The sequence below is a fragment of the Halichoerus grypus genome, chromosome X (assembly GCF_964656455.1).
Source record: "Halichoerus grypus chromosome X, mHalGry1.hap1.1, whole genome shotgun sequence".
NCBI lineage: Eukaryota > Metazoa > Chordata > Mammalia > Carnivora > Phocidae > Halichoerus > Halichoerus grypus.
In genome coordinates this window covers 47,299,020-47,443,198 of record NC_135727.1, presented here as the reverse complement: position 1 = coordinate 47,443,198, position 144,179 = coordinate 47,299,020, and the positions used below count along the sequence as shown (strand labels likewise).

Genomic DNA, 144,179 nt, shown 5'->3' with positions numbered 1-144,179 from the left:
GATACTCCAACTCATGCCCCTCCACACATGCTGCCCCAGAAATTTCCCTTGAACAAATTTCCCTCAACAAAAAGGACCCCCCATTCCTCCTCAATAAACCATCGCCTAATTTGCCCCTTATGGGAATACACAAGCAACTCTACTGGGAGTTACAAAAACTTGAGGTTCCTGGTCACTTAATCTCAGGACAGCCAGTCTCTAAACCCTCGGCCCTAAAACTGGTATTCTCCAAGCTACAGCCCTGTTCTGCCATCCATCCTCTTGCCATACAGCCATCCTCCAACCCTTGTGGCCTCAACCTAGTGCCACTACTCCCACTTACCCCTTCCCTGACCTCCAAGATTGGCAGACATCTAACCCCGTACCCTAGGAAATTGATGGCTCCCTGGGGCTTGTCCCACCTTTTGGGGACAATCGCCTCTATAGCACTCTAGTAGTCCATTGAGACAATAAAAATGCACAGTCCTGAGGCACCTGGGTGGCTCAGTCAGTTGAGTGTCTGACTCTTGATTTTGGCTCAGGTCATGATCTCAGATTTGTGTGATCGAACCCTGAGTCAGGCTCCACACTGGGCATGGAGCCTGCTTGGGATTCTCTCTCCCTCTCCCTCTGACACTCCCCACCTCTCTAAAAAAAATTCACAGTCCTTTTTGGCCCTATTAGACACTGGGGCCCAAGTCACTGTCATTCCAGGCAATCCCACCAAATTCCTCAAATTCCCCAAATGCACCTACAGAGCATTGCTAGTGTACAAACCCATTCAGGTGTAACTATTAGGACCACTCACCTTAACCGGCTTCCTCTGGTGGTGGCCCCCCTGGTTCTTTTTTTTCCTATTATAGGCATGGAGGCATGTGACATAATGCCATGCTACACGGAACAAGCCCAAGTTCCTGGCCTTCCTGGTAGGACTTGCCAAATGGATGCCAGCGACTCTCCCTCCTCAGGTCAAGATGGCAAACACTTCCCAGTAACTGGCTTAAAGATGACATTGAATGTCTATACCCTGTCATTAAAAATTTGCTTGAGACAGGAATCATTAAGCCCACAATCTCCCCTTTTGACAGCCCCATTTGGATGGTATTTAAGCCAGCCACTAATGAATGGCATCTCATAATTGGCTATTGAAACCTCCCCCAGTTAAGGCTCCAGTTCCTATTATTATAGAATTGATTGGGGACATACAATGGCCCAAGGAGCATCCATGGGTCATTGGCCTTGCTAATATGTTATTTTCTATTCTCATTGCAGAGGAACTCTAAAACCAATTTCCTTTCACTTTTGAAGGGCCTCAATATATATTTATGTGGCTCCCAATAGGAAATTAAAATAGCTCTGCAATTGCACATAACCTCTGATGCCAGGATTTAAACCCCTCACATTTGGAAAGGTACTGTTTTTTGGCATTGTATTATGCTGAGGAGTCCTTCTGAGGAAGTACGGGCAAATTTACACACCCTCACAGACTACCTACACCAACAATTGCCCTCACAAGGTCCAAGGCCCAGCATTATCTGTCAAGTTTCTGGGCATCATCTAGTCCTCTGAGGGCTGAGAAATTTCTCCAACAGTCAAACATCAATTATTCACCATTAAACCACCCACTACACTCAAAACAGGCACAACATATACTAGGACTTTTCATGTTCTGGAGGCAACACATCCCTCATATCTCACGAATTCTTTGCCCTATATATGCAATCACATGAAAGTCTGCCACCTTCCATTGTGATGAAGCCCAACAGTGTGCTTTGGAAGCTGCCCAGCAGGCAGTTCAGTAAGCCTTACTTTTGGTCCCACCTGGCTCTACATTCCAAATCAGACCACACCTGACTATGCCTCCTGGAGTTTCTGGACCAAACAGGAATCTACCTGGCTTCCTATGGGGTTTTGAACTAACTGCCTACCTCCAGTGGCAGCCTGATACACTCCCCTCGAGTGCCAGCTTTTGTCATCCTGTTGGGTTCTTTTAGAAATTGAGGCCTTAACTGGCCCCCACTGGGTAACACCTCAGATCCAAGTTCTTATATTGTCCTGAGAAATGCCTCCCAGTGGAAGCTCAGCACAACCACTGATGCCTCCTTGATAAAATGGAAATGTTACCTTTAGGAGAGAGCTAAACCTGATGTCAAAGGTCTTGTCAAATAACAAGGAAATGTGGCTTCCCCCATGGTCAGCCCCTTGCTTGAAAGCCTTGAGGAAGTGATAGTGGTGCCCTGCTTCCTCTTCTTCTGGCTGCTTGGGGAACCCCTTGGAACCAACTCTCAGAGACAGACAGGGAGTCAGTATTGTTTACTGATGGTAGAACACACAACTTTGTACAACACTGTACACAATGCAGCTTGCTGGAAGGCCACAGCATTCTACCTAGCCTTAGGCACCTCACTAGTTGAAGAGGGCACTGCAGGTTCAGCCCAGTTGGTGCAATTTGTAGCTGTTCACTTAGCCCTTAAGGGAGCAAAAAAGGGCTTTTCATAACTCCACATTTTCATAGACTCCTGGGTTGTCGCTAGTGGCCTTGTGGTTTGGTCTGGCCAGTGGCTAAGGGACAATTTTCTCATAAAAGGCAAGCCCTTCTGGGGCACTCAGATATGGAAGTAATTAGCAGAGTCCCCAGTTTCTATTATTGTTACTCACATTTCTGCTCATACTAACCACGGCACACTAGAAGCCGTTTTCAACAATATTTCAGAGTCCCTCACTAAGACCTCCACAATCGGCCTGGTACAGACTCCTCAGGGTATTAACTTTTCCTACTAGCCCACAAAATGAGTCCACACAACCTCGGGTCATTGGGGAATTCAGCCTTAATAACTTGGGTTCAAGTGAGGGGACTCCCTCAATCCTCAGTGGCAGCCAAGGTTGTTGGTTTGCTCCCATACCAAACGATGTAGACTATCCAGAGGGGGATATACTCCAGGGGGAAACCAACCATACGTCTGTTTTAGCATATTGATTTCATCAGCCCACTGCTCCCTTCTACTGGGGGGTCCAGATATGCCATTAAAATCATATATGGAAATGAGGAATTGTTGAACACTACATCAAAAACTAATGATATGTTGGCTAATTGAAAATAATAATAAAAAAAATCATCAATACTTACATGAGACTCCTCTTGGTGACCCCCACCCAGAATTTCTCTTCAAAACAGGTAATATCTTCCTTACTAAATTTGTTCTTGCTCCCTTTGGATCACCAAACGTTATTGACTGTGACCACAGTACTCACTTTACCTCTCAAGAGATTCAACAGTGGTCTCTCCAACATAATATTCTTTGGAACATCAAAGACTATTGCTGCAAAGCAGCAGATCTCATTGAGCACCATAACAGCCTTCTTTTTCTTTTTTAGTATAATTGACATATAATAGCATATTAGTTTCAGGTGTACAACATAGTGGCTCAAAAATTATGTAAATTACAAAATGCTCACAATGATAAGTATAGTTATCATCTGTCACCATACATAGTTATTACAATATTATTGACTCTATTCCCTATGCTATAGTTCCTATCCCTGTGACTTATCAATTTTATAACTGGAAGTTTGTACTGGTTAATCCCCTTCACTCATTTTACCTATCCCCCCTTCACCCCCAGCAACCACCAGTCTACTCTGTTATTTATGAGTCTATTTCTCTTTTGTTTGCTAATTTGTTTTGTTTTGTTTTAAATTCAATATATACATGAAATTATATGGTACTTGTCTTTCTTTCTCTACTTATTTCACTTAGCACATTACCCTCTACATCCATCCATGTTGTCACTAATGGTAAGATATCATTTTTTTAAATGGCTATTAGTCCATTGTGTATATATACCATATCTTCCTTATCCATTCATTTACCAGTGGACACTTAGGTTGCTTCTATATCTTGGCTCTTGCAAATAACACTGCAATAAATATAGGGGTGCATATATCTTTTAGAATTAGTGTTTTTGTTTTCTTTGGGTAAATATCCAGAATGAAATTACTGGGTGGTAAGGTATTTCTATTTTTTATTTTTTGAGGAACCTCCATTCTGTTGGCTGCAGCAATTTGCATTCTCACTAATAGTGCATGAGAGTTCCATTTTCTCCACATCCTTGCCAATGCTTGTTATTTCTTCTCTTTTTGATACCAGCCATTCAGACTCATGTGGGGTAATATCTCATTGTGGTTTTGATTTGCATTTCCATAATGATTAGTAACGTTGAGCATCTTCTCATGTGTTAGCCATCTGGATGTCTTCTTTGGAAAAATATCTAGTCAGGCCCATTTTTAAATCAGGTTATTTGTTTTGGTGTTGAGTTATATGAGTTCTTTATATATTTTAGATACTAACAACATATCAGATATGTCACATGTAAATATCTTCTCCCATTCAGTAGGTTGTCTTTTCAATTTGTTGATGGTTTCCTTCACTCTATAAAAGCTTTTAGTTTGATGTTTTCCCAATTGTTTCTGCTTTTGTTTCCTTTGCCTGAGGAGACATGTCTAGAGAAATGTTACTAAAGCTGACATCCAAGAGATTACTGCCTATGTTTTCTTTTCGGAGTTCATGGTTTCAGGTCTTACATTTAGGTCTTTAATCCATTTTTAGTTTATTTTTGTGTATGGTGTAAGAAATCAGTCAAGTTTATTTTGCATATAGCTGTCCAGTTATCCCAGCACCATTTATGGGAGAAACTGTCTTTCCCCTGTTGTATATTATTTCCTTTTTGTTGAAAAATTATTGACCATATAAGGGTGGGTTTATTTCTGGGCTCTATCTCCTGTGTATTTTTGGAGCCAAACCATACTGTTTTGATTACTATAGCCTTGCAGTATAGTTTGACATCTGGGATTGTGATGCCTGCAGCTTTGTTTTTCTTTTTAAAGATTCCTTTGGCTACTTGGGGTCTTTTGTGGTTCCATACAAATTTTTGGATTATTTGTTCTAGTTTTATGAAAAATACTATTGGTATTTTGATAGGTATTGAATTGAATCTATAGATTATTTTGGGTAGTATGGACATTTATTAGTTTTTCAAATTCATGAGCATAGTATATCTTTCTATTTGTGTCTCCTTCAGTTTCTTTCATTAAGGTCTTATCATTTTTAGAGTACAGGTCTTTGACCTCCTTGGTTAATTTTTTCCTAGGTATTTCAGCTTTTTAATGTAATTGTAATAGGATTTTTTTTCTTACTTTTTCTGCTAGTACATTATTAGTGTATAAAAACACAATAGATTTCTGTATATTAATTTTAAATCCAGCAACTTTACTGAATTCACTGATTACTTCTAATAGTTTTTTGGTGGAATCTTTTTTTAAGTTTTTATTTTAATTCCAGTTAGTTAACATTAAGTGTTATATTAGTTTCAGGTATATAATATGGTGATTCAAAAATTCCATACATCACCCAGTACTCATCACAACAAGTGCACTCCTTAATCCCCATCCCCTATTTAACCCATCCCCCACCCACCCCCCTCTGGTAACCGTCACTATGTTCTCTATAATTAAGAGTCTGTTTCTTGGTTTCTCTCTCTTTTTTTCCCTTTGCTCATTTGTTTTATTTCTTAAATTCCACATATGGATGAAATCATATGATATTTGTCTTTCTCTAACTTGTTTCACTTACCATAATACTCTCTAGCTCCAACAATGTCATTGCAAAAGGCAAGATTTCATTCTTTTTTATGGCTGAATAATATTCCATTGTATATACATACCACATCTTTATCCATTCATCGATCAATGGACACTTGGGCTGTTTCCATAAATTGCCTATTGTAGATAATGCTGCTATAAACATTGGGGTGCATGTATCCTTTTGAATTAGTATTTTTGTATTCTTTGGGTAAATAACTAATGGTTCAACTGCTTGATCATAGGGTAGTTCTACTTTTAACTTTTTGAGGAACCTGCATACTGTTTTCCAGAGTGGCTGCACCAGTTTGCATTCCCACCAACAGTGTTAGGAGGGTTACCCTTTCTCCACATCCTCGTCCAACACCTGTTGTTTCCTGTGTTGCTGATTTTAGTCATTCTGACAGGTGTGAGCTGCTGTCTCATTGTAGTTTTTTTTTGAAGGGAGAGAGAGCACATGTGAGGGGAAGGGGCAGAGGGAGATAGAGAATCTTAAATAGGCTCCATGCCCAGTGCAGAACCAGATATGGGGCTTGATCTCACAACCCTGAGATCACGACCTGAGCCAAAATCAAGAGTCATACACTTAACCGACTAAGCCACCCAGGCACCCCTCTCATTGTGGTTTTGATTTGCATTTCCCTGATGATGAGTGATGTTGAGCATCTTTTCCTTTGTCTATTGGCCATCTGGATGTCATCTTTGGAAAAATGTCTATTCATATCCTCTGTCCATTTTTTAACTGGATTATTTTTGGGGGGCGTTGAGTTTTAGAAGTTCTTTATAGATTTTGGATACTAACCCTTCATCATATGTCATTTGCAAATATCTTCCCCCATTCTACAGGTTGCCCTTTAGTTTTGTTGATTGTCTCCCTAGATGTGCAGAAGCTTTTTATTTTGATATAGTTCCAACAGTTTATTGTTGCCTTTTGCGTCCCTTGCCTCAGGAGACCAATCAGGAAAGAAGTTGCTATGGCTGAAGTCAAAGGAGTTACTGCCTGTGGTCTCTTCTAGGATTTTTATGGTTTCAGTTCTCACATTTAGTTCTTTAATCCATTTTGAATTTATATCTGTGTATGGTGTAAGAAAGTGGTCCAGTCTCATTCTTTTGCATGTTGCTGTCCAGTTTTCCCAACACCATTTGTTGAAGAGACTGTCTTTTTCCCACTGGATATTCATTCCTGCTTTGTCAAAGATTAATGGACCATATAGTTACAGGTTCATTTCTAGGTTTTCTATTCTTTTGTATAGATCTATGTGTCTATTTCTGTGCCAGTATTATACTGTTTTGATTACTACAGCTTTGTAATATAATTTGTAGTCCCCCAGTTTTGCTTTTCTTTTGCAAAGTTGCTTTGGCTAATCAGGGTCTTTTATGGTCCCACACAAACTTTAGCATTGTTTGTTCTAGTTCTGTGAAAAATGCTGTTGGTATTTTGATAGGGATTGCATTCAATGTGTAGATTTCTTGGGGTAGTATAGACATTTTAACTACATTTGTTCTTCCAATCCATGAGCATGGAATGTTTTTCCATTTCTTCATGTTGTCTTCAATGGCTTTCATCCATGTTTTATAGTTTTCAGAGTACAGGCCTTTAACCTCTTCGGTTAGGTTTATTCCTAGGTATCTTATTGTTTTTGGTGCAATTGTATATGGGACTGATTCTTTAATTTCTTATTCTGAGGCTTCATTGTTGGTGTCTAGAAATGCAACTGATTTCTGTACATTGATTTTGTATCCTGTGACTACTGAATTTGTGTATCAGTTCTAGCAATTTTTTGGTGGAGTATTTTGGGTTTCTTATATAGGGTACCATGTCATCTGCAAATAGTTTTACTTCTTCCTTGCTGATTTGGATGCTTTTTATTTCCTTTTGTTGTCTGATTGCTGTGTCTAGGGCTTCTAGTACTATGTTAAATAACACTGGTGAGAGTGGACATCTCTGTCTTGTTTCTGACTGTAGAGGAAAAGCTCTCAATTTTTCCATGGAGGATGATGGTAGGCGTGTTTTTTTTTTGTATATGGCCTTTATTATTTTGATGTATCTTCCCTTTATCCCTACTTTGTTGATGTATTTTTTTATCATGAATGGATGTTGTACTTTGTCAAATGCTTTTTCTGCATCCATTGAACCAATCATATGGTTCTTATCCTTTCTTTTATTAACGTGGTGTATCATGTTGATTGATATGCAAATATTGGACCACCCCGGCAACCCAAGAATAAATCCCACTTGATCATGTTCAGTGATTTTTTTTTAATGTATTGTTGGATTCAGTTTGCCAGTATTTTGTTGAGGATTTTTGCATTTGTGTTCCTCAGGGATATTGGCCTGTATTTTTCTTTTTTAGTGGATTCTTTATCTCATTTTGGTATCTGGGTAATTCTATCCTCATAGAATGAATTTGGAAATTTTCCTTCCTTTTCTATTTTTTGGAATAGTTTGAGAAGAATGGATATTAATTCTTCTTTATTTTTTTAATTAAATTCAATTATCCAACATACAGTACATCATTAGTTTCAGATGTAGTGTTCAATAATTTTATCAGTTGCATATAACACCCAGGGCTCATCACATCACGTGCCCTCCTTAATGCCCATCACCCAATTACCCCATCGCCCCACCCATCTCCCCTCCAGCAACCCTCAGTTTGTTTCCTATAGTTAAGAGTCTCTCATGGTTTTTCTCCCTCTCTGGTGACTTCCCATTCAGTTTTCCCTCCCTTCCTCTATGATCCTCTGTGCTGTTTCTTATATTCCACGTATGAGTGAAACCATATGATAATTGTCTTTCTCTGATTGACTTATTTCACTCAGCATAATATCCTCCAGTTCCATCCACATAGATGTAAATGGTAAGTATTCATCCTTTCTGATGGCTGAGTAATATTCCATTGTATATATACCCCACATCTTCTTTATCCATTCATCTGTCGATGGACATCTCTGCTCCTTCCACGGTTTGGCTATTGTGGACATTGCTGCTATGAACATTGGGGTGCAGGTGCCCCTTTGGATCACTACATTTGTATCTTTGGGTAAATACCTAGTGGCGAAATTCCTGGGTTGTAGGGTAGTTCTATTTTTAACTTCTTGAGGAACGTCCATACTGTTTTTCAGAATGGCTGCACTAGCTTGCATTCCCACCAACACTATAAGAGGGTTCCCCTTTCTTCACATTCTCATTAATATTTGTTGTTCCCTGTCTTGTTGATTTTAGCCATTCTGACTGGTGGTATCTCATTGTGGTTTTGATTTATATTTCCCTGATGCCAAATGATATGGAGCATTTCTTCATGTGTCTGTTGGCCATTCGGATGTCTTCTTTGGAGAAATATCTGTCCATGTCTTCTGGCCAAAAAATAGAAAGGGAAGGAAAACTTCAACAGCTTCAGAAGAATAGGTATTAGTTCTTAGATGTTTGGTAGAATTCCCCTGGGAAGCCATCTGGCCCTGGAATCTGATTTGTTGGGAGATTTTTGATTTCTGCTTCAATTTCCTTGCTGGTTATGGGTCTGTTCAGGTTTTCTATTTCTTCCTGATTCAGTTTTGTTATTAATTCTTCTTTAAATGTTTTGTGCACTTTGCCTGTGAAGCCATCTGGGGTCCTGGACTTTTGTTTGTTGGGGGATTTTTGATTACTGATTCAATTTCTTTGTAGTTTATCAGTCTGTTAAAGTTTTTTATTTCTTCTTGTTTCAGTTTTGGAAGCTTATATGTTTCTAGGAATTTGTCCATTTCTTCTAGGTTGTCCAATATTTTGCCTCTAGCTTTTCATAATATTCTCTTATAATTTTGTTTCTCTGGTGTTGGTTGTTATTTCTCCTCTCTCATCTGTGATTTTATTTATTTAGGGCTCTTCTCATTTCTTTTTGATAAGTCTGGCTAGAGGTTTTTCAATTTTATTAATTTTTTCAAGGAACCAGCTTCTGGTTTCATTGATCCGTTCTATTGTTTTCTTTGTTTCTATATCATTTGTTTCTGCTCTAATTTTTATTATTTCCTTCCTTCTGCTGGCTTTCATTTGTTGTTCTTTTTCAAGCTTCTTTACGTGTAAGGGTAGGTTGTTTATTTGAGATTTTTCTTGTTTCTTGAGTTAAGCCTGTAATGCTATATACTTCCCTCTTAGGACCGCTTTTGCCGCATCCCAAGGTTTTGGACTGTTGTGTGTTGTCATTTTCATTTGTCCATGTACTTCTTTATTTCTTCTTTTATTTCCTGGTTGACCCAGTCATTGTTTAGTAGCATGTTATTTAACCTCCATATACTTGTGGTCTTTGCAGATTTTTTTCTTGTGGTTGACTTCCAGTTTCATAGTGTTGTGGTCAGAAGAGGTGCATGGTATGACTTCAATCTTTTTTATTTTGTTGAATCCTCTTTTATGACCTAATATATGATCTATTTTGGAGAATGTTCCATGTGTACTTGAAAAGAATGTGTATTCTGCTGTTTTAGGATGGAATGTTTTGAATATATCTGTTAGGTCCATCTAGTCCAGTTTGTCATTCAAAGCCATTGTTTCTTTGTTGATTTTTTGTTTAGATGATCTGTCCATTGATGTAAGAGGGGTGTTAAAGGCTCCTACTATTATTGCATTATTTTCAATGAGTTCCTTTATGTTTGTTACTAATTGTTTTATATATCTGTGTGCTCCCATGTTGGGTGCATAAATATTTACAAGTCTTATATCTTCTTATTCGATTGTCCCTTTTATAATTATATGCCACCCTCTTTGTCTCTTGTTACAGTCTTTGTTTTAAAGTCTAGTTTGTCTGATATAAGTATTGCTACTCCAACTTTCTTTTGACAGCCATTTGTGTGACAAATGGTTCTCCACCCCCTCACTTTCAATCTGCAGCTGTCTTTAGATCTAAAATGAGCCTCTTGTAGGCAGCATACAAATGGGTCTTGTTTTTTCATCCATTCTGACACCCTATGTCCTTTCATTGGAGCACTTAGTCCATTTATATTCAAAGTAATTATTGATAGATATGTATTTATTACCATTTTATTATTTTCTTTGTCCTTGTTTCTGGAGGTTTTCTCTGATCCTTTCTTGTCTTTGTCACTCTTGGTCTCTCCTTTCCACTCAAAGAGTTTCCTTGAATATTTCTTGCAGGGCTGGTTATAGTGGTCACAAACTCATTTAGTTTTTGTTTGTCTGGGAACCTCCTTATGTCTCCTTCTATTCTGAATGATAGCCTTATTGGATAGAGTACTTTTGGCTGCAGATTTTTCCATTTAGCACTTTGAATATATCATGCCACTCCCTTCTAGCTTGGAAAGTTTGTGTGGATAAATCCCCTGATAGCCTTATGGATTTTCCCTTTTCAGTTAAGGACTTCTTTTGTCTTGATGTTTTTAAAATGTTTTCTTTATCAGTATATTTTGCCAATTTAAGTACAATGTGTCTTGGTGCAGATCTGCTTTTGTTGATTTTGCTAGGGGTTCTCTGTGCCTCCTGGATCTGGATTATCTTTTTCCTTCCCCAGATTAGGAAGTTTTCAGCTATTATTACTTCAAATAAATTTTCTGCCCCCTTTTCTGTCTCTTCTGGGACTCCTGTAATACTAATGTTACTGTGTTTGAAGGAGTTACTGAGTTCCCTAAGTGTGTTCTCATTTTGCCTAATTCCTTTTTCTCTCTTTTATTCAGCTTGATTACTTTCCATTACTCTGTCTTCTAGGTCATTAATTCATCCCTCTGCTTTTGCCAGCTTGCTGTTCATTCCATCAAGCATATTTCTCATTTCATTTATTGAGCCCTTTATCTCTCCTATGTTATTCCTTATCTCTGTGTTAAGGTTCTCACTCATGTCTTCCACTCTTTTCTCAAGTCCAGTGAGTATCCTTATGATCATTGCTTTAAATACTCCATCAGGCCTGTTACTTATATCTGTTTCGCTTAGATCACATAGCTGAGGATTCTTGTCACTCACTCATACTCTTCCTTTCCCCATGGAAGAAACCATGAGCTTATGCCACCTTAATGGAAGGGTGATGTAAGTGCAGGAAAACTTTTCCTCTTACCATTTACGATGTGTCCAATCTCAGATTATTTATAATCTCAGATTATATTTGTCATGATGTGACAAATGGCTGTCAAAAGAAAGTTGGAGTAGCAATACTTATATCAGACAAACTAGACTTTAAAACAAAGACTGTAACAAGAGACAAAGAGGGTGGCATATAATTATAAAAGGGACAATCGAATAAGAAGATATAAGACTTGTAAATATTTATGCACCCAACATGGGAGCACACAGATATATAAAACAATTAGTAACAAACATAAAGGAACTCATTGAAAATAATGCAATAATAGTAGGAGCCTTTAACACCCCTCTTACATCTATGGACAGATCATCTAAACAAAAAATCAACAAAGAAACAATGGCTTTGAATGACAAACTGGACTAGATGGACTAGATGGACTTCTCCACTGGACTCCTGGGCTTCCATGAAGGCACTCTCATCTGTAGAGGATTGTGAAAATTGATGTTTTGAAGAGGAGGAAGATAGTATAAAACTTTTAGTCTGCCATTTTGCTGATGTCACTCTGAATCCAGTAAATTTTGTTATTTCATGCTTTTGTTTTCATTTGTCTCAGATAGCTTTCTAAATTCTCTTATAATTTCTTCTTTAATTATTTGATTAAGAGTGAATAGTTTAACCTCCACACATTTGTAAATTTTTCTGTTACTTGCTATTGATTTCTGATTTCATTCCATTGTGCTCAAGATTCTTTGTATGAATTCAATCTTCTTAAATTTGTTAAGAATTGTTTTGTGATGTAATGTGAATATTTATGTGTGCTTGAGAAGAATATGTATTCTGCTGCTGTTAAATGAAATGTTCTATATACATCTGCTAGGTCAATTTTGTCTATGGCGTTGCTCCAGTCCTCTGTTTCCTTATTGATCTTCTGTCTGGTTGTTCTATCAATAACTGAAATTGAAGTATGTAAGTCTCCTATTATTTTTGTACTGCTCTTTATTTCTCCTTTTGTTTTGGTCAATGTTCCCTTCATATATTTGGGAGCTCTAATATTAGGTGCACATATTTATAATCATTATATCCTCCTGGAGAATTGACCCTTTTATCTTTAACATAATATCTTTTTTTGTCTCTTAACAATTATTATCTTAAAGTTTATTTTGTCTATATAAGTATGGCCACGCTTGTTCTCTTTGTGTTCCTGTTTCCATGGAATATCCTTTCCATTCTTTCATTTTTTTTTCTTTTAAAATTTTTTATTTAAATTCCATTTAATTACCATATACTGTATTATTAGTTGCAGAGGTAGAATTCAGTGATTCAGGGCACCTGGGTGGCTCAGTCAGTCAAGCGTCTGCCTTGGGCTCAGGTCATCTTGGGATCAAGTCCCACATCCGGCTCCCTGCTCAGCACGGAGACTGCTTCTCCCTCTCCTTCTACCCCTTTCTCCTGCTTGTGTTCTCACTCTCTCATGCTCTCTTTCTCAAATAAACAAATAAAATAATTTAAAAAAGAATTCCATGATTTGTCAGTTGCATATAACACCCAGGGTTCATTACATCAAATGCCCTCCTTAATGCCCATCACCCAGTTTACCCCATCCCCCTACCCACCTCCCCTCCAGCAACCCTCAGTTTGCATTCTATAGTTGAGTCTCTTATGCTTTGTCTCTGTCACTTGTGTTCCTCTTCTTTTATTTTACTTCCCTTTGCCTATATTCCTCTGTTTTGTTTCTTAAATTCCATCTATGAGTGAAATCATATGGTATTTTGTCTTTTTCTGGCTGACTTATTTCACTTAGTATAATACCCTCTAGTTCCATCCATGTCGTTGCGAATGGAAAGATTTCATTTTTTTGGTGGCTGAGTAATATTCCATCATATGTACATATGCCAATTCTTCTTTATCCATTCATCTATCGATGGACATCTGGACTCTTTCCATAGTTTGTTGTGGACATTGTTCCTATAAACATTGGGGTTCAGTGCCCCTTCAAAACACTATGTTTGTATCCTTTGGATAAATACCTTTATTTTTTTTTTTAATTTTATTATGTTATGTTAGTCACCATACAATACATCATTAGTTTTTGATGTAGTGATCCACGATCCATTGTTTTCATATAACACCCAGTGCTCCATGCACTACGTGCCCTCCTTAATACCCATCACCAGGCTAACCAATCCCCCCTCCCCCCTCCCCTCTAAAACCCTGTTTGTTTCTCAGGTCCATAGTCTCTCATGGTTCATCTCTCCCTCCAATTGCCCCCCCCATTTTTCCCTTCCTTCTCCTAATGTCCTCCATGCTATTCCTTATGTTCCACAAATAAGTGAAACCATATGATACTTGACTTTCTCTGCTTGACTTATTTCACTTAGCATAATCTCCTCCAGTCCCATCCATGTTGATGTAAAAGTTGGGTATTCATCTTTTCTGATGGCTGAGTAATATTCCATTGTATATATGGACCACATCTTCTTTATCCATTCATCTGTTGAAGGGCATCTCGGCTCTCCACAGTTTGGCTATTGCGGACATTGCTGCTATGAACATTGGGGTGCATATGGCCCTTCTTTTCACTACGTCTGTGTCTTTGAGGTAAATACCCAGTAGTGCAATTGCTGGGTCATAGGGTAGCTCTATTTTTAGTTTTTGAGGCACCTCCACACTGTTTTCCAAAGTGGCTGTACCAACTTGCATTCCCACCAACAGTGTAAGAGGGTTCCCCTTTCTCCACAACCTCTCCAACATTTGTTGTTTCTTTCCCTGTCCATTTTTGCCATTCTAACTGGTGTAAGGTGGTATCTCAGTATGGTTTTGATTTGAATTTCCCTGATGGCTAATGATGATGAACATTTTTACATGTGTCTGGTAGCCATTTGTATGTCTTCTTCAGAGAAGTGTCTGTTCATCTCTTCTGCCCACTTTTTGACTTGATTATTTGTTTTTTGGGTGTTGAGTTTGAGAAGTTCTTTATATATCTTGGATACCAGCCCTTTATCTGTAGTGTCATCTGCAAATATCTTCTCCCATTCTGTGGGTTGCCTCTTTGTTTGGTTGACGGTTTCCTTTGCTGTGCAGAAGCTTTTTATCTTGATGAAGTCCCAAAAGTTCATTTTTGCTTTTGTTTCACTAGCTTTTGGAGATGTATCTTGAAAGAAGTTGCTGTGGCCGATCTCAAAGAGGTTACTGCCTATGTTCTCCTCTAGGATTTTGATGGATTCCTGTCTCACATTGAGGTCTTTCATCCACTTTGAGTTTATCTTTGTGAATGGTGTTAGAGAATGGTCGAGTTTCATTCTTCTGCATGTGGCTGTCCAGTTTTCCCAGCACCATTTATTGAAGAGACTGTCTTTTTTCCATTGCATGTGTTTTCCTGCTTTGTCAAAGATTATTTGACCATAGAGTTGAGGGTCCATATCTGGGTTCTCTATTCTGTTCCATTGGTCTGTATGTCTGTTTTTGTGCCAGTACCATGCTGTCTTGGTGATCACAGCTTTGTAATATAGCTTGAAATCGGGCAACGTGATGCCCCCAGCTTTGTTTTTCTTTTTCAACATTTCCTTGGTGATTCAGGGTCTTTTCTGATTCCATACAAATTGTAGGATTGTTTGTTCCAGAACTTTGAAAAATGTCATTGGAATTTTGATCAGGATGGCATTGAAAGTATAGATTGCTCTGGGTAGCATAGACATTTTAACAATGTTTATTCTTCCCATCCATGAGCATGGAATATTTTTCCATCTTTTTGTGTCTTCTTCAATTTCTTTCATGAGTGTTCTGTAGTTCCTAGAGTATAGATCCTTTACCTCTTTGGTTAGGTTTATTCTGAGGTATCTTATGGTTTTTGGTGCTATTGTAAATGGAATCGTTTCTCTAATTTCTCTTTCTACAGTTGCGTTGTTAGTGTATAAGAAAGCAACTGATTTCTGTGCATTGATTTTGTATCCTGCCACATTACTGAATTGCTGGATGAGTTCTAGTAATTTGGGGATGGAGTCTTTTGGGTTTTCCACATAAAGTATCATGTCATCTGTGAAAAGAGAGAGTTTGACTTCTTCTTTGCTAATTTGAATACCTTTTATTTCTTTTTGTTGTCTGATTGCTGTTGCTAGGACTTCTAGTACTATGTTGAACAACAGTGGTGAGAGTGGGCACCCTTGACATGTTCCTGATCTTAAGGGAAATGCTCTCAGCTTTTCCTATTCACTGTGGGTTTTTCATAGATGGATTTTATGAACTTGAGGAATGTTCCCTCTATCCCTATACTCTGGAGAGTTTTAATCAGGAAAGATGTTGTATTTTGTCAAATGCTTTTTCTGCATCAATTGAGAGGACCATATGGTTCTTCTCCCTCCTCTTATTAATGCGTTCTATCACATTGATTGATTTGCGAATGTTGAACCACCCTTGCATCCCGGGGATAAATCCCACTTGGTCGTGGTGGATGATCCTTTTAATGTATTGTTGGATCCTATTAGCTAGGATTTTGTTGAGGATTTTGGAATCCATATTCTTCAGGGATATCAGTCTGAAATTCTCCTTTTTGATAGGGGCTTTGCCTGGTTTGGGGATTAAGGTAATGCTGGCCTCATAGAATGAGTTTGGAAGTTTTCCCTCTGTTTCTAATTTTTGAAACAGCTTCAGTAGAATAGGTATTATTTCTTCTTTGAATGTTTGGTAGAATTCCCCAGGGAATCCATCAGGCCCTGGACTCTTGTTTTTTGGGAGGTTTTTGATCACTGCTCCAATCTCGTTACTGGTTATTGGCCTATTCAATTTGTCAATTTCTTCCTGTTTCAGTCTTGGCAGCTTATAGGATTCCAGGAAGGCCTCCATTTCATCCAGATTGTTCAGCTTATTGGCTTATAGTTGTTGATAATAATTTCTAATAATTGTTTCTATTTCCTTGGTGTTATTCGTGATCTCTCCCCTTTCATTCATAATTTTATTAATTTGGGTCCTTTCTCTTTTCTTTTGGATAAGTCTGGCCAGTGGTTTATCAATCTTATTAATTCTTTCAAAGAACCAACTTCTAGTTTCATTGATCTGATCTACTGTGTTTCTGGTTTCTAATTCATTGATCTCTGCTCTAATTTTAATTATTTCTCTTCTAATGCATGGCTTAGGCATCATTTGTTGCTTTTTCTCTAGTTCTTTAAGGTGTAGAGTTAGTTGGTGAATTCTGGATTTTTCTGTTTTTTTGAGTGAGGCTTGGGTGGCTATGTATTTTCCCCTTAGGACCACCTTTGCAGTATCCCATAGGTTTTAGACTGATGTGTTTTCGTTCTCATTGATTTCCATGAATTGTTTAAGTTCTTCTTTGATTTCTTGGTTGACCCAAACATTCTTGAGCAGAGTGGTCTTTAGCTTCCAAGTGTTTGAATTTCTGCCAAATTTTTTCTTGTGATTGAGTTCCAGTTTTAGAGCATTGTGGTCTGAGAATATGCAGGGAATAATCTCAGTCTTTTGGTATCGGTTGAGACCTGATTTGTGACCCAGTATACGGTCTATTCTGGAGAAAGTTCCATGTGCGCTCGAGAAGAATGAGTATTCTGTTGTTTTAGGGTGGAATGTTCTGTATATATCTATGAGGTCCATCTGGTCCAATGTATCATTCAAACCTCTTGTTTCCTTGTTGATTTTCTGCTTAGATGATCTGTCCATTGCTGAGAGTGGAGTATTGAGGTCTCCTACAATTAACGTATTGTTATCAATATGACTCTTTATTTTGGTTAACAGTGGCTTATGTAGATGGCTGCTCCCATGTTGGGGGCATAGATATTTACAATTGTTAGATCTTCTTGTTGGATAGACCCTTTAAGAATGATATAGTGTCCTTCTGTGTCTCTAACTACAGACTTTAGTTTAAAATCTAATTTGTCTGATATAAGAATTGCTACCCCAGCTTTCTTTTGAGGTCCGCTGGCATGGAAGATGGATCTCCATCCCTTCACTTTCAGTCTGCATGTATCTTTAGGTGCAAAATGAGTCTCTTGTAGACAGTATATGGATGGGTCCTGTCTTTATCTGATCTGCAACCCTGTGCCGTTTTATGGGAGCGTTTAGGCCATTCACGTTGAGAGTAATTATTGAAAATATGAATTAATTGTCATCATGTTGCCTGTGAAGATGTTGTTTTTATAGATTGTCCCTGTAAATTTCTGTTGTATATCACTCTTGGGGTCTTTCTCCTTTTATAGAACCCCCTTAATATTTCTTGCAGGGCCGACTTAGTGGTCATATATTCTTTCAGCTTCTGCCGGTTGTGGAAGCTCTGCATCTCTCCATCCATTCTAAACGAAAGCCCTGCCGGATAAAGTATACTTGGCTGCATGTTCTTCTCATTTAGTACACTGAATATGTCTTGCCAGGCCTTTCTGGCTTGCCAGGTTTCTGTGGTTAGGTCTGAAATATTTCTGATGTTCCTCCCTTTGTACGTAAGGAATCTCTTCCCCCTAACTGCCCTTAAGATGGTTTCCTTGGTTCTAAGATTTGCAAGTTTTACTATTACATGCTGGGGTGTTGGCCTGTTTTCCTTGATCTTAGGAGGGGTCCTCTCTGCCTCTAGGACTCGAATGTTTGTTTCATTCCCCAGATTAGGGAAGTTCTCAGCTACGATTTGCTCAAATACATCTTCTAGTCCTCTCTCTCTCTCCACTCCTTCCGGGATTCCAATTATTCTGACATTGGAACGCTTCATGGTGTCACTTATTTCTCTGATTCTATTTTCATGGATTCTGAATTGTTTTTCCCTGGCCTCTTCTTTTCCCTTTTTATCTATTATATTGTCTTCCAGGTCGCTTATTCTCTTTTCTGTCTCAGTTACCCTAGCTGTTAGATTATCTAGATTGGATTGGATCTCATTGATAGCATTTTTAAGTTCTGCCAATTCACCTTTTATTTCTGCCCTTAGAGACTCTATGTTGCCATTAATTGATTTCTCCATTCTAACCATTGTCTTCACAATTGCTAGCCTGAATTCCATCTCCGACATCTTGGTTATATCTGCATCCATTTGTAAATCTGCAGCATAAGTTATAATCTCTGAGTCTTTTCTGTTTTGGGGGCTCCTCCTCCTAGTCATTCTGTTGATGGGTGTTTGAGGGAATGTATAGAGTCCAAATTATTGACCAGAACCCAAGCAAGATGCACCTGTTTTCTTGGGACCTTAGGGTTGCTGGCCTCTTGTTTTCCCAGCCTGTCTTCTGGGGGAGGGGCCTGCCGCGCTGTTACTCAGGCAACCGTGTTTGGGCGGAGTTGCCCGGTGCCCCTGTGGCGGGGGATGGGCTCAGCAGGAATCAGTTTTTGGGGCTTTTGTTCTCTGACGCCTTTCCCTGGCAGCTTTCTGTGTCTTTTCCACGAGTCAGAGCAGAAGAGACCATTTCCAACCCTCTGCCTCAGAGCAGAGACCTCAGTCTGTTCTTCAGTGAGCTCTCCAGGCCACACCGTCTCCGTTTCTGTCCCTGCTGCTATAAACTGCAGCGTCCTGGGTTGTGCGCCCCTCCGCAGTGCTCCCAGTCCTGCTTCCAGGTCAGGGCACGTCTCTACCCTTTGTGCTTCTAAAACTGCCAGCTGCTCCCAGTTTGCGCGCCCGGGACTCCGCCACTTGGGGTTTCCACCCCGGGGGTTGCAGTTCACAGGCGCGACCCCGGCGCTCCGGGTTTCCATCTCGGAGGCTGCAGTTCACGTACGCGTGACCCCGCCGGTCTGGTTTTCCACCCCGGGGGCTGCCCTAAAGTCCTTTCCTGACGCTACCGGTCTGCGAGTCTGTGCCCGTCTGCAGCGCGCGAGGCTGTCACTCACCGGCAGTGTAGGATCCCCACTTCCAGGCACCCTCCCACCGCCGTTTATCCTCTGATATCTGCCCGCAGAATCACGGCTCTCCGCTTCGTACCTCAAAAGCAACCGCCTGCGATATTCTGTTTGTAGAGATCCAGATCTTCTTACATCTCAGGCTGGTTTCGTGGGTGCTCAGAGTGGTCTGGTAAATATCCAGCTCAATTCCGGGGACCAGCTGAAATAGGGTCCCCTACGCCTCCACCATCTTTCCCCCCTCCCTTTCCATCCTTTCATTTTTAGTCTAACATGAATGTCTTGTAGACAGGATCTGGTTGGACCTTTTTTGTCATCCATTCAGCCAATCCATGTCCTTTAATTGAAGTGTTTAATTAATTTACATTTAAAGTAATTATTGATAGTGAAAAATTTTTGCCATTTTGTTCATTTTCTGTATGTCTTATAGTATTTTGTCCCTTCTTTCATCTCTTGCTGTCTTCTTTTGTGTTTGTTGAATTTTTGTCATAACATGTTTTGATTCCCTTCTCATTTATCTTGTGTATATTCTAGATATTTTGTTATTATTAGTAAAATTACATAAAACATTTTAAAGTAATAACAATCTATTTTAAACCCAAAATAACTTAAATCCAATCACACAAAGAAACACTAATATTTTAAATCTCTGTCCCCCCAACTTCAAGTTATTGATTACACAAATTACCCTTTTATACCTTGTATCCATTAATATAAATTTATAACTACTTTTTATGCTTTTGTTTTTTAAATTGCATACTAGTTTTTTTGGGGGGGGGTTCCAAGTTACGTTTATTCACTTATTTACGAACAAGAGCTATGTTTTTACTTTCTAGGAAATAAAATGCTTTTGTTGATTTTTTTTATTATGTTATGTTACTCACCATACATTACATCATTAGTTTTTGATGTAGTGTTCCATGGTTCATTGTTTGCATATAACACCCAGTGCTCCATGCAGTACGTGCCCTCTTTAATACCCATCACCAGGCTAACCCATCCCCCCACCCCCTTCCCTCTAAAACCCTCAGTTTGTTTCTCAGAGTCCATAGTCTCTCATGGTTCGTCTCCCCCTCTGATTCCCCCCCTTCATTTTCCCCTTCCTGCTATCTTCTTTTTTTTTTTTTTCTTTTTAAGATATAATGTATTATTTGTTTCAGAGGTACAGGTCTGTGATTCAACAGTCTTACACAATTCACAGCACTCACCATAGCACATACCCTTCCCAATGTCTATCACCCAGCGGCCCCATCCCTCCCACCCCCCACCACTCCAGCACCCCTCAGTTTGTTTCCTGAGATTAAGAATTCCTCATATCAGTGAGGTTATATGATACATGTCTTTCTCTGATTTACTTATTTCGCTCAGCATAATACCCTCGAGTTCCAACCACATCGTTGCAAATGGCAAGATTTCATTCCTTTTGATGGCTGTATAATATTCCATTATATATATATATATATATATATATATACCACATCTTCTTTATCCATTCATCTGTCGATGGACATCTTGGCTCTTTCCACAGTTTGGCTATTGTGGACATTGCTGCTATAAACATCGGGGTGCACGTACCACTTCGAATCCCTACATTTGTATCTTTGGGGTAAATACCCAGTAGTGCAATTGCTGGGTCGTATGGTAGCTCTATTTTCAACTTTTTGAAGAACCTCCATACTGTTTTCCAGAGTGGCTGCACCAGCTCGCATTCCCACCAACAGTGTAGGGAGGGTTCCCCTTTCTCGGCATCCCCGCCAACATCTGTCATTTCCTGACTTGTTAATTTTAGCCATTCTGACTGGTGTGAGGTGGTATCTCATTGAGGTTTTGATTTGGAGTTCCCTGATGCCGAGCAATGTTGACCACTTTTTCATGTGTCTGTTGGCCATTTGGAGGTCTTCTTTGGAAAAATGTCTGTTCATGTCTTCTGCCAATTTCTTGATTGGATCATTTGTTCTTTGGGTGTTGAGTTTAATAAGTTCTTTATAGATTTTGGATACTAGCCCTTTATCTGATATGTCATTTGCAAATATCTTCTCCCATTCTGTTGGTTGTCTTTTGGTTTTGTGGACTGTTTCTTTTGTTGTGCAAAAGCTTTTTATCTTGATGAAGTCCCAATAGTTCATTTTTGCCCTTGCTTCCCTTGCCTTTGGCAATGTTTCTAGGAAGAAGTTGCTGCGGCTGAGGTCGAAGAGGTTGCTGCCTGTGTTCTCCTTTAAGATTTTGATGGATTCCTGTCTCACATTTAGGTCTTTCAACCATTTTGAGTCTATTTTTGTGTGTGGTGTAAAGAAATGGTCCAGTTTCATTCTTCTGCATGTGGCTGTCCAATTTTCCCAACACCATTTGTTGAACAGACTGTCTTTTTTACATTGGACATTTTTTCCTGCTTTGTCGAAGATGAGTTGACCATAGAGTTAAGGATCCATTTCTGGGCTCTCTATTCTGTTCCATTGATCTATGTGTCTGTTTTTGTGTCAGTACCATACTGTCTTGATGATGACAGCTTTGTAATAGAGCTTGAAGTTCAGAATTGTGATGCCACCACTTTGCTTTTCTTTTTCAACATTCCTCTGGGTATCTGGGGTCTTTTCTGGTTCCATACAAATTTTAGGATCATTTGCTCCATTTCTTTGAAAAAAGTTGATGGTATTTTGATAGGGATTGCATTGAATGTGTAGATTGCTCTAGGTAGCATTGACATCTTCACAATATTTGTTCTTCCAATCCATGAGCATGGAACGTTTTTCCATTTCTTTGTGTCTTCCTCAATTTCTTTCATGAGTATTTTATAGTTTTCTGAGTACAGATTCTTTGCCTCTTTGGTTAGATTTATTCCTAGGTATCTTATGGTTTTGGGTGCAATTGTAAATGGGATCAACTCCTTGATTTCTCTTTCTTCTGTCTTGTTGGTGTATAGGAATGCCACTGATTTCTGTGCATTGATTTTATATCCTGCCACTTTACTGAATTCCTGTATGAGTTACAGCAGTTTTGGGGTGGAGTCTTTTGGGTTTACCACATAAAGTATCATATCATCTGCAATGAATGAGAGTTTGACTTCTTCTTTGCCAATTCGGATGCCTTCTATTTCTTTTTGTTGTCTGATTGCTGTGGCTAGGACTTCTAATACTATGTTGAATAGCAGTGGTGACAGTGAACATCCCTGCCATGGTCCTGACCTTAGGGGGAAAGCTGTCAGTTTTTCCCCATTGAAAATGATATTCGCTGTGGGTTTTTCATAGATGGCTTTTATGATATTGAGGTATGTACCCTTTATCCCTATACTCTGAAGAGTTTTGATCAAGAGAGGATGCTGTACTTTGTCAAATGCTTTTTCTGCATCTATTGAGAGGATCATATGGTTCTTGTTCTTTCTTTTATTAATGTATTGTATCACATTGATTGATTTGGAGATGTTGAACCAACCTTGCAGCCCAGGGATAAATCCCACTTGGTCGTGGTGAATAATCCTTTTAATGTACTGTTGGATCCTATTGGCTAGTATTTTGGTGAGAATTTTTGCATCCGTGGCACCTGGGTGGCTCAGTCATTAAGCGTCTGCCTTCAGCTCGGGTCATGATCCCAGGGTCTTGGGATCAAGCCCCGCATCGGGCTCCCTGCTCAGCGGGAAGCCTGCTTCTTTCTCTCCCACTCCCTCTGCTTGTGTTCCCTCTCTCGCTGTGTCTCTCTCTGTCAAATAAATAAGTAAATTTTTAAAAAAATAAAAAATAGAGAATCTTTGCATTCATATTCATCAAGGATATTGGTCTGTAATTCTGCTTTTTGATGGGGTCTTTGTCTGGTTTGGGAATCAAGGTAATGGTGGCCTCATAAAATGAGTTTGGAAGTTTTCCTTCCATTTCTATTTTTTGGAACAGTTTCAGAAGCATAGGTATTAATTCTTCTTGAAATGTTTGGTAGAATTCCCCTGGGAAGCCATCTGGCCCTGGGCTTTTGTTTTCTGGGAGATTTTTGATGACTGCTTCAATTTCCTTAGTGGTTATAGGTCTGTTCAGGTTTTCTATTTCTTCCTGGTTCAGTTTTGGTAGCTTATACATCTCTAGGAATGCATCCATTTCTTCCAGATTATCTAATTTGCTGGCATATAGTTGCTCATAATATGTTTTTATAATTATTTGTATTTCTTTGGTATTGGTTGTGATCTCTCCTCTTTCATTCATGATTTTATTTATTTGGGTCATTTCTCTTTTCTTTTTGATAAGTCTGGCCAGGGGTTTATCAATCTCGTTAATTCTTTCAAAGAACCAGCTCCTAGTCTCGTTGATCTGTTCTACTGTTCTTTTGGTTTCTACTTCATTGATTTCTGCCCTGATTTTTACTATTTCTCTTCTCCTGCTGGTTTAGGCTTTATTTGCTCTTCTTTCTCCAGCTCCTTTAGGTGTAGGGTTAGGTTGTGTATTTGAGACCTTTCTTGTTTCTTGAGAAAGGCTTGTATTGCTATATACTTTCCTCTCAGGACTGCCTTTGCTGCATCCCAAAGATTTTGAACAGTTGTGTTTTCATTTTCATTTGTTTCCATGAACTTTTTAAATTCTTCTTTAATTTCCTGGTTGACCAATTCATTCTTTAGTAGGATGCTCTTTAGCCTCCATGTATTTGAGTTCTTTCCGACTTTCCTCTTGTGATTGAGTTCTAGTTTCAAAGCATTGTGGTCTGAAAATATGGAGGGAATGATCCCAAACTTTTGGTACCGGTTGAGACCTGATTTGTGACCTAGGATGTGATCGATTCTGGAGAATGTCCCATGGGCACTAGAGAAGAATGTGTATTCTGTTGCTTTGGGATGGAATGTTCTGAATATATCTGTGAAGTCCATGTGGGCCAGTGTGTCATTTAAAGTCTTTATTTCCTTGTTGATCTTTTGCTTAGATGATCTGCCCATTTCAGTGAGGCAGGTGTTAAAGTCCCCCACTATTATTGTATTGTCGATGTGTTTCTTTGTTGTTGTTATTAATTGGCTTATATAGTTGGCTGCTCCATTGTTAGGGGCATAGATATTTACAATTGTTAAATCTTCTTGTTGGATAGACCCTTTAAGTATGATATAGTGTCCTTCCTCATCTCTTATTATAGTCTTTGGTTTAAAATCTAATTTGTCTGATATAAGGATTGCCACCTCAGCTTTCTTTTGGTGTCCATTAGCATGGTAAATTGTTTTCCACCCCCTCATTTTCAATCTGGGGGTATCTTTGGGTCTAAAATGAGTCTCTTGCAGACAGCATATCGATGGGTCTTGTTTTTTTATCCAATCTGATACCCTGTTGTCTTTTGATTGGGCCATTTAGCCCATTTACATTCAGGGTAACTATTGAAAGATATTAATTTAGTGCCATTGTATTGCCTGTAAGGTGACTGTTACTGTATATTGTCTGTGTTCCTTTCTGGTCTATGTTACTTTTAGGCTCTCTCTTTGCTTAGAGGAGCCCTTTCAATATTACTTGTATGGCTGGTTTCGTGTTGCAAATTCCTTTAGTTTTTGTTTGTCCTGGAAGCTTTTTATCTCTCCTCCTATTTTCAATGACAGCCTAGCTGGATATAATATTCTTGGCTGCATATTTTTCTCATTTAGTGCTCTGAATATATCCTGCCAGTCTTTTCTGGCCTGCCAGGTCTCTGTGGATAGGTATGCTGCCAACCTAATGTTTCTACTGTCATAGGTTACAGACCTCTTGTCCCAAGCTGCTTTCAGGATTTTCTCTTTTTCTGAGACTTGTAAGTTTTACTATTAGATGTCAGGGTGTTGACCTATTTTTATTGATTTTGAGGGCGGTTCTCTGTGCCTCCTGGATTTTGATGCCTGTTTCCTTCCCCAAATTAGGTAAGTTCTCTGCTATAATTTGCTCCAATATACCTTCTGCCCCTCTCTCTCTTTATACTTCTTCTTCTGGGATCCCAATTATTCTAATATTGTTTCGTCTTATGGTATCACTTATCTCTCGAATTCTGCCCTCACGATCCAGTAGTTGTTTATCTCTCTTTTTCTCAGCTTCTTTATTTTCCATCATTTGGTCTTCTATATCACTAATTCTCTCTTCTGCTTCATTTATCCTAGCAGTTAGAGCCTCCATTTTTGATTGCACCTCATTAATAGCCTTTTTGATTTCGACTTGGTTAGATTTTAGTTCTTTTATTTCTCCAGAAAGGGTTTCTCTAATATCTTCTATGCTTTTTTCAAGCCCAGCTAGTATCTTTAAAATCATCATTCTGAACTCTAGTTCTGACATCTTACTAATGTCCATATTTATTAGGTCCCTGGTAGTTGGTACTGCATCTTGTTCTTTTTTTTTTGAGGTGATTTTTTCCGTCTTGTCATTTTGTCCAGAGGAGAACAGATGAATGAGAGAACAAAATGCTAACAGGGTAACAACGACCCCAGAAAAATATACACTAAACAAATCAGAAGTGACTTGAAACCAGGGGAAAAGAAAGGGAAAGAAAGAAAAAAAAAAAGAAAAGAAAAAGATAAAAACAAACAAACAACAAAGAAAAAAACAGAATATGATCAAATATGATCAGGCTGGTGCATAGATCAGTGCCACACCCGAGATTTTGGGCGTATTTTGGTCTGTTAGAAGAAAGTGCCTCCCAAAATTTTAAAGAAAGAAAAACTTATATATGTAGAAAAATAAGGGTAAATACGATGAAGGGATGGAATATGACTGTAAAGATGAAAATTATAAAAGATTTTATAAAAGGAATTGTTAAGATAAGAAGTTGGTTGAAAAAAGAATGAAGAGGATTAAAAAAAAAGGGAGAGAATGTGATCAGGCAGGAGACTAGAACAAAGCCATACACTAGAGATTTACGGTATATTTTGGTCTGTTAGAAGAAACTGTATTCCAAAATTTTAAAGAGAGAACAACATATATATATATACCAAAAATAAGGGTAACTACTATGAAGGGATAGAATATGACTCTAAAAATGAAAAATAAAAATGTTTTTTAAAAAAGGGATTGATAAGATGTTGGTTGAAAAAGGGAAAAAGAAAAATTCAAAAATAAAAAAAAGAAAGTTAAAAGAAATTAACTTTGAAAGACTAAAGAATCATGGGAAAAAAGCCATGAATTCTATGTGTAGTGTTCCCCTAATGCTGGAGTTCTGCCGTTCTCATTGATTGGTAAACTTGGTCTTGGTGGGCTGTTCTTGCTGGTCTTCTGGGGGAGGGGCCTGTTGCCGTGGTTCCCAAATGTCTTTGCCAGAGGCGGAATTGCCCCACCCTTTCTGGTTCGGGCTAAGTAATCTGCTTGGGTTTGCTCTTGGGAGCTTTTGTTCCCTGCAAGCTTTCCGTACAGCTTTGGAGGCGGAGAGTGAAAATGGCGGCCTCCCAATCTCCCCCCCGGAGGAGCCGAGAACTCAGGGCCCCACCCCTCGGTGAGCCCCCAGAGAAAAGCAGTCAGTCACTTCCATCTCCCCGGTCTCCGGCCGCACTCCGTGTTCACCTGCCCTGTGACCGAGCGTTTCTATCTCTGGCACCCAACCCCGTGTGGAGTCCCCAAACCCAGCAGATCCCTGTGGTGTGCTCCTGTGCCGCTCCTCCCAGGGGAGGAAGGGGAGTCTCCCTGGATCTGCCGCTTGTCGGGTCCCTGCTGGAGGAGCAGTGGCCCGACTGTGCCACGGATCACGGTCTATGGCAACCCCGAGCTGAGAGCCCACTCCTCGGCTCCGTCTCTGCAGCCGGCTTCCCTGCTCCAATACCTGGGAGCTCTGCCGCACTCAGGCACCCCCGGTCTTTCTGTGACCCCGAGGGTCCTGAGACCACACTGTCCCACAAGGGTTCCACCCCCCGCTTAGCCACCGGAGCGACGTCCCTCAGCGGAACCGACTTCTGAAAGTTCCGATTTTGTGCTCCGCGGCTCTATCACTTGCCAGAAGCGGCCGACGGAGGCCCCTCCCCCGCCGTCTATCCTCCCGAATATCGAATATCGCCTCAGATTCACTTCTCCGCACGTCCTACCTTCCAGAAAGTGGTCGCTTTTCTGTTCAGAGAGTTGCTGCTATTCTTTTCTTCGATCTCCTGTTGAGTTCGTAGGTGTTCAGAATGGTTTGATCCCTATCCAGCTGAATTCCTGAGACCAGATGAAATCCAGGTCTCCTACTCCTCCGCCATCTTGCTCCTCCCCGTCCCCCGCATACTAGTTTTTAAAGTGATGTGTGTACTTAGACTATTACAAGATTCTTTATGTATATATTCACCTTTACCAGGGAGTTTTATACTTTCCTATGGGTTTGTATTGTCGTTTATCATTCTTTAACCTCAACTTGAAGGAATCCCTTTAGTATTTCTTGTAGGGCAGATGTAGTGGTAATAAATTCCCTCAGCTTTTATCTAATAAAATCTTAATTTCTTCTTTATTTCTGAAGGACAGTTTTGCCAGATATAGTGTTCTAAGATAGCAGGGTTTTTTTCTTTCAGCACATTGAATATGCCATCCCACTTCCTTCTAGTGCAAGGTTTCTGCTGAGAAATACACTAATAATTTTAATAGGAGTTCATTTGGGTTTTTTGGTTTGTTTATTTTTGGGGTTTTTTTGTTTGTTTTTGAAATATTTGTTTTATTTTATTTTATTTTATTTTATTATGTTAGTCACCATACAGTACATCATTAGTTTTTGATGTAGTGTTCCATGATTCATTATATGTAATAAGTTGCTCTTGCTGCTTTCAAGATTCTTTTTGTCTGTGAATTTTGAGTTTGCTTAAATGTGTCCTGGTGTTCATCTCTTTATACTTACGCTAGTTGGAGTTTTATGAGGTTCTTGAATTTGTATGTTCCTTTCTCCTCAGATTTGGAGAATTTTCAGTCATTAGTTCTTCAAATAGATTCTCTGTCCCTTTTTCTCTTTCTGGAACTTCCATAATGCATATGTTGTTCTTCTTGATGGTGTCTCTTAGACCCTGTTCAGTTTTTTTCATTCTTTTTTTTTCTCCTCTGTCTCAGTAATTTTGAAGTCTTTCTTTGAATTCACTGACTCTTCTGACTGGTCAAGTCTACTGTTGAACTCCTCTAGTGACTTTTTCAGCTCAGTAATTGTATTTTTCAGTTCCTGAATTTTATGTTTCTTCTTCATAATTTCTAACTTTTTCTCGATATTCTAATTTACTTGTGAATTTTTCCCCCAGATTTTGTTTGCACTCTCTTTAAATTCATTGAGAATCCATATTATGGCAGTTATTTTGAATTTGTTGCCTGGTAATTCATGTATTTCTGTTATTCTAGGGATAGCTTCAGGATATTTAATTTGTTCCTTTGATTGAGCCATGTTTCCCTGTTTCTTTGTATACCTTGTTATATTCTATTGGGTCTTTGGCATTTGAAAAATCAGCCACCTCTCCCAGTCTTTGTGGTCTGGTTTTATATAGGGAAGACTTTCTCCAATCACGCAGCTAGAGATTAAGGAAACCTCCAAAGCTTTTTCTGGGAATACATTCTCTCTGGGCTTGTGTGTAAATTCCTAATGTAAGAGATTTGACAATTTCTATTCACAAGCTCCCTCCGGTGTCTGTTTGCGATACTGCAGGCCCTGTAATATTATACTAAGCCACAGTACTGGGGCACCATCTAGTGTCCCTTTGTGGTACTGCAGATGCTGGTGCTGTAATGCTTTGGAAGCCAAATGCTTCCAAACTGACGCCATTTTAGAGTCAAGGCAAGGCAAAAAAACAGTCTCTCAGGGAATTACCCCAAAAGTCAGAACACTGCATGTGTTTTCTACGCTTCTCTTTCCCTCCCAATGGAGAAGTAGGGGTTTGGGAGTTTTCTCTCAGTCATGCCTACTGTGCTGGGAGGAGGGGCTCTAGTGAGTGAGTACCACGAATTTTTCTACCAGGCTTTGATGCCGTGGGCTTCATGCTCACCTGGAGTGCTGGAACCTCTTAATTGGTGTCTTGATTTCTTACAAAGGCAATTGGTCCATGTACTGTAGTTAAGTTGGTGTTTTTTTGGGGGGGGAGGAGGTTCTAGGGCTTCCTATTCTGCTATCTTGCTGATGACACTACCCAGGAGTCTATTCTTTTTTAGAACAGATTTATTGAGTTATAATTCACACGCCACACAATTTACCCATTTAAAGTGTACAACTCAGTGGCTTTTACTATATTTACAGATATGGACAACTAGCACCACAGTCAATTTTGGAACATTTTCATCACCTCAAAAAGGAACCCTGTACAATTTAGCTACCCTCATCTTTCCAAACCCTAAGCAACTACTAATCTTCTCTGCCTATAGATTTCCCTAATCAGGATATTTTATATGAATTGAATCATATGAAATCACAATCTTTTAAGACTGACTTGTTTTGCTTAACATAATGTTTTTAAGCTTCAACCATGTAGCATATATCAATTCAGGATTATTTTTTATGGCTGAATAATATTCCATCATGTGGTTATACTACATACACAAAAAAAATTACAAATATCTCTCATGTAGTTTAAAAATACTCAACAAAATAACAAATCGGAAACCAAAAATGTATAAAATAATTAGATACCAGGACCAGTTTCTTCCAACTATGTAAGGTTTGTTCAATATTTAAATATCAATGTAATTCATTATAGTAACAGGCTAAAGAAAAAAAACTATCAATTCTTGAGAAAACACTTATATGTGAATTTCAATAAAGCTATTTTTTAAAGTCATAGTAAACTAGGAATAGACGGGAACTGTTATTTTGATGCATATTTTTACATCTATATTCATAAGGGATATTGTTTTGGACTTTTACATATTTTGTGAAGTGTTTGGCAACTTTTGGCATCAAGGTAATACTGGTCTCATAGAATAAAGCTGAAGCTGTTCCTCTATTTTTCGAAGAGTTTATATAAAATTGATGTTAATTCTTCTTTAAATGATGAGTAAAATTCACCAGTGAAGTGATATGGTCCTGGGGTTCCTGTTACAGGAATATTTTATTGATATAATTTAGATACCATAAAATCCAAACTCATAAAGTGTGCATTTGTGAATTAGTATGTTTACAGAGTTGTGCAACTATTACCACAATTAATTTTAAAACATATTCATCTCTTTTAAAAGAAAGTCTATACCATCTCCAAAGGCTAGTGAAACAAAAGCAAAAATGACCTTTTGGGACTTCATCAAGAGAAAAAGCTTCTGTACAGCAAAGGAAATGGTCAACAAAACAAAGAGGCAACCCACAGAATGGGAGAAGATATTTGCAAATGACACTACAGATGAAGGGCTGGTATCCAAGATCTATAAAGAACTTCTCAAACTCAACACCCAAAAAACAAGTAATCAAGTCAAAAAATGGGCAGAAGATATGAAAAGACACTTCTCTGAAGAAGACATACAAATGGCTAAAGGACACATGAAAAAATGTTCATCATTAGCCATCAGGGAAATTCAAATCAAAACCGCATTGAGATACCACCTTACACCAGTTAGAATGGCAAAAATTGATAAGGCAAGAAATAACAAATGTTGGAGAGGTTGTGGAGAAAGGGGAACCCTCTTTCACTATTGGTGGGAATGCAAGTTGGTACAGCCACTTTGGAAAACAGTGTGGAGGTGCCTCAAAAAATTAAAAATAGAGCTACCCTATGACCCAGCAATTGCACTCCTGGGTATTTACCCCAAAGACACAGACGTAGTGAAAAGAAGGGCCATATGCACCCCAATGTTCATAGCAGCAATGTCCGCAATAGCCAAACTGTGGAGAGCTGAGATGCCCTTCAACAGACGAATGGATAAAGAAGATGTGGTCCATATATACAATGGAATATTACTCAGCCATCAGAAAGGATGAATACCCAACTTTTACATCAACATGGAAGGGACTGGAGATTATGCTAAGTGAAATAAGTCAAGCAGAGAAAGTCAATTATCATATGGTTTCACTTATTTGTGGAACCTAAGGAATAGCATGGAGGACATTAGGAGAAGGAAGGGAAAAATGAAGGGGGGGAAATCGGAGGGAGAGATGAACCATGAGAGACTATGGACTCTGGGAAACAAACTGAGGGTTTTAGAGGGGAGGGGGGTGGGAGGTTCGGTTATCTCAGTGATGGGTATTAAGGAGGGCATGTACTGCATGGAGCACTGGGTGTTATTCGAAAACAATGAATCATGGATCATTGCATCAAAAACTAATGATGTATTGTATGGTGAGTAACATAATAAAAAAAATTAAAAAAAAAAGAAAGTCTATAGTGACTGGTATTCTCCTGCTCACCATGCTCCCCACTATATTCCTATGCAACCAATAATCTACTTTCTATCTATGTTTTTGCCTATTATGGGCATTTCATAGAAATGAAACTATAAAGTATATGGTCTTTTGTGACTTTTTTTTCATGTAGCATAATGTTAATGTTCATTCATGTTATATCATATATCAGTACTTCACTACTTTGAATGTCTGAATAATATTCCATTGTATGGAAATGTCACATTTGTTTATCCATTAATTGACATTTTTGGCTATTATCAGGAATGCGTCTATGAACACATGTATAATTTTTTGTGTGAACGTGTTTTCAATCCTCTTGGGTATACACCTAGGAGTGGAATTCCTCTATGTTAATTCAGTGCTTAACTTTTTGATGTTTTGTTTCACGTAGCAACTGCACCGTTTTCCATTCCTACTAGCAATGTATGAGGATTCCAATTTATCCATGTCTTCATCATTTGTTATTGTCTGTCTTTTTTTTTTTTAAGTAGGCTCCACAACCCCATGGAGCCCAACACAGGGCTTGAACTCACAATCCTGAGATCGAGAGCTGAGCTGAGATCAAGAGTCAGATGCTTACCTGACTGAGTCACCCAGGAGCCCCTATCTTTTTTATTATAGACATACTGCTGTGTGTGAAGTGGAATCTCATTGTTGTTTTGACTTGTATTTCTCTAACTGATGATGGTGAGCATCTTTTCAAGTGCTTATTGGTCATTTATATGTCTTCTTTGGAGAAATGTCTACTCAAATCCTTTGTCCATTTTTCAGTTGGATTGTAGGCCCTTTTTTTAAATGTAGTCTCCACACCCAGCATGGAGCCCAATGCAGAGCTTGAACTCACGACCCTGAGATCAAGACCTGAGCCAAAATCGAGTGTCGGACACTTAACTGACTAAGCCACCAGGTGCCCTGGGTTGTATGTCTTTTTGAGTTGAAAGAACTCTTAAATGAATGTTAAGAGTTCACACATTCTAGATACTAGACCCTAATCAGACATATAATGCAAATATTTTCTCCTTTTGGTGGATTTGCTTTTCATTTTATTGAAAACAAATTTTTAATAAAATTTCATTTTATTAAATAGTGTCATTTGAAGCAAAGAAATTCTTTTAATTTTGGTAAAGCATAATTTATATTTTCTTTTGTTGTTTTTCCTTTAGGTATCATATCTAAAAAGCCATGACCTAATTTAAGTACAAGAAGATGTGCACTTATGACTTTTTAAAATTTTTATTTTAATTCCAGTATAGTTAATATACAGTGTTATATTAGTTTCATGTGTACAATATAGTGATTCAACAATTCCATACATCACCCAGTGCTCATCACAAGTGCACTCCTTAATCCCCACCACCTATTTCACCATCAGGGGAATGTAAATCAAAACTACAATGAAATATCACCTCATACCTGTCAGAATGGCTAAAATCAAAAACACAAGAAACAAATGTTGGTGAGGATGTGGAGAAAAAGGAAACCTCTTGCACTGCTGGTGGGAACGCAAACTGGTGCAGCCACTGTGGAAAACAGTATGAAGCTTCCTCAAAAATTTAAAAATAAAACTACCCTACAATCCAGTAAATGCACTACTGGGTATTTACCAAAAAAATACAAAAACACCTATGCCTTCTTGTAATAATTTTACAGGTCCAGTTCTTACATACAGGTCTTGGATACACTGAGTTAATTTACATATATAGTGTGAGACAGGGGTATACTTTTCCCAGCAAGATTTGTTGACAAGACTGTTCTTTTTCCATTGAATTGTCTTGGCATCTTTATTGAAAATCAAAAGACATACTGGTTTATTTCTGGACTCTCAATTATACTCCACTGATCTATATAACTATCTTCATGACAGTATCACACTGCTCTGATTACAGTAGCTTTGTAGTAAATTATGAAACAGGGAAATGAGTCCTCCAACTTTGTTGCTCTTTTTCAAGATTTTTTTAGCTCTTATGGGTTCCTTGAATTTCCATATGAATTTTAAGATCAGATTGCCAATGTTAGGGAAAAACAGGCATCTGAAATTCTGGTAGAGATTACATTGAATCTGTAGACCATTTTGGGTAAAGTTTTCAATTACCATCTTAACAATATTAAACCCTCTGATCTATAAACATAAATATCTTTCCATTTATTTAATTTCATCCAATGTTTTGTAATTTTCAATGTACAAGCCATGTATTTCCTTGCTTATTCCTAATACTTCTTTTTGATGCTATTGTAAATAAAATTATTTTATTTAATTCATTTTTGGATTGTTAATTGCTAGTATATAGAAATATAACTGATTTTTATATTGATCTTGTATCCTGCAATGTTTCTGAATCATTTATTAGTTCTAATAGTTTTGTGTGTGTAGATTCCTTAGGCTTTCTTATATAGAAAATTATGTCTTCTGGAAGTAAATATAGTTTTACTTCTTTCCTTCTGACCTGGATGTTTTTATCCTTGTTTGTTTCAGGTTTAATAAGGCATAACTGACAAATAAAAATTGTATATATTTAAGGTATACAATGTGATGTTTTGATAAATGTTTACATTGTGAAATGACCACTACAGTCAAGTTAATTACCATATCCATGTGGTGAGAACACCTCTTAGCAAATCTCAAGTTTATAATACAGTATTTCTAACTAGTCATTACGCTATACATTAGATCTCTAGGACTTATTTATCACACATAACTGAAACTTTGTACCCTTTTCCCATCTCCCCATTCCCCTTCACCCCAGCCCCTGGCAACAACCATTCTATTCTCTGTTATGAATTTGACTGTTTTAGATTCTGTATTGTATTAGTCAGGGTTCTCCAGAGAAACAGAACCAATAGGATGGATGGACTGATATAGAGCCACAGATATAGATACAGCTATATAGATGAGGGGACTTACTATACAAATTAGCTCATGTGATTATGGAGGCCAAGAAATCCCAAGATCTGCCATTTGCAAGCTGGAGAACTAGGAAAGCTGGTGGTGTAATTCAGTCTGAATCCAAGAGCCTGAGAAATGAGGGGCCAATGGTGTAAGTTCTGGTCTGAGTCTAAAGGCCCAAGAGCCAGAGGTGCCAATCTACAAGGAAAGAAGGATGTTCCAACTCAAGCAAAGAGTAAATTTGCCCTTCCTCTGACTGTTCTATTTAGGCCCTCAATGGATTGGATGATGCCCACCCACATTAGTGAGGGTGGTCTTTACTCAGTCTACCAATTCAAATGTTAATTACTCTGGAAACATCCTCATAGACACACTCAGAAATAATGTTTTACCAACTGAGTATCCTGTAGCCCAGTCAAGATATATAAAACTAACGTAAGTCCACCACCTGTCAACCTGGCACCAATACGTATCTCCTTAAACTATACTTAATCTCCAAATAAAGACAATAACAAGGTCATACATAATTCTACCTAACATGATACCGCTCTCCTGCATATAACTGAAAATGTATTAATCCCTTCTCCAGAAGATGAGGTAGAGTCCTTGAGTGGTGTTTACCCTTCTGATAACCTGTAACTTAAATACTATGATGTAAAATTAGCAATACTTAAAAACTGATGTAAGGTCAATTCATGACAAGGGAATAAGAAACAAAGATATTTGCTTAATTTACGTGTATATATGTACACAAACGTATTTATGACAAAATGAGGAAATATTCAAGAGAATTACAGTCCTCATTTCTGTAACTGGTCATGTGGTTGTAGGTGGTATTTATAACTACCTTCTTCTAATACCCATTCTGTATTCCTTTTGCCTTCAATGAACACCTACCTCAGCTGGTCATTGTTCTTTATCTGGCACGGTGGTAACCCTTTCATTCCTGAAGGGTGTGGGCCGTTAGTAGTCCTGCCTGGATTGGTTTGTTGTAGTTTTCCATTGACTTTATTTTTTTTATGAAATAATATTTATTACCAATGTTTACAACAATATGCATACAGAATATAACGTAATCAGAAAATTCAGAAGAAGACAGCAAAAAATCCCACACATCCACCAACTAGCCTTATTAAATTTTAACTTTTCCTTGTTTGCCTCAAATCCATTCTTTAACCAAAAAAAAATTGCATATAAAAACGAAGCCCCGTGTGTTCTGATATCATTCCCTCCCTCTATCCTTCCTCCCCAGAAGTAACCACTATTCTATCCTGAATTTTTTTATCAGCTTCATACATATTTTAATACTTGTACTGTAGAATGACTGCATCTACGAACAGTATATTAAAATTCACCAGACTTACTACTGTTTCTCACATGATTTTAAACTTTATCTAAATATTGGGCTTTAAGTAACCTTCTTTAATTTGTGGGGTTTTATTAACATATAATGTATTATTTGTTTCAGGGGTACAGGTCTGTGATTCTTCAGTCTTACACAATACACAGCACTCACCACATCACATGCCCTCCTTAATGTCCACCACCTAGCCAGTCCATCCTCCCACCCACCTCCACTCCAGCAACCCTCAGTTTGTTTCCTGAGATTAAGAGTCTCTTATGGTTTGTCTCCCTCTCTGGTTTCACTGTGTTTCATTTTTTCCTCTCTTCCCCTATGATCCTCTGCCTTCCATTGACTTTAATCACAAGGCACGGTAATACTAAGAGACATCCTAAGAGACCGACTGTATTCCAGACATACTTTTCCTAAATTCCATTGTGTAGCAGTAATCCAATTTCCCCTCGATAATCAGGAACAATCACCCCAGGCAATGCCATAACTCCTTTGCCTGTTGATTCAGAGGTATGAGGGGCCCAAAGTGGCCGGGGGGCTGTCTTAACTTCCAGCTCAATGGAATCATTGTTGTGTCTCCCAATAGAAGCTTTTCTCCATCTGGCACCAAGACCTCTAGGCCATTAGAACATAATACCATGAGAACAGGAAGCAAAAATTTTGATAGTTTGTCACTGTGATAATAGTGAGTGGTGCACTTTCATTTCTACCCCTTGATTCCTGGACCTGTGAATCCTGGCTATTGGAAAAAGAGCACCATATATTGGACACTTATTCAGAACGTATACAATTTTCTGGAGAACCTTGCCTTGGGCCTGCAAGGTATTGCCACCTAGCTGGTACTATAACTAAATCTTAAAAAGGTCATTCCATTGTTAAATTAAGCAGGTTGCTTCAAGGTGATAGGGCATATAGTAAGACCAGTGAATTCCTTAAGCATGAGCCCATTGTCATACTTCTTTTGCTGTGAAGTGAGTTCCTCAATCTACAGGCAATGCTCTGTGTAATACCACAATGGTGGATAAGGCATTCCTTAAGTCCACAGATGGTAAGTTTTGGAGGAAGCATGGCATACAGGGTAGGCAAATCTGTATCTAGTATGTCTATCCTAGTAAGGACAAATGCTGCCCCCTCCATGATGGGAGCAGTCTAATGTAATCAACCTGCCACCAGGTAGCTGGCTGATTATACCAGGGAATGATACCATATCAAGGGCTCAGTTTTTTGGTCTCTACTGTTGCAGATGGCACACTCAGTGTTGGCCATAGCCATGTTGGGCTTGGTAAGTGGAAGTCCATGTGGCTGAGCTTATGTATAACTACCATCCTGCCACCATGGCCATTTTGTTCATGAGTCCACTGGGCAATGACAGAAGTGGCTGGTAAAAGAGGTGAATGGTACCCACAGAAGGGGCCATCCTACCCACTTGATCATTCAAATATTCCTCTGGTGAGGTAACCAAACCTTTGGTGAGCATTCACACAGGATAGAAATATCTTCACATCTTTTTCCCATTCAGAGAGGTCTATCCACTCTTCCCCAAATTTCTTTTGTCACCAATTTTTTAATCATGTTCTTTCCAAGTCCCTGACCATTGGCCCATGAACTGGTATATAATCACACATCTGGTCATATGTCTTTCCAACATAAGTGAACATTCAGAGGTACTACCTGAACTTCTGCCCCCTAGAAGGATTTCCCTTCATCAGTGTCATTCAGGGATATCCCAGAGAGGGGCCACAGTGCTGCAGCTGTCCACTTTTGAGTGGTACCTGCAAACCATGTAGAACCATCTGTAAGCCAGGCCCAAGTCTTTTCTTCCTGCCAATTGATTGTAAGGAACTCCCACATGGAGCAATAGATGGCAGGCTGGGAGGGAGAATGCAGTGTAGCAGGAGTGGGGACCATGGGCATTTGGGCCACTTCTTCATGTAACTTGTGTCTTTAGCGCCCATTTGGGCCTGATCACATATATACTGCTTCCAATTGATGATGGAGTGTTGTTTTGCATGCCCAGCTTTAAGGCTTGCTGGGTCAGACAACACTCAGTTCATGAAAGGCAGCTCAGGTCACATGGTAACTTGGTGGCCCATGGTCAAGCCCATGGTCAGTCTCAGGCCCAGTAGCAGGCCTAGAGCAGTTTCTCAAAAGGATAGTTATTTCCAGATGATGGCAGGCTCTTGCTCCAAAATCCTAAAGGACTACACTGCAATTCACCTATAGAAGTCTACCAAAGTCTTCAAACACCATCTCTGTCACTAACACTTCAAGCACCACTGGATCTTCTGGATCACATGGCCCAAGTGCAGTACACCTTGCTCAGCAGCCTGGACTGCTGCAGAGCCTTCTCTTGTTCTGGATTTCAGTCAAAGCTAGCAACTTTCCAGGTCACTCAGTAAACAGACTGGAGTAACACACCCAAATGAAGAATATGTTCCTTCCAAAATTCAAAGAGGCCCACTAGGCACTGTGCCTCTTTCTTGGTTGTAAAAGTGACCAAATACAATCTATCCTTCACCTTAGAGGTCTCAACGTTGGTGGCCCACACCCCTGGATCCCTAGAAATTTCAGATAGAAGACCCCTGAATTTTAGTTCAATTTATTTCCCACCCTCTGACACACAACTGTATCACCAATAAGTCTGTATTAGTTACTAATTCTCACTCACTAGGTCCAATCAGCATAATGTCATCAATACAATAAAACAGTGTGACATCCTGTGGAAGGGAAAGGCAATCATATTCCCTGTAAACTAAATCACGACATAGAGCTAGACAGCTGATACACCCCTGAAGTAGGACAGTGAAGGTATATTGCTGGTCTTGCCAGCTAAAAACAGACTGCTTCTGTTGGGCCTTGTGGACAGGTATGGAGAAAAAAAGTGCATCTGCCAAATCAATAGGTGCATACCATGTACCACATAATCTGTTAATTTGCTCAAGCAATAAAACCACATCTGGTACACCACTTGCAACTGCAGTCACTACCTAATTAGGCTTAAAATAATCCATTGTCATTCCCCACCTGTCTTCCGCATAGACCAAATAGAAGAGTTGAAGGGGGATGTAGAAATCACCACTCCAGCATCTTTCAAATCCTCAATGGTGGCACTGATCTCTGCAATCCCTCCAGGAATGTGGGTTTTTCTTAAATTTATTATTGAAGTATTTTTGATTTATTATTTTCCTAGGTAGAGGCTGTTCTAATGGCTTCTACTTGGTCTTTCCCACCATTAATAGCTCTCACTCCACAGATCAGGAAACCAATATGGGGATTCTGCCAGCTGTTATGTGTGTCTATTCCAGTTATACATTCTCAAACTGAAAAATAATCACAGAATGGGTTTGAGGACCCACTGGACTCCCTGTGAGATAGACCTGAGCTAAAACTCCATTGATCACCTGACATCCATAAGCCCATACTCTGACTGCAGGGCTGCAGAGATGTTTCAGGTCTCCTAGAATCAGTGTTGGTTCAAATCCACTGTCCAGTAGTCCTTGAAAGGTCTGATTATTTCCTTAATGTACAGTTACCTTGGTAAAAGGCTGTCCTTTTGTACAATAGAGTAACAGTATAAATTCTCAATAGGGCATTGGGGTTTTTCCTCAAGCGAACTGGCCTCCCCTTCATTCAAAGGGTTCTGGGCCTGCAAACTGTCTCAAGTGTGGGAATTTATTGAGAAACTGTGACTCTTGGTTTTTAGGATTTGAGTTAGACTTTATTCACGTGACCTAAAACTTTTCTGTTTATACAGATCAAGTAAGAATCTAGTAGGTTCCCTATTTATTTCACTGTTTAGAACACCCAATAACTAGCCAATGCCATAAGTCTGCATGAATCAGAAAAATCTTGCTGCTTTGACTCTATTGCCCATTACAATAACCACACCCACCTTCCCTTTGGTGTTTGAGTGCCACCACTTGGCCCCTGCCATCCCAGGATCCAATTACTCCCATTGCCTTTAGGTTTTCCAACTGAGTGGCTGTGGCTCCCACTGCAAGGTCTGGCCTACAGAGAAGAGCAATTACAGAGCTCTTTAGGGATGCTAGGGTTCCACTCACAAAATTATTTCTCAAAGTATTAGTGAAAGGTATGTCTTCTGGACCCTCCCAGTATGGATGAGTACATCTTAAATGACAAATCCACTCTAACAGTCCAATCTCTCTAAGCCTCTCAACTCCTTCCTCTACATTAAACCAAGGGAGATGGGACATTTCCAATTCACATAAGGTGGGCCATCTTTTGGTCCATATTTCAGCCAACCAACCATTTAAAGCCCTAATTTCCCAAGCTACATTACATGCAGAATCCCTGCTTAGTGAGCTGTTGGAGAAAGTCATTGAGAGGATGTGACCACTGGTTGACCTGTGAGATGGACCCAAGAAATCAGACGCATAAAGATTTTAACTAATTGGAGAAGACTTTTAAGATTTGTATTTACCCTTGATGAATAATCTTATGGAAACTGTACACTAAATTTTGGGTAAGAAAGCTTCAATGGCAGTTGGTATTTTAAAACTTCATCTGTTTCTTTGTCAATCACAACATTCTCCACTTTGTTCTCAATTTCCCAGTGATTCCACCTCTTAATGTCTCAATCAGGCTTTGTCACAAGCACTCAAACTTTAAGCCATGGCAGTTTGTGTCCTCCTAGCTGTGGAAAGGTCTCCACTTCTTATCCTGCTCTCCCACCTACCTTGTCTGCTAGCCCCAAAGTTAGCTGAGTAGAGGATAACTCTGGATAACATCCTTCTCTAACTCGGCTTTCTGCCAACTTTCTAACTGGAGCTTCAGTCTCTAATTGGGCTGAACTGCCTACAGTAGAAACCAACTCAACATAGAAGTCATCCATTTCCTTTCTTTGCTGCGATGCACTATGCAGTTTCTCAAACAAGCGCATCAAAACAATCAGCATTTTCAGGGGTCTCTGTACTTAAGCAGTGATCAAGCATCTAACATACAAGCTACCCCTCCCCACAGAGAGGTTGATGGCCAACTCAGGACTCCCACCCCCCCCCCCCCCGCCAGATGCCTCTTTCCCAAGACACATTTATCCAGTCTCCTGGCTGGCTGACCAGCTGTTTATTCACAAATGGGCCCCATACACAGAGGGCTAGGAGAGAACAAAGAAAGACCACTCCAGGCTGATATGTAACCGTTTTAATAAGCAAGGGAACTTATATATAAGACTTGTCCTGGGCAGCCACAAGATGAATAAATCTCTGCATCCAACCACCAGAGCCTTACGAGTTTATATAGTTAACTAGATTCAGTCATATATTCCTTCCAGATGGGCTCAGCAACACATTGCTCTCTCAAGGCTGCATCCTTGAAAACAGCTTCCACTGTGAGAATGGTGGACAGAATGTACATTCCAACAATAGGGAGGAGGTAAATGAGCCTCTGATTGCCCAGGTCCAGCTTGTGGGTCAACTGGCAGTCACGCCCTCTCAATGACCTCCTCCTATAATAATTCTAGTTATTTTAGAAATGATGTTACAGTGGGATGCCTGGCTGGCTCAGCAAGAAGAACATGCAACTCTTGATTTCGGGGTCATGAGTTCAAGCCCCACATTGGGTGTAGAGATTAAAGGAATCAATTTTTTTAAAAATGATGTCACAGAAATAATCAAATTCCCTTGTCAAATGCATTATAATGAACTCTCATCAGATTTTTATGCACAGCCATTTTTAAGTCTTTTGTCATTTGCAGACAGTTATTGTTTTACTCTGATGCTTTGCAAAAATGTTCCTGCAAAACTACTTCATCTTTAAGGAGATTCATGGAAAAGGCTCTGACAAGTAAAGGTTTCTGATAACTAAGATCATATCCTTAACTAAGAATTACAGAACTCTAATGAAAAAAACCGACGAACTCACTAAACTGCTAACAAAAGATCAAGATCAAGAATTATATGGGACTAGAGAATGATTGTAATTTTTATGACTTTTTGTTTAAAACAGTTAGTTCTTTGTGTGTGTGTGTGTGTTTTACACATTTAAGATAAAACTTTTTCTCTTTTCTCTTAGGCTATTAGCCATTTGCTAACATATACCTTCGTCAATAATGATAAACAATTACTCTTTTTCTCCCCACCTGATCTCTCCAGAATTCAGAAACTCTTAGTGATTATTCTTATATCCATGATGATATAGTTATTTCCTTAAGTTCAATGAGAACCTGTTCTCCTTGTAACAGGACACAATTGGGAACATTGGTTACGTTACCAGGGTTTTGACTAGAATGCCATATTCAAAAATGTGCATAGAATCAGATATGACTAGACAGCATTAAGGAACACATTACCATGGTAAGAATTTCCCTTCCTACCAAGGGATGGGTTGAAAATATATCCCATCAACCCACCTCTGAGATACTCAACACCATGAAAGTGTATAAAGGTATGGAATCACAGGAGACACCCATTGCCCAGATTCTCACCATGGATCAATGTGCTATGCTGCTGAGAATACCATGCCCCACCATGCCTGGGAAAGGTGTTAACTACTGGAGTTTGCAATGGGACATCCCACCAGGATGGGTAGATTACTTTGCACCCCTATTTCACGGAGAACTATTCAATCTCCACTGGAATCCCATTCATTGCCCTGCTGCAAGCCAGACCAACTGAAACACAATATACCTGCAATGGAACATGCATCATTAAAAGAGGGGTAAAGGCGGGAATTCTGCTCTGGCAGATCCCACCCCCAGTCTATCTCATCACACCTGCCAATCCTGCCTCCCACAGCCAACATGTATGGTATGCACAACCAGGTTAAATTCCTAAAGCTGCACCCACATTAACATCTGAGGTTCAGGCCACAAGTGTAATTCTTATAGAAGGGGAAGACCTTCCCATACAAGTTCCCACTAAATATCTGTCTTTTTAACCTTAGATTTCTGCTTATAGGATCCAGTCAGTGGATGAGCACATTCTGTTTTCTACCAATACAATCATTTGGCCACTGTCTGTATACCCTCCACTGGCCTGGAGGACATTATAGCACACATAGAAGCCCTCACTAAATTCACCCAATAAGACTTAAATGATAGACAGCAAACCTATATTTATTGAACACTGAAATATCTGTAATAAGAAAAACTGTCCTCCAAAATAGGATGGTCTTGGGACCTTATTACTGCCTCACAAGGAGGCATCTATGCCATTATCAAAACAGAACATTGTATGTTCATACCTGATAACTCTGCTAATGTATCATCTTTATTAAATCACATGAGGACACAAGTGAATGTCTGAGCGATCCAACCCCTAGCCTAGGGGACTTAAGAAATCAATGGTTTGGATCATGGTGCTCTTGGTAGAAAAAAGATGTTACCACGAGCTGTACCTGAACAATCAGAGGCTCCTTACCCCCATCCCTGTCCTTCGGATATATGTTCTGCCCACCATTCCCACACTAGATGCCACTTCAAGGATGCAGCCTTGAGATGAGACCATCTGGACTGTGTACGTGACTGAATCCCATTAAGAACTCCACATAAACTTTTAAGATTCTAGTGGATGGGTACAGAGATCCACTCCTCTTGCAGCCACCCAAGACAAGCCTCATATGGAAGTTCCCTTGCTTATTAAAACTGCCTCCTGCCAAACTAGGGCCGTCTGCTGCTTCAGTCTCTCCATGCCCCTGGTATATGGGAGCCAGTTCCAAATTTCACCCAGGAAACTCCCAAGGCTCGAACCAACATGAGTCCATATCAATAAATTTGGCCTGATCCAACTTTATGTTCTTTCCACCATTATCCCATACTCTGAGTACACATTCCCTCAATTTCACTGGATTTAGGCATGTATAAATTTGGAGTAGAGTGCACCTCCCCATGGATCACACTTTATACCACATCTTTAGAGGCCTGCTGGGACTTGAGTCTAGTTACAGAAGCAGTGAGAGATGATAAGAATGGATCCTGAGAAGTCTCAGTATTGTCTTGCATGGTAACTACCTATAGGGAAGCCATTACCATTTCCTCAAGCAATGCAGTGTTAATCCCCATAGACAGGTGGAGGGGCCCATACTGCTGTGAGTAGGGAGGTGGCTGCTACTGAGGGTAGGGAGGCCACTTCTGCTATAGTTGAGGGAAATACTTTTCCTGGGGCTGGGCAGGTCAATTCTGCTGGGGGTGGGGAGGCTGCTTCCACTGGGAGTGGGAAGACCTCTTCCACTAGCAAAGAAGATTCTTCGGTATTTAGAAGCTCAATGTCCCTAGCCTCATCAAGATCTTCCTACACATCCTCATCCCAATTTACAGAATCCCATTCTCTCCCAATCAATGCCCTTAGTTTAACAGAAGATATCCTGCAAGGTTGAGAGTTAAACTTATGTTGTAAACTCAGCCAGTTACAAGGTGAGATTTTGTATTTGATTTTCAGCCATTTCAACCCTGCAGCTATGAGGTAAGACTCTCCTTCAAGGCATACATAACACTCTTAGGTCATTTATGTGGCACTTGAGCTGGGAATTAAAAGTCCTGACCTCATTCTTTTCTTTCACCACTCTGTCCAGCAACATTAGGAGCAACCAACCAATGTCATTACATACCTTAGTTTAAAAAAAAAAATGTTGAAAAGTATCATATTCTGAGTCACTTAGCTCCTTGCTTCTTATGAGTGGTTGATTAGGAGTATCCGATGCAGAGACTCTGCATATCTCTATGAACAGTTTCCACCATGGACTATCAGTGTTCTCTTTCAAATGGAAATAGTCATTAGTGTCTTTAAATCTAATCAGATTAGAGAGACAATTCCAGAAACAACAGAACCAAATCAGAAAACATCCTTAAATTTCTATTCCTCGGGGCACCTGGGTGGCTCAGTTGGTTAAGCTTCTGCCTTTGGCTCAGGTCATGATCCCAGTGTCCTGGGATGGAGCCCCGCATCGGGCTCCCTGCTCAGCGGGGAGCCTGCTTCTCCCTCTCCCACTCCCCCTGCTTGTGTTCCCTCTCTCACTGTGTTTCTCTCTGTCAAAAAATAAATAAAAATCTTAAAAAAAAATTTCTATTCCTCTAGAACCACTCTTGGTACCAAAATCTGTACTGGTCAAGATTCGGCCAGAAACAGAATAAAATGCATACAGATAATGACACAGGGAGAGAGACAGACAGAGAGGAAGGGAGAAAGGAAGAGAAAGAAGAGAAAAGAAGAGAGAAGAGAGATTTATTACAGGAATTGGATCACACAGTCATGGAGGCTGAAAAAACCTACTTTTGGATATATGCACCCCCATCTTCATTACAGCATTCCTTACAATAGCCAAGACATGAAAGCCACCTAAGTGTCCACCAATGGATAAAGAAAATGTGGTAAATACAGAGCAATTCCTCCTGAAGGAGAACCAAGGGCTGACTGAACAGCAAAACAAAGGATAAAGGGACCACACAGAGAATGGCAGGAGAGATGGGGGCACAGACACGTTAACAATGAAAATCCCACCCCCGATGCTGCAGACTGCAGGGGAGAGGGTCGGTACTGTGGAAGCAGGAGCAGATTCAGTTGCCCTGGAACAGAGACAAAAGATGCAATTTAAAAAGACAGCAGCAATGAAAAGGAACTAAGCCTCCTCCAAATGGTGGGGGGCCGTTGGAACTCTCTTAGGTGGGGGCTAGCCAGCACCACCTTTTACATCCCCCCTCCACCTTTTAAGTGCAGACAGAAGCAGGGTCCAGGTGCCCTAGTGGGCCCACTGCCATAACAAATCCCCACGCCCCTAGAATACACCAGCCCCAGACACCTTGGAACACAGGGAAAAGAAAAAAAAAAAAAAAAAGCTGTGGTTTCAAAGAGCAACTGAGGGACGCCTGGGTGGCTCAGTCGGTTAAGCGTCTGCCTTCGGCTCAGGTCATGATCCTAGGGTCCTGAGATCGAGCCCCGTGTCAGGCTCCCTGTTCAGTGGGGCGTCTGCTTCTCCCTCTCCCACTCCCCCTGCTTGTGTGTGCTCTCTAAGGAAATAAAATCTTTAAAAAATAATAAAAGAGCAACTGAAATATCAAGGAACAAGTCCTAAAACTCAAACAGCAGGGGAGCCACAGCAACTCTCTGAAATCAAAGGGACTGGTGGCACCACTGTTTCCATTCCCCCTCCACCTTCACAGTGAAGATGGGAACAAGGTCTAGGCACCCGAGCCACCTGCTGCCTCAACAAGCAGTGGCCCCTAGCCAGCACCAGCCCCAGCTTACCCCCAAGGTGGCCCCACTGCCTCAAACCACCCTGAGCACTGGCCATCCCACCAAGACCATCCCAGCAGGACACACACTGGGACACTCCCCGACAGTGACCACCACAGCTACAGCCAACTGACCAAGGTGACACAAGTACAAAGAATCCTAGAACATCCGGGCCCATACCTAATTCAGCTCCAGACAACCTGCCAGGTCAATCACTGCGTGAAGCACCGTGAAACCTCCCAGCCCACACCCACCTCAGCTCCCATTACCCACCAGGGCCCCCATTCATCGAACATCACAAAGCCTCCCAGGCTACAGCCACTTCAGCTCCAACCATCCTGCCAGTGTGTCCCATGTAAGTACCATGAAAGCACTCAGCCTGCACTCACACTTTGGATCTTGTGATCTTGCCAGTGTCCACTGTGTGGCGCACCCCAGGACCCCATGGTCCATGCCCGCTTCAGCTCCAGATGCCCTGTTAGGGCACCCACTGAGTGGAATGCCCCAGGATCCCCAGGCTGCACCCACTACAGCTCCAGCCACCCAGCCAAAGCAACCAGGTACACATAATCTATACAGGGGATGTCCCCACACAAGACCACTCCTTCAATTCTAGAAGTAGCTAGTCTGCATAATTCACAGAAAACAACACAAAAACTCAGGGGCGCCTGGGTGGCTCAGATGGTTAAGCATCTGCCTTTGGCTCAGGTCATGATTCTGGGGTCCTGGGATTGAGCCCCACATCGGGCTCCCTGCTGAGAAGGGAGCCTGCTTCTCCCTCTCCCTCTGCCTCTGCCTGCCACTCCCCCGGCTTGTACTCTCTCTCTAATAGAAAAGTTAAAAAAAAAAAAAAAGAAAAAAAACCACAAAAAGTCAAACAAAATAAGGAGAGAGAGGAATATGCTCTGATAGAACAAAATAAAACCTCAGAAAAAGAACGAAATGAAATGGAGATAAGCAATCTACCTGATAAAAAGTTCACAGTAATGGCCATAAAGAAATTCACTGGACGTGAAAGAAGAGTAGATGAACTCGGTGAGAATTTCCACAGAGAGAGAAAATATAAAAAGAACCAATCACACCTGAAAAATATAACTGAGATGAAAAATACACCAGAGGAAATCAATAGCAGATTAAAAGATAAGGGGGAACAGGAGGTGCCTGGGTGGTTCAGTCGGTTAAGTCTCTGCCTTCAGCTCAGGTCTTGATCTCAGAGTCCTGGGATTGAGCCCCACATCAGGTTCTCCACTCAGCGGTGAGTCTGCTTCTCCCTCTCCCTCTGTGATCTCTCTCACTTTCGCTCTCTCTCAAATAAATAAATAAAATCTTTTAAAAAAATAAAAGATAAAGAGGAACAGATTAGTGATCTAGAGGCTGGGTAGTGGAAACCACCCAAGCAACACTACAAAAAAAGAAAAGAATTTTAAAAAACAAGGATAGATTAAGGGACTTCTGGGAAACATCAAGCATACTAACATTCACATCACAGGGGTCCCAGAAGGAGAAGATAGAAAGGGGCAAAAAAACTTAACTTGAAGAAATAATAGCTAAAATTTCCCTAACCTAGGGAAGAAAACAGATATCCATATCCCAGAAGCAGAGATGCTCAAATAAGATGAATCCAAGGAGATCCACACCAAGACATGTAATTATGAAAAATATCAAAACTAAAACATGAGAAAATCTTGAAAAACTCAAGAGAAAAGAAAACTTATATACAAGGATATCCCACAAGGTTATCAACTGATTTTTCAGCAGAAAGTTCGCTGGTCAGAAGGGAATAACATGATATATTCAAAGTGCTGAAAAGAAAGAACCTACAACCCAGAATACTCTACCCAGCAAGGTTATCCTTAAGAATTGAAAGAGAGAGGGTGCCTGGGTGGCTCATTCGGTTACACGTCTGCCTTCGGCTCAGGTCATGATCCCAGGGTCCTGGGATCAAGTCCCACATCAGGCTCCCTGCTCAGCGGGGAGTCTGCTTCTGCCTCTCCTTCTACCCCTCCTCCCTGCTGGTGCTCTCTCTCTCTCAAATAAATAAATAAAATCTTAAAAAAAAGAATTGAAAGAGAAAGAGTTACCCAGAAAAACAAGAGTTAAAGGAGTTCATCACCACTAAACTTTCATTATAAAAACTGTTAAAGGGACTTCTTTAAGCAGAAAACAAAAGGCAATAATTAGAAGTAAAATTATGAAAGAAAAAAGATTCACAAGTAAAAGCATACATACAGGAAGGATGATAGATCAATCAATTATAAAACTAGTATGAAGAGTAAAAGACAAAAGTAATAAAATCAATTATACCTAAAAAAATCAGGTAAGGGACTCACAAAATAAAAAGATATAAAATATAACATCATATACATAAAACGTGGAGGGGGAGTAAAAAATGAAACAGACTCTTAACTATAGAAAACAAAGCTATGGTTACCAGAGGAGGATGGGGGATGGGTGAAATAGGTGATGGGGATTAAGGAGTGCACTTGTCGTGATGAGCACCAGGTGATGTATGGAATTTATGAATCACTATATTATACACCTGAAACTAATATAATATGTATGTTAACTATCCTGGAATTAAAATTTTTTTAAATGAAGTTCATTTAAAATGTGTTCAAATTTAAAGAACCATCAACTTACTACAGAATATTATAAACTCAGGATATCATATATAAACCTCATTATAACCACAAACCAAAACCTATAATAGATATGCAAAAAAACAGAAAGGAATCCAAGTGTACCACTAAAGAAACTCATCAATCACAAGGGAAAAGAGTAAGAGAAGGTACAGAGAAGAACAACAAAACATCCAGAAAAGAGGGAATAAAATGGCATAACTACATACCTATCAATAATTACTTTAAATGTAAATGTTTTAAGTACTCCACTAAAAAAAAAAATAGGGTTACTGAATGAAAAAAAAAGCAAGATCCATCTATAAGATGCCTAGAAAAGACTTCAAACTGAACAACACATAATAGACTGAAAGTGAAAGGATGTAAAAACAATTCTGTGCAAATGGTAGTGAGGAAAAAATTGTACAGCTAGCAATACTTAGATCAGACAAAACAGACTTTAAAACAAAGACTAAGAGGATGGGAAGATGGTGGAGTAGGAGGGCTCTAAGCTTGCCTCCTCCCACGGATACTAGATAACACTCATATTAGTGTAAATAACCCAGAAAATGACACAAAGACTAACAGAACAGATTCCACAACTAAAGACAGAGAAGAAGCTTCATAGAAAAAGGGAGGAAGGGAGGAGACACAGTCTGGGAGTGAAACGGACTGTGGAAGTCCACAGTCGGAAGGGAGCTGGGGGCACAGAGAAGAGCAAGAAACAGAATGTAACACTGTGGAGTACACTCAGGGAAGAAGAATCCCCATAATACATGGTTTTGAAAGGAAGAGGGGCCAAATTTCATAAGTTGTTACAATGAGCGAGACTAAAGACCTGGAATTTTTTTTTTAAGATTTTTTATTTATTTATTTGAGAGAGAGACAGACAGACAGAGATAGCAACAGAGATCAAGAGCAAGTGGGGAGGAGAGGGAGAAGCAGGCTCCCCGCTGAGCAGGGAGCCCAACGCGGGGCTCGATCCCAGGACCTGGGATCATGACCTGAGCCGAAGGCAGATACTTAACCGACTGAGCCACCCAGGCGCCCCTAAAGACCTGGAATGTTAAAAATCAGTGAGCTCTGCTCTAGAAGCGCACAGAGGATAAGAAGCTGAGCCTCACCCTTAAAGAAACAGCATGACAAAGAACCTGCAGAGCTACAGCCTATGGGGCACATGGAAGGGAGAGTGATTTATCTCAGAGCTTGTGCTGGAGAAGCAGGGATCACAAGGAGACCCCTGGAGAAACAAAGGAGCGGGAAGGTGCCATGTACATTCCTCGCCCCTCAGCATAAACACACAGCCACCTACAGGAACCAGTGTGGTGCCAACACTCCTCCCTAACTTGCTTACACAAACCCTGCCCCCTCAACTGACAGATCCACCCTTTTGAGTCATGCTGGCCTCAATCTCTTGCTAAAGGGCCCCTCCCAGAAGACAAAGACAAACACTGTCAGTCTCCCATCCCACATCTCTGTGGGGCCTCAATTCTGGTGACGGCTACAACAGCAACTGCCACTACAGTACCAGGCCCTACTGAAGCCTGAGGCATGCCTTGTTAAGGCTGCACACATGACCCACATGTGCAGATCCCCCTAGCCAGCCCAGTCCCAGCAGCGGGTCTCATTTCAAAAGCAGAACAGCGTGTAACTTGTTAAAATGAACCCAACACAAGCCAGGGACAAAACACGACTCACAACAAAGACAGCCACTGCACACAACTTGACTGAATGAAAACGTGTCCAGGACAAAACAGGGAACACACAACACATATAGGAGACACCACTGAGATGCCAGGTCCTGGGGGACAGGGACATTGCACTGTGGGGCACTACAGGACCTCTTCTTTGTAAGGCCATTATCTTCAAGAGCAGGAGACATAGGTGACTTGCCTAACACAAAGAAACAGACACAGAGAGTTACACAAAATGAGGAGACACAGGAATATGTCCCAAATGAAAGAACAGGAGAAAAAAAAAAAACACAGCAAGGAACCTAAGCAAAACAGATATAAGTAGTACGCCTGATAGAGAGTTTAAAGTAATGATCATATACTCACTGGACTTTAGAAAAGAGTGGAGGACATCAGTGAGACCCTTAATGAACAGACAAAAAAGAGCCAATCCGAGATGAAGAACATAATAAATGAAATTAAAAATGGGAGGGTCCTGGGATCAAGCCCTGCATCGGGCTCCCTGCTCAGCGAGAAGCCTGCTTCTCCCTCTCCCACTCCCCCTGCTTGTGTTCCCTCTCTCGCTGTGTCTCTGTCAAATAAATAAATAAAATCTTAAAAATAAATCAAATCAAATAAAAAATAAGACAATAATGCCCACTCTTGCCAGTTTTATTAAACATAATAGTGGAAATCCTAGCAGTAGCAATCATAAAAAACAACAAAAAGCATCCAAATTGGTAAGGAAGAAGTTAAACAGTCACTATCTGCAGATAACATGATACTATATAGAGAAAACCCTAAACACTCCACCAAAAAACTATTAGAACTAATAAATGAATTCAGTAAAGGTGACAGACACAAAATTAATATAAAGAAATCTGCACCATTTCCACACACTAATAATGAATCAGCAGAAAGAGAATTAAGAAAACAACCCCATTTACAACTGCACCAAAAAGAATAAAATACCTAGGAATAAATTTAACCAAGAAGGTAAAAGACCAGTACTCTGAGAATTATAAAACACTGATGTAAGAAATTGAAAAGAAGGGGCGCCTGGGTGGCTCAGTCGTTAAGCGTCTGCCTTCGGCTCAGGTCATGGTCCCAGGGTCCTGGGATCGAGCCCCGCATCGGGCTCCCTGCTCCACAGGAAGCCTGCTTCTCCCTCTCCCACTCCCCCTGCTTGTGTTCCCTCTCTTGCTGTATCTCTCTCTGTCAAATAAATAAAATCTTTAAAAGAAAAATTGAAAAGAACACAAACAAATGGAAAGATATACATGCTCATGGATCAGAACAATTAATATTGTTAAAATGTCCATACTACCCAAAGTAATCCTCAGATTCAATACAATCCCTATCAAAACATCAATAGTATTTTTCACAGAACTAGAAAAAATAATGGTGAAATTTATATGGAACCACAAAAGATGCCAAATAGCCAAAGCAATCTTGAGAAAGAACAAGAAAGTTGGAGGTATACAATGCCAGATTTCAAGATATACTACAAAGCTAAAATGATCAAAACAGTATGGCACTGGTACAAAACAGACATATAGATCAATAGAACAGAACAGAGAGCCCAGAAATAAACCCACACTTATATAGTTCAATCAATCTATGACAAATGAGGCAAGAATACATAATGGCAGAAAAGACAGTCTATCCAATAAATGGTACTGGGAAAACTGGACAGCTACATGTAAAAGAATAAAACTAGACCACTTTCTTATAAAGCCAAAACGGATTAAAGACCTAAATGTGAAACCTGACACCATAAAACTCCAAAAAGAAAATGTATCAACATTTTTCTGGACAGTCCTCCTCAGGCAAGGGAAACAAAAGCAAAAATAAACTATTAGGACTACACCAAAAAGAAAGCTTTTGCACAACAAAAAAGCCATCAACAAACAAAAAGGATATCTACTGAAGATATTTGTAAATGACAGATCTGATAAGGGGTTAATATCCAAAAACATAGAGAACTTTATTCAAGTCATCACCAAAAAACCCCAAACAATCCAATTTAAAAATGGACAGAGGACCTTAATGGACATCTTCCCAAAGAAGACATACAGATGGCCAACAGACACATAAAAAGATGCTCCATATCACTAATCATCAGGGAAATGCAATCAAAACCACAATGAGATATCACTTACACCTGTTAGAATGGCTAGTATGAAGACAAGAAATAACAAATGTTTGCAAGGATGTGGAGAAAAGAGAACACTTGCACTACTGGTGGGAAGTAAACTGGTGCAACTACTGTGGAAAACAGTATGGAGGTTCCTCAAAATATTAAAAATAGAAATATCATATGATGCAATAATTCCACTACTGGATATTTACCCAAAGAAAATGAGAACACTAATTCCAAAAGACACATATGCCCCTATGTTTATTGTAGCATTATTTACAATATTCAAGGTATGGAAGCGATCTATGTGTCCGTCAATAGATGAATGGATAAAAGAGATGTAACATATATATACACAACAGAATATTACTCAGCCATAAGAAAGAATGAGATCTTGCCATGTGCAACAACATGGATTGACCTAGAGGGTATTATGCTAGGTGAGAGACATCAGAGAAGACAAAAACCGTATAATTTCACTTATATGTGGAATGTAAAAAACAAATGCATGAAGAAAACAGAGACAGAACTGTAAGTACAAAGAACAAACTCATGTTTGCCAAAGGGGAGGAGTTTGGGGAGATGTGTGAAATAGGTGAAGAGGATTCAGAGTTACAAACTTCCAGTCATAAAACTGATAAGTCACAGGAATGAAAAGTATAGCATTGGGAATATAGTCAATAATACTGTAATAACATTGTATGGTGACAGATGGAGAGGGTAACTACACTTTATCACATACAGAATTGTTTAATCACTGCTGTACATCTGAAACTAATACACTGTACATCAAATATGGTTCAAAAAAAGGGAAAGAAAATATGGTATATATGTACAATGGAATGTAATTCAGGCATAAAAAAAGGAAATCTTGCCACTTGGGACACCATGGATGGACCTTGAGGGCATTATGCTAAGTGAAGTAAGTCAGACCGAAGAAGACAAATACCATATGATCTCACTTACGTGTGGGATCTGGGGGAGGTGGAAACAAACTCATAGAGAACAGATTGGTGGTTGTCAGAGGTGGAGGTGGGCAGTGGACAAAATGGGTGAAGGGGGTCAAAAGGTACAAACTTTCAGTTTTAAAATAAATAAGTCATCGGATATAAGTATAGTATGGTGACTACAGTTAATAATACTGTACTGTATATTTGAGAGTTGCTAAGACAGTAGATCTTAAAAATTCTCACAAGGAAAAAAATATAATTACGTGTGGTGATGATGTTAACTAGACTTAGTGTGATGATCATTTTGCAATTTATACAATTCAAGTGACTATGTTGTACACTTGAAACTAACAATATTATATGTCAATTATACCTCAAAAAAGAAAAAAGAAATGGGTAGAAGTAGCCAAAGCCCACCAAAAATATTTACAAAAGACACATTTGATAAGGATTTTAACCCTGATTAAACAACAGGTCAAGGACCTAACAACACCTCACTAAAGATACACATACAGCACATGAGCATATGAAAGAAGCTCCACATCATAGGTCACCAGGGAATTGCAAATTAAAACAACGAAGATATACCACTACATAGCTATTAGAATGGCCAAACTCTAGAACAGTGACAACATCAAATGCTGGTGAGAATGTGGAGCAACAAGAACTCTCTCATTCGCTGCTAATGAGAATGCACAACGGTATATAGCCTCTTTGAAAGACAGTTGAATGGTTTCTTACAAAACCATGTATTTTTTACCATACAATCTAGCAATCACATTCCTTGGTATTTACCTAAACATGAAAACTTACGTTCATGCAAAAACCCACACAGATATTCATAGGAGCTTTATTCATAATTGCCAAAACTTTGGAAGCAACCAAGATGTCCTTCGGTAAGTGAATGGATAAACAAACTGTGGTACATCTAGATAACATAGTATTATTCATTGCTAAAAAGAAATGGGCTATCAAGCCATGAAAAGACATGGAGGAACCTTAAATGCTTACTACTAAGCAAAAGAAGCCAATCTGAAAAGGTTACATGCTGTGTGACTCCAACTATATGACATTCTGGAAAAGGCAAAACTATGGAAACAATAAAAAAGATCAGTTAAAGGTTGCAGGCAGGGGTACTGAGCAAAAAGGATTTTTAGGGCAGCAGAAATACTCTGTATGATACTATAATGATGGACAGGTATAATTATACATTTTTCCAAACCCACAGAATTTACATCAAGAATGAACTCTAAGGTAAACTATGAGGTTTGGGTGACTATGGTGTGTCAATGTAGATTCATCAATTGCAACCAAAGTACCACTGTGGTGGGGGATGTTGAAAATGTGTTAGGCTATTTAAGTGTGGAGGCAGGGGGTATATTAAGAAATCTCTGCACCTTTCTCTCAAATTTGCTGTGAACCTACAACTGCTCTAAAAAAAAGTCTTTTAAAAAAACCCACAGGATAGAAGAAAATATTAGCAAATAAGGGTCTAATATCTAGAATATATAAAAAGCTCTTACAATTCAACAACAAAATGACAACACAGGGGCGCTTGGGTGACTCAGTCAGTTAAGCGTCCAACTCTTGATTTCGGCTCAGGTCATGAACTCAGGGTTGTGAGATCGAGCCCTGCATCAGGCTCCATGCCGAGTGCGGAGCCTGCTTAAGATTCTCTCTCTCCCTCTCCCTCTGCCCCTCCCGCCCTGCTCACACTCTCTCTCAAAAAACAAAAAAAAAAAAATGACAATCCAATCAACAAATGGGCAAAGGACTTAAATAAACATTTTCCAACGAAAATTTACGTATCTCCAATAAGCATATGAAAAGCTGTTCAACAGCATTATTAGAGAAATGCAAAATAAATCCACAAGGAAATACCACTTTACACCCACTAGGCTGGCCACAATTAAAAAAAAAAAAACACAGAAACGAGTATTGGCAAAGATCTAGAGAAAATGGAACCCTTGTATACTGTTTGTGGGACTGTAAAATGGTGCAGCCACTTTGGAAAGTTTGAGACTCTGTTAAAAAGTTAAACACAAAATTACCATATCACCCAGCAATTCTACTAGGTATATGCCTAAAAAAATTGAAAACAGGAGTTCTAAAATGATCTAAAATGACTAATAATTGCATGTGCCTGTGATTACAGTAAATACTATTGAGTTATTTATTATTATTTCTTTTTAAAGATTTTATTTATTTGTCAGAGAGAGAGCACAAGCAGGGGGAGTGGCAGGCAGAGGGAGAAGCAGACTCCCCGCTGAGCAAGGAATCTGATGCGGGGCTTGATCCCAGGACCCTGGGATCATGACCTGAGCTGAAGGCAGATGCTTAACTAACTGAGCCACCCAGGCATTTCTGTTTGTTATTTTTTTTAAAGATTTACTTATTTATTTTAAAGATAGAGCCACCCAGGCACCCCTGAATTGTTTAATTGTGTGAATTATGTAGGAACATCTGAAAATAGCTGCTACACACACACACACACACACATTCACACATAAATATGGAATGAAGTACTGATACATGCTACAACATAAATGAACCTTGAAATCATTATGTTCATTCAGTTAAAGAAGCCAGTCACAAAAGACCACATGTTATATGATTCAATTTATATAAAATGTCCTTAATAGTCAAATATACAAAGACAAAATATGCTTTATTGGTTACCCAGGGCATGATGGAATGGGGAATTGGGGTGGTTAGACCTACAAATTACAGGGTTTCTTCATGATGTGATAAAAATATTTTGGGGCACCTGGGTGGCTCAGTCGCTTAAACATCTGCCTTTGGCTCAGGTCATGATCCCAGGGTCCTGGGATCGAGCCCCGCATTGGGCTCCCTGCTTGGTGGAGAGCCTGCTTCTCCCTCTCCCTCTGCCTGCCACTCTGCCTACTTGTGCTCTGTCAAATAAATGGATAAAAAAATCTTAAAAAAATATTTTAAAATTGATGGTGGTGATAGTTCCACAATTCTGTGAATATACTAAAAACAATTGAATTATATACTTTAAATGTGAATTATATCAAAAGAAACTCTTTTTTGTAAAAGAAAAAAGAACTGAAGCAGAATACTAGGAGACAAGGGGATTAGAACTTGGGTTGAGATAACAAGTTAAAGGCATCAACTATGGAAGCTCATTCACACATGGAACCCTTGTGCCACAGTATTTACCTCCTCTAATCAACTAAAGGACAGGGGTAGATACCCTGCTCATACAGTTCGGATCCAGGACTATGTGATCTACATGGACAGCAGCTGAATATGTAGGATCTGTGTCTTCCATAGTTGAGTGTGCACTTGGATGAAGAATGGCAAAGAGAGTTTTTTTTTTTTAAGATTTTATTTAGGGGGAGGGGGGAAAGATGGCGGAGGAGTAGGGGACCCTATTTCAGCTGGTCCCTGGAATTGAGCTGGATTTCTACCAGACCACTCTGAGCACCCACGAAACCAGCCTGAGATGTAAGAAGATCTGGATCTCTACAAACAGAATATCGCAGGCGGTTGGTTTTGAGGTACAAAGCGGAGAGCTGTAATTCTGAGGGCAGATATCGGAGGATAACCGGCAGCGGGAGGGAGCCTGGCCGTGGGGATCCTACACCGCCGGTGAGCGACAGCCTCGCGCGCTGCGGACAGGCACAGACTCGCAGACCGGTAGCGTCGGGGAAAGGACTTTACGGCAGCCCTCCGGACGGAAACACAGAGCGGTGGGGTCACACGCACGTGAACTGCAACCCCCGGGACGGAAACCAGGGCGCCGGGGTCGCGCCAGTGAACTGCAGCCCCTTGGGTGGAAACCCAGAGCAACAGAGTCGTGTGCACGCGAACTGCAGCCCCCGGGACAGAAACCGAAGCGGCGGAGTCGCGAGCGGCTGGCGGTTTTAGAAGCACAAAGGGTAGAGACGTGCCCCGACCTGGAGGCAGGACTGGGAGCGCTGCAGAGGGGCGCACAACCCAGGACGCTGCAGTTTATAGCAGCACGGACAGAAACGGAGACAGTGTGGCCTGGAGAGCTCACTGAAGAACAGACTGCAGTCTCTGCTCTGAGGCAGAGGGTTGGAAACAGTCTCTTCTGCTCTGACTCGCGGAAGAGATGCAGAAAGACGCCAGGGAAAGGTGCCAGAGAACAAAAGCCCCAAAGACTGATTCCCGCTGAGCCCATCCCCCGCCACAGGGGCGAAGGGCAACTCCGCCCAAACAGGGTTCCTGAGTAACAGCGCAGCAGGCCCCTCCCGCAGAAGACAGGCTGGGAAAACAAGAGGCCAGCAACCCTAAGGTCCCAAGAAAACAGGTGCATCTTGCTTGGGTTCTGGTCAATAATTTGGACTCTATACACTCCCTCAAACACCCATCAAAAGAATGACTAGGAGGAGGAGCCCCCAAAACAGAAAAGACTCAGAGATTATGACTTATGCTGCAGATTTACAAATGGATGCAGATATAACCAAGATGTCGGAGATGGAATTCAGGCTAGCAATTGTGAAGACAACGGCTAGAATGGAGAAATCAATTAATGGCAACATAGAGTCTCTAAGGGCAGAAATGAAAGCTGGATTGGCAGAACTTAAAAATGCTATCAATGAGATCCAATCCAATCTAGATAATCTAACAGCTAGGGTAACTGAGACAGAAAAGAGAATAAGCGACCTGGAAGACAATATAATAGATAAAAAGGGAAAAGAAGAGGCCAGGGAAAAACAACTCAGAATCCATGAAAATAGAATCAGAGAAATAAGTGACACCATGAAGTGTTCCAATGTCAGAATAACTGGAATCCCGGAGGGAGTGGAGAGAGAGAGAGGACTAGAAGATGTATTTGAGCAAATCGTAGCTGAGAACTTCCCTAATCTGGGGAATGAAACAAACATTCGAGTCCTAGAGGCAGAGAGGACCCCTCCCAAGATCAAGGAAAACAGGCCAACACCCCGGCATGTAATAGTAAAACTTGCAAATCTTAGAAGCAAGGAAACCATCTTAAGGGCAGTTAGGGGGAAGAGATTCCTTACGTACAGAGGGAGGAACATCAGAATAACGTCAGACCTATCCACAGAGACCTGGCAAGCCAGGAAGGCCTGGCAAGACATATTCAGGGTACTAAATGAGAAGAACATGCAGCCAAGAATATTTTATCCGGCAAGGCTTTCATTTAGAATGGATGGAGAGATGCAGAGCTTCCAAGACCGGCAGAAACTGAAAGAATATGTGACCACTAAGCTGGCCCTGCAAGAAATATTAAGGGGGGTTCTATAAAAGGAGAAAGACCCCAAGAGTGATATACAACAGAAATTTACAGGGACAATCTATAAAAACAACGTCTTCACAGACAACATGATGACAATTAATTCATATCTTTCAATAATCACTCTCAACGTGAATGGCCTAAACGCTCCCATAAAATGGCACAGGGTTGCAGATTGGGTAAAAAGACAGGACCCATCCATATGCTGTCTACAAGAGACTCATTTTGAACCTAAAGATACATCCAGACTGAAAGTGAAGGGATGGAGATCCATCTTCCATGCCAGCGGACCTCAAAAGAAAGCTGGGGTAGCAATTCTTATATCAGACAAATTAGATTTTAAACTAAAGTCTGTAATAAGAGACACAGAAGGACACTATATCATTCTTAAAGGGTCTATCCAACAAGAAGATCTAACAATTGTAAATATCTATGCCCCCAACATGGGAGCAGCCATCTATATAAGCCAACTGTTAACCAAAATAAATATTGATATGTCATATTGATAACAATACGTTAATTGTAGGAGACCTCAATACTCCACTCTCAGCAATGGACAGATCATCTAAGCAGAAAATCAACAAGGAAACAAGAGCTTTGAATGATACATTGGACCAGATGGACCTCATAGATATTTACAGAACATTCCACCCTAAAACAACAGAATACTCATTCTTCTCGAGTGCACATGGAACTTTCTCCAGAACAGACCATATACTGGGTCACAAATCAGGTCTCAACCGATACCAAAAGATTGAGATTATTCCCTGCATATTCTCAGACCACAATGCTTTAAAACTGGAACTCAATCACAAGAAAAAATTTGGCAGAAATTCAAACACTTGGAAGCTAAAGACCACTCTGCTCAAGAATGCTTGGGTCAACCAAGAAATCAAAGAACTTAAACAATTCATGGAGATCAATGAGAACGAAAACACATCAGTCTAAAACCTATGGGATACTGCAAAGGCGGTCCTAAGGGGGAAATACATAGCCATCCAAGACTCACTCAAAAAAATAGAAAAATCCCGAATTCACCAACTAACTCTACACCTTAAAGAACTAGAGAAAAAGCAACAAACGATGCCTAAGCCACGCATTAGAAGAGAAATAATTAAAATTAGAGCAGAAATCAATGAATTAGAAACCAGAAACACAGTAGATCAGATCAATAAAACTAGAAGTTGGTTCTTTGAAAGAATTAATAAGATTGATAAACCACTGGCCAGACTTATCCAAAAGAAAAGAGAAAGGACCCAAATTAATAAAATGATGAATGAATGGGGAGAGATCATGACTAACACCAAGGAAATAGAAACAATTATTAGAAATTATTATCAAGAACTCTATGCCAATAAACTGAGCAATCTGGATGAAATGGAGGCCTTCCTGGAAACCTATAAGCTGCCAAGACTGAAACAGGAAGAAACTGACAACCTGAATAGGCCAATAACCAGTAACGAGATTGAAGCAGTGATCAAAAACCTCCCAAAAAGCAAGAGTCCAGGGCCTGCTGGACTCCCTGGGGAATTCTATCAAACATTCAAAGAAGAAATAATACCTATTCTCCTGAAGCTGTTTCAAAAAAGAGAAACAGAAGGAAAACTTCCAAACTCATTCTATGAGGCCAGCATTACCTTAATCCCCAAACCAGGCAAAGACCCCATCAAAAAGGAGAATTGCAGACCGATATCCCTGATGAATATGGATTCCAAAATCCTCAACAAAATCCTAGCTAATAGGATCCAACAATACATTAAAAGGATCATCCACCACGACCAAGAGGGATTTATCCCCGGCATGCAAGGGTGGTTCAACATTCGCAAATCAATCAATGTGATAGAACACATTAATAAGAGGAGGAAGAAGAACCATATGGTCCTCTCAATTGATGCAGAAAAAGCATTTGACAAAATACAACATCCTTTCCTGATTGAAACTCTCCAGAGTATAGGGATAGAGGGAACATTCCTCAAGTTCATAAAATCCATCTATGAAAAACCCACAGCGAATATCATCCTCAATGGGGAAAAGTGGAGAGCCTTTCCCTTAAGATCAGGAACACGTCAAGGGTGCCCACTCTCACCACTGTTGTTCAACATAGTACTAGAAGTCCTAGCAACAGCAATCAGACAACAAAAAGAAATAAAAGGTCTTCAAATTGGCAAAGAAGAAGTCAAACTCTCTCTTTTCGCAGACGACATGATATTTATGTGGAAAACCCAAAAGACTCCACCCCCAAATTACTAGAACTCATCCAGCAATTCAGTAATGTGGCAGGATACAAAATCAATGCACAGAAATCAGTTGCTTTCTTATACACTAACAACACAACTGGAGAAAGAGAAATTAAAGAAACGATTCCATTTACAATAGCACCAAAAACCATAAGATACCTTGAAATAAACCTAACCAAAGAGGTAAAGGATCTATACTCTAGGAACTACAAAACACTCATGAAAGAAATTGAAGAAGACACAAAAAGATGGAAAAATATTCCATGCTCATGGATCGGAAGAATAAACATTGTTAAAATGTGTATGCTACCCAGAGCAATCTATACTTTCAATGCCATCCCGATCAAAATTCCAATGACAATTTTCAAAGTGCTGGAACAAACAATCCTAAAATTTGTATGGAATCAGAAAAGACCCCGAATCGCCAAGGAAATGTTGAAAAAGAAAAACAAAGCTGGGGGCATCACGTTGCCCGATTTCAAGCTATATTACAAAGCTGTGATCACCAAGACAGCATGGTACTGGCACAAAAACAGACATACAGACCAATGGAACAGAATAGAGAACCCAGATACGGACCCTCAACTCTATGGTCAAATAATCTTTGACAAAGCAGGAAAAAACATGCAATGGAAAAAAGACAGTCTCTTCAATAAATGGTGCTGGGAAAATTGGACATCCACATGCAGAAGAATGAAACTCGACGACCATTCTCTAACACCATTCACAAAGATAAACTCAAAGTGGATGAAAGACCTCAATGTGAGACAGGAATCCATCAAAATCCTAGAGGAGAACATAGGCAGTAACCTCTTTGACATCGGCCACAGCAACTTCTTTCAAGATACATCTCCAAAAGCTAGTGAAACAAAAGCAAAAATGAACTTTTGGGACTTCATCAAGATAAAAAGCTTCTGCACAGCAAAGGAAACAGTCAACCAAACAAAGAGGCAACCCACAGAATGGGAGAAGATATTTGCAAATGACACTACAGATAAAGGGCTGGCATCCAAGATCTATAAAGAACTTCTCAAACTCAACACCCACAAAACAAATAATCAAGTCAAAAAGTGGGCAGAAGAGATGAACAGACACTTCTCTGAAGAAGACATACAAATGGCTAACAGACACATGAAAAAATGTTCATCGTCATTAGCCATCATGGAAATCCAAATCAAAACCACATGAGATACCACCTTACACCAGTTAGAATGGCAAAAATGGACAGGGAAAGAAACAACAAATGTTGGAGAGGTTGTGGAGAAAGGGGAACCCTCTTACACTGTTGGTGGGAATGTAAGTTGGTACAGCCACTTTGGAAAACAGTGTGGAGGTGCCTCAAAAATTTAAAAATAGAGCTACCCTATGACCCAGCAATTGCACTACTGGGTATTTACCCCAAAGACACAGATGTAGTGAAAAGAAGGGCCATATGCACCCCAATGTTCATAGCAGCAATGTCCGCAATAGCCAAACTGTGAAAAGAGCTGAGATGCCCTTCAATGGATGAATGGATAAAGAAGATGTGGTCCATATATACAATGGAATATTACTCAGCCATCAGCAAAGACGAATACCGAACTTTTACATCAACATGGATGGGACTGGAGGAGATTATGCTAAGTGAAATAAGTCAAGCAGAGAAAGTCAATTATCATATGGTTTCACTTATTTGTGGAACATAAGGAGTAACATGGAGGACATTAGGAGAAGGAAGGGTAAAATGGGGGGGGGAATTGGAGGGAGAGATGAACCATGAGAGACTATGGACCTGAGAAACAAACAGGGTTTTAGAGGGGAGGGGGGAGGGGGGATTGGTTAGCCCGGTGATGGGTATTAAGGAGGGCACGTACTGCATGGAGCACTGGGTGTTATACGAAAACAATGGATCGTGGATCACTACATCAAAAACTAATGATGTAATGTATGGTGACTAACATAACATAATAAAATTTAAAAAAAAAGATTTTATTTATTTGTCGGAGAGAGACAGCAAGAGAGAGAGAGCACAAGCAGGGGGAGCGGCAGGCAGAGGGAGAAGCAGGCTCCCTGCTGAGCAAGGAGCCCAACGCAGGGCTCAATCCCAGGACCCCGGGATCCTGACCTGAGCCAAAGGCAGACGCTTCACTGACTGAGCCACCCAGGTGCCCCAAAATATTTTTATCACATCACAAAAAAACCCTGTAATTTTTAGGTCTAACCACCCCAATTCCCCAGGCGCCCCGCAAAGTGAGTTTCTACATATTGAACCCACGTTTGCCACTCTAGCTTGGCTACTGCCAGGTTTCCTCACAGAAACCCTGGTAGCCTTATATTTCCACTGGTCATTGATAATTTGCTAAGGATAATGACAGTGCTTCTTCGCCTCTATTTCCCTGCTCCCATGAAGATGGAGATTCTTCCCCAGGAAAGATCCTATAATTTGGTGGACATGCAAAATGCCCCCAGTTCTGATACAACATTTAACAGGAAATGAACCAGCCTTCTTCAGAATTACCCTATCAGTGATGTGAAACAGTTTCAGCTATAAGAGGCATAAAGAAATGAAATGAGGATGGGGCGCCTGGGTGGCTCAGTCGTTAAGCGTCTGCCTTCGGCTCAGGTCATGATCCCAGGGGCCTGGGATCGAGCCCCGCATCGGGCTCCCTGCTCTGCGGGAAGCCTGCTTCTCCCTCTCCTACTCCCCCTGCTTGTGTTCCCTCTCTCGCTGTGTCTCTCTCTGTCAAAAAATAAATAAAATCTTTAAAAAAAAAAAAAAAAAAAAAAGAAATGAAATGAGGAACAACAGCAGTACTATCAAATGGGACACAGCCATAGCAAAGCAAAAGAAAAAATGACTACCTAGATTTTCCCAATTCTTTTCCAGTTGCGTATTCTGAAAGGAAGAAAAAGAAATTCTTCCGCACTTTTTTCTGTAGGAAATGAGGATGACTCATCTTTCACGAGTTTTCACTTCTACTTAACATTTCTCACATCATTTTCCTTTTATTTTAATGCAAGCAATACACATCTTTAAACAGTTTTAAATTCCCAAAGTCCCATACTTTTATCTCTACCACTTTATTATCTTTCTGTATTGGTTCCAGACCTTGACTTCCTACCTCATCCCCTCCCCACACCCAATTTCATGCAAATAACTTCCTACATTGTTATCAAATTCTGAGTAAAATCATCAATATAAGAGCAGTACTTTGTATAGTGAGATGATGAAGGCAAGTGATAGAGTTGGTCTTATTTTGTTTTTGGAGAAAAGGATATTTTCTGACTTTATTGTAGAAAGTCACTCCGAGTTGTCAAAAGATATACCTCCCCAGCACTCACCTGTTATTCTCAAAGTATATCTGGCACCAATCTGCTACTCCATCTATCTCTGGATTTTTTTTCTCAGAGCAGCTATGAGGATTCCAATCACAGCCATGGAAGGTAGCACAGCATGAACTGGGAATGGCAATGTAAAAGAGTCAATCTCTACAGAAAGATTAGACACTGCTTGATATTATGGACCCCAAGTAGCCAACCATAAAAAAGGTTCCGTGTTCTAAGAATCAGAAATAGCAATTTCCTTGAGGGAATACCCAGCTTTGGACTGAGTCGGGAGTTAATTTCCTATAATCACAGCCAAGGGACTAAAGAAGGCACAGTGAAACCGACTACCTCAGATTTAAGAAGTCCCCTTACTCAAATTTGTAGATGACTATAGTCCAGAGCTATTAGAGAGTGTTCATCTTCCTCCTGTTTATCAATAAGCAGATACTTAGTACTATCTTGACTGGGGTATTTACATACACGTTCTTTAGGAAGATGACAGCATTAATACAAATATTTAGAAGATATGTAGGAACATAATCAAATGTTCAACACTTTGAGTATTTATACCATACACATATCAAGGGCCAGTACATTCTAGGGGATAAACCGCAGTGTTCAAAAGGCAGTAGATAGGGAGGTATTAGCACTCCTTGTATTACTCCAGGTGGAGTTTGAAGTTATTTGAATCATAGTCTAGTGAAGAAAATGATGAGAAAAGAACATATCATGCATGAAAATCATGGGAGAAGGTTCACAGGTATAAAAAATATGGCAATCTTATAGGGGGTGCTGACACTCAGGAGGAAGATTTTAGACATCGCCCATAGTGAAATAGGAAGACTCTTTAGGATAAGAATCATATGAACAAAAGGAAGATAATTTCTTCTTAAAGGAATCACTTTAAAGAGCTCCCCTAACAGTTAAGGGGACACTAAATTTGCTAGGAAGATAATAAAACATTTTAATTCTATTAACAAAAAGAGATTTGGGGGGGTGCCTGGGTGGCTCAGTAGGTTAAGCGTCTGCCTTCAGCTCAGGTCACAGTCCCGGCATCCTGGGATCAAGCCCCATGTTGGGCTCTCTGCTCAGCGAGGAGTGTGCTTCTCCCTCTCCCTCTGCCCCTCCCCCTGCTCATGTGCGCACACTCTCTCTCTCTCTCAAATAAATAAATAAAATCTATAAAAAAAGAGATTTGGTGTTCAGTTCACTTTTCATATTTGAACAACATGATTTTTTTTATTTTTGCTTCTTGCAAATTATTTTATTTTTTTTGATGTAGTGAGCCACGATTCATTGTTTTCGTATAACACCCAGTGCTCCATGCAGTACATGCCCTCCTTAATACCCAGCACCGATTTTTTATGGTCTTGAAGAAAAAGATTGATAAAGACTCAAGAGTAGACTGAACCTGAATATGGGTCTGGGGAAGAGACAGCTACTTAAAGCCAAAGGTCCCTAGAACTGTCATCTGCATACAGACCCCCACGTGCTTCTCCAGTACGAGGCAGTGACGCCACTTGCAGCATCTTGGTGATGATCTCAAAGGAAAACACGCACCGGGTCACATCAAAAAGATTCCTAGGGAAAGAAATACAAGGGAAGCTGAGTAACGGAGGCATCAAACAAAAATGGTGAGGGTTCATAGCTGTTCGTGACATTATAGTAGCTAGTTCAGATGAGTACAGAAATGAGACTAGTAATGATAGCTAACATATGAATACTTACTGCATGCCAGGCACAGCAGAGCATGTGCTCTCTATTAGTTAATCATCATCCCAACAACCTCATGAAGTAATTATACCCATATTACAGATGAGGAAATTGAGGTTCACAGACACACAACTAAAAAAATGTCAGAGTTGGCATTTAAACCTAAGGTTTCTGACTCTTAGTTTATGCTGTTAAATTACCTCCAATCGTAAACTATCATTCAGCAGAAAATTGGATTATGACCCTTCCGGCTTTCTCTTCTTCTTTGGTCTTGTTAACCACCTTCTACACATACATGCCCTTCCAAATGAGCTTCTATTGGCTACTACAATCTATGAGACCTTTCATATTCTGGAAGACATCTTGATTTAGTAAAAGGAACCACAGCTCTTTGGATGACTGATTCTCCAATGGCTAAGGCAGGGAATATACAAAATAGGCATCCTGTAGTGTAAGAAAGCAAGGAAAGTGCACAAAAAACACAACAGTGGGGGCATGCCAAAGGGACATGGGCACCAACATGGAGCTTCCAGTGGACAAAGCTGAAAGTCTTTTTTTTTTTTTTTAAGTTTGTCAGTCTTTTTTTTTTTTTAAGATTTTATTTATTTTATTTGACAGAGAGAGACAGAGATAGTAACAGAGACAGAGAGAGAGAGCATGAGTGGGGAGGAGAGGGAGAAGCAGGCTCCCTGACGTGGGGCTCAATCCCAGGACCCTGGGATCATGACCTGAGCTGAAGGCAGACGCTTAACCGACTGAGCCACCCAGGCACCCCAAAGCTGAAACAATCTGAGAAACAAATAATTCTTCCTACAGAAGAATGCTAAATAATTTATGTAACTTCTCACCCTCCAGGAAGTAGAACTTAATTTTCCCCAACCCTTCTTAACTGGTATATAAAGTGGAAAAAGTAAGTTTACAGAGCAGAAACCTGGCAAACATTACCTTGGCCAGTTGATCAAGGCCTTGACATGACATGATAAAAATGGTCTTCCTCCCAAACACCCATAACCCAGTCTAATCATGAGAAAAGCTATCAGACAAATTCCAACTGAGGCACAGTCTACAAAATACCTGAGTGGTACTCCTCAATACTGTCAAGGTCATCAAAACAAAGAAATTCTGTGAAACTGCCACAGTCAACAGGAGCCAAAGGAGACATGACAACAATGTAATGTGGTATCCTAGACTGGGTCCTAGAATAGAAAAAAAAAAATAAGTTAAAAGTAAGAAAATCTGAATAAAGTATAGACTTCAGTTAAGAATAATTTATCAGTATTGGTTCATTAATTGTAACAAATAGAGCATACTAATCTAACATGTTGATAAAAGGGACAACTGTGTAGGGCAGAGGGTGGGTGGATATGGGAGCTCTCTGTATTATCTTTGCACTTTTCTGGTAAATCTAAAATTATTCTAAAATAGAAAGTTTATTTTTAAAAAAATCACAAAACCTGGAGAAAGAAATACAGTCAAATTCCAGCCTTTATCCTTATTAACTGTGTAACCTTGTACAAGTCACTATCTGAGCTTTGATATCCCTGTTTATAAAATAGATACTCTGTTTTAGGGGACATCTGCAAGTTAGCAGACTAGGAAGCTCTGTCTAGGCCTTCCATCCCCGACCCACACTGACATTTAAAAAAAAAAAAACTAGAGAAGACAAGGAAGATGACAGAGTAGGAGGATCCTGGGCTCACCTCCTCCAAGACACACTAAGGCAATGACTTCATGTAGTGCAATGCACTCTGAAAATTACCTAAACACTGGAAGAACAGATCCTCCCAAAGCCAATGACATTACCAAAAAAAAAAAAAAAAAAAAGGCCATATTGAGAAGAGTAGAAGGGGCAGAGACATAGCCAGGAATCAAATGCCTGCCAGGGTGACCCACAAGCAGAAGGTATATCACAGGCATGGAGGTCCTCTCCTTTGAGGAGTGAGGGGATCAAGACCCAGACTGGGCACCCCCCAGCCCTGGGGAACTACACCGAAAGGAAGAGCCTCCATTATGTCTGTCTTTGAAAATCAGCAGGACTCAAAACTGGAAGATTTGAAAATCAGCAGGGCTTGACTCCAGGGCTTGACTCCTAAAGCCATGGGGCTTTAGGAAACTGAGACTTCGCTCTGCACCCTCTACACTCGGTCTGAGACTCAGCATGGAAACAGCAGTTTGAAAAACACCTGTGTTATACATGAAGGAGATTTACTAATTTTAGGTATGTGCTGGAGACACAGGGATCTCCTGGAACTTTCCCCAGGGACGGGAGTGCTGGTGGGCAGCACCATTTTTCCTGCCCTCCTTCAGTCTAGCTGGCCCAGCGCTGGTGGACAGCAGTTCTGATGCTCTCCATCTACCTTGCTAGCACTGCTTGCCCTGCCTCAGTCTTCGCCCACGAGCCCGCCCTGGCAGGAGCCCCTCCAAAGCAACTACTGCGTCACCACGCCTGGCAGGTAGCCCAGCCTGGGACAGGCACCCCTACAAAGTGACTTCTGCCCTGGGAGGAGGGTAGGATTCCTGCCCCATCCAGCAGCATACCCACAGCCACTCTGGCCAGCCCACTCAGCCAGCTGTACCAAGAGACAGTTGCACCCAAGAGCCACCAGCATCTATAGCCCAGCCTCTCAGCCAGCTACAATGGGAACTAATTCCACCTACCAGCACCACCAGCATGCTCGCAGCAGTCACACCAGTCATTGCTGACAACAGGGCTGAGGGCCAGCCATGCCCCCGAGTGTACCAGACACAACAGGAGGACATATGAACCCACAGAGGGGACACTCCCACAGTGGCTGGTTCTGTTGACCAGGGAGCCTGCACTACTGGACACCACAAAATGCCTTCTTCATAAGGCCACTACTTTCAGGACCAGAAAACATAGCTGACCTACCTAATTCAAAGAAACAAACACAGAGACTCAGACAAAATGAGGAGACAGAAGAATATGTTCTAAACAAAAGAATAACACAAAAATTCAGAAAAAGAACTAAATGAAATGGAGATCAGCAATCTATTTGATAAGGACTTCGGAGTAATGGTCATAAAGATATTCACCAGACTTGAGAGAAGAATGGATGAACTAAGTGAAAACAGCAACAAAGAGACAGAAAATATGAAAAAGAACCAATTGGAGCTGAAGGATAAAATAACTGAAGTGAAAAATACACTAGAGAGGGGCGCCTGGGTGGCTCAGTCGTTAAGCATCTGCCTTCAGCTCAGGTCATGATCCCAGGGTCCTGGGATCGAGCCCCTCATCAGGCTCCCTGCTCAGCGGGGGGCCTGCTTCTCCCTCTCCCACTCCCCCTGCTTGTGTTCCTGCTCTCGCTATCTCTCTCTCTGTCAAATAAATAAATAAAATCTTTAAAAAAAAAAAAGAAAAAATATGCTACAGAGAATTAAGAGCAGATTAAAAAATACAGAAAAACAATCAAGCGATCTGGAAGACAGGGTAGTGGAAAGCACCCAAGCTGAAGAGCAAAAAGGAAAAAGATTTTTTAAAAATGAGGATAGGTTAAGGGACCTCTGAGACAGTATGAAGCATACTAACATTCACATTAGAGAGGTCCCAGAAGGAGAAGACCCAGAGAGAAGGGGGCAGAAAACTTATCTGAAAAAGTAATAGCTAAAATTTCCCTAACCTGGGGAAGGAAAAAGACATCCAGGTCCAGCAAACTCAGAGAGCCCCAAACAAGATGAACCCAAGGAGGTCCACATCAAGACACATAATTAAAATGTCAAAAAGTTAAAAATAAAAGGAGACTCCTTAGGGGCACCTGGGTGGCTCAGTCAGTTGGGTATCCACCTCTTGATCTCAGTCAGCTCAGGTCATGATCTCAGGGTTGTGAGATTGAGCCCCATGTCGGCTCTGTGCTCAGCGTAGAGTCTGCTCGGGATTCTCCCTCACCTTCTCTTTCCCTTTCCTCTCTCTCTCTCTCTCAAATAAATAAATAAAGAGAATCTTTTAAAAACAAGAGAAAAGCAAATAGTTATGTACAAAGAAAATCCCATAACACTATAAGCTGATTTATTAGTGGAAAATCTGTAGGCCAGAAAGGAGTGGCATGTTATATTCAAAGCATTGAAAGGAAAATACCTGCCACCAAGAATACTCAACCCACAAGGTTATCATTCAGAACTGAAGGAGAGAGAGTTTCCCAGAAACAAAAGATAAAAGAACATCACCACTAAAACTGCCTTATAAGAAGTGTCAAAGGGAATTTTTGAGGTGGAAGAGAGAAAGCCATAACTAGAAGAAAATTATAAAAGGAAAAAAATTCACTGGTAAAAGCAAACCAAGTAAAGGTAGTAAATCAAACACTTATAAAGCTCATATGAAGGTTAAAAGACAAAAGCAGTAAAAACAATTGTATCTACAAAAGTTAGCTAAGGGATGCACAAAATAAAAAAATGTAAAATATGACATCAAATACATACAATGTGGAGTGGGGGAAGTAAAAATGTAGTGTCTTTAGAATGTGTTTGAACTTGAGTGGCCATCAACTTAAGACAGATTGCTATATACATAGGATGTTACATATGAACCTCATGATAACCATAAACAAAAAACCTATAATAGATACAGAAAAAGTAAAGAGAAAGGAATCCAAGCATAACACTAAAGAAAGTCATCAAATCACAAGTGAACAGAACAAGAGAAGATGAAAGGAAAAGAGAAGAACTATAAACACAACCAGAAAACAATTAACAAAAAAATGGCAATAAGTACACACCTGTCAATAATTACTTTGAATGTTAATGGTCTAAATGCTCCACTCAAAAGACACAGGGTGAATTAATGGATAAAAAAACCCAAAACCCATCTATATGCTGCCTACAAGAGACTCACTTCAAACCTAGATACATACAAACTGAAAGTGAAGAAATAGAAAAAGATATTCCAGGGGCACCTGGGTGGCTCAGTTGGTTGGGTGACTGCCTTCGGCTCAGGTCATGATCTCAGGGTCCTGGGATCGAGCCCCACATTGGGCTCCCTGCTCTGCGGGAAGCCTGCTTCTCCCTCTCCCATTCCCCCTGCTTGTGTTTCCTCTCTCACTGTGTCTCTCTGTGTCAAATAAATAAATAAAATCTTTAAAAAAAAAAAAAGATATTCCACATAAAGCAAGGAAAAAAAAAAAGGCTAGGGTAGCAATACTGATATAAGACAAAACAGACTTCAAAGACCATAACAAGAGACAAAAAAGAGCATTACATGATAAAGGGATCAATTCAACAACAGGATATAACAATTATAAATATATATGTACCTAACAGAGGGGCACCTAAACATATAAAGCAAGTATTAACAGACCTAAAGGGAAGCATTAACAGTAATTCAGTAAGAGTAGGGAACAGCCCACATACATCAATGGATCACCCAGAGAGAAAATCAATAAGGAAACCATGGCTTTGAACAACACACTAGACCAGCTGGACTTAACAGATATATACATTCCATCCAAAAATAGTAGAATACACATTCAAGTGCACATGGAACATTCCCCAGCATAAATCACATGTAGGCAACAAAACAAGTCTCAATAAATTGATGAAGACTGAAATCATATTTATCAAGTATCTTTTCAGACCACAATGGTATGAAACTAGAAAACAATTACCAAAAAAAAAAAAAAAAAGGGAAAAACACAAACACGTGGAGGCTAAACATGCTACTAAACAACCAATGGGTCAACTACAAAATCAAAGAGGAAATCAAACATACATGGAGACAAATGAAAATGGAAACACAACGGTTCAAAATCTTTGGTACACAGCCCAAGCAGTTTTAAGAGGGAAGTTTACAGTAATACAGGACTACCTCAATATGAAAAATCTCCAACAGTCTAACCTTACACCTAACAGAACCAAAAAAAGTCCAAAGTTAGTAGAAAGAAGGAAAAAATAAAGATCAGAGAAAAATAGAGTCAATCCTTCAACAACATGGGTTTGAACTGTGCAGGGCCACCTACATACAGATTGTGTTTATTCTTTTTCAAGATTATTTATTTATTTATTTGGCAGAGAGAGAGAAGAGAGAGAGAACAAACTGGGGGAGCGGCAGACAGAGCGAGAGGAGGAAGCAGGCTCTTCACCAAGCAGAAGCTCAATGTGGGGCTCGATCCCAGGACCTGAGATCATGACCTGAGCTGAAGGCAGACGCTTAACTGACTGAGCCACCCAGGAGCCCCCAGATTTTGTTTTATAAAGTACAATACTGTAAATGTATTTTCTCTTCCTTATAATTTTCTTAATAACATTTTCTCTTCTTTAGCTTACCTAAATGTAAGAATAGAATACATAAATACAAAATATGTGTCGATCAATTGTTTGTATTCTCAGTAAGGCTTCCAGTCAACAGTAGGCTATCTGTAGTTAAGTTATGCAGGAGTCAAAAGTTGTATGCAGAGTTTCGACTCTGCAGGGGTTGGGACCCCTAGCCCTCACACTGTTCAAGGATCAACTGTAAATGAAATAGAGCCCAAAAAACAATCAAAAATATAATGAAACTAAGTGCTGGTTTTTTGAAAAGATAAACAAAATTGATAAACCTTTAGCCACTCATCAAGAAAAAGACAAAGAAAACTCAAAATCAGAAATGAAAGAGAAGTTATAACCAACACCAGAGAAATACAAATGCTAAGAGACTACTACAAAAAATTATATGCCAAAAACTGGACAACCCACAAGAAACAGATAAGTTCCTAGAAACATACTCTTCCAAAACTGAATCAGGAAGAAACAGAAAATGTGAACAAACCAATTACTAATAACAATATTGCATCAGTAATCAAAAAAATCCCAGCAAACAAAAGTCCAGGACCAGAAGCTTCACAGGTGAATTCTACCAAACATTTACAGAAGAGTTTAATAACTATCCTTTTCAGGGGCACCTGAGTGGCTCAGTCAGCTAAGCATCTGCCTTTGGCTTGGGTCATGATCCTGGGGTCCTGGGATCAAGCCCCGTGTTGGGCTCCCTGCTCAGCAGGGAGTCTGCTTGTCCCTCTCCCGCTGTCCCTCCTCCTGCTTGTGCTCTCCCCCTCTCTCTCGCAAATAAATAAAAATCTTTAAAAAAAATAACTATCCTTTTCAAACTATTCCAAAAAATAGAAGAGGAAGGAATATTTTCAAATTCATTCTACAAGGTCAGCACTGCCCTAATACCAAAACCAGACAAAGGCACTACAAAAAAATTTACAGATTAGTAATCTCTGATGGACAAAGATGCAAAAATCCTTAACAAATTATTAGCAAACAAAATTCAACAATACATAAAAGGTTCATTCACCATGATCAAATGGGATTTATTCTAGGGATGTAAGGATGGTTCAATACCTGCAAACCAATCAACGTGATACTCCATATTAACAAAATAAAGGATAAAAATTATATGATCATCTCAGTAGATGCAAAAAAAGCATTTGACAAAACTCAATATCCATTCAGAATGAAAACTCTTATAAAAGAGGGTCTGGAGGGAACACACCTCAACATGATAAAGACATTATGTGACAATCCCACAGATAGCATCATAATCAATCATAAAAAGCTAAAAGCTTTTCCACTAAGATCAGAAACAGGAAAAGGATGTCCACTCTCATCATTTTTACTCAACATAGTACTGAAGTCCTAGACAGAGCAATCAGACAAAAGAAAAGGATAAAAGGCATCCAAATTGGTAAGGAAGAAGTAAAACTGTCATTATTTGCAGATTGCATGGTACTTTACATAAAAAACCCTAAAGATTCCACCAAAAAAAACTATTCGATGTAATAATTGAATTCAATAAATTTGCAGGATACAAAAATATACAGAAATCTGTTGTTTCTATACACTAATAATAAAGTAGCAGAAAGAAAAATTAAGAAAACAATCCAATTTATAACTGTACCAATAAAAATAAAATACCTATGAATAAACTTAACCAAGGAAGTGGACGACCTGTACTCTAAAAACTGTAAAACACCGATGAAAGAAATTGAAGACTACACAAAGAAATGGAAAGACATTCCATGCTCATGGTTTGGGAGAAACAATATTGTTAAAATGTCCAAACTACCCAAAGCAATCTACAGATTTAATGCAATCCTTATCAAAATACCAACATTTTTCACATAACTATAACAAATGATACTAAAATTTGCATGGGAACATAAAAGACCCCAAATAGCCAAAAAGATCTTAAAAAAGAACAAAGCTGGAAGTATAACAATCGCAGATTTTAAGATATACTAGAAAGCTGTAATAATCAAAACAGTATCATACTGGCACAAAAACAGACACATAGATCAATGGAACAGGATAGAAAACCCAGAAATAAACCCATGCTTATATGGTCAAATTAACCTAGGACAAAGGAGGCAAGAATATACCATGGGGAAAAAACAATCTCTTCAACAAATGGTGCTGGGAAAACTAGACAGCTACATGCAAAGGAATGAAACTGGACCACTTTCTAATGCCACTCACACACACACACACACACACACACACACACACACACAAACCTCAAAATGGATTAAAAACCTAAATGTGAGACCTGAAACCATAAAACTCCTAGAGGAAAATATAGGCAATGATTTCTCTGACATCAGTTTTAGCAACATTTTTCTAGATATGCCTCCTCCAGCAAGGGAATCAAAAGCAAAATTAAACTATTGGGACTACACCAAAATAAAAAACTTTTGTACAGTGAAGGAAACCATCAACAAAACAAAAAGGCAACCTACTGAATGGGAGAAGATATTTGCAAATGACATATCTAATAAGCAGTTAATATCCAAAATATATAAAGAACTTATACAATTAAACACCACAAAAACAAAGAATCCAATTAAAAACGGGCAGAAGACACGAACAGACATTTTTCCAAAGAAGGCATCCAGATGACCAACAGATACATGAAAAGATGCTCAACATCCCTTATCATCAGAGAAATGCATATCAAAATCACAATGAGATATCACCTCATACCTGTCAGAATGGCTAAAATCAAAAACACAAAAAATAACAAGTTTTAGCGAGAACGTGGAGAAAAAAGGAAACCTCATGCATTACTGGTGGTAATGGAAACTAGTGAAACCACTCTGGAAAACAGTATGAAGGTCCCTTAAAAAACTAAAAATAGAATTACCATATGATCCAGTAATTCCACTACTGGGTATTTAGCCAAAGAAAAGAAAAACACTAATTTGAAAAGATATATGCACACCCTACACCCTATGTTTACTACAGCATTATTTACAATAGCCAAGATATGGATGAAACCCAAATGTCCATCCATAGTTGAGTGAAGAAGATGTGGTATGTGTGTGTACACACATACAACGCAATATTACTTAGCCATAAAAAAGAATGAGATTTTGCCATTTGCAACCACATGGATGGACCCAGAGAATATAAAGCTAAGTGAAAAAAAGTCCGTCAGAGAAAGACAAATACCATATGATTCCACTCATATGTGGAATTTAAGATAAAAAATAGAGGAACAAAAAAAAGGCAATCAAAAAAACAGATTCTTAAATACAGAAAAACTGGTGGTTACCAAGGGAAGACTGGTGGGGGGAGGAGTGAAATAAAGGAGATAAGACTACACTTATCTTGATGACCAGAGTAACACACAGAATTGTTGAATCCTTATACTGTAATTCCTGAAACTCACATATAACACTGCATATTAATTTTACTTAAACATGGACATTTCTAAAGAAGAGTAAACTTAATAAAGGAGGTGCCTTTAATGCCAGAAACTACAAAAGGTAGCTGAAAGAAATTAAGGAATACACAAATAGAAAGATGGCATCCCATGTTCATGAGTTGGAAGATTCAATATTGTTATGATGTTAATACCACTGAAAGCAATCTACAAATTCAAAGCAATCCCTATTAAAATCCTAATGACATTTTTGCAGAAATAGAAAAATCCATCCTAAAATTCATATGGAATCTCAAGGGATTCTGAATAGTCACCATAATCTTGAAAAAGAACAAAGTTGGAGGTCTCACATTTCCTTATTTCAAAACTTACTAAAAGCTACAATAATCAAAACAGTATGGTACTGATATAAAGACAGACATGCAGATCAATGAAATAGCCCAGAAATAAACCCTCACAGTTATGTTCAAATGATTTTCTTTTTTTTTTTAAAGATTTTATTTATTAATTTGAGAGAGAGAGAGAGAGAGCACAAGAGGAGGGAGGGTCAGAGGGAGAAGCAGACTCCCTGCTAAGCAGGGAGCCCAATGTGGGACTTGATCCCAGGACTCCAGGATCATGATCTGAGCTGAAGGCAGTCGCTTAGCCAACTGAGCCACCCAGGCGCCCTCAAATGATTTTCAATAAGGGTGCCAAGACCATTCACTGGGGGGGAAAAAGCAGTCTTTCCAACAAATGGTGCTGGGACAACTGGATACCCACATGCAAAAGGATAAAGTTGGACCCTTGCCTAAACCATATACAAAAATTATCTCGGGGTGCCTGGGTGGCTCAGTCAGTTAAGCAACTGCCTTTGGCTCAGGTCATGATCCCAGGACCTGGGGATGGAGCCCCATGTCGGGCTCCCTGCTCAGCAGGGAGTCGGCTTCTCCCTCTCCCTCTGCCCCTCCCCCTGCTTGTGCACTCACGCTCTCTCTCTCTCAAATAAATAAAATCTTTTCAAAAAAATTATCTCAAATTATCAAAGACCTAAATGTAAGAGCTAAACCTATGAAATTCTTATTAGAAAACATAGGAGAAAAGTTTCATGACACTGGATTTGACAAAGATTTCTTGGCTGTAACACCAAATGTACAGGGAACAAATAAAAAATAGGTAAGTTGGAATCCATCAAAATTAAAATCTTTTGTGCATCAAAGGACACTGTCAACAGAGAAAAGGCTACCCATAGAATGGGAAAAAGTATTTGCAAATTATATATCTGACGAGGGATTAGTATCCAGGATAAAAAAAAAAGACTCCTACAACAAAAACAATCCCATTAAAAAATTGAAAAGGACTTAAATAGACATTTCTCCAGAAAAGATATACAAGAGGCCAACAGCACATGGAAACATGTTCAACCTCACTCATCACTAGGTATGAGATAACAGAAAATACATATATGGGTCTCTGCACCTGGTTCCCCATTTAGAACTCCTAAAACCCTTATAACTTCTAAGTGATAAGAGCATAAGGAGTGTCTCTTATTCTAATATTTGGTCTTTAACCTTGTACCTGATACAGGGCTCCTAAATACCTTGTTATTTCCTAAGTGATAACAGCATTAGGAGTATCTTTTGCCCTAATGAGGCAACTCTGGGTGGGCTCCTAGATGGGGGCTGGTCACCGAATAACTAAGCCATAATTAGATGTTGGAATTTTCAGCCCCACCCTTCATCCTCCAGAGAGGGAAGTGAGGCTGGAAATGGAGTTAATGACTGATCTTGCCTAAGTGATGAAGCCTCCATAAAAATCCCAAAAGTAGGTAGGGGATTCACAGAGCTTCCAGGTAGGTTAACACATCCAGGTACCAGTCAGGTGACACATCCCAAGTCCAAAAGGACAGAAGCTCCTGCACTCAGGACCTTCCCAGAGCTCACCTTACATATCTCTTCATTTGGCTATTCACCTGTATCTTTTATCATATCCCTTAATAAACTGGTAAATGTTAGTAACTGTTTTCCTGAGGTCTGTGAGCTGCTGTAGCAAATTAACTGAACCCAAGGTTATAGCCAATCAGTGAGAAGCACAGGTGACAACCTAAACTTACAATTGGCATCTGAAGTGGGGTAGGGGCAGTCTTGTAGGATTGAACCCTTAACCTGTGGGATCTGACACTATCTCCAGGTGTCAGAATTGAGTTAAATTATAGGACACCCAGCTGGTGTTGCAGAGAATTGTTTGTTGTGGGAAAAAAATCTCCACATATTTGGTGCCCAGAAATGTCAAAAGTAAAGTGTTCTGTGTAAAAGTAAAGGAGGCACACAGGAGAGGAGAACAGTAGGTTTCCCAATATAGTAGTGAAATGCCAATCAAAACCACAATGGAGGGGTGCCTCGGTGGCTCAGTTGGGCATCTGCCTTCGGCTCAGGTCATGATATCAGGGTCCTGGGATCAAGCCCAACATCGGGCTCCCTGTTCAGCGGGGAGTCTGCTTTTCCTTCTCCCTCTGTCCCTCCCCACTGCTGATGCTCTCTTGCTCTCTCAAATAAATAAATAAAATATTTAAACAAACACAATGGAATACCACTTCACACCCATTAGGGTGGCTATTATTCCAAAAATAAAAAAGGAAATAACAGGGGTGCCTGGGTGGCTCAGATGGTTAAGCATCTGCCTTCGGCTCAGGTCATGATCCCGGGGTCCTGGGATCGAGCCCCACATCGGGCTCCTGGCTCAGCGGGGAGTCTGCTTCTGCCTCTGCCTCTCCCAATGCTCATGCTCTCTCTCTCTCTGTATCTGTGTCTCAAATGAATAAATAAAATCTTTAAAAAAAAAAAAAAAAAAAAAGGAAATAACAAATGTTGGTAAGGATGAAATGGGAACCCTGTGCACTGCTGATGGGAATGTAAAATGATGCAGCCACTGTAGAAAACGGTATGGCGATTCCTCGAAAAATTATACATAGAATTACCACATGATCGAGCAATTACACTTCCAGATATGTACGCAAAAGAATTCAAAGCAGGAACTCAAACAGGTATCTGTACTCCCATGTTAATAGCAACATTATTCACAATAGCCAAAAGGTGGAAGCAACCCAAGTGTCCGTTAATGGACGAGTGGCTAACCAAATTTTCATGTGTACATACAATGGAATATTATTCAGCCTTAGAAAGGAAGGAAATTCTAACACACGCTACAACATAGATGAACCTTGAAGGCACTATGCTAAGCAAAATAAACCAGTCACAAAAGTAAAAATAGAGTGTTAAGATTCCACTTATATGAGGTACCTAAAGTAGTCAAATTCATAGACACAGAGAGTAACATGGTGGTTGCCAGGAGCTGGTGGGAGGGAATAATAGGGGATTAATGTTTAATGGATACGGAGTTCCTGTTTGGGAAAATAAAGAAGTTCTGAAGATGGATAATGATGATGGTTGCACAATGTGAATATACTTAGAGCCACTGAACTGTACACTTAAAAATGGTTAAAATGGTATATTTTGCTATGTATACTTTGCTATAATCAAAATATATAGAGAGAGCACACTAAAACAATCTCCCAAGTGTTGTGGGACTGAAGACCTATGTAGAAAAGCTTTGTAATCTATACAGCCCTTCACAAATACTAGCTCTTTTTAATCATTATCACCCTGTTTACCCCAACCTGATACCATTATCCACATGTTCTGTCCAGCCATGTTCACCCAGCAGCACACTGTTGGAGTGTAAGTGTGGTACAGTGATAGCCACCTTCGTTTTGCTAAACCCTGGATTTCACGTGTCACTGCAACAGTCTCCCAGAGTTCTGGTCCTGAAACAGAACAAGCCCCCCAAAAGACATAAGTTTTAGACAAGCCTGATTGGAGTCTCGAGAAAAAACTCAGAGATTTCCTCCTCTTACCCAGTTTTCCCCAATGCTTGGTTTGGAAGCAGTCCTCATTCAGCAGCAAGAGGTCACCATGCCATTGCCAAGAACAAGGAGAATCTTCCTCCAATTCAGCTGACCAACTACCTCCCTGGCCTGCTACCATGCAATGTATCTCATAAGGCAGCCCTTGAGCAGGTGAACAATCAGGAACCTTCTGGATTCTAGGAAACAAATATAGGAAATGTATTCGTTGAGCATGAATTGAGAATAGAAGTACTTAGATAAGAAATAAAAAATGAGGGGCACCTGGGTGGCTCAGTTGGTTGTCTGCCTTTGTCTCAGGTCATGATCCCAGAGTCCTGGGATCGAGCCCCACGTCGGTCTCCCTGATCAGAGGGGAGTCTGCTTGTCCCTCTTCCTCTGCCCCTGCTCTCTCTCGCTCACTCTCTCTCAAATAAATAAAATCTTCAAAAAAAAAAAGAAATAAAAAATGAAAATGCTAAAATCAAAAGACCAGAATGACCAGCTTTGATGGACTGCACAATTCTCGATATTGTAGCCTCAGAGCTGAACCCTCAAATACTCACAGAAAGTATAAATATTGCTGCAGAACACGTATGATAATGCAGTAGTGCAAAACTTAGGAATGTTTCTTTCTGGAAAGCAAGCCAATTGGAACCTACATCCAGATACTGACCAGGATCTGTGTCAGCATTCAGGTGCTCTCTGAGAGCCCCAAGTTTCCTTAGCTATTACAGGTGCTGCTCATTGAGAATTTCTCCAAACATGGATAATGCTACAGTGCCATCTGGAATCTTCTTCATGCAGTGATGTATATCCAGGGGTTGCTGCCTTTGCAGATAGTCCCTGGAGACCAATGAGGGCTTTTATTCCATGGCTCTTTGAGGAACTTAAAATGTAGATCAAACATGAAGTAGTACTTACCCCAGCCTTGGAAGTTTGACCTTCTATGGCCAAGTCTCTGTGCCCTCACAATCTTGAATGTCTTTGCTTGCTTCATTTATACCTTATCCAAGATTCTTAGTATCATCAACCAGACTAAATAACAACTCAGGACTTTTCCACAGAACTTTCTGCCAGTGCCCCACAAAGCTTGACTGTGGTTTCCCAAATTCTTTGATTCTCCACAATGCACCCTTTCTCTTCTGTACAATTCCCCCAAATAACACTTATTCTAAATATAGTCCCACTTGTGTAGAAATGCATCTTTCCTAGTTTTCCCCCCACCTCTGCATACTGCACCTATGTTGCTGTGTTAACTGAGGTTCAGTCACAACACCTACAACAACAGCATCAGACGCCCTATCTTTTGTCTTCATTTTGTTATAACCTATAGGCTAAAGATACGTATCACTCCAAGATTGCTGCAGTGAAGGAAAACGACTCTGAGGGACAAGAGGCACTGAGGCAGGAGTCACTAGCACGGGGCCTATAAATGAAACCCAAATATACAAAAGCTTAGGAAACATCCCCTGCACACACCTCCTCTTTTATAACCAGTAGAGTAAGGTTGGTTGAAGAGAACCAACAATCCATTCTCTACAAATGACTGATGACAGCACAACAAGCCCCTGGTTAGAGGTGCCTCGACCTATTCTTGGGTGGTTCGTTGTTATAAGCCACCAACCTAGGATCACCAAGTCAGATGCTCTAAGTTCTTTTCCAAAAATGGTAATAAAACATGTTGAGTCACTCATATTCCCTCAGTTATACTGGGAGGCAACAGCTACAGCAGTTAAACATTCAGTCTCCGAGCCAAAGCAATCTGAGTTCAAATCATGCTTTAGCTGCTTGTTGAGTACCAGCAGTCAATGATCTTTTCTGAGAACCCCGTAGCGACGCCCTCCGCCAGCTCGCTCCCTCACCACCAAACGCATGGAGCCCAGGGGCTACACAAGAGCAGACAGGGGTCTGTTCTCCCTTTACCTCCCCATCTCCTCGGCTATGGTGACGCCTTGAATTTGAGCGCTCCGCAGTCTCTCATTCCGTAGACTGCCACGACTCTCTCTCCTCATGTTGCTTGGTACACTCCAGCTTTCACAAACTAACAAGCACGCTGCTGGGGCGGGACCAAGCACTTCCCTTCCCCAACAGGGCGGAACTAAAATGAAAGGGCCACGGTTGTTAGCGAATGACTTCCCTATTACCATGGTAAAGCGGCTGCCGCCATCTTTATTGTGATCGATGATTCCTCGTGTTGGTCTAAGAAAAAATTAATAATAAGGGATTCTACAGACTAAAATCCTGCAAGTTAGTCTGGCGCCGCCCTACTCTAGGTCGGAACGCAGTTCTCTTCCGGCCGCAGCCCAGCCCGGAGCGGTTAGCTTTTGGGGACCGAGCGTGCGCCGGCTGCTGACGTAATGACGCCAGGGGAGGGGCCATGTGTAGCCCCGCCTAGGTGCTTCCGGCTTACGCGCCGTGCAGAAGCGTGTTTAGCGCAGAGCTCACGCGCCGTACGGAAGTGTGCTCTGGCGCACCGGAAGCTGCCGGAAGAGAGCGATGGCGGGTTTGACTGTGAGAGACCCTGCGGTGGATCGTTCTCTGCGTTCGGTGTTCGGTGAGACGAATTCGTGGAGCCAAGCATCGGGGAGGGACAGAAAGAGACAGGGAGCAGCAAGGAATGCCCCCTGCACCTCTTGAATTGTTGCAGGAGCTGGTGATGGGTCGGGCTTGCAGCTCTACCTGCCTATCCTTTGGGGCGGCCAATCTAGTGGACTTGCGGGCAAAGTGATGCTCTCTTCCCCTGAGGTCTCAAAGCCTTTCCATGATGTGGCTGAGGAAGTTAAACTAGCGTTCAGTTTCTATGCGTTTCTCCTTTTATGAGCTTCAATTATTGTTTGGAATCGAGGGCGCATGGCAACTGTCCCGTACTACTTCTCACTCCCTATCCCAGAATACAGATTATATGCTGAGTGTATAGAACTATATGTCCACTTCCCGCCCTCTCAAAAGGACTTTCATCCTCTGCTTTTTACCGTAACATTTTAGTTCGATACTGGTAGCGGCCACCTGGAGTCTTAAAGTGGATTGTAAATGAATGAATGAACGAATGATTAAGATCTCGTCGAAGAAATTTTAAAGAGGATCAGGTCTATTCTGAGTAATCTTTTCAGATGAAATAAGTTTCTTTTAAGTACGTGTGGTGATTTTAAAGCACCTTTTGGAAAGAACATAACAAAACAGATTAGAATAATTTTTAAACATCCTCCACTACATTCATGGTTATTCTTGAGTGTGTGTGTATGTGTGGAAATACGGACATAATGTGCCAGTTTTTAAAATACCAAATACATTGGTATTTTTAGTAGTTATTGATAAGACTTGCAGATCTTCAGGTAAATACTAGTGCGAAGGTATTTATTTTCACCAAAGTTAAGGAAAATCATAACACCTGTCAGATAAGTCTGAGAACTGATATTTAGAAGTGCCGATACTTTTTATATTTTAGTCTTAGTGGTTTATTTGTTTTGTAATTAAAGTCAGCAGACAAGATTGAAATGTCTGAAATACCATGGAACTGGGATTGTAGGAACACTATTTTGAGGTAGTTGTTACATTTTCAATGATATAAGTCCTGATTCTGTTTACTTTCTCACAAGGGAAATAGGTTACAAACTCAAGAGTTTTAACATATTGTCTATTTTCTTTCATAGTGGGGAACATTCCATATGAGGCTACCGAAGAGCAATTAAAGGACATCTTTTCTGAGGTTGGACCTGTTGTTAGTTTCAGGTGAGATTCTCCTTTGACTACTTGGGGTTTTCTTTAAAATCACAAGTTTGGCCCTTAGTAATAATAGCAAGGTTTTTACTGGTGACTTTTCACATGCATCCTTCTATTTGTAACAGCTTTATTCAGGTATAATTCACATACCATACAACTGACATTTATTTTTACTAAAAGATACTTTTTTTTCATTTAAAAATGTTTAAAAAAATATTTCAGTGAAGCAGTCAGTTATAACGTTATTTGTCTTACAGTGGACCAAATTAGAACATGGCCATGTTAGCAGGAACACTATATGTGTGTAACATTTGTGCCTGATACTTGGTTCTGCTCTTCCAGGTTGGTATATGATAGGGAGACAGGAAAGCCAAAGGGTTATGGCTTCTGTGAATACCAAGACCAGGAGACAGCACTTAGTGCCATGCGAAACCTGAATGGGCGTGAGTTCAGCGGGAGAGCACTCCGAGTGGACAATGCTGCCAGTGAAAAGAACAAAGAAGAGCTGAAGAGTGAGTATGAACCTGATTTGTACGCAACATGAATTAGTAAAGATGTAACAATGAAGATTTTTCCATTTGTGATATGTTTTAGCACTCGCTGAAATGGTTAGCCTTGTAGCTTCTTGACCCACTTTAGGCGCCTGCATTAGGGAAGTGTATATCTTTGAGAAACAAGGTAAAGTTGACTTTAGAAGTCCTTCAGTTGTGAAGGAGTTGGTTGACAGTTGAAGATGAATTCAGGCTCACCAAGCCATTAGTTGCACTAACTATGTCATTAGTTTACCACTGCTGTAACGGTTTGTCAGATCTGTAATTGGTGGGATTACTAAGGCATTCTGGCTTTCACGAGGCAACAGATCAGGGATTCCATTTTGAAATTAGCATCTTTTTCTATTCTTTTGCTTTTAAAAATTAGCATCTTTATCTATTATTTCTCTTCTGAAATGACTTGTCAGAGGAAATCGATATGCCTCATCCCTAATTCAGGTTAACATTGTCCACCTATGTGATCCTAGTCCCAGCTTTCTTCTGAGAGCAGAAAATACACTCTTGTCACTTTCCTCTGCAGAAATAAGGACTTGCAAATCACTTACTTCTCAGTTCCAGAGAATTTAAAGTTACAACGGGTCCTGGAAAGGAAGCAGCCCTGGAAAGTAAATACTTGAAATGATTTAGCTCATAATTTTGCCTCCTTAACTTTTTGTACTTTCTTCCCGATCAGGCCTTGGCACTGGTGCCCCTGTCATTGAGTCACCTTATGGAGAGACCATCAGTCCTGAGGATGCCCCTGAGTCCATTAGCAAAGCAGTTGCCAGTCTTCCACCAGAGCAGATGTTTGAGCTGATGAAACAAATGAAGGTGGGAGGAGGCATTAGGTTAAGAACAAATCAAATCACATCAAATTTTCGAGGAGTTAATTGATCGAGTGAATGGAAATAATTCCCTGAGCTCAAATATAAGGTGTGCCTGTTGACCACCACTTCTTGCACCTTCGATATGCCGTATGTGCACAGCATATTTTACATTTCGTACAAAGAGCTTTCCATTTTTTGTACACAGACACAACTATACAATCTGGCTTTTTGTGGCCCATAGATATCAGATGTAGATATTCAAATGTGGCTTTTCTCCTAAATGGTGGTATTATGGTATTTGAAATGCCTCTTCCTTCTCTTGCCTGACATGACCAAAATTTTGTGTGCTATGCCAAAACCGATGATAGCTTAAAAAGCTTCTTGAATATTATATTTCTCAGATGGGAATGGCTCTAAATCGCTATTAATTTCTAAGTACTAAGTATTGAACCTGATGATGAATCTATTTATCTTCTCAGCTCTGTGTCCAGAATAGTCCCCAGGAAGCACGGAACATGTTGCTTCAGAACCCTCAGCTGGCTTATGCTTTGCTACAAGCACAGGTAGTGATGAGAATTGTGGATCCAGAGATTGCCCTGGTGAGTGCTTCTTATTCTTTTATGGAAACGCCACGGTAAACCTTGAGTGGGGTAGGAACTGCCTGATTGCTTTGTTAAACAGACAGCTCATAGATTTGTCTTTTCGTTTTTTAGAAAATTCTGCATCGCCAGACAAATATCCCAACGCTGATTGCAGGCAACCCTCAGCCAGTCCACAGTGCTGGGCCTGGCTCAGGATCCACTGTGTCAATGAACCAGCAGAATCCTCAGGCCCCTCAGGCCCAGTCTTTGGTAGGGCTTTATCTCCTAACGTTTCTTTTACGTGTTTTGAATGCCATTTTCATGTTAAGAAGATAATACTGAGAGAAGAACAGTCAGGAGCTGAAGATGATAATTTCAATTCCCGGACATAAAAGCAATTTTCAGTTTGCCGAGTACATGGCATCTGTGCCAAGTTTGTGAAACAAAGAGATCCTTCCTGTGTGTCCTTTTATATAGGCTAATTTGATATTTATGTGCATGTGTGGTACTATGGTTGGCACTTTGTTATTCTACATCCATTTTCTCATTTAGTACTTAGACTCTAATTGAATGAGGTTGGCACTCTTACTATCTCTTTACCAGTGGTAAAAAGTAAAGCTTGCTTGCCAGGAATGACACAAAACTGAAGCCATAAGAAATCAGTACATTTGAAAACTGAAAAATTTCTGTATAGAGAAAAAGAAATAAACTGCAAAGACAAATGACAAATTGGGAAAAACTGTTTGCCACACACATGACGGACAACAGGCTGATTAAGAGTTCTTAGTCATGTTCAAGAATGTTTATTGCCACATTTTAATAGTGAAACATCGAAACATCCTAAATGTAAATCAGTGGAAGAATGGGGAAAATGTTGTATATTTATCCAGTGAAATACTCTATAACAGTTAAATAAATTGCACAGGTCACCATGAATGACTTTCAAAAACCTAATTCCATGTAGTAGTAAAGATGAACTAGGATACATGGTATTAACACAGATAACTCAAAAGTTACAAAAGTGAAAATAAGTGACTGTGGAAGCCTTCCCAAAATATGGGATGTATGTGTTTGCACATATCCCAAAACCATGTTGAATGAGTTGCAAATATGTCTAGTACATAATGATTTACATATAATTTCAAAACGTCCGTAAAAATTCTTAAGTGCTTGTCTTAAGAAGGGGACACAGGATGCAATTGGGGAAGACCATAAGGCAGATTTCAAATATATATAATATATTTATTTCCTAAACTGTATATTTATTTTATTTTCTATGCAATTTATATATCTGGAATTTTTCATAAGAAAAGTGTTCAACCTCAAAATAAGGTAAACATAAACAGAAAGAACAGTAATCTACCATTTTTTACCATTCAGATTGGGAGAGGTAAAGAACTTGAAGTGAACCGTAGGTGCCACGTATGGCCTCACAACACAGATCAGACTTGTCAGTCTCTGCTTTTAGAATATGGTCCATCTTAATTGTGTTCTATATAACCAGGCTCATCATGTGTATTGTCCAGAGGCATATACATACTCTGTTTTTTCTTTTGGTTAGGGTGGAATGCATGTCAATGGTGCACCTCCTCTGATGCAAGCTTCTATGCAGACTGGAGTTCCAGCTCCAGGGCAGATACCAGCAGCTGTAACAGGACCTGGTCCTGGTTCCTTAGCTCCTGGAGGTATGTTTCAGTTACAGTCTTCACCATTTTGGTATTTTGCTAAAGTTTTGTTGTAGCAAATGTTCTAATGTCGCCAAATTATTATGTGGTAATGAGACCTTTATATAAAATTAATACACAGCTAGGAAGCATATATCTTAGGTGGAGGAAATAGTTGATCTCTTATATACAGAGAGCAGGGAAAAGGACCACAAAATGGAAAAGTATGGTAACACTTCCAAATTAACAAGGGGGAAATGGAATGAATGGAAACTAGCCAACAAAGCCAGCAAATAGAGGGAAAAGAAAACGACATTGTGGAAGTAAGTAATAATAAACATAGAGTAAGGAGGAAGGAATAAAATCTCATACAGTCATTATTCTGCTAAATGTAAATGGACTGAATTTTCCCACTAAAAGCCAGAGACTTAGATTAGGTTAAAAGGCACATTAAAAAAAAAAAGACAGACACAAAATACAGAGTCACATTTGTTATTATATTTAACAGATATGAAATTGCATTTCACTAAATATAATCAGACCAAACAACAAAAGGAAAAAAGAATTTTTAAAACTGTATATTTTGGGGCACCTGGGTGGCTCAGTTGGTTAAGCAACTGCCTTCGGCTCAGGTCATGATCCTGGAATCCCGGGATAGAGTCCCGCATTGGGCTCCCTGGTCAGCAGGGAGTCTTCTTCTCCCTCTGACCCTCATGCTCTATCTCATTCTCTCTCTCAAATAAATAAATAAAATTTAAAAAAAAACTGTATATTTTGATTGAAAGTGTGTATATAGAAATTATTACTGAGTATTGCTATTATGCTTGTAGCTTTTTATCATTCAACAATCATAACTAAAAAAGTTATGAGTGAAATAGTGGTTCCCTATATGAAACTCCTATATGAACACATGACATATATCCATATTTAAAGTTTTTTATGCAACATATTTGCCTCTTGTTAATTTATCTAATCTGGGTTAGATTGACTACAACACTACTCATAGAGCATAATTGAATCTAAATTGTTCTGTTTTGTAGAGAAACTGGTCTACAGAGCAAGTTGACAAGGAATAGAGGAAGGGATTTTATTTTATTTTTTTTTAAAGATTTTATTTATTTATTTGACAGATAATGAGAGCAGGAACACAAGCAGAGGGAGTGGGAGAGGGAGAAGCAGGCTTCCCACCAAGCAGGGAGCCCGATGTGGGGCTCGATCCCAGGACCCTGGGATCATGGCCTGAGCTGACGGCAGATGCTTGACAACTGAGCCACCCAGGCGCCCCTAGAGGAAGGGATTTTAAAAGAAATTTCAGCAAACTCATGATTTTCATTTATCTATAGGGTAAATATCTTTCAGTGAAAGAAACGGATTCTGTATTTTATACATTTTTGAGTCATGGGTGCCTAACTTACCTTAAAATATCACAAGTTGAAATGTGGCCCTACTACACATGACAAGTATGCAACCCATGACATAGGCAGCTCATAACATGAGCTGAAAAACACCCAAAGTCGTCTGTATCCTGTTCAGTGACAGAAGTGCCCTGATCATGCACTTGAATGTGACAGGAGTGTCAAATTGCTGTAAAAGTTTCTAAGTGTCTGCTCTCCATTTCTGTACTTAACTTGTCCTGAATTGTTAACATACAGTGTGTGGATCAGCGTTGTCTGTGGACCACACTTTGAGTACCTTTGTACTAATAGACAAATAAGTAAAGATATTGAGGAATAAAGTAGTGGAACCAATAAGCACGATTTATTATGGGAGATTTATGTCTTTTGACTGAAGAATACACTTTTGCCCCCAAATGACCATGGAACAGTTAAAAAAAAAACAAACAAACACATACTTGGCCATAAAATAAAAACAAGTTTAAAAAGTAGAGATTTTACAGGCCACATTCTCTTATTATAAGCCAATAAAATTAGAAGTAATTTTATTATAATAAAATTTACAGTAATACGTTACTGAAAATAACCTTTACTTGGAAAAATAAGGAACATACACTAGGTAATCCTTGAATTAAAGAGAAAATAAAAAGGAGATTTATAAATTACCCAAAAGATAACAAAAAGTGTACCTTATACAAAAAAGTATGGGAAATAGTGAAGGCAGTACTTAAAATGAATATCTTCAAATGCCTGTGTTATTAAAGAATAAAGGATCTCTACTAGTTTTAAAGAATTAAGAAAATAATTTTTTAAAGAAAGAAGAGACCAAAAAGAGGAAATTAATAAATACAGAAGTTGAAAGTAAATGGGAAAGGAACTTAAATTACTGAATTTTCAAGTGGTATTTTTTGTGAGTTTGTAGCATTTCTATTTCTGAAGTTATTAAAAGATCACTCAGATTTTTGAAATACCCTGTACAAAACTCCATTGACAGTTGGTGAGAAGGGGAAACAACCTAGTAGAAAAGGAGGCAAAGAAAATGAGTAGGCACTTAATAGAAGAGCAAATCCAAATGGCAACAAAAACAAATGCATTTGTAGTCATGGGATTGCAAATTAAATTACAATATTTCACTTTACTTAAACCCATCAGACTAACCAAAGTCTCAAAGAGAGATGACACTATTGGTGGGAAAAGTGGGATCATAAATTGCCAGTGGAAATGTGAAGTGTTTCAGCCTTTTAAGAAAGTAGTCTCACATTTAAAAATCATGTACACTTTGACCCACCAATTCCACTTCTGGGAAGCTAGCCCCATACAAATAAAAGTGCCATCATGTGATAGTGTATAATATGAGAAATTATGCCCATAAGTCCTTCTGCCACTGCTTTCCTCAGATTCTAAATCTTTGTATTGTTTTAGTGAATGGTCTGAATAAATCAGAGAGTGGTTTGTGGTTAGAAGAGACCTTTGAAATTATGTAGATCTGTGGTTCTCAAACTCTAATGTACAGTAGAATCACCTGATTAGCTTATTAAAGCGCAGATGCTGGTCCCCACCGCCAGACTTTCTAATTCAGCAAGTCAGAGGTAGGGCCCTGGAATTTGCAGTTCTAACAATTCTTTGGTGATACTGACACTTCTGGTCTGAGCAGCACATTCTGAGAACCACTGGTTTAGACCAACTCATTCACTTTACAGATGAGTAAGCATGGGCAAATGTTAACTTTATCGAATCACTTGTTCAAAATCAGTTACTTAGTAGTAGGGGTGGGGCTAGCACAGGTTCTTAATCCGTGGCTCTTTGGTGCCTGGTGTATTAAATGGAATAAGAGAATATGATGTGGGGGCACTTGGGTGGCTCAGTTGGTTTAGCGTGTGCCTTCAGCTCAGGTCATGATTTCAGGGTCCTGGGATTGAGCCCCATGAGCCCTGCATGGGGCTCCCTGCTCAGCAGGGAGTTTGCCTCTCTCTCTCTCTCCCTCTGCCTCTCCCTACCATTCGTGCACGCTCACTCTCTCTGAAATAAATAAAATCTTAAAAAAAGAAAGAATATGATGTGTACTTGATCTTTTAGTTAAGTATTAATGAAGTGCAAACAGTTCAGCTTGTCTTTTCTCCCTACTTACAGCATATATATTTCCTTTGAGGAAAAGAGAATTATTGCTATGTAGAAAGGACGAGACAAGGACTTGTGGTACATAATTATTCTTTGTATAGCAGTCCTCCTATCCCAACTGGTTAGGGTAGAGCAGTGGTTCTCAACCCTATTAGACCCTGTGGCCTCTTTTTATTTTGTAGTGACTTTTTACTATCCTGAAATGAAATGCACAGATGTAACCTACTGAACATAAGTTCCCAAAAAAATATAATGCCCTAACTATAATATAAAGAAGTTAAAAGGAACTTAACCTATAGTAAAGAATATTTTTGATATGCACGTGTTCAGGCACAACTACACAAGAAACCAAAAGGTAACAGTCAGATGCTTGCACCTATCCCATCAGTGTAAAAGCTACAGATGCAGACAAATACAGGTATGATGTTTTGGCAACTCAAATACCAGAGGGACTGTTGACATTAGTGTTGTGATTTTCTCAAATGGTGCAAACTTTTGGTAAAGTTCTTAACAAAACAAAATGCAGTACCTGGAATTGACTCAGTAATTGTATTTCTGGAAAATTCAATATATATGTGTACAGCTGTAAATAGGGCAAAGAGCTTTTTTGTTTACAAATATGGCAGACTTAGGTTCTAAGTTCAGATGACTGTAAACAGATTTTCATTTGTGTTAACGTTCACCAAGACATTTGAAAATTTTGCAAGACAAGATAATTCTGGATTTTGGAGGACTATCTCAGACATTGCAAGGCATCTAGTATCCCTGTTGGCTTCTCATTAAATGCCAGCCATGCCCCATAAATCTTTTCACAACTAAAATCCACAAATTTACAAAATACCCTGGGAACAGTATTGCCTCCTCTGAGAGGAGTTTTGTGGGCAAGTGCCATCATTCTCCTATATCACAGAACTTCCTCCAAGGTTTTAGTAACCAGTGAGATTAAGTATTCTCATTTAACTCATTTTTCTGTCACTGAAGCCTAGAGTTTACTAGCAAACTTTATCTTCTGTATAACTGCATTGTTTAGTGATAATTATGATCTTTCTTTGTAGTTTTCTGCCTGGGAGGCAGAAGAAGGGAATTTGTTAACTCAGCCACTGTCCTAATTTTTTTCTACACAGTCCTAATTTGTGTTTTTCTTTCCTTCCCTTTATCTTCTAGGAGGAATGCAAGCCCAGGTTGGAATGCCAGGAAGTGGACCAGTGTCCATTGAACGGGGACAAGGTAAATAAATATTAATATCTGATTAATGTGGACTGGACTCGGAAATGTTGTATTTATCTGCACTGTCTTAATATGGCATTCACTAACCACATGTGGTTCTTTGAATATTAAATTAACTGAAATTAGGTAGAACTTAAAATTCAGTTTCTCATCACACTAGCAACATTGCAAGTGTTCGACGGCCACATGTGGTTATGGCACCACATACTGGATATGGCAGATATAGAATATTTCCCTCATTGCACAATATTCTGTTGGGGACAGCACTAGTCTAGACTTTCCATCTAGTGACTCAGAGCCCAGCTCTACAAGAATCAAAGCAGATGGATCCTTTGTTTCTATTTAATTTATATCACCTTTTCATAATAGCCTAATGACACTGCTGACATGTTCTCTCTCACCCTTGTGGCTATCTGTTGACTGAGTAAGGAGCTTTAATAATGAGCATGTAACATGTAGAAGCCTAAATCTAAACCACAGAGAAAACTGGGAGGGGATCAGAGGTCTGTGAAGCCTACTTGGTAAGGGTATGTTGTACTGTGGCAGTAACACTGGATACCATAGCAAGAGCCACTCCAGAATCTCCAAATTATTTCCCTCTGTTGCTGGAGTTTGAAGAAACAGAAAATGCAGTGGTTTGGTTGAAAGCAACGTTAGGAGGAGAGAGAGTGAGAAAACAGAAGCAACTAACAGTAAAACTGAGGGCATACTATAGGCCAGGCACTTTAATTTTCATAGACAACTGTGTGAGTTAGGGGGCAGCACCTCAGTATTCAGATAAAGAGATGGAAGCTCAGAGTTTTAAGTTACTTATTCAAGGGCACATGGTAAGTAAATACTGCTGAGTAACGTGGACAGGACTTGGGGCACTCATCTCTTCCAGCTAGTAAGTGGCAGAGCAAGATTCTGAAGTCTCTGACTAAAATCTTCCTCTTTCTGAAAATCCACACCACCTCTATTAACTTCCAGAAACACTCTTCAGTGTCTTCCATCCTTATTCATGTTGTCATCGTGATGAGAAAGAACTGCTTTGGGCAGCACAGAGAAACTTAAGTTACTTCTTAGCATATGGCCTATAAGTGAAACCCATTTTTTAAAAGCAAAATATTAAGGTAGAGCCTGTGTACTATATTCCTCGTCTACGGTTTGTCCATTAGGGTTGGTTGCTGAAGTGACAGAACGGATCATCTGGTCAGATGGTCGACAGTGGGACAAGCTCTTGACCAAATGCCTCATCTAAGCAGCCTGTGCTTTTGTGCTGTTGTGCCCCCACGCCCTTGACCACTCTCAGTAGATGGTGTGTGCATCCACAGTATTTCTGCACTAGGGAGAAGGCATTGGGGTTCCAGTCATATTTTTCTTCTTCCCAAGCCATCAATCAATCAAACTTCAGCCGTTTAATATATATTTCCACAAGACCTCTTTTTTCCCGCTATAGTTCTCTTCATCTCTCTGGGTCAAAAGTTAGCAAAGGGAAATGACTTGAGTTCTGAAGGTATATGAGGTGTGTCTTCTCGAAGAGATAAAATGAGATGAGTTTCTTTTATAGTTTTTGTTCAGTACCCAGCAGAGGAAGCAAGAATCTTTCCACTTGTACCCAGTTTTCTTTCTTTTCCTGGAAGCCATACTTCTTATGCACCTTTGTAATGGTAAAAGGAGACAGTGAGATTAGTTTAAGAAGACACTTCTTGCCTTCTGCCACCTCTGTGTAGTGTTGGTGCCCTTGTCATCTCATTAGTCTTTGTCTGCTGTTGTCATGGTGTTTGGTTATCACCGGGGACTCGTAGCAGCGGAGTATTTTTTGAGGAGTGATATTCTCTTTCTTTGTCTAAAGGTCATTCACTGCATTTCCCGCAAAGATTTTTGTGCTTTAAAATACGGCAAAAAATCGTACAGTCCACTTCTGTTATGGGCCTCTTCAGAAAAATCTTGCCTTCCAGATTCAGTACAATCTCTTTCATGTTTTGCTTATGAAACTATGTTTATGTTCTTTGCCTAACTAGAGGTTTAGAACCATACTTTTTATGTTTTGTTTCCTTTCTTGTAATGGTATAAGGAGATTTAGGTGGACTCATAGTAGCAGAGGTGAAAATGGAGAGTGGCTGAATAAAATCAGGGGCCCACCGGTTTCACCTTAGGAGGCAATCTCATTACAGCAGAAGAGTTTCAGATCCCAAAGAAGCTACTTATAGGAAGATTTTGTAGCCTGGGGCAGGCTCCTGAACTCTTGGCTTTTTAATTTACATGTGTAAATCTCCACCGTCTGTATGTGTATGATTCTGTGTGTGTGTGCGTGTGTGTGTGCGTGCGTGCGTGCGCGTGCGTGCAAGCTATTTTAAGTGTCTGCTCTTTCTCCTTTTGAACTTACTGCTCACCTAGGAACCCTACAGCACTCGCCCGTGGGACCCGCCGGGCCTGCATCAATTGAGCGAGTTCAAGGTACCCATTGTATCTGCGGGTTTCCTTTTGCTTGTGGTGTTCAGGGTGGGACGTTGAGAGGACAAGGGCTGCTTGGCAGTCATCCTCACGTTCGGAACCCAAAAGGGTAGTGTTTTGGGCTTTTGTTTTTACATTTTTTCCTGTTGGGGCCACAAGCCTAAGATTGACCTCTTCACACAGGGCAGAGAACATGGATGATATGGGCATCTGTCCGAGGCTGTACTCCCTCCCTACTGGTGTCAGGAGGCTTGGATGGAATAGCAGTCTGTAAGGAGACAGCAGGTTCTTGCAGAGCCATGGCAGTGTTCACATATGCCAAGACCCTACCTCTCTTTTGTGACTCTGGTCCTTGAACTAAGATTGATTATAAGGAAAACCAGGAGCATAAGTTTCTTCAGGTTGCAGTGCTAGTCCTTGGCAGGTTGCTCCCCACTTTGCTCTTTATATAATTCCATCCATACCTCTGACATGGCACAGATGCTGCCTACACCCTGCTTCTGTTCTTGAGCTGCAAGAGGAGTCTGCCGTGGTGAGGTTTCACCCGCTCTCAGGTGTCTGAATTATGTTGTCAGTGGTATATAGAGTCATTTCTTGTTTCCTTCTGTGTCCTTCACAACAGTAACTCCCTGTTTGTTTCCCTGTCAGTGCCGATGCAGGACCCCAGAGCCGCTATGCAGCGTGGGCCCTTGCCTGCCACCGTCCCAACTCCTCGAGGTCTATTGGGAGACGCTCCAAATGACCCGCGTGGAGGCACTTTACTTTCTGTAACTGGAGAGGTAGAGCCTAGGTAAGCGCTAACATAGAAGGAAAAGACTGCGGGGATCCGAACTTTCCCTTGGTCTGAGAACACTGTCGTTCTGTACCTGTTTGCCTACTTCAGCAGATAAATAAATATTCATGGCCGCTGTCCGAGACTAAGGATGCACTTCTCCTTGGACAGAACTATATCTGTTGAGTATGTCATTTTGAATGAACCATGGCTACCCGAGTCTTTAGAAATTGGAAATTCTAGCACATACCCAAACGGGAAAAACTTCTGTTGCTTCTCGGTAGTAGCAATAATGATAAGATGATGATGATTGATATGAATGGGGATTATGCCTCTGACTCTGCTGTGAGTACTTTACTTCGATCATCTCATTAAATCCACACAACAGCCCTGTGAGATTGGTACTAATACAGTCCTATTTTACAGATGAAGAAACCGAGGCATAGAGAAGTTAAGTAAATGTGCCCAAGATCACACAGCTAATAAGGGATAAAGCCTAGATTTGAACCCATAGAGTAATCCACGTTCTTAAGCACTGTACTACATACTCGTTCTATACAATGGATATCCATTACCTCCTCCTTAATTATGAGTGCCGTAAGCAAATATGAAATTCTAGAATACGTGCGTTTATATCTCCATAGCTTTTTTTTTTTTCCTTTTTGGACCTGTTTGGTGTTTATTCTCTTAGCATTTATAGACTGATGTTTGCATCAGTTCTTTGATTTTTTTACTTACTGATCTTCTGGTTGACTCTTTTTTTGTTGTTTTGTTCTGTTTTAAAATGTAACATTTTTCTCCATCTCTAGAGGTTACCTGGGACCACCTCATCAGGGTCCACCCATGCACCATGTCCCGGGCCATGACAGCCGTGGCCCACCCCCACATGAGTTGAGGGGAGGGCCATTAGCTGAGCCCAGACCTCTAATGGCGGAGCCAAGAGGACCCATGCTAGATCAGAGGGGTCCACCCTTGGATGGCAGAGGTAAGGGGAGACCACGTCACAAGGCCGACTGGTAGTTGTGGGCTGATAATAAACTCAACTGTCTTAGGTTCTAATCTGGGATAAAGAAGGCTGGGGCAGTGGGATTGGCAAACATATTTAAGATTTATCTGCAGACCTGTAAAACTGGGAAGGAGAAAATGGTCTCGTGTACAGTTGACCGTTGAATAACACGTTTGAACTGCGCAGGTCCACTTACACATAGATTTTTTTTATATAAATATAGTGCAGTACTGTAAGTGTATTTTCTTTTTCTTAACGATTTTCTTAATAACATTCTCTTTTCTCTAGCTTACTTTATTGTAAGAATGCAGAACAATACATATAGCATACAAAACAGGTGTCCATCAACTGTTTATGTTTTTGGTAAGGCTTCCAGTCAGCAGTAGGCTACTAGTAGTTAAGTTTTGGGGGAGTGCTCCAATCCTCACCTTGTTCAAGGGTCCCCTGTAGCTGGGGGGAGATGTGATTGGAGGAATAGATTTCTTTCTTTGATTATTGTTTCTTTTTGCAGTAAAGATGAGTAGCTACACAATGGTTTTCTTACAACTTACTTTACAGGCGGAAGAGATCCCCGAGGCATAGATGCACGAGGGATGGAGGCACGAGCCATGGAGGCTAGAGGATTAGATGCCAGAGGATTGGAGGCCCGTGCGATGGAAGCCCGTGCGATGGAGGCCCGCGCGATGGAGGCCCGCGCGATGGAGGCCCGTGCAATGGAGGCCCGTGCAATGGAAGTCAGAGGGATAGAGGCCAGAAGTATGGATACAAGGGGCCCGGTCCCTGGCCCTAGAGGCCCTATGCCTAGTGGAATCCAGGGTCCCAGTCCAATTAACATGGGGGCAGTTGGCCCCCAGGGATCCAGACAGGTATGTGCGATACTCACTTCTTGCTTCTACATGAAATCGTGATCTATTCCGGAATTGACCGTTGAGCCTGACTATGACTGCTTTCTGATTTGGGCTATTTCTCAGCTTGTTAGAACAGGAAGATTAGAAAACTCCCTTCTTCTAGTTTCTCTGTCCCTTAAGGTGGTTATTTTCTGGCCACCAGGATTGTAGCAACCTTGTCCCACAGTTTAAGGAGTTCTTCCATTCAGAGCAGAGCCCCTGCAGATTTAGGAGACAGAGTGTGTATCACTAGAATCTAGGCATGGATAATTTGAAAAACTTCCCCCACGCGATTCTAACGTACAACCGTAAGAACTGCATTAGAGCATGTGAAGAGCTATTAGCAGTCATTTCGATAATCTTAGGTTTGCAGAAACCTATTTTAGTTTACTTTCATCACGTAGCCTAAGTGAACAGTGGAATATGAAAGGCAGGTTTTACTAACGTTCACCTTAAAACCTATGGAACTGAATTCTTATCTCTTCTTTCTCCTTATTTGGCTCTCTCTAGCTAAGTGTATATGGCGATCTCTGATCGTCTATGTGTTGTCATCTCCTCCTTCTCCACACACAATTGGTTGTGGGGAGATGGTATGTGTGTCTGTTCCCTGAATTTGTATGTGCTAGCACCTTCGTCTCCCTCTTGCCCTTCCTTCCTCTATGTACTTCTTCTCTCTTCTCTCTTCCATATGTTTATGTGTCTTGCTCCCCTGTGTGTGTATGTGTGTGTGAGACAGAGAGAGAGAGGGAGGGAGAGTGTCACTGGAATGGAACATGTCAGTCATCCAATTCTCTCATTTTATAGGTGTGGAAACTGAGATCCAAGAATTCAGGTGGCTTATCCAAATTCACACAGCTAAAAAGTGACAGAGCAAGGAGTAGAACCCCCTGTTTTTTTCAGTGTACCACTCAATCCTGTTATCTGCACATCATGTATGTGTATGTGTATGTCTACCTTCCCCTCTTTAATAGGAAATACGAATATGTTGTTTTCTGGTACGTGTAAAAGAAAACTGTTCTCCTTTTTTCAAATTGTGCTTTTTAAAAATGTGTCTGTGGGCCTTGATGTTTATTCTGCCCTCTAGGATCAGTAGCCTTATAATAGAAATGGTTTTTATTCATTTATTCAGTCATTCAGCAGATATTTATTGAGCACCTACTGTGTACCAGAGAGAGCTCTAGGTACTGAGGATATAGCAGTGTGAACAAAACAAAGTCCCTGCTCCCGTGGAGCTTGCATTCTAGCTGGGGAGACTGACAACAAATAACTACATGATGTCGTTATATAATTCTGTCAGTAGTTTTGTGGAGAAAGACATTGAAAATAATGTTTGGAAGACCATTTCTGGATAATGTGTTGCTGTTTTGTCTCTGCTAGTGCTTGAACTCATTACTCTGTAATATTAGATTTATATAGTTTTCATTAGTAGATTGTATAAACCCTATTGGATCTGAGTGGAAAAAAATAAAAATTTTATCTTCAAACCTTTTTTATATTGTTTAAATTAATATGTTTACTCATATATAAGAGAGATAGTGAGACCCTTGCTTCCTCCCCTGTATCCGTCTCCCCTGTGACCCCCAACCCCTATAGATCATTGCTTTTATTCAATTTTGGATGTATCTTTCTAACAAAGAAGAAGATATTAGGAAGAAATGCATCTGTATTTCCTTTCTTTCACTGTTCTGTGCTTTGTTTTTTTTTTAACTTTACAGTATATCCCTAATTCATAATTTTAAATCAGATTTTAAAATTAACTCCAGTTCACCTAGTTGGAAATTTGTTAGTTAAAAGGCTTATTATTAGTAGGGTGATTATATGACTTATCCAAACAGGGACATGTTTGGAGTGAGAGTGCTGTTAAATAGTTACTCTGGGGCAAAAGCATAAACTGGGACTTAGGCAGACCTTGGACGTGTGGTCACCTATATTGTGACTTGTCTGCCTAGAACATGTTGGCACTCCTGGAAACTTTAAATGGCCATTATTGAATGGTTAGCTCATGATAATAATACCTCAAATTAGTATTAACTGTGAAGCTTCCAAAATGTTGTTCTCCTAGATGTTTCAGATCTGTAACGTAACATTAAGGTTCAGACCGGTCTCTGGATTCAGTATTGATAAAGAACAGAAAGTGATAATGAAGTGTGTTATGCTTCCTTCCCTTCTTAAACAAGATAATAAAAAATGATTTTAACCATTTTTGATTACTCAAGGTCATTATTGCATGTGCCTCTTATTGTATATGCTATAATAGAAAGTACAGTTATCTCCTGTTTGGTTTCTGGTCTCCTTCATCATCAGGCTGTCGCCTGGCTCTTCACATTGCTGTCATGGTATCTGCTCCTAACAGTGTATCCACATTTCTTTTTGTGCTTTGCTGCTTCTGATCTACTGAGGAAGCAGGTAACTAAGTTTGTTCACAGTTTGTGTTTCATAAGAGTACCTAAACTCTGGGTGAATGCCTGAGTGTGAACATAACAACATAGGGACCTTTAACAGTTATTCTTGGTGCTCTGAGGCCTTTTCTTTGGGTTCTGGTGGTCTTCCCAAAGATCGAACTCGCTGAAGATCTTAAATAAGTGTGATATAACTGCATTTTGTTCTTTTAACTTGAGTCAGTCCTATTTCTTGGTCTGTATCTAGCAGAAAGCATCTGCTGCATATTCTCTCTGGAAAGTTATAAAAAGCAAATGTTGGGCTAATAGCAGTCTTTTTCCCAGAGGCCTTCCCATCTCCTTTCTGCCTCTGCCATAATGATCGTCTCTGCCTTACTTGTGGGATAGGGTCCTTTGGGGCGAACTGCCTATGTCTTATTGAACTAGAGGTAGGCGGTATTCTCTGTGAATGAAGCTTCCCCAGTGGACCAGCATACATTATCTCTAGAATCTGCTGGCTTTCATTTCTGTTTCCACTGAGCACTAGTTTCTAGGATGTTCTGTTTTCTCTGTGCTTATGCGGCTGGATTTTGCTTGATTTGATGGTACTGTGTGATATTTGTTGATGATGCTAGAGCTGCCGTAAGCAAATGTGTCTAACTCGCTAGTTGATCTCTTGCTAAACCCTGCCTCCTGCCATTGCTAACAGTAGGAAATGATCTTCAGAGTCATTAATTTGCTTTTTTTTTTTACTCATATCCATAATGAGATCATATCTTTCACATTGCTGTTACTGGATTCTGAATACTATATGAGAAGTTCTGAAAACTCTCCTCCTCCTCTCTCTTTGTGCACATAGGTCCCAGTCATGCAGGGAGCAGGCATGCAAGGAGCGAGCATTCAGGGTGGAGGTCAGCCTGGGGGCTTTAGTCCTGGCCAGAACCAAGTTACCCCACAGGATCATGAGAAGGTAAGCAATACTGTCTGTCTTCAGAGGCATACATCTTTTGGATTCCTCTTTTCAGTTACGATGTGGAGGTCCTGGGTCTTTAGAGTTCATTTGGAAGTGATGTTTACTCTTACAAGTTTTTATGATCTTGTTATCTGAATATCTGTGGGCCTGGTCTTAAAATTCTTAAATGGATGTATGTAAATGGCAGCTTATCTTACATTTCAGACTCATCGGCCAATAACAGTTTTTTGTGCTGATTGACCTGAAGCTCTAAGTCCCTTTTCTTCCCCTCCTCTTTCTGCTTTATCCCTAAAAATAATAGCAGATTCCCCATGAGTATATATGTTTCTATATTTGACCATCATGGGGAGCTCATGTCTGATGGAAAGACTAAAACTTGTGAAAAAGAGAGACTTTTAAAAGGGGATTAAAGGGGCGCCTGGGTGGCTCAGTCGGTTAAGTGGTTAAGCGTCTGCCTTCGGCTCAGGTCATGATCTCAGGGTCCTGCTGGGATTGAGCCCCACATCAGCTTCGGGCTCCCTGCTCAGTGAAGAGTCTGTTTCTCCCTCTGCCTCTGCCCCCCTCCCCCCACTCATGCTCTTGTGCATGCTCACGCTCTGTCTCTCTCTCTCAAATAAAGAAATAAAATAAAAAGTCTTTAAAACAGGATTACAAACTGAAGACTTCCCAAGGTCCACAGATAGCATGTTAGTCTGCAAGAACTTTGGGTTCACGCAGGTGTCTGTTTGATTTGAGTCTCCTAATCTTAGGTATGATTGTACTTGAGCTTTTCATTGTGCCTTTTCTCACCAGCCGGTTTTGGTTTGATTTGGTTTGGGGTGGGGTTTTTTTGCCTGCAGTATTCTATGTGTGAGGTATCCTTCCTTTTTGGACAGAAGCTGGTGGTGTTTTTTTAGCTGCCATCATTAAAGCTCATTCCCTTTCTTTTCTCTTCACAGGCTGCTTTGATCATGCAGGTTCTTCAGCTGACTGCAGACCAGATCGCCATGCTGCCTCCTGAGCAGAGGCAGAGTATCCTGATCTTAAAGGAACAAATACAGAAATCCACTGGAGCACCTTGAAAGGTGAGCAGACTTAACCTGCCTAAGTCAAACAAACTCCTTGTGCATTTGGGGTATTAGATACTTTCAGCCTTAACCAACAACATTCTCCTGATCTAAAGACTATCCGAGGCCCACACTCCTCGTGGCTAGACTCTTCACCCTTCATTAGGTCAGCCTCTGTCAGGGTAGGGAAAGGCAACAGGGTATCTGTTCAGTTGTTGAGTTGGTTGTAATCTTTGTTAACCTTTCTTTCCTAATGGCAAAAGTAACGTGATCACTTTTACAAAATGAATCAAATACAGAAATGGAGAAAAGTTGGGGTAAGAAGCTCTGCTTCCTTAACCTCCTTCCCCAGACAACCTCTAAGTATAGTTTGTTGTGTATCCTTCCAGGATCAGTTGTGTTATTTTACTCCAGCTGTCCCATCAAAATGGAGAAAATACAAAGCATTTCAATAAAACGTATAAATATTTTGGTTTCCAGTATTTATTTAATATTAACTATTTTGATGTTAAACTGTTAGAGCACATATTTCAGGGTAGTGACCGTCCGCCATCACCATCAGTCCCTTTACGTTTTAGAGGTTGCTGTACACTGCTGCCCTTTCTTTTTCTTCCTTATCTGTCAGATAAAACGGATCATAATCATGGAAGCATCTGATTCCATGTATTGGCATTTCTTTTAAAAACCATTTTGTCCAGCATCTTGTATTTCATAAATAATTGTTTTCTTGGGGCGCCTGGGTGGCTTAGTCAGTTAAGCATCTGCCTTCAGCTCAGATCTTGATCTCAGGGTCCTGGGATCGAGCCCTGCGTCGGGCTACTTGCTCAGTGGGGAGCCTGCTTCTCCCCCTGCTTGTGCACACGCTCTCAATTCTCGCTGTCAAATAAATAAATAAATAATCTTTAAAAAAAATAAATAATTGTTTTCTTTTTTCTTTAAAGATTCTTTTAGTTTTAAATAATCTCTGTACCCAGCTTGGGACTCAGACTTACAATGCTGAGATCAAGAGTCGTATGCTCTACCAACTGAGCCAGCCAAGCACCCCAATAATTCTGTTTTCTAAAAACAGCTTAAAATTCACATTGTCCCAGTGTCAGCTGGAATATCACATTTTGAACTTCTGCTTGTTACCTCATCTGTATTATAATCCCATTCATATATTATCATATAATAGTGAACTCATTTACACTACTTAGCAGTCTTTACCAAATATATTGTGTTTTAATCCATATTTGCAAAGTTATTAAAATATCTAAACTGGAAATATGCTTCATATCTGTATTTAGACTTTGTTTTCTTAATAATTTATTTTATTTATTTATTTGACGGGGGGCGGGGAGAGCACAAGCAGGTGGAGCTGCAGGCAGAGAAAGAGGGAGAAGCAGGCTCCCCGCTGAGCAGGGAGCCCGATGCGGGGCTCGATCCCAGGACCCTGGGAGCATGACCTGAGCTGAAGGCAGACGCTTAACTGACTGAGCCACCCAGGCATCCCTGTATTTAGACTTTAAATGACTGAACTATAATGAGAAGCTATCATAGATGGATAGCTAGCCAGACTTTTGGTATGACCACTACTTTACCTTTTTAGTCCAGATGCCCAAGGCCATTTTTTTTTTAGTAGAAATATAGACTGTTATATTCAGAGGAATAGATTAAAAACTGTTCCCCTCTTTTACTTTTTCTAATTTATTTATGTCAGAGAAGGTATTCCCTACAATATGGGGAAATTACTGTTTTTAGATAGTGGAGACAGAAATGTTTCTGAAAGTTCTTTCATTACGTATTCTAGCTTATAAGATATTTCAAAGCCTTGCACATACACCACAGGGCAAAGGTTTTTGTTTGTTTTACATTTTATTTTGAAATAATTATAAATTCACAGAAGGTTGGAAAAATAGTACAAAGAGCCTCTTGTACCCTTCCCCCAACTTCCCCTAGTGATAACATCTTGAGAAGCTGTTGTGCAATACCTTTTTGGTTTGTAGTACAAAACCAAGAAACTGACATTGGTACATTACTGTTAACTAGACTACAGACCTTATTCCATTTTCACCATTTTTTAAACCTACATTCAGTTTTCACCATTTTTTAAACCTACATTCATGTGAGTGAGATGTGCTGTGTGCATGTAGTTCTATACAGTTTTACGTGGGCAAGGTTTTAATGTGTATTTGCTGTTACCCGTGCAAGGTTTTAATGTGTATTTGCTGTTACCTGTGCATACTGTGGCGAAAATGGTGGCTCTCTGTCCATCCGGTACCTTGCTGGTTGTGATCCATTTCTGCTATCACTTGTGACAGGTCTCTCTACTATTACTGTTAGATCAGTGGTTCTCAACCAGAGGCAGTTTTGCTCCCTGTAGGACATTTGGAAATGTCTGGAGACATTTTTCATTGTCACAACTTTCGGGATATGGTATACTAGTGGTATTCAGTGGGTAGAGACCAGAGATGCTTCTAAACATCCTATAATCGTAGGATATCTCCCCCCCCCCGCCCCCCGCATAACAAAGAGTTATCTGTCTCCAAATGTCAGTAATGCTGAGGTTGAGAAACCCTGCTATAAGAGGTGATTACTTTGGGGATCCTGGAGGCAGACCCCTTAGGAATCTCTCCCTGGTGATTTGCTCTTTTGCATAGCCTCCCTCCCCCACTTTGAAATTTTTTCTCCTGATGTTTGGGAAAGAGAACTTTGTCTCCATTTCTAATGGCTTTCTCCCAACTTTTCCTTACAGGTTTTCAAAAATACCTGGCAACAAATCGGGAAATTAATTCCATAACTTTGTTGAAATGTTGCAAAAAGATGACTTCTGCATCCTAACCCTTGAATGACTCAAATTGGTGCCAGGTGGAGGATTCCCATCACCTTCTCTCAGAACAAAATCAGTTCATTCTGTTGTCTTAGTTTGTATATTTTCTGTGACTTGAAATAAACTTTGAACACAATTTTAGTATACTGCAAATTGATACACACGACCTTTTTGCTTTTAAAAGGCTGAACACCAAGGGTGAAACCTTAGATGTGTTTTCAACCCTTACCGCAGTATTGTACTTTAATGTTATATTGCCATAGTTCTGTTTTTCCTTTAAGTTAACCACTTATTCTTCTTGGTGGTATTTGAGAATTTCTCAGAAGCAATGTTTTCTGGAACTTAGTTTTTGCTTTGTTTGCTTCCAGCAGGAATAATAAGATTTGCCCTTTGAGAACTTGCTAGAACTTCTGAGTTTACTGGGAGAAAATAGCCCCTGCTTAGAGCTATTAAATGGTCAGAAGGCCAACAAAGCAAAGAGCCTAGCAGAGCAGTGTATTTAGTTTAGGAAAATCTAATGATCAAAATGCACTTTTTTTTTATCAATAGCAGGTTTATTCACATGCATATTTCAGAGCTAAGACAAAAATGTTATATTGGCACTGGTTCAAGTGTGTCAGCAACACAGGAGACTGTTAACATTTACCTGTCTGTTCTAAAACTCTTCAGTCTTGGTAGTCAACCTTAAAAGTTAAAGAAGCCACTAACGTTTCACATGTTCAAGATGAAGTAAAAACTAAATAGAAGTCAAAGGAACAAAATACATTTCATTCTGCCTTCTAGATAATCACTAACTTATAGCCTTCCCCCATAACCAAATTTATTTTGGGAAATTAAAACATAGAAAACCCTAAAACTTTTACATTCTTCTCATTTATTTTAAGAGGACCAAATGTAGATCACAAGCAGTCAGATTGCCCATTAGGCCTGCCCCTGCCTGCTTCCTTACAGATGGATGTGACAGTAATTAGTGCCACTTGCTCTGACCTATGGCTCCTCCTGCCTAGTATTCTCTCTCTCATAGTGGCATTAAGGAGGAACATGATTTCTCTCCCATCAGGCCAACCTCAAGAGGTTAAGAGATGCCTTAATAATTAGTAAAGTTCCACTGGAACTATTCTTTGAACCTATTTATATTCTCAGAATCCTACCCTCTGGGTGAGGATTATGGTCAAGTGAATTAAAAGCCTGCCATAGGCTTAGAGAATGTAATAGCATATTGCTTACATGTCAAGCAAAAGAATGCAATGATAATCAACTTTATGAGAGACATTGAAATTGAGGGATTTTCTATTCTGATATGTAAACGTTTACTACAACAAAAATTTCCTGAATAAGCTACTTCATATTACAACCTAGGAAGAAAAACGCTCAAAACAGCTGAGGAGCTTTCTGGGTCTCCTGCTCATCCCCAATTCAGGCTTGGATGTTGATTATACATAGGATTTATTATTATCATTACCTTTTCTGCCTACTTCCATGAATATTCTAGGCCTTAACATGTTGATTTTAGCAGTAGTCCTATCTCAAAGTATTGATATAGTTAGACATTGAAACCGAGAGTGAAGCCTTTCTCATTAGGAACTCATTATGTAAGTTTCAAGGAACACTAAGATTCCAGATCAAAATCAACGAAGATCAGATTATGTAGTCAGCAGTTGTCTAAGAGGAACCAAATCATCCAGGTTCCATTGTGCATTTTCCTAAAGCCTTATTAAATTTCATTTAGATTGTTGAAATCCAGGAAATCAGCAACAGCAGGGATATTGCAATCTGTTCCTATGGAAATATCCATTACTATTTTTTCTGATGTCCAATTAATAAATGAAACACAATTAGCTGCCGTGAGTTCATGACACCTTTGTTTTGTTCAGACTAGTTACTGAAAATGGATCTTACTAATCCTTCAAGTCATACAGATTTTTGGATAATTAGAAACAACCATCTGTTCATTTTTGGTCACTTAATGGTAGAGAAATAGGTGCTATAATGCTAATTTAGTAGAAACATTCTTACAAATTTAATCAGTTGACTTGTCTTTGGGCACAATGAAGTATGGGTTTTTTTTCCCCTCTCTTTTAAGGGCCCCCCCAGTCTTCTTCGCTTCTACTGATCACTGTGACTACTAACATCCCAGAGCCAGGTGGATGGGAGAAATAAAAAGCATTTTGATAGGAGATAAGACATTTTGCTTATGTCATTAGGTGAATGATTCCTTAATAAATAGGGAAGAGCCGGAAAAATGGTATCAAAGTTTTAAATTATCTTTTTTAAAAAAGAAACGTTCGTAAACCACCTTAGTAAAAATGATGATAAAGAGCCCCTGTTGACTAAGTCATCTTAAGATGGAGTTCAAGTTTTTGCAATTATTTCCAACAGAACCATGTAAGCTAATGATAATCTGACTTTCAATTATAATTTCAATTATAATTAGCATTGTTTCAAGATTTTCTTTCCCAAATGGAGAACCTAGATTAAGTAATAAGATTCATTCATTAAGCAAAGAGGAAAATCCTTCATTTCTTGACAAGCAAAAATAAGTAAAGCAGAAATTGCTATTCACACTGGATAAGAACATGTTTTAAATAACAGTAAGAATGTACATAGTGTTATATAGGGATGGGGTTCTTGGTGATTTTATGTTCATTGTTTTATTATTTATGCTTATGATTATGTTTTGTCATTAATTCTTCAATAAATTTTTTATTTAAAAAAAATCACCCTATTTACAAATCTTCTTTGAAGGTGAGAGGGAGGGGAAAATATGACCGAAGGCTGGGAGATTCCAAGTAACACTTGGAATCAACAGTATCACCTGGGGTCAAGTCATGTAGTTGTCAACCACCTCGGCTCTCAGGCCTTGTTGCAGTCATGGCATTCCAGAAGGATTTATAGTTCTTTTCCCAAGAAAGGATCCATGGCCTTTGCAATTATCGTGGCCTCATGAAGATCAGTGACATCCAAGTTGAATCCAATCAAAAAAGGCCAGGGAGTCAGAGCCTGAGGCATGTTACTGTCCTTAAAGGGCTGCCCAAACCTGATCAGACTAAGTTGTTGGGAGATTCAGAGGAGAGACTAAAATGCAGAGTAGCATCCTCATTCCTGTAATTCAGAAGTTTTCCTTGTTGAAGTAGAATTGAACCTTCCTGGGATCCAGACTGGAGTATTGGTGACAGCGTTTGCTCAGGCTCTTTGCCAGGGTCTGAGGACCACATAGGAAGACTCCCACCACAGACCTGCAGAAATCGAACAATTGAAAGGGCTAGAATCCAGCGAAAGGGGCTTTGTCGGTGAGGCTGGAGAAACTGCCTCTGCTAGGCCTCTACTACTCCCAACAACCTTGCCTATTCAGGCATTCTGACTCACTCACATTCTTCACGGTAGTTTTCTCACCTTTTCTGCCCGCAAGCCCCCAACGCGCTCTCAGCCCTTGTCACACTCTCCGCGGTCACACTCTCCGCGGGCAGCCTTGCCTGTTCTGTTGAGAACAGAAACTCAGGAGACAACGGTGCAGGGTACAGGTGAAGTGCTAGACCCTGGAGCCCAGCTATCTGGGTTGGAATACCAGCTCTGACACTTACCCCAGCTGGGTGACGTCAGGCAAGTTTCTTTAACCTCTCTGTTTCAGGTTTCCCCCCTGTAAGACGGGGATCAAAATAGGCCCCACCTCACTGGGTTGTTTGGGGGTTTAAATGACAATGTATGTAAAGCAATTCGAAAAATGCCTGGCACATAGCAAGTTAGAGCCATCCACTGTGCATCTACCCCACTCCAAAATTTCTCACACTGAAGAGGTGGTGAGCCTTCTTGCCAAGGATAATCTTTCTAACTGTGCTCTGGGTCTTTTCCTTGAGGCGCCCCTCAAATCTACTTTTTAATCTCTAGATTTGCCTGTTCTGAACATTTCATATAAATGGAATCATACAGGGGTTCCTGGGGGGCTCAGTCGTTAAGCGTCTGCCTTCAGCTCAGGTCATGATCCCAGGGTCCTGGGATCGAGCCCCGCATCAGGCTCCCTGCTCGGCGGGGAGCCTGCTTCTCTCTCTCCCACTCCCCCTGCTTGTGCTCTCTGGCGCTCTCTCTCTCTCTCTCTCTCTCTGTCAAATAAATAAATAAAATCTTTTAAAAAATGAAATAAAATAAATGGAGCCATACACTAGGTGGCCTTTGGGGTCTGGTTCTTGAACTTAACATGCTATTTTCAAGGTTCATCCATGTCATAGCGTGTGTCAGTACTTCATTCCTTTTTTTACAGCTGAATAAGATCCCACCGTGTGGATATACCATATGTTGTTTATCCCTTCATCTGTTAATGGATACTTGAGTTATTTCCACTTTTTGGCTATTCTGCATGCATTCATGTACAAGTTTTTGTGTGGAGAGCAAAGGCTGTTTTCAATTCTCCTGGGTATATACTTAGGAGCGAAATTGCTGGGTCAGGTGGTAACTCTATGTTTATCATTCTGAGGAAATGCCAGAGTTTTCCCCAAGTGCCGCACTGTTCCACATTCCCACAAGCAATGTGGGAGGAACTCTCCTACAATTTCTCCACTTGTTCGCCAACTCTTATTGCCCATCTTTTTTTTTTAAGATTTATTTATTGGGGTGCCTGGGTGGCTCAGTCGTTAAGCGTCTGCCTTTGGCTCAGGGCATGATCCCAGGGTCCTGGGATCGAGCCCCGCATCAGGCTCCCTGCTCCGTGGGAAGCCTGCTTCTCCCTCTGCCACTCCCCCTGCTTGTGTTCCCTCTCTCGCTGTGTCTCTCTCTGTCAAATAAATAAATAAGATCTGTTGTAAAAAAAGATTTGTTTGTTTGTTTATTTATTTATTTATTTATTTGAGAGAGAGAGCTCAAGCAGGGTGAGGGGCAGAGGAAGAAGCAGAGTCCCCGCTGAGCAGGGAGCCCGATGTGGGGCTCGATCCCAGGACCCTGAAATCAAGACCTGAGCCGGAGACAGAAGCTTAACCAACTGACTGAGCCACCCAGGCACCCCTTATTGCCCATCTTTTATCATGGCCACCCTAGCCCTCTCCCCATTTTTGCATATTTACTTTATTCCTATCCACTGGCTCCTGTTCTGTCTATAAGTATGCTTAGATCATCGTTAAGTTAAATAAGCATTTTCTGGACCCTGCCACTCCTCCAGCATTGTTGACCACACTTCTCTAATATTTCCTCCCTTGGCTTCTGTGACACCATTTCTCCACATTCTCCTACTTCCTCCTTGGCTCATTTTTCTCCCTTCCCACACAATGTAAGCATTCCTCACTCTGTCCTCTGCCACCCTCTCTCCTGGCAATCTCATCCATTCTCACAACTTCAGCTATGGTCAGCTCAACACAATAATTAACATAATCTCTTTCATTTAAATGCTGCTTTACTGTTTACACAGCATTTTTCATGTATGTATTGCTTAATGTTTACAACAATTCTGCAAGTGAGTAGAGAGGGCATTTACTAATATAACCCCATTTCATAGATAAGAAATCGGAAGATCAGAGGACTTTCTAGCTCAAGGTCCCATAAATGGAAAGTGTCAGAACTAGCATTAGGACCCAGGATCATCTGAATCCGAGTGACTAAGTGTTCTCACCACTGCCTTCATGAAGCCTGCCCTGATCACCCCACGTGGGCACAGACTTTCCTTCCCTCCATGTCTACGTAGTTGTTTCATAGAGTGCATCATTCTGTTTTGAGTTGACTGTATGCACCTCTTATTAAAATGTGTGCTCCTTGAGGGCAAGAACCATATTCTAATTCTCTTTCAACCTCCAAAACTTGTAGATTAGTGAGTGCTGAGCTTATAGAAGGTAACAAATAATGTCTGTGGAATTGAACTGATCTTCAGCTGCCAACTTGTTCCAGGAACTTATCTAATGATCAGCTCAATCTCCTTCCCCTTGAAATGGCTGATTTCATGGCACCAGGTTTTCCTATATGCTCTAGCATATCTCAAAACTCTTCAGAAAGACAGAGGTCAGGTTATCAGTTAACTAGATAATATACTCCAAACCTTTCTTACTTTAAGTAGGGATTACTAAGGCCAAAAACAATGCATTTGAATTTTTCCAGTTTTCCATTTTATTTGGTAATACTGATCAGAACTGAGTCCCCTTGCCTCACTGTTTGAATGGGGAATGTAGGGGCAGAAAACATCTTCTCATCCATTACAAGGTCATAACCCTTATTTGGCTAAAACCCCGGATGAAATTTTGTTCAGCTTGAAGCGAGAATCTAAGAATGGTGCAAATAGTTTCTGCCCCAGAGATCTTTTTCCTAAGAGTGTTCAACATGCTGTAATAGCTTTCCTAAACCCTAACTCTGCAAACTCAACTAACTAGAGGAGAATACACTTACCTGGGGTGGGCATTAGCTATTGTAGAAAACTCATTGTCCCACATGGGTCTCCCAAAGGAGGTTTTCTGTTTCAGACCTGTCAGGATGTCAGTGGCCTTGTCAAAGTTTAATGTGGCGTGACCGGCCTGGATTCAAAGAAAGAAAAGTTAGAAAAAGCAGGTCCTGACAGCTGTCTCTTCCTTCAGCCACTTTTAAACTTGGGGGTGGGGGTGAGGGCAGGTAAGAAATCATTATTTCCAATCAGCACGCACGACCTTGTCTGACATTGATCTTGCATCTAACATGGGAATTAGTGTTTCAATCAATTGTTTGAACTCACTATGTTGCTGTCCCATCCGGTGAGGAAGAGACGGTAGTTCAGAAAATCCACTTTGCCTAATTCCTCCATCTCATGTTCCAGAGAAGCCAACAGGTCATTGAACCAGGCAAAGGCACCTGTCTCCCTGCAGATCCAGTAGAAATAGATCTGGAACCAGCAAGAGAGAACATAGCCTTATTCAAGTGCCTTTAAGATGTCCATTGTGGTGACATGACTATTATATATACTCTATATTTGTTGGTCAAGTCTACGGGTGACCTGAAAAATCAGTTGTACAGAGCAGCATGAACGTCCAGAGTTCTCACGACTTCCCTTAAGGAAAAAGACTTCCAACGCCATCTATGGTTCAAGGTGATTTTAAACTCCAAATTGAAAATGAAGACCCTGTTCCTATGATGAATCTTATAGAAATGGATGCCTTGGCAGAGAGAAGAGATCACTCACTCTCATAGCTCCAGGGATCAGTTGTGAAGAGCTTAAGCCATGAAAGCAGTAGACCTGTCAGTCCCAAACCAGATGAAAAGAAGTATGAGGGAGTTACCGTTTGTGTTTTAAGGTTGTGATCTTCACGCTGAAATTTGTACCAGATGGATTTTAAGATGGAAGCAAAGGGGGTGACCCCAATTCCTGCTCCGACCAACACAGCCACTTCATATTGGAAGACATCTTCACTGACAGTGCCAAAGGGACCATCCACCTCAATCCTGGCAGCAGACAGAAGACAATGGGCAAGTGAAGTCTCACCTCCAGCCCCAACCTCAAACATCCCTCCCAGGACATAGCTGTCCCCATGGTTCGTGTAGTGCCTGTTTATCTTCATCATATTCGATTGCACCAGACTTAAGGTTCAACAAGGAATCGCTTTCTCTTTTCTGCCTGTCTGCCTCTGCTCTGGGTCTCGGCTGCTCTCAAGGACCCACCTGGGAATTGGTGACTGCTGCTGCTCAAAAGCCCTGATGAGATTTTCTGTCCAGTCCCCTGCCGCTCTGATATGAATAGAGAAGAAGTCTTCCTCTGGAGCAGAGGTCAGAGTAAAGGGATGCCACTCCAAATAAGAGATGGAGGGACAATTAACAAAAATATACTGTCCCACTTCCATGCTGAAGCCACGCTTGTTCATCTGTAATTCCAGAACTTTGGATGGGTGCATGACAACCTGCGAATGAAGCACAGAGGCCAAAGGAGGCAAACTCAAATGGTGATAAGGGGCAGGCAGATGAACTAAATCAGTAAAGCGGGAGGGCTGGCAATGGTGGTGAACTGCGAGCAGAAGTCCTTTTGAAAGGGGGCACCAGTGACTTTGCCCAGATGGTGGGTGCACTATGGAACTGCAACTCAGCGTTATCGGGTTGCCTGATTCTTCAGTAGAAGATAGAAGGGCCATTTTTCTTTTACTGTGAAAGCCTCCCTCTGGATGTTTAAATGTCAGCAACCAATTCAACTTTCCAAGCAATCAGTGTGCGGGCCAACCGAAGGATGTCTGTGGACTGGCCCAGGCCACCTGTTTGCAGCCTCTGACGAAGACCCATGCTGATGATTTCTGCCAAAACTTTTCCCCATAGTTCTGTCCAGCACTGGGGGAACTAAAGTATGTTGCCTCCAGCTCTTTTTTATTCCCTTCGGAGTGACAACATCACAATCTATTCCTATAAGCAGGAAGAAAAGAACTCTTATGACAGCTAGAAGAAAGTGCATATTCTTTTTTAAAAAACATTTTTTAAGATTTATTTATTTATTTTAGTGGGGTAGAGGAGAGGGAGAGAGAGTCCTCAAGCAGACTTGGCCCTGAGTGTGGAGCCCGATGCAGGGCTCTATCCCACAACCCTGAGATCAGGACCTGAGCCAAAACCAGCAGTCGAACGCTTAACCGACTTCGTCACCCATGTGCCCCAAGTACATATTCTTTTTTTTTTTTTAAAGATTGTATTTATTTATTTGAGAGAGAGACAGACAGATAGTGACAGAGATAGTGAGAGAGAGCACAAGCCAGGAGGAGAGGGAGAAGCAGGCTCCCCGCTGAGCAGGGAGCCCAACGCGGGGCTCGATCTCAGGACCCTGGGATCGTGACCTGAGCCAAAGGCAGACACTTAACCGACTGAGACACCCAGGTGCCCAGAAGTGCATATTCTTTTTTAAAGTTTTTTTTTTTTTAAAGTAATCTCTACACCCCATGTGGAACTTGAACTCACGGCCCCAACATCAAGAGTCACACGTTCCTCCCACTGATTCAGCCAGGATCCCCAGAAAGTGCATATTCTTTACCTTGGTAATCACGACCTTCTGCTGAGAGCGGTAAAATCGGAGAATCCGTTCAAAGATATAAAGAACCCCTGGTGCAAGGATCCACTTGCAAGACTGCACAGAGAAACAATAAAGAGTGAGGTTACATATTAATCTCCTGTTGAGGATTTATATGTGTAGCAGTTCATTTCTTCATTCAATAATATTTATCAAGTTCTCTGATGTGTATCATTATTAAGCCACTAATTTCACCAAATCTCACAGACAGAAATGGAAAGGAATAAATTATAATGGTTTTGTTTGCTAATCTGTTACTCATAAAGCAGATCATTTCCTGAAGTTTTACAAGTCTCAATAGGAAGCAAAGAAAAGCACAAAAATAAAATATGTGGTAATTATATATATTCTTAAATTATATATACATTTTAATTTTAAGACTCCAAGACAGTCTTCCAGTACAATTTGTCCAAACTGAAAAACCAAGAGAGAAGCAGATGATTAAAAGCAAAACAAACTAACAAAGAAGAGAAAGCTCATGGCTGACACTATTGGTAACACTATATAAAACTTGGTATTTATCCATCACATCTTTTCTCAGGTGCTCAAAACACCTAACATAGTACTATACTTTTTATCTTCTCTATATTTTTTTTTAAAAGTAGCCTTTCTATCCCTGAGATCCTCTCAAAGGTAGCAGGTTGCTTCAATATGCACAGGAGCTACTAAAAATGTATTTCCTAGCAATGCTAAGTCATGTCCTTTCTTGCAAAATTGCTTCAGCGTGAAACATCAGAACTGTGTGGAATGAGGTTTCTTATGCTGTTTCAGGCAAACAACTTCCTTGGGTATCTCCAGGGAGGAAAGGGGCAGAGATGCAGCAGGTGAACTTGAGAGTGGGTATTATACAATTTGATGCTACTCCTGATTTGGAAAAAAATTCTCCATGTCTTCAGAGAAAACACACAAAAAATATATTTAAGAAATGGCTAATAACAACGTGGCAAAAAAAATTTTGACCTCAGAAGTAATCAGAGAAATGAATATTAAACCAAAATAACACTTTAGCCTCTCAGATTGGAAAACAACATTAAACAATAATGCCCACCATTAACTGGGATGCAGGGACATGGGCACATTCACATGTGCAGTCAGTGGAGGGACAAATTAGTAGCATCTTCCCAGAGAGCAATTTGGTAATACATCCCAACAACCTTAAAAGCATTCCTTCTATTTGACCCAGAAATTTCACTTCTAGGAAATGGAGCATAAAGATATAATTAAGGTGTGCACAAAGTATACGAGTATAGGAATGGCCCTATTATTTACTAAGAAAAAAATGACAAATATGGTATACCACACAGATTTTTTTGCCAATACCCAACTGTGTTTTTTTAATTTTTATTTTTATTTCATTTTTTGTATTGAGATATAATTGACATATAGCATTACATTAGTTTCAGGTGTATACCATAATGATTCAATATTTGTATATATTGCAAAATGATCACAATAAGTATAGTTAATATCTGTCACCATACATCGTTGCAAAAATTTTTTTCTTGTACTGAGAACTTCTAATATCTATTATCTTAGCAAATTTGAAATGTGCAATACAGTATTATTAACTACAGTTTCCATGCTGTACATGACATACCCATGACTTATTTATTTTATAACTGGAAGTTTGTACCTTTTGACCACCTTCACTCATTTTGCCCACTCCCCACCCCCTGCCTCTGGAAACCACCAATATGTTCTCTGTATCTATGAGTTAGGTTCATTAAAGTAAGATTCTACATACAGTGAGATCATACAGTATTTGTCTTTTTCCATCTGACTTATTTCACTTTGCATAATGCCCTCAAGGTCATTAAAAATGATCACATTAAAAAATTGACAAAAATGGTATACCATAGAGCTTTTTAAAAACAAATGTTTCAGTGAAGCCACAGAAAGAGAAATTAAGAAAGCAACACCATTTACTATTACACCAAAAATAATAAAATAACTAAGAATAAAATTAACCAAAGAGGTGAAAGACTGTACTCTGAAAACCATAAAGCATTGATGAAAGAAATTGAAGACAACACAAAGAAATGGAAAGATATTCCATGCTCATGGATTGGAAGACAAATACTGTTAAAATGTGTGTATGACCCATAGAAATCTGCAGATTTAATGCAATCCTTATCAAAATACCAACAGCATTTTTCACAGAACTAGAACAATCCTAAAATTTATGTGGAACCACAGAAGACCCCAAATAGTCAAAGCAATCTGGAAAAAGAAAACAAAACTGGAGGTATCACAATTCCAGTCTTCAATTCCAGATTTATGTTAGAAAGCTGTAGTATTCAAAACAGTATAAAAAAATATAAATAAATAAATAAATAAATAAATAAATAAATAAATAAAACAGTATGGTACTGGCACAAAAATAGACACATAGATCAATGGAATAGAATTTTAAAACCCAGAAATGAACCCACAACTGTATCATCAATTAATCTTCAACAAGGTAGGAAAGAATATCCAATGGGAAAAAGACCGTCTCTCTGTCAAATGGTGTTGGGAAAACTGGACAACAGCATGCGAAAGAATGAAACTGGACCACTTTCTTATACCATCCACAGAAATAAACTCAAAAATGGATAAAAGACCTAAATGAAACCATACAAATCCTAGAATAGACCATAGGCAGTAATTTCTCTGACTTCGGCTATAGCAACATTTCTCTAGATATGTCTTCTGAGGTAAGGGAAATAAAAGTAAAAATAAACTATTAGGACTACATCAAAATAAAAAGCTTCTGCACAGCAAAGGAAACAATCATCAAAACTAAAAGGCAGCCTCCAGAATGGGAGAAGGTATTTGCTAATGACATGTCTGATGAAGGGTTAGTTTCCAAAGTATATTAAGAACTCATCAAACTCAACACCCAAAAACCAAAAAATGCAGTTAAAAAATGGGCAGAAGACAGAGTAGACATTTTTCCAAAGAAGACACACAGATGGCCAACAGACACATGAAAAGTTGCTCAACATCACTCATCATCAGAGAAATGCAAATCAAAACTACAATGAGACATCACCTTAGACCAGTTAGAATGGCTAAAATTAACAACGCAGGAAACAATAGATGTTGGCAAGAATGCAGAGAAAAGGGATGGATCCCTCTTGCACTGTTGGTGGTAATGCAAATTGGTGCAGCCACTCTGGAAAACAGTATGGAGGTTCCTCAAAAAGTTAAAAATAGAACTACCTTATGATCCAGCAATTGCACTAGGTATTTACCCAAAGGATACAGAAATACTAATTCAAAGGGATACGTGCACCCCGATGTTTATAACAGCATCATCCACAGCAGCCAAATTATGGAAAGAGCCCAAATGTCCATCGACTGATGAATGGATAAAGAAGAAGTGGTATATATATATATATATATATATATATATACACACACAATGGAATATTAGTCAGCCATAAAAAAGAATGAAATCTTGCCATTTGCAACAACATGGAGCTAGAGAGCATTATGCTAAGCGAAATAAGTCAGTCACAGAGAGAAAAATACCATATGAGTTCACTCACATGTACAATTTAAGAAACAAAGCAAATGAGCATAGCAAAAAGAAGAGAGAGAGAGGCAAACCAAGAAACACACTCTTAACTATAAGAACAAACTGATGGTTACCAGAGGGGAGGTGGGTGGGGGGATGGGTGAAATGGACATGGGGATCAAGGAGTGCACTTGTGATGAGCACCAGGTGTTGTATGGAAGTGTTGAATCACTAAATTGTACATTTGAAACTAATATTACACTGTACATTAAATAACTAGAATTTAAATAAAAACTTAAAAATTTATATAGAACACATTTTAATATATATTTATTCAAATTTATTTTATTTTATTTTCTGACTTCAAGGTCTTTTTAAATCTAATTAAGGGAATTTTTTGCTAATCCTCCGGTATTAGAAAAAAATTTACCAGATGGTCTTAGGATGCTTTTATGATTTCTTTCCTTTCTTTAACATTTAAATCCTTGATCCATGCATTCCTGATTCATATTTTAGTGTAAAGTGTGGAATCAAGATTCAGCTTTTCTTCCTGGATGGATAACCTATTGTCCTAAAAAATTGTTGAATGATATATATTTTTCTCAACTGATTTGAAATGCCAACTTTAGGGGATTTTTAAAAGATATTATTCCCATTTTTGATGAGGATCAAGATACTGCTCTTAATTCTGCAACTGATTTAAAGACTTTAATCACCCCCAGAGCACTCTGAGACACCACAAGTTTACCTTTCCCTTCCATTTATTCCTCCATCTAACATATTTTATGAGCATGTAAAGGTAAACCATGATATCCACAATAATTATCCCAAGGCACACCTTGAGTTCCCTGGAACCCAGTTTCTTGGTTGTCCACTATTTAATAATAATTTCCAAGCATGTTCTTATAACACCAAAGAAAACTGACTTCGAGAATGCTTTAAAAATAAAGAAGCTGAACTCATAGAAACAGAGACTAGGAAGGTGGGTAACCAGGGTCTGGGATGGGAGGTGGGGAAGTGATGGAAAAATGCTGGTCAAAGGGTATGTGACTTCAGTCATAAGATGAATAAGCTCTGGGGATCTAATGTAAAGCATGGTGACTACAGTTGATAATACTGTATAGCATACTTGAAATTTGCTCAAAGAGTAGATCTTAAGCATTCTCACCACACACACACAAAATGGTAACTGTGAGGTGATGGATGTGTTAATTAATCTCATTATGGTGATCATTTCACAAAGTATGCATGTGTCACTCACCACATTGTATGCTTCAAATATATACAATTTTATTTGTCAATTGTACTTCAATAAAGCTGGGGGGGAAAGAATGCATTTCTTCCCCCCAAGAAAATTGACTGGATTTCAGTGGTTAAGAGCACAGTCTTTGGAATCTGAAAAGCCTGGGCTTGAATTCCAGTTCCACTAATTACTTACTGTGAGAGCCTGACAGTTGAATTTCTTTGAATCCTAGTCCTATTGTCTCACAATGGAGACCAAAAAATACCTACCTCATTGATTATTGCTATGTATAAATGAGATAATCCATATTACACAGCAAACCTGTCCCATGGTAAACACTATTAATAATGTGAGGTATCATTATTACTTTTAGATAGGGTCTCACAACATGCAATAACCATTAGTCCTTCCTCTTCAGGATCCCCTGCTAATGGTAATTCCCTGGCCTGTTGCCAGGGATAATGGAGTTCCTTGATGGAAGGAGCCTTGTGAATATATCTTCCATTGGACTCAGCATAGCGCTGAACTAGTAACAGGAACAATAATAAGAGTAATAATAACAACAATAGCAATAACAGCTCCTAACTAGAGGCTATCCTTGTCTCTGGGGTTCTTACCTCAGCGGGGAGCCCTTCAAATCGGGGATGCTTGCAGTGGGAGTCATGATCATCCCAGTGCTTGAAAGATTCTGCACACCTGTGAGGATGACTCTCATTCAGGCTCTCTTCTGTTTGACCCCGGACAATTCCACTGAGACAGACAAAGAAGGACAGCTGGAGGCAAAGATTATGCAAAGTCAGGGGCTGGGGCATGAGAATGAGGGTTCGAGGACCTTACCCAATGCCGTGAATCCCTAAACCAATGAAGTAGATGATAAAAATATGGTGTGTGTACCAGAAGACCTCAAAATAACTCCTCCGGATGAACTCCATAGCTGAAGTCACCATGAGAACCAGAGCTATTGTGATGATCACTCCGGTGAGACCAGCAATGCTGGTAAATGTCACATACTCCACTGTCTACGAAAGGAGAAATTTCAGCCTGACACAGTGGGTGCCAGACACACCATGCCCTTCCATACCCATGACCAGATCGCCGACGCTTTGCCATTGAGTCAACTCACCATGTTTGGGGACTGGATAGGATTTAGCCACGAACCTTCCCCTTTCTCTTGATGAGATAGGGTGGAGAGAATGGAGGCAAGGGATCCATCTGTGTCCTGTCGGCTTCTGCTGTAGTGTTCAAAGTTGAACAGGTGTGCAATGATGTGAATAGCTAAATGGAAAGACGGTGGGGCACGTATTGCATTGAGCACTGGGTGTTATACGAAAACAATGAATCATGGATCACTACATCAAAAACTAATCATGTAATGTATGGTGACTAACATAACATAATAAGATTAAATTAAAAAAAATAAAAATAAATAAAATATAGTTATATCAACAACAACAAAAAAAGAAAGACGACGGGGAATTGAAAGGTGTCTCAGAAACCTCACTGCAGGCATGCCCCACTAGCAAAGGAGAATCCTGTGGATAGTGTCTAGCAGAATGCTCAGTCCATGGAAGGTGCCTGATAAATCTTGATTGCAGAGAGAACCAAGATTTTTTGTATTCTCATTCTGTTCCCAAATGAATCGAATATAAGTTCCATGAAAATAGGCCTACAGGGGTGCCCGGGTGGCTCAGTCAGTTAAGGGTCTGCCTTCGGCTCAGGTCCTGGGATCAAGCCCCGCATTGGGCTCCTTGCTCAGCCTGCTCCCCCTGCTTGTGCTCTCTCACTCTTCTGTCAAATAAATAAATAAAATCTTTAAAAAAAAAAAAGAAAAAAGAAAATAGGCCTACAACAGTGCCTGGCAAATAGTGCCAGGTGTTCGATAAATACTTTTTGAATGTCTAAACGCAGAGGTCAATGAAACTATATTCTGAATGCTCATGAGCTTGCAGTTTTGTGGTTTGCCTTGGTTACCTGTGTGTAGGCAGATCATATATGCTACCAGCTTGTGGAAGGTGAGGTTGTGATCCAGTTGCTTTCTCAGGGTGCGCCTGCAGAACTACAAATGGAATGTGATCAAGGTCCGGTGTCTCCGGGCAGTTGATAAAATTCAGCAACCCATAACCAGCATGTCTTAAACAAAGCATACCAATACCCACCCCCCACACCAATACTTGCCTACCCCCTTGGCTACCAAAGGAGATCCCTGGCTTCCATTCCTAGGGGTTTGAAGATATTGGGCTGTCCCACTGAGGAGTTCAGGGTCTCTTGTCTTTAATGTGAAAGTTGACCTAGGAGTGGTTGGGACTCACTGAGCAGGTGCCCCTCAGGAAGGACAGCAGATTTCGACACACAGGAAGCAAGATCAGCATGCTGTTAAAATTCAGGCAGCGAGCAGAGGCTCGGGCCCAGGCCAATGCCGACTAGAGCAGAGGAGAGAAGAGACCATCAGCTGCTTCATCGCATCATCTAGGAGGTGAGCACAGCCCAGTCCACTTGTCTGAGACCTGGAAAAGGGCAGGGCGACATCTTCCTCACCCCTTTCTCAGTAGCCAGCACACTAGGTCCAGGCTCTCTGCAAAATGACAGAACACTTGCTGAACTTACCAGTGAATTGAGAAATTCTCATGACAAGTGGCTTGGAAATATTTGACTACACATCTAACAATACAAAAGAGAACAGGATTCAATAATTTCACATTAACAGATACATTCTATCGATGTAATACTTTGCAACGAGTATTTTTGCCTAATCCACTCAATTACTGGGGCACCTGGGTGGCTCAGTTGGTTAAGCGTCTGCCTTCGGCTCAGGTCATGATCTCAGGGTCCTGGGATCGAGCCCCTATGTCGGGCTCCCTGCTCAGCGGGGAGCCTGCTTCTCCCTCTGCCTCTGCCCCTCCCCCTGCTCATGCTCCCTCTCGCTCTCTCTCTCACAAACAAATAAATAAAATCTTTAAAAAATACACTCAATTATTATTTTATTGTTTGTCATTTGTAAAACAATCTTGAAGATTGTATGTTTTTATTTGCATTTTAAATAAAGCTTATATATTTAAAGTATAATTACAGACGGTGACTTTCTCTTTCCTGTATTTTCTAACATTGCAATTATAAGCAGATATAATTATAAGCAATATTACAAATATTGCATTGTAATAACCATGCAAACAAACAAAAAAATTTAACCATTTATATTTAAGACGCCTTTAATGATTGAATACAGCTTAGGCAAAACTAGTGAACCCCTCAGAGCAAACATTTTAAACTCAGGCAAAGATTTGAGAAAGGAGAGCTTCTGAGAACAGAATTTCAAACTGATATCCTTGGGTGGCCAGGCAGCATACACCAAGATCAGTCTGATCCAGCAGTAGAAGTTGCCAGAAAAGGAGACTGGTCAGCCTCACATGTGTGCCCATCAGCGACTCGCCGAAAGGAAGAATATGGTTTAGAGTTAATGATTTCTCCTTTTTTTTTTCTAACTCTCTCTTTTTTCTCTCTCTTTTTTTTTTCCTCCCTAAATTTTTCTAATAATCTTTTCAGCACAAAAACTCTTTTTCATGTGACACCTAAACCCAGGGCAATGTGACATCAAGCCAAGTCAAGATCCACCTAACATCCGTAATGGCTTCCCGCGTTCGGCAGCGCAGGGAACAGGAGCCGCCCTACTGTTTTCCATTGCTGGCTCTTCCATATGATCTGTGTTTTCTCCCTCCGCTGAGTCACACTCCGACTGTTTTTCAGAGAGACATCCTGTTCCATTTCTGAGTAAATTTTCTCTGCTCATCTCAAAGAGCCTGCCTTTCCACATTGGAAAGCAAATAAGCAATTGGAATTGCTTATTTGAGACACAGAGGTTTCTTAAAGCTAAAATTGGCAGGTGAGTGGAAAATACAGGACTACACTTTCATAGTTCCATATTCTGGAGGGGCTATCTGTATGGGATCAATTCTTTTTAGAGGGAATCTTTTCTCCCCCCATTGCAGCACACCGAAATATTCCAATTTACGTGCACTTTTTGATATCAACACCACCTGATGTTCAAATTCAACTGCTGCTATCATTAATGTCTCACTGACTATGGATTTAAACTGCTTATTCTGTTACTTATTCGCTCTGCTTCATAGTGAATCAAATAACTCTCTGTATTTTCTTAGAGGAAGCACAAATTCAAGAAATAACTACAGAATGATTAAATAAATTATGGCACATCAATGCCATGGATGGTTAGGTTCTTAAAAGGATGAGAGCTATACGCAGGGGAGTAGGAGTGGTAAACGTTTAAGAACCAGCTTTCAGGGGAAGAGGGGAGATTGGTTTCCAGCCTTTGCCAATTTACATGATGTCAATACCCCCGCCGTGGCAGATTTCAAGATACCAATTTGATGTCATTGAACACCACTGAATATAGGGCTGGGAAGAGATGCACATAAGTGGCTATTGCAAGCTGATATGAGCTAGTTCCAGCACATCACTAGTTACGTACTCACATGGAAAGCTATCTGAAATACATTAAGTGTAAGAAGCAATTTCCAGCCAATATCTACGATGTGATCCCTTTTTTGGTGAAAACAAAACAAAACTCAAAAAAAACCCCAAACAAAACAAAACAACGGCAAAAAAAACTCTCTGCTACTTTATGTGTTTATCCAAATTCATAGAATGGTGCATACACCAGAAAAAAAGAGCGAATTTTACTGTATACAGGAAATTAAAAAGTGAGTAAGAATGGTACCTACCTCAAAAACAAAACCTATATGTCTGATGCATTCGTGAGCTTAAGTCAGTGCATCTACACAAACACACACACAGACTATTAACAGTGGTTATCTCTGGGGAATGGATGGGAGGGCAATTTTCACATTTTTACTTATACACTTCTGTATCATTTGCTATCACGGAAAGTAGCAGTATTTATCATTAAGTGTTTTTAAAAAACGAAGTGAATGAAATGTCCACAGGATATCAGCATGATTCATTTTTCTGCTGCTGACATTTTGGTCATAAAGCAATTAAGCTCTTAATAACAAGTCACATTTATTGCATCATTCTCTTACTAAAAAGCTATTTTTAAAATAAATTAACACTTCCTTTGGAGTTTAGAGTTTCCAAAGAAGGATCAAGGACCAACATTTAAAATGGAAAACAGCAGGGTGAAATAAGCCATGAACAGAACATTCAAACTGGTTGTGATCTCAACATGGATCCTTTGATTATAGAGAGAAAAGAAGGATTTTTTTAAAAGGACAAGCTGTCTTTAAACATGTACATCGGATGGGTCTTTGTGGAAAGCCAATGATCTCATCAAGATGAAAGTGATTTAACCAAATCCCTTCCCTGCTACTGAAAAACTCACTAGAGTTAGCAGTTAGATTTGCTTTTCTAATCAGATAGTGGCCAGACTGATGAGCCTGTGAGAGAATCACTCTCACCTCCATGCTTCTAACTCTGGTCACCTCCACATTGATGTACCCTATCCGGCCCCCATCCTCCCTCTTCTGTTCTTTACCTACCGCTTCTACAGCCTTCTCCGTCCTGTTATTCTCACCCGACCCCTGCCTTTCTTCAGGCCTTGAGTTCTGCTGTGCCCCTCACCCCACAGACCCTGTAAGTATCCCTCTTGTTTGATGGAGAGGTGTTTTTCTGTGAGATCAGTCCACAGCGGTGGCTTTCAAGTTGTTTGTTTACTTGTTATAAACCAAACTCTTTCTGGAAATCATAAGCAGGAGTCCATAAGACTGATAAAGGCTGAGGGGCACCTGGGTGGCTCAGTCGGTTAAGTGTCTGCTTTCAGCTCAGGTCATGATCTCAGGGTCTTGGAATCGAGTCCCATGTCAGGCTCCCTGCTGAGCAGGGAGCCTGCTTCTCCCTCTGCTCCTCCGTCCCACTCGTGCGCACTCTCTCTCTCTCTCTCACAAAAATAAATAAATAAAATCTTAAAAAAAGACAGGTAAAGGCTGCTTTGGTTGAAGTAGGGGCAGGGGCAGGAGTGCTACCCAGTTAGCTTTCCCCTCACACCCTACAGGAGTACTTGAGTCATTTGAAAATGACTGCTTAATAGTTTTCTTTACTGTGTGTTTTTATCATTGGGTCTGGGGAGTGTGCCCTAGATAGGGCTGTCAGATTTAGTGAACAAAAATACCAGATGCCCAGATAAATTTGAACTTCAGATTTTAAAAAGTGAGTAATTTTTTTTAGCATACGTATGTCCCATGCCATATTCAAAATATACCCAAAAAATGATTTTTCTGGAATTCAAATTTAAGCGGGGTTGGGGGGTCTCTTGGGTGGCTCAGTCATTTAAGCATCTGTCTTCAGCTCAGGTCATGATCCTGGGGTCCCGGGATCAAGCCTCCCCACCCCCCTCGTGCTCCCTCCTCCCTGGGCTTCTCCCTCTCCCTCTGCTCCTCACCCAGCTCATGCTCTCTCTCACTCACTCTCTCTCTCAAATAAATAAACAAAATCTCTAAAAAAAATTCAACTGGGTATCCTGTATTTTTTTCTGGGAACCCTAACCCTAGAGGAAATCAGGGCATTGGGTCTCAAAGGAACCAAGGTCACAAACAACAACTACAACAACAACATCAACAACAAACAGAGATTCTCCATATCACAACTGTGATACTCACCCCCAGGATTTCTCTTGTGTAGTAGTACTTATCGGCTTTCTCATATGACAGGAAGGCATGCACAAAGAGGAAAACGTTCAGCCCCAACCAAGTAGCCTGGAGGAAATAAAAAACAAGTACCTCTGAAACAAATAATACAATATATGTTAAAAAAAAAAAAAAAGAAGAAGAAGAAGATAGCAGGAGGGGAAGAATGAAGGGGGGAAAATCGGAGGGGGAGATGAACCATGAGAGACTATGGGCTCTGAGAAACAAACTGAGGGTTTTGGGTGGGGGATGGGTTAGCCTGGTGATGGGTATTAAAGAGGGCACGTTCTGCATGGAGCACTGGGTGTTATACGCAAACAATGAATCATGGAACACTACATCAAAAACTAATGATGTAATGTATGGTGATTAACATAACAATAAAAAAATGAAAAAAAAACAAGCAAAGACTCAAGTAAAATTTGGGTATGGGAAGGAATAAGTAAGGGATAGGAAATAGCGTCACCATTTTGGCGATTTTGTGTTTACCTGTTTTCATTTTAAATGAGTACAATCCCTCTAGTATCTAACTTACTTTCAGAGAGAGTTAGCACTTCAAGACATGCATTCATTAGACCAGGGTCAACAAATCAAGGTCCATGGGCCAAATCTAGCTCACCGTTTATTTTGTACAGCCTACAAATTAAGAATGGTTTTTACTTTTTTGTTTGTTTTCACATGTTATTTTTTTAAGATTTTATTTATTTATTAGACAGAGAGAGAGCACAAGCAGGGGGAGCAGGGGGCAGAGGGAGAGGGAGAAGCAGGCTCCCCAACAAACAGGGAGACCAATGCGGGACTCGATCCCAGGACCCTGGGATCATGACCCAAGCCGAAGGCAGATGTCTAACCAACTGAGCCACCCAGGCACCCCTGTTTTCACACGTTTAAGTGGTTAGAAAAATTAAAAGAAGAATAATATTTCATGATGTGACAATTACATGAAATTCTAATCTCAGTGTCCATAAATAAAGTGGTATTGGAACTTAGCCATGCCTACTTATTCTTATCTTGTTTATGGCTGCTTCCATAATTCGATGGAAGCAGTGAGTAGCTGTGACAGAGACCATAGGGTCTGCAAAGCCTAAAATATGTACTACCTAGCCCTTTACAGAAAACATTTGCCAACTTCTGGACTGGTAGCATTCGAACTATTGCAACCAAAAGATGGCAATAAGTGAATAAATGGATTTCTAAAGAAACAAAGAATAAATTTAACATCTATAACAATACCCATTTGAAAAGGACTAAACCATTCCAGATGGGCCTGCCTCTTTAATTACTCCCTGACACACATTTTCCTGTTTTTAGATTGTGAGTCTCTTTTCAAATTAACCTGTCATTGTCCTCGACTCATTTGAGCTCTTAAGACTGCTTTTGTCTATCCCAGGCTCTGTCTCTGTGGGCAAAGGGGGAACTTGGAACCCACTGTCGCATTGCCTTGGAGACCAACCAGTGCAGCTCTAGCCCAAGCTTTGAGGTGCTCGTTTGTAACGGAGCAGGACTCTAGGGCACTGGGATGCCCTTAATATATATTGTTGGCCCCAGGATGGATCAGAACCATCTCAGCCCCACAAGTAGAGAGCCTTTAGCTTAGGACATGGCCCATTCAGATTCCCTAGATATGGACCACTCACATACCTCCAGCAGCATAGCATAGTTATTTCAAGTGATATTGGAGTCCAACTCCTTGGGTTCAACTTCTAGCCTCACCACTTTCTAACTCTGTAATCTTAGACAACATGTGATTTAACTTCTCTAAGCCTTGGAGTCTTCTATAAAGTGAAGAGAATAATGCTATCTACCCTCACAGCCATACTGTGAGGCTTACATGAAATAACACATGCGGAGTGATTAATACAATGGTTGGTACATTATAGGTACATAGTAGGAGCAATTTGGGTTATTACCAGGCTTCCCTAGTCCATTTCTTCCTGCATCCTTTGCTCAGACACCATTTCTGGACTTGAGTGTCTTTCAGAGATTCTTTGATCCTAACAGAAAAAGAGAGGTGAGAACCACAGATACCTCAAGAGTTCAGAAGACAGAGAAGTTTCTTTAGACAGAGCAGAACTATTTTAGGATCCAAGAGTTCTTTGTCTCTGCGTCAGACCATCACCAACTGTGGGCCAGGTGATTAGAGTGACATCTGGGAGTAAGGAATTCCATTTCCCACCCTCACTATCATTTCCTACATTATGGGTGGAAAGTGAAGTAGAAGACCTGGCAAGAGGAGGAGTAAGAATGTTTTCTGAATAATTTATTTTTGTGCTTTTTAAAAAAATAGTGCCTGGTGATGCAGTCGGTTAAGGGCCGACTCTTGGTTTTGGCTCAGGTCGCGATCTCGGAGTCATGAGATCGAGCCATGAGACCAGCTTCCTGCTCAGCTTGGAGTCTGCTAGAGTTTCTCTCTCTCTCTCTCCCTCTCCCTCTGTCCTGCCTCCCTGCATGCTCTCTCGCACAAATAAATAAATGAGTCCTTTTAAAAAAAAAAAACAGTGCGGGGCGCGTGGGTGGCTCAGTTGGTTGAGCCTCTGCCTTCGGCTCAGGTCATGATCCCAGAGTCCTGGGATCGAGCCCCGGGTCGGGCTTTTTGCTCTGCGGGGAGTCCGCTTCTCCCTCTCCCTCTGTCCCTCCACTTCCCCCTGCTCATGCTCTCTCTCTCTCTTTCTCTCTCTCTCTCAAATAAATAAAATCTTAAAAAAAAAAAACAGTGCATAGGAGTATATGTCAGAGATAGCAAGAAGTCTGAGCCTGCCAGCAGGATTGGTAGGGGGTGGAAATTCAAAGCTACATAGTTAAATGTGAGTCACCATAATGGGTGATGAACTGTCTGAGCAAAAACTAAGAGAGGGACACAAAATGCAGAGGATTTTAGAACTAGAAGCAGGCTTATATTTGTATCTAATCTAGTTATTTAATTTATCTCACACACACACACGCAGGTGACCTGAAGTCCAGAGAAAATAAATAATCTGATCAAGATCCCTCAATTAACAGCAGAAGTGAAACTCATTCCCAGGTTCCCTGTCTCCTAAACTAGTGCAAAAGAAATTAAATATACAGCATTGAGCGTCGAAAATATAAAGCATAGGGTAACCTGCCAAAATAAGCACTTGGCCTTTTGTTAAATGCAAAACAAACAACCCTCCAGGGAAGTATGATTGCTCCTCACGCCTTTTTCCCTCGAGCACCTGGGTCGTCCTAGGGGACTGAAAGGAAAAAATGGAAGAAAAGAGATGACCCCAGAAGGGGTGATGACATGAAGATCTAGGAATGTGAGAAAGGACAAAGGGAGTTCCAAGCTCTGGGGTGGCCCAGAAATGGAAGAAAGAGTGGGGATGGGTGTGTGTGTGTGTGTGCGAGGAGAAGGGGGTTGTGCATACATGGTGTGCACAGTAAACAATTTCTGGCCTGAACACTGGGAAGTTGGGTTTGAGTGATGGCTCTGCATCCATTCACTGTGTGACAAATGGGTCTTATTTTCCCTTGTAAAAAATAAAGGCGCTGGTTTGTAGCTGCACTAGGCAATGCCATTAGCCACAACCCACCTGAGATCACTGGGAATGTGGCTAGTCCTAATTTAGATATGCTGTAAGTGCAAAATACATATCAGGTTTCAAAAACTTAGTAAAAATAAAAGACATTAAATGATCTCATTATTATTTTCTTTTGTCTTTTTTTAAATATTTTTTTGACTGGAAAATTTATTGGAAACTCTATGTCAAGCATAATTTATTGTATATTGGCTAATTGAACATAAAAAAAGACTAAAATTACTTAAAACAAATTAAAAACATCTATAAAAGGTCAGGACATTCAGTATTTTAAGATAAAACTAATTAGGAAAATTGGGACACCTGGGTGACTCAGTCGGTTAAGCGTCTGCCTTCGGCTCAGGTCATGATCCCAGGGTCCTGGGATCGAGTCCCAAGTCGGGCTCCCTGCTCATTGGGGTAGCCTGCTTCTCCCACTCCCTTTGCTGCTCCCCCTGCTTGTGCTCTCTCTCTCTCTGTCAAATAAATAAATAAAATCTTTAAAAAAAACGAATTAGGAAAGCTGTAGTATCATGGTTAAGAAAATAATAATTATGGGAAGCTATACATTTTTAAATTATAGAAAACATTAAAAATTAAATATCTAACAAAATATATCTTGCCGTTGCTCTGGGGAAGGAGATGGGGACAAATATTTTGTATTTTATTTACATATATTTATTAAAAGATTTCCCATATGACATTGCAAATTAGTCCCATTTCCCTTGTATTTTGCTATAATACATGAATTCACACAAAGGAGTTGGAACACATAAAATTATATGGTATTAATATGGTAGAAAAGTAAACCACATCACACCCAAATACACAGTGAATTACAGCAAAGTGCATAAGCCAAACATGTAAGGCATATTAGTTTTAGAAAAAGAGCACTGCCCACCCTCATCTTGTTAATATTTTCAATATTGATTACATGTTGAAAGGATAACATTTTTTAAAGATTTTTTATTTATTTGTTTGTCAGAGAGAGAGAGAGCGAGCGCACAAGCAGGGGGAGCAGCAGGCAGAGGGAGAGGGAGAAGCAGGCTCCCCACTGAGCAAGGAGCCCGTGCGGGGCTTGATCCCAGGACCCCGGGATCATGACCTGAGCCGTAGGCAGACGCTTAACAGACTGAGCCACCCAGGTGCCCCAAAAGGATAACATTACTGATATATTGGGTTAGACTAAATAAATTACTAGACATTAATATCACCTATTTCTTCTTACCTTTTTCAATGTAAGTACTAGAAAAATTTTTAATTACATATGTAGCTCACATTACATTTCTAAAATGGACAGCACTGGGCCATGATCTCCAGGAGTATTTCTATCTCAGACATGCGATGATTTTATGAAATCTTGCCGTTGGTGGTACAGAAAGGATGAAGAGAAATGAAGGCTGCGTGGCAGTAGTTAGAAGTGAGATGGAAGAGAAAAAAGATGGAAAAGGAAACATTGAAATTCCAAATACTTGTGGTTTATATCATTTGTCTCTTTACCAACCAATTTCTGGAGATGGATTTTTTTCCCCTTTTCTAAAATGGTGAAATACATCATACACAGAAGATTTTATAAAACACGTGTAATCTTAGAGTTGGGCTTTTTAACTGATAACTGGCCTCAATGGGCCCAATCTTGGCATGGAATAGTTCCATTTCAAATAACTTTAGAAATATTAACAAACAGGGTGTCTGGGTGGCTCAGTCGGTTAAGCATCTGCCTTCAGCACAGGTCATGACCCCGGAGCCCCAGGATTGAGCCCCGCATCCGGCTCCCCGCTCAGCAGAGAGTTTCCTTCTCCCTCTACCCTGCACCCCACTGGTGCTCTCTCTCTCTGTCAAATAAATAAAGTCTTTTAAAAAAGAAATATTAACAAACATAATCTCTCCTTACTCTGTTAGGAGTAATTAATAGATAGTGAAACATTACTTACCAAAAACAAAACTGAGAACCAGTGGTTAACCACCCAGTTGCCCATTGCCAAAAGGTGGTTTGGAGTCTGTCTAGGCAGCAGGGAAGATTCAGCAACCTGGATTCTGGAGAGGTTCTTCAGGGTTGGGACCTCTGTCTAGCTCAGAGTATGTGAGTCTTTAAGATATAAAAGATGCACAATTACCCAGAAAGCTTCAAGGAATGAAGTAAGTGCATTCAGCCTTCCTCCTCTGGTCGGAACTATGTTATCAGCTTGAGGAGACCAGCCCTACCTATGACAACCACAGGGGTTTTCCCTGGTGGGGTTTTATCCCTTCAGGAAATAGCAATCTTCTTGAGTGAGAATATTCTCTCATCATCTTATCAACATGACCTAATGTGAGGCATTGCTTGCCTTGATAAGACATTTGCTACGGTTGCTCACTAAAGGCTAGGGCTATAAACAGATGACCTCAGGAGAAGCAGGGCAGGAAGCAAGCACATTAAGCTTGCAGGTGGGCTTTCGGAAGAGCTGCCGCAGCTGCCCACTGCGACTTGGACCTCAGCCTGGCTAGCTCAGAAATGTCGCTCTATATGTTCTCCTGGAGGATGATCTGGCTCTGGGGAGAGCTTGACTGGCTGGGAGGACAAGGGGAAAAAATGGCTAAATAAATAAAAGAAAATTTAGGAGATATAAAAGTACACCTCAATTCAAAAAAACAGAGACAGGGCGGCACCTGGGTGGCTCAGTCAGTTAAGCGTCCAACTCTTGATTTAGGCTCAGGTCGTGATCTCGGGGTCCTGGGATTGAGCCTGCCTTAGGCTCCACACTCAGTGGGGAGTCTGCTTGAGGATTCTCTCTCCCTCTGCCCCTCCCCCTGTGAGTGTGAGCCCATGAGCATTCTCTCTCTCTCTCTCTCTCAAAATAAATAATCTTAAAAAAAAACAGAGACAGAATACTCAAAATGAGAGAGGTGATGGTTTTCTAGTATGGATTAACTGGAGTTATGTGTTCAGTTCTGGGCACTGATTTTTTTTTTCCTTTTCTAAAATGGTGAAATATATCAAACACAAAAGCATGCATAAAACATATATATGTATGTAAAAGAATAATTTTAAGGAATGATTATTTATGTACTCACTACCCAGGTTAAAAAAAATAGAATATTTATTTCCAGCATCTTAAAACCCTCTGTATGTCCCTCCCTGATTACAACTCCCTTATTCTTCTCTCCCTTCCCCATCAGATGTAACCACTACCTTAAAATTTGGGTAATTATTGCCTTGTTTTTCTTCATTGGTTTACTAACTGTATGCATCCCTAAACAATATACTGTATTGTTTCATTTTTCCTGTTTTTGAACTTTTTAATAAATGGAACCTAGTTATTTGTATGTATATACGCTCCTGGGATTTGCTTCTTTCACTCAATATTGTGTTGGATGATGACAGAATAATGTTGATAAAATGATGTATATATGCTACAGTTACTCTAGAGTATATACCCTGGAGTGAAACTCCTGGGTCCTGGGATTTGCACATGTTCAACCTTACTACATAATGCCAAACCTTTTTCCAAAGTGCTCACATAAATGTATAATCCAATGAGCCACGGATAAACATTCCACTTCCTCCACGTGCTTACCAACACTTGGTATTTTTTATTAGACTTTTTTATGATTCCAGTGAGTATAAAATACTTTGTTGTGATTTTAATTTTCATTTCCCTGATTACTAATGAGGTTGAGCATCTTTTTCTTAATAAAGATTTTATTTATTTATTTATTTATTTATTTATTTGACAGAGAGCGAGAGAGAGGGAACACAAGCAGGGGGAGCTGCAGGTAGAGGGAGAAGCAGGCTCCCCACTGAGCAAGGAACCCGATGCGGGGCTCAATTCCAGGACCCTGGGATCATGACCTAAGCCGAAGGCAGATGCTTAGCCCACTGAGCCACCCAGGCACCAGAGGTTGAGCATCTTTTAACTCAACCATTGACCCTTTGAATTTTCTCTTTTGAGAAGTGACTTTTAGTTTTTGACCTATATTTCTATTGTTTTATTTTTCTATGTTTATAGAGTTGAGTTCTCTTTAGAATCTGATATTAATCCTTGATTGGTTACATTTATGGCTGTGTTATCATCCTCTCAACAGTGTTTCCTGATAAACAAAGTTCTTAATTTTCATGTATTCTGATTTATGAGTTTTTTCTTTTGTAATTTATACATTTTTTGTGTCTTCTTTTAGAAATCCTTTAATACCCAGAGATCAAGATATTCTTTTACATTTTCTTCTAAGTTTTATATTTTTGCCTCTCACATTTGACTCTCACATTGACTCTTATCTGGAGTTGATGTTTTTAAGTATGGTGTGAGGTAGGGGCCCAATTTACTATTTTTCCATATGGAAAACTAATTGTGCCAGCACCATTTTTGAAAAGTACACTTTCTTTGCTGATCTAAAGTGTCAGTTCTATATACAGGTGGGTTTATTCTTGAACTCTATTCAGCTCACCCCATGCCACAGTCTGAATTCCTATGGTTTTGTTTTTTTTTTTTAAAGATTTTATTTATTTGACAGAAAGAGACAGCGAGAGAGGGAACACAAGCAGGGGGAGTGGGAGAGGGAGAAGCAGGCTTCCCGCTGAGCAGGGAGCCCAATGGGGGCTCATTCCCAGGACCCTGGGATCATGACCTGAGCCGAAGGCAGACACTTAACGACTGAGCCACCCAGGCGCCCCAATTCCTATGGTTTTATAATAAATCTTGACATATGACAGGGCAAGTTTCCCCACCTTGTTCTTTAAGAATCTTTTGGCTATTCTTGACCTTTTGAACTTTTATGTAAGTTTTGGATTCAACTTCCCCTTGCACCTCCTTTGTTACATTTGTTGCTCAGTACTTTATATTTTTTATAGGATTGTAAATTATACCTTTTTAATTTTTAATTGTGGCTATTACATAAAAGGGCAACTTATTTTTACATATTGATTTTTATATCCAGCAAGGTTGCTAAACTTATTTATTAATTCTAATAATAATTTTGTATTTAATGTTTTGGATTTTTATAAACTAAGTCATACTTTTGGTATTACAGTTATTACAGTTATTACAGTTTTATGTCTACCTTCCTGATTCTTATATCTTTTAGTTCTTTTTTCTTTCTTTCTTTCTTTTTTTTTTTTTCGCTTGCTGCGCTCACTAGAACTTCCGATACAATGTTGAGCAAAGACAATAATAGTGATCTCCTTATCTAATTCCCGGTCTCAAAGGGGATTCTTTCAACATTTCACCCTATTTTTAAGATTTTATTTATTTGAGAGAGAGAGTAAGCAAGAGCACAACCAGTGGGGAGAGGCAGAGCAGACTCCCGCTGAGCAGGGACCCTGATGTGGGACTCAGTCCCAGGACCCTGGGATTATGACCTGTGCCAAAGGTAGATGCTTAACCAACTGAGCCACCCAGGCACCCCAACATTACAAAAGTGAATATTTAAAATAAGAAGAGAAATCATAGCACATTTTTAACAGCTTTATTGAGGTATACTTTACATACCATAAAATTTCCTCATTGTAAGGGTATAATTCAATGCATAGCACATTTTGTATTTTAAAAAGCTGATAAATCTCTTCAATATCACAAAGCTCATAAATATAACACTTTCATTAGCTTTCTAACATACCTGCAACTTAGTGTCACAATGCTCCGTGAAATTAGCACAGTGGGTGGTAAGGGTATTCCTGGAAGCCATTCCTGCACTATGACAGCTAGCAATCAGTTAACTATATATGAAAGTATCAGTGAACCACATGATATATATTCTCCTAAACTCAAACTAAATATACCACCAACACAACTTCCCCTTAGCTCTATCCAGGAATGCTCATGGCCATTCCAGTGTGGCTTGACATGAGGGGAAGTATGACAGAGGGGAAGGAGGAGAAGAAAGAGGCCATCATCTCAACCATGTGTGATAAAAATATCTTACTTTTGCAAATTTTACAAGAACACTCGACCATGCCCATGACCACACCTTAAAAGAGAAACGAAAGCCTGTCCTTGGGAGGGTAACCAGGATGATGTAATGATTTGAAACCATCTTATATTAGGAGGTGTTAAAGGATTTAGGGAATTTGGCCATGGAAAAGAGGTTTGTCCAGAACATGAGCTTATCTATGTTTGGGTGTTGGGTTGTTTTTTGTTTTTTGGTTTTTGTTTTTGAGGTTTAGTTTGTTTTGTATATGGTCCCAAGAGGTCAACCTAAGACTGAGGACTCTAAAGTAGTAACGCATTTTTGTTCAATATAAAGCAGAATTTTCTAACACAGGTGTTCAGAGAACTGAAGAGGTAATGAGTTTCCTGTTATTTGAGATGCTTAAGGAAAAATGAATGACTCCTCCCCAGCTACGTTATAGGGGAAATTTCAGCACCAGATGGATGGTTAATTAAATGTCTTTGAAGTATCCTCAATGTTGAGATCCTGTGATTCATAAGAGCATGATTCATAATCTAGATGACAATTTATGTATTATCTAAACTATTATACATGCCACACTGAATGGAGCCTTGTGTCTGTGTGAGGGGCCCCTATTCCCAATATCAGAGTACTAAGAAGTCAGTTAATAAATTGGTGGGCATAGAATCTGGGCAAAGAGAGTCTGATGATCTTAATGGAATATTATTATTAAACTACAGCAGCAGGATCAGTTGGGCCCTTTCAAAATAGGGCACTATTAATCCAAATAAGTTATCCATGCCCCAAATCTGAGGCTCCTTTTTCTTGGGCAATCCTGGACACAATAAAAAATTCTTACTGTCAACTTCCCTTTTTTTTTATAAATTCTCCAAGAATTGCTTTCCTTCTTTTGGCTGCAGACCTTATAATACCTCCCCTCCCTCTGTTTTGCCAGACTATCTCAATGTTTGCATTTCCCAGGTTTATAGATTGACAAGCTTGAGGTTGGCTGCTTCCTGGAGACCTCTATGGAGTACTTAAATGTCATCAGTAACTTATCCACAGTTAAACCATAGGCTGTAGTCTTTTGGAAAAATTTCCTGTAGACAGTTGATCCCACCCATCATAGGTAGATTTTTGTAAATTGCAAACACAGAGCCCCTCCCTGACTTGCGTGCTCTGTCTTCTTCCTGATCACTTGCCTCTGTCATTGTTTGTCCCAAACGTACTTTTACAATTGTAACTTTTATACACCTTTTCCAGGAATGAATATGTAACAGTAACGGTCAGTACTGAATTACTTAACCATTGAAACGTGTGCTTAGGACACCCAGAAAAATGCTTTTAAGAATTCTTTTAAGACTTTGATTGTTGAGGGGGTGCCTGGCTGGCTCAGTTGGTAGAGCACATGCTCTTGATCTCAGGGCAGTGAGTTCAAGCCCCATGTTGAGTGTAGAGAGGACTTAAAAAAATAAAAATCTTAAAAAAAAGAATTTGTTGGTTTTTAAAAAGAAAAATTTAAGCAGTCATGATGAAAAAAATGGTATTTGTATTTATTTTACCATTTATGACTATAATTATTATTAATTGTTTTTAATTTGAATCCATAGAGGATGGTTTGGGAAAGACAGCCTTCTCTTTTTTAGAACTTAGAGTTTCTAAAGGTATTAATCTGGCCTTGATCACAGTGTCTAAAAATAAAACATTCCATAATGATAATGTGGTATTATTTGAAATAAATATTTTATTATTTATTATTCTTTTAAATTCTTTTTCCTATGTCGGATCACAACCAGACCTCACAAAGTGGCCTCTATTAAAGACAACATGGAGTGATGAAGCTGGATTTAACTCCCAGCTCCTACTCACTACCAGTGTTGCCTTGGAAAAGTGTCACTTTTTTTTGGCCTCAGTTTCTTTATCTGTAACTTAGTGTGTTGGTTCCTCGTGGTGAAAATGTCCAAGTAGTAGTCTATATTAACAGGCAGAAGGTGAGGTGGTGTTAGAGAAGAGGCAGTGATGATCCAGTGGGGTATAGTGGTTGGAAACAGATTTCAGAGCCAGTCTACTGGGATTTGAAGTCTGCTTCATTTTACTTATCCATAAAATGGGTTGTAAGAATTAAAACGAGTTAAAATATGTAAAGCAATTATAACAATGCACTCTATAGTTGCTTGCTGCTATGATGATGAGGATCCCTAAGAAAATATAAGCAGAGGGCCTGAACCCAACGGTACTTTGTGTTCAGGCAAAGCAAAAATTATTAATCAGAGGCCAACATTATATAAACTTTGTAAGATTATGGAACATTTGCCACTGCTTTGTACCTATTAGCTTTATCCCCTGTTTGTCCAGAGTGGTTAGCAGATAAAACTTAAAATTCAATGAGCCTGTATGCTTGGCTTCAATGGCAGCAAGGAAGTGGGGGAGGTAGAGAGACAGTCTCCTTCTGCATTTAGGCTTAGAGAGACAGCTGCCAAAAGGAGAGAAAACAGGGGTGTCCCGGTGGCTACAAGGAAGAAGGAACATGGGAAGCAGACCTAGACCTGGAAAGGGGCCTGGGGACTTAATGATGGCAAGGTTCATGTGGTTCCCTGTCCCCGCTGTGTCCTTCACGGGGCTGTGGTGAGCATCAAATGAGCTTATGACAGTGCTTTTTAAGCGGATAAGTGTTACAGAGACATCATATTAAATAGTGAGTACTTTCATTTTACAACTATTACATTGGAAAGCTGCACTCAAAACTGTGTTAAAAGAGAAACTGAGGTATATTAAAAATATTGACAGGGGCGCCTGGAGGGCTCAGTCCTTAAGCGTCTGCCTTCGGCTCAGGTCATGATCCCAGAGTCCTGGGATCGAGCCCCGCATCGGGCTCCCTGCTCAGCAGGAAGCCTGCTTCTCCCTCTCCCACTCCCCCTGCTTGTGGTCCTTCTCTCGCTGTGTCTCTCTCTGTCAAATAAATAAATAAAATCTTTTTTAAAAAAATATGGACAGTTTCTGTGAACAAAGATCAATTCTTACCAGGGAGCACTGAACCGGAAGTGGTTAGGAGCCGTCCGCCGGCAGGAGCTAGGGCGGTAACTCCCATAGAGAAGGCACAGAGGCAAAGAAAGGAAATTATTTGATTGACTGTAGCTCAGAGCCTAGTTGGCTGTTTGTGATTGGTTGTCTTTAGTTTCCTATTTCTTAACCTTGAGGCACTTACAGGCAGAGGTTTTAGTTTGTTTATATAGGCCACCAAAGCATTAGAGCTACCTCAGTCTCATGGCCTCCTTGTTTAATTAAACAGTATGTAAGACCTGTTCAACTCCTTGAACTCAGTTCAGTGTTTCAATATTGTTGGAACAATAGTCAAACTCCCTTTAAGACCGACTGAGCAAGTTCTGTTTCTTCCAGGAAGCCTTCTCTGAACACATCAACAATCACACCACACCCTCTTCTAATTTTCACAGGGGTTACTCTTATCTTCTTACAGCTCCTGCAGCCTGTGAAACCTTCTATTGTTATTTACCTTTCTCTGAATAAGTCCTGTCTCATCCACATGGCCCCCTATGGTGGAGCAAAAAGCTTTCTATTCATAGGTGCTCAAAAAATACTTGTGAAGTGATGGCATGATATGCAGTATAATGGCTCCCCCCAAAATGCCCACATCCTGATCCCTGGAACCTGTGAATGTCACCTTATATAGCAAAGGAGAATTAAGGTTGCAGGTGGAATTAGGGATGCTAATCAGCTGACCTCAAAACAGGGAGGTTATTCTGGATTATGCAATGAGCCTGACGTAATCACAAAGACCCTTAAAAGTGGAAGGAGGCAGAATACGTCAGAGTGATATAATGTGAGAACATGATCCTCCATTGCTGGCTTTGACAATGGAGGAAAGGGGCCAAGAGCCAAGGAATGTAAGCAGCCTCTAGAAGCTGGGAAAGGCAAGGACATGGGTTCTCCCCTAGAACCTACAGAAAGGAATGCAGCCCTGACAATACCTTGATTTTAGCTTAGTGAGACCCACTGCAGATTTCTAACATCCAAAAGGGTGAGCCAGCAGTTTGCAGGACTTTGTTACTGCAGCTACAGGAAGGTAATACAGATGGCAAGAAATGACTTTTCTGTGACTGTATTCAGTGGCTCTGAACTTCCTACTCAGCCTAACAAGATAAAGCCTCAAGTTTTCAGAGCTCAGGTTTGAGAGTCTACAGTTCCTACTATTAACATGTGCTGTGGGGGAAATGAGTTAGAACTATTTTGGTTGCAAGCAAAGCAGGATATAAATGATTGGTCTTTTTAATAAAGAAAGGTAACTGCTTTATAAAAAAAAAAAAAGTTTTCCTTTGTTGTATTAGAAACATTTAGCTCTGAGGCACCTGGGTGGCTCAGCCAGTTAAGCGTCTGCCTTCAGCTCAGGTCATGATCCCAAGGTCCTGGGATCGAGTCCCACATCGGGCTCCTTGCTCATCAGGGAGCCTGCTTCTCCCTCCGTCTGCCACTCCCCCTGCTTGGGCTCTCTCTCTCTCTGATTAAAAAAAAGAAAGAAAGAAAGATTTAGCTCATTCTCGGGGTAAGGGAACCTTCCCAAAACAGGATGCAAATATTTGCCCTCCCTTCCAGAGAGCACGAGATGAGATTACCTAAATTTTGAAAACTGAGCTTTTCCTGCTGTCAGGAAAAGGATTTTTGATTGTTAAAAGTTGGGACTCTGGTTTCAGGCTCTTCACCATGGATTATATCAGAAAGGAAACCTTGATTTTCTTGGTAAAGAAAATAGAACTGGGAAGGTGCCTGGGTGGCTCAGACGGTTAAGCGTCTGCCTTCGGCTCAGGTCATGATCCCAGGGTCCTGGGATTGAGCCCCACATGCTTCTCCCTCTCCTTCTGCCTGCTGCTCCCCCTGCTTGTACTCTCTCTCTAATAAAAAATAAACAAATCTTTAAAAAAAAAAAAAAGAAAATAGAACTGGGGGTGCCTGGTGGCTCAGTCGGTTGGGCATCTGCCTTCAGCTCAGGTCAGGATCCCAGGCCCTGGGATCAAGCCCCGCATTAGGCTCCCTGCTCAGCAGGGAGCCTGCTTTTCCCTCTCCTCTCTGCTCTTGCTATCTCTGTCACTATCTCTGTCATTATCTCTCAAATAAATAAGTAAAATCTTTAAAAAAAAGAAAAGATAATAGAACTGGGTTTGGGATAGAGAGGAGGCATCTTGAAACCCAGGGTGGATTTGCAGGGGTGTGGGGAGACAAGGAAAAGAATTGCTGGATATGTTAGGGAAAAGTGGCCCAGATGCTCTGGGGCTCAATCCTAGAAAGCTCTCCCCCCACCTATAGCTAATCAAGGGCGCTAAGAGCCACACCAAAAGGCAAAACCTGCACCTAGAACCGGTGCCCATTGGTCTTCCGGTCTGCACAGGGGCAGGAACATGATTCCATTCTGCCCAGTGCTTTACCAGCCGACCATCCTGTGGGAGGCAGCAATGCCTGGACCTCAGGAAGATTTTTTTTTAATTGTGGTAAAATACACATAACCTAAAATTTGCCATTTTAACCATTTTAAAATGTACAGCTTAGTGGCAGGTAGTACATTCCCAATATTGTACAACCATTACCAGTCTCTACCCTCATTTCACAATGTATACGAGCATCAAATCATCATGTGCACACCAGAAAGGAATCTGTTATATGTCAATTATACCTCCGTTGAGAAAAAAGGAAAAACAATATTTCTCCCTGTCACCAACCACCTATTCCAGGCAGATTATCTCCCCACAATACCCACAAACACCACTTGTTGGAGCTCCTCCTCCAAGAATCTCTTATGCTCCTACAAATCTTGCTGGATATGCCAAGGAGGCAAGGTCCCGACCTGCTCTTTGCCCAAGCCATTTCTCCGAGTCAGATTTACAGGGAGCAGCCTTGCGGGATGAGGTAATACCTCTCCACAGACAAAGAGCGGGCTTTCTTCCGCTTGCTGCAAATCAGCGAATCCCCCAAGCTGAGTGTTCCTTGGCCGCAGAGCAAACCCATTCCAAGCATAGCATCTGCCTGGCCCTACCCTACCCTGTTTACACCTCCCCTGTGCGACTTGAGAGGCATGGGGCACCCACACAAACCAACATGAAGCTCGTGCTACTTGCTGTGCCATGGGTAATAAAGTCCAGTGTCTCTGAGCCACGAGTCTCGGGTCTTTGCCAGCATCCATGACACATGCCATCTCACTTATTAGCCTGTAAATAAGGTAAAATCCTGGACTCTTCAGTTCTTTTTTTTTTTTTTTTTAAGATTTATTTATTTATTTATTTGAGAGAGCGAGCGGGCGAGCGAGCATGAGTGGGGGTCAGTGGCAGAGGGAGAGGGAGAGACAGACTCCCCACTGAGCAGGGAGCCCGATGCGGGGCTCCATCCCAGGACCCTGAGATGTTGACGTGAGCCGAAGGCAGATGCTTCACCGACTGAGCCACCCAGGCGCCCCATGGACTATTCTGTTCTCAACACCTATAAGCCTTAGATATTTATTAGGGTAGTGAGGATGATCATACACATCTGTTCTGGGAGGGAATGTGAACAGAGCAAACTTAAACCCTAGGGCTGGGACACAGCATTTGGTATTTTAAAATGTAATGTCTCTCTATAAAGTATTATTTAACCATAGAAGTCTTGCATATTTTTCTGTGTATTCTTAAAAATTTATATTTATTGGGGCGCCTGGGTGGCTCAGTCAGTTAAGCGTCTGCCTTTGGCCCAGGTCATGATCCCAGGGTCCTGGGATCGAGCCCCACATCGGGCTCCTTGCTCAGTGGGGAGCCTGCTTCTCCCTCCCCCTCTGCCTGCCACTCCCCCTGCTTGTGCTCTCTCTATCAAATAAATAAATAAAATCTTTTAAAAAAATTTATATTTATTATTGCCTGACAATTTGAATGATGTTTTAGATTTCACTTTTATCTGTTTGTCACCTATATAGGATTCAACTGATATATTTATTTTGTATCCAAGAACCTAGCTCAATTTTTTAAAATTCTAATATCTAATCTGGACATACTTTGGATGTTACAATGTGAAAGTTAATGAAGTTTGTGGCCACCTTATAAAAAATTATTATTGGGATGCCTGGGTAGCTCAGTTGCTCAAGCCTCCGACTCTTGATTTCAGCTCAGGTCATGATCTCAGGGTCGTGAGATCAAGCCCTGCGTTGGGCTCCACACTCAGCAGGGAGTCTGTTTGAGATTCTCTCTCTCTCTTGCTCTCGCTCTCACTCTGCCTCTTCCCCCCACCTGCATGCACTCGTGTGCTCTCTTGTGCTCTCTCTCCAAAATAAATAAATAAAAACTTTTTTTAATTTTTTTTAAGATTTTATTTATTTATTAGAGAGAGAGAGAGAAAGCACGAGCACGGGCAGGGGGAGAAGCAGGCTGCCCACTGAGCAGGGAGCCCAATGCAGGGCTTGATCCCAGGACCCTGGGATCATGACCTCAGCCAAAGGCAGACACTTAACCGACTGAGCCATCCAGGCACCCCTAAATAAAAATCTTCTAAAAATCATTATTACTTAATGCAGGTTAGACAATATTTTTCAAACTATAAGGTCTATAGAGAGAAATATAAGGAAAGAAGTCCTAAGTGATGAAAAGATTGCTATCAACCAAACTATGCTATCCAATTTTGGTGACTCTCATTCATCATAGAAAAATTGAATTTTATATTTGATATTTATTGAATACTTGTCATAAACAAGGTATAAGGAAGTCAGAGATGAATGAGACATAGTCTTTTCCTTCAAGGAGGTCACAGTGTAGCAGGAGGGATGGAAGGAGTGGCTTTAATGTTATATTTATGTGGAGCCACTGACTTCATAATCTACTATTCATTTATCCCTCTAGGCTCCAGTGTTTTTTCCTTCATTATTGCTTATTTTCTCACCCTTGTGGTTCAAAGAACAAAAACCAACTAAATGTACTTCAAGAATAAAGAGGGCTAGTTTCAGGTGCATTTTCTCTGTTATTTCTATGGATTACTTTCCCTCTCATCTCTATACCATCTCTGTTCTCTCACCAATGTTCCTGAGAATAGAATTTGATTGGCTGAGGCTTTCTTTTTTTTTTTTTTTAAAGATTTCATTTATTTATTTTTGACAGAGAGAGAGACAGCAAGAGAGGGAACACAGCAGGGGAGTGGGAGAGGGAGAAGCGAGCTTCCCGCTGAGCAGGGAGCCCGATGTAGGGCTCGATCCCAGGACCCTGGGATCATGACCTGAGCTGAAGGCAGACGCTTAACTGACTGAGCCACCCAGGTGCCCCTTGGCTGAGGCTTTCTTATGCTACAGGCCAGATGTGTGTGGTCGCTGGCCATTCTATTGGACGGGATTGCCTATCCTTGGGTTATGTTATCATCCAATCAGTTAATGTGACTATTAGTGCAGGACATGCCACTCAAGCAGGAGGAGGATATGAAAACACTAGAGTATAGGTATGGCATTAAGTAGAGCAGACAATCATTTACATCTCTAGTATGCAAATTTATCTCTTGAGGAGCCCATTTTTGTTCCTATAAATGGGCATGAGAATAAACCATATAGAGGCACCTGGGTGGCTCAGTAGGTTAAGTGTCTACCTTTGGCCCAGGTCATGATCCCAGGCTCCTGGGATCGAGCCCTGCATTGGACTTTCTACTCAGCGAGAAGTCTGCTTCTCCCTCTGTGGGCTCTCTTGCTCTCTCACTCTCTCACTCTCTCGTGCGTGCTCTCTCTCAAATAAATAAATAAAATCTTTTTTAAAAATTTAGAAAAAGAGATAATAAGCCATATAAAATACTTTGTGCTGTGGGTTGAAGGCCTAAATCAATAGTTTTAAATAGTTTCAATTCTATCAAAAATGAAGAAATTAAAGAAAAATTATTGGGTGAAATACTGAAATACTGGTCAAACAGTATCAGGATTCTTTTTTTACCCCTTGCTGTTAACCAAAATAATTTACAACTTTCATGTACTATATGAAGTCTGCAATTGCTTGAAATTCTCACCTGGCTCTTGTAAAGAGTTCAGGCTACACTTTCGGTCTTCATCATCAGAAAGGATACCCGGTTCTTCATCAGTCCACAGGGAAGGATCTGGATATGGAAAGTGACCCAGTACAGCATCCAAGTCATGCCAAAAATGCCAGGGAATCCAAAACCACATGGTCATACTGAAGAACTCTGCTGCGGTCACCTGGGACCTGGTCAGCTGGGGAAACTGTATACCATGGCTCGATATGCACACCACCGCCAGCAAGATGGACTCCACTGCCTCTAGCTGCCGGGGAGCCACCTCTCAAGAAATGGCCTCCAACGTAGAGGAAAGATGCCAGCAGCGTCAGAGCTGACATGTCAGCCCGAGTCCCCACCACAATCCCCAGGCCACCAGTATCAAGATTCTTTAAGCTTCAGTAAATACCAAGCAATGTACTATCATCTCTAGATCTCTTGATTCACTTGCTTTGGAACTGCAACTCCTTTGTACATAAACATGAAATAACTGGTCATTTGACAGTTTCATGGTTCCACTTCTAAAATTAGACAATGTTGTTTTTAATGAGACCAGCGCAAATGAGAGGTAGAACAGAAAGAATAAGTAGGTCAGGTAGGTAGTCTCCTATGGTGTATAATATTTTGAGAAATTCAAAATTATATTGCTCCTCCCCACCCCACTAAAAAAATAGCATTTTAATTAGTCTGTTATAGGGCAGGAAATTCTTACCATTGGTTAAACTCCATTGCTACCTTGTGCTGGTGGAGGAGTGGGTGGGGTTGGTCTTCTGCTCGAGAGAGAGAGAAAAGTAACTAATCAATCCACTATCACCTGCTATCCATTATATTTTCACAGATGGCAGGGTCCAGAGAGAAAGGGACCTAAAATAGGTAAATTTGAAGGCACGGTAAAAACAGAAACATCTGTAGCTGGGGCTTCTGGCAAAAAAAGTGGTAGTTAAAATGGGGTACTGTAGCAGAGAGCTTTAGAAAACGGATGCCTTGGGTCTTTGGAGGTGGGTTGAGGCATAAGCGCGTACCTAACAGGGGAAGCTTGAAGACCCACTTGATCTACTTTATAATGCCCTGTCCAGACCTACGGAATCAGAATTCTCATTTTAATAGGATCACCAGGTGGTTCGTGTGCACATTAAGTTTGAGAAGTATTGCTTTAACGGGTCTGCAACCCACAAGGGCTCAGACAACCATTGACTCAAGCAGTTTTGGAAAAAGATTAAACGGAAAAAAGCTGGGAATTGATCTCACAAAATGGCTTAATTAAATTCCTTCTCCATTATTTGACGAAATTTGTCTTTTAAGAAATAGTTAGAAACTAAACATTCTTCCCCTCTTGCTTGAATCTTCCCAAATCACAAACCACAAACAATCCCCTTTTTTATTACAGGAAAAATATAAGTTTAGGTGAATAAACATCAAAGATTCAGGTTAGAGTCCTCTTATGACCATTAAGGAAATATGAAAACAAGCAACGGTCAAAAACTCCCAAGAGACTTTGTTTAACTATCACTTTATCTTAACACCTGTCATAGCTCATACAGCTC

The 144,179-nt window shown here is 40.3% G+C and overlaps 3 protein-coding genes and 1 pseudogene across 10 annotated transcripts; 1 reads left to right on the top strand and 3 right to left on the bottom strand.

The window, feature by feature from the left end:
• Nucleotides 1-29,496: 29,496 nt before the first annotated feature.
• Nucleotides 29,497-81,744, bottom strand: LOC118522285 (tRNA wybutosine-synthesizing protein 2 homolog). Of its 5 annotated transcripts, none has more exons than XM_078065111.1 (7): nt 81,415-81,744; nt 79,501-79,688; nt 79,264-79,410; nt 67,034-67,155; nt 65,730-65,827; nt 64,262-64,378; nt 29,497-30,353 (listed from the first exon to the last, which is right to left on the bottom strand). In XM_078065111.1, exons 1-5 carry the CDS (start codon nt 81,636-81,638, stop codon nt 65,816-65,818), a joined length of 693 nt encoding a protein of 230 aa, XP_077921237.1. In that variant the 5' UTR covers nt 81,639-81,744; the 3' UTR covers nt 29,497-30,353; nt 64,262-64,378; nt 65,730-65,815. The 5 variants fall into 5 exon arrangements, 4 of the variants coding, with proteins under 4 accessions (XP_077921237.1, XP_077921236.1, XP_077921239.1 ...); XM_078065110.1 differs by lacking the exon at nt 29,497-30,353 and adding an exon at nt 41,036-45,407; XM_078065113.1 differs by lacking the exon at nt 29,497-30,353 and adding an exon at nt 41,036-45,407 and having other exon boundaries at nt 79,271-79,410.
• A 170-nt stretch (nt 81,745-81,914) lies between these two features.
• Nucleotides 81,915-103,995, top strand: CSTF2 (cleavage stimulation factor subunit 2). 3 transcript variants are annotated; one of them, XM_036071221.2, is made up of 16 exons: nt 81,915-82,045; nt 83,142-83,220; nt 83,554-83,723; nt 84,436-84,572; nt 85,048-85,167; nt 85,282-85,419; nt 86,711-86,834; nt 91,490-91,552; nt 93,932-93,991; nt 94,172-94,258; nt 94,637-94,778; nt 95,570-95,745; nt 96,325-96,632; nt 99,891-100,001; nt 100,943-101,068; nt 103,785-103,995. In XM_036071221.2, the coding sequence occupies exons 1-15, from the start codon at nt 81,988-81,990 to the stop codon at nt 101,063-101,065; spliced, it is 1,896 nt and encodes a 631-aa protein (XP_035927114.2). In that variant the 5' UTR covers nt 81,915-81,987; the 3' UTR covers nt 101,066-101,068; nt 103,785-103,995. The 3 variants fall into 3 exon arrangements, with proteins under 3 accessions (XP_035927114.2, XP_035927115.2, XP_035927116.2); XM_036071222.2 differs by lacking the exon at nt 94,172-94,258; XM_036071223.2 differs by lacking the exons at nt 93,932-93,991; nt 94,172-94,258.
• A 2,431-nt stretch (nt 103,996-106,426) lies between these two features.
• Nucleotides 106,427-130,568, bottom strand: NOX1 (NADPH oxidase 1). Of its 2 annotated transcripts, XM_036071224.2 has the most exons (13): nt 129,702-130,568; nt 124,205-124,300; nt 119,888-119,998; nt 119,550-119,634; nt 118,702-118,853; nt 118,416-118,597; nt 118,196-118,328; nt 112,798-112,890; nt 111,456-111,691; nt 111,077-111,239; nt 110,536-110,682; nt 110,217-110,341; nt 106,427-107,095 (listed from the first exon to the last, which is right to left on the bottom strand). In XM_036071224.2, the coding sequence occupies exons 1-13, from the start codon at nt 129,744-129,746 to the stop codon at nt 106,969-106,971; spliced, it is 1,695 nt and encodes a 564-aa protein (XP_035927117.2). In that variant the 5' UTR covers nt 129,747-130,568; the 3' UTR covers nt 106,427-106,968. The 2 variants fall into 2 exon arrangements, with proteins under 2 accessions (XP_035927117.2, XP_077920883.1); XM_078064757.1 differs by lacking the exons at nt 124,205-124,300; nt 129,702-130,568 and adding an exon at nt 120,183-120,230.
• An 11,868-nt stretch (nt 130,569-142,436) lies between these two features.
• LOC144380476 (NADH dehydrogenase [ubiquinone] 1 beta subcomplex subunit 2, mitochondrial pseudogene) lies at nt 142,437-142,976 on the bottom strand (annotated as a pseudogene).
• Nucleotides 142,977-144,179: the final 1,203 nt, after the last annotated feature.

Coding starts and splice junctions, on each gene's coding strand:
- LOC118522285 (XM_078065111.1), bottom strand. CDS start 81,638: ATGGTAATAGGGAAGTCATTCGCTAACAACCGTGGCCCTTTCATTTTA. Junction 79,689..81,414: donor ATAGCCGAGGAGATGGGGAG/GTAAAGGGAGAA, acceptor TTTGTTTCCTAG/AATCCAGAAGGTTCCTGATT. Junction 79,411..79,500: donor CAAGCATTGGGGAAAACTGG/GTAAGAGGAGGA, acceptor GTTCTGTTTCAG/GACCAGAACTCTGGGAGACT.
- CSTF2 (XM_036071221.2), top strand. CDS start 81,988: ATGGCGGGTTTGACTGTGAGAGACCCTGCGGTGGATCGTTCTCTGCGT. Junction 83,724..84,435: donor GAACAAAGAAGAGCTGAAGA/GTGAGTATGAAC, acceptor CTTCCCGATCAG/GCCTTGGCACTGGTGCCCCT. Junction 86,835..91,489: donor TGGTTCCTTAGCTCCTGGAG/GTATGTTTCAGT, acceptor TTTATCTTCTAG/GAGGAATGCAAGCCCAGGTT.
- NOX1 (XM_036071224.2), bottom strand. CDS start 129,746: ATGGGCAACTGGGTGGTTAACCACTGGTTCTCAGTTTTGTTTTTG. Junction 119,635..119,887: donor TCCTGAGGGGCACCTGCTCA/GTGAGTCCCAAC, acceptor TTCCATTTGTAG/TTCTGCAGGCGCACCCTGAG. Junction 107,096..110,216: donor ATAGCTAATGCCCACCCCAG/GTAAGTGTATTC, acceptor CGATTTCTGCAG/GTCTGTGGTGGGAGTCTTCC.